This window comes from Zootoca vivipara, chromosome Z1, assembly GCF_965207765.1.
Source record: "Zootoca vivipara chromosome Z1, rZooViv2.hap1.1, whole genome shotgun sequence".
Lineage (NCBI taxonomy): Eukaryota > Metazoa > Chordata > Lepidosauria > Squamata > Lacertidae > Zootoca > Zootoca vivipara.
Genome location: NC_142583.1, coordinates 28,841,058 through 28,961,890, shown reverse-complemented (window position 1 = coordinate 28,961,890; position 120,833 = coordinate 28,841,058). Strand labels below are relative to the sequence as shown.

The 120,833-nt window shown below is 43.4% G+C and overlaps 1 protein-coding gene and 2 long non-coding RNA genes across 8 annotated transcripts; 2 read left to right on the top strand and 1 right to left on the bottom strand.

The window, feature by feature from the left end:
- Positions 1 to 24,415: 24,415 nt before the first annotated feature.
- HAND2 (heart and neural crest derivatives expressed 2) lies at positions 24,416 to 30,327 on the bottom strand. Of its 2 annotated transcripts, XR_015947503.1 has the most exons (3): positions 29,058 to 30,327; positions 24,896 to 25,242; positions 24,416 to 24,798 (listed from the first exon to the last, which is right to left on the bottom strand). XR_015947503.1 is itself a non-coding variant. In XM_035112607.3 (2 exons), exons 1-2 carry the CDS (start codon positions 29,637 to 29,639, stop codon positions 25,144 to 25,146), a joined length of 681 nt encoding a protein of 226 aa, XP_034968498.3. In that variant the 5' UTR covers positions 29,640 to 30,327; the 3' UTR covers positions 24,416 to 25,143. The 2 variants fall into 2 exon arrangements, 1 of the variants encoding a protein (XP_034968498.3); XM_035112607.3 differs by having other exon boundaries at positions 24,416 to 25,242.
- Positions 30,328 to 30,465: 138 nt separating this feature from the next.
- LOC118084562 (uncharacterized) lies at positions 30,466 to 37,798 on the top strand. Of its 4 annotated transcripts, none has more exons than XR_009558156.2 (4): positions 30,466 to 30,577; positions 31,368 to 31,430; positions 34,785 to 34,936; positions 36,820 to 37,798. It is a non-coding gene; the product is annotated as an uncharacterized LOC118084562 (long non-coding RNA). The 4 variants fall into 4 exon arrangements; XR_015947504.1 differs by having other exon boundaries at positions 31,365 to 31,430; XR_015947505.1 differs by lacking the exon at positions 30,466 to 30,577 and adding an exon at positions 30,591 to 30,708.
- Positions 37,799 to 44,977: 7,179 nt separating this feature from the next.
- Positions 44,978 to 67,612, top strand: LOC148687317 (uncharacterized). 2 transcript variants are annotated; one of them, XR_015947512.1, is made up of 4 exons: positions 44,978 to 45,101; positions 65,000 to 65,084; positions 65,617 to 65,650; positions 67,038 to 67,612. It is a non-coding gene; the product is annotated as an uncharacterized LOC148687317 (long non-coding RNA). The 2 variants fall into 2 exon arrangements; XR_015947511.1 differs by lacking the exon at positions 44,978 to 45,101 and adding an exon at positions 60,083 to 60,201.
- Positions 67,613 to 120,833: the final 53,221 nt, after the last annotated feature.

Here is a 120,833-nt window from a genome sequence, read left to right as displayed (position 1 = left end):
TACAACACCTAGTATTACACACGCTGAGAGAGAGAGAAGGTGGAGAGATCGGTTGTGCCTTATCTGCGGCTCCCCCAATCACATGGCTCGTCAGTGTACTGTAGGAAGAAACCGAGGTGCGCTGTCTGGCACAAATGTAACAACACCTGGAGAGGGCATAGTGGAGCAGTCGGGAAACGAGATGACCCAGCCCGTTCTGGAGGCCTCGGGTTGGGGGAAAAGAGACCCAAAGGGCTTCCACCTGGACCGATCTTACCAGTAATTACAGCATTCGCAATGCTACGACTCCCAGATGGAAGGGGCGAGCGTGTGGAAGTTCTTATTGATTCTGGAGCCTCGACTGATTTTATAGACATGGACTTGGTGAGCAGGTTGGGAATAGAGACACAGTCATTGGAAGAACCTTTAGAAGTTAGAACAATTGATGGTAGAGTGTTGCTGTCTGGCTGTGTGTCAGAGGCCACAATGCCAATTGGTCTAGAACTGCCGGGACACCGAGAGGTCATTGCATTCCATATCACCAGGTTGAACTCCTACCCCGTGGTTTTGGGGATGAGTTGGCTATCCCGTCATGATCCGATGATCTCCTGGGGCCAGAGATCGATGACCTTTTCGTCAGTGTATTGCCGACTACATTGTTTGGGAATCAGGGCGGAGAAGAATGGTGAGGCCAATGGTACGCCAGACTGTGGTCCGCTCACTGGGGAAGAGAGACAAATACCCCCACAGTATAAGTCTTTTAGAGACGTATTCTGCGAGAAGGAGGCAGATCGGTTACCACCGCATCGCCAGTACGATTGCAAAATAGATCTGGTGCCAGGGGCTGAGATACCCGCCAGCCGTATCTACGCTATGTCAGAAGTGGAGTTGGCAGAACTGAGGGAGTTCCTGCGAAAAAATTTGGAACGGGGTTTCATACGGCCTACCAAGACTCCGGGAGGAGCTCCAATTTTCTTTGTGGATAAGAAGAACACTTCTGAGAAAAGACTTGTAGTTGATTACAGGAAGATCAACCAGCGCATGATTCCCAGTCGTTACCCGTTGCCACGAATTGGGGATTTGCTGGAAAGATTACGGTCGGCTAAAATTTTTACAAAACTGGACTTGAGGGGGGCATATAATTTGATACGAGTAAGAGAGGGAGATGAATGGAAGACGGCCTTTAACACCAGGTACGGCACATTTGAATATCTTGTCATGCCGTTTGGACTACAGTCGGGCACGGCCACCTTTCAGGCATTTATTAATTACGTGTTGTCCGACTTGTTGGATCGTTCGGTCCTTGCTTATTTAGATGACCTATTAATCTACTCGGAGAGTCTGGAAGAACACGTACAACATGTGAAGGAAGTGTTAGAGCGTCTAAGAGAACATCGATTGTACGCTAAGTTGGAGAAATGCCACTTTCACGTAACAGAAGTGGAGTTCTTAGGCTATAGAATCACCCCAGAGGGGGTGCACATGGATCCAGCAAAGGTTCAGGCAGTAGTGTCATGGCAAAGACCCAAGACTCGAAAAGATGTACAAAGATTCTTGGGGTTTGCCAATTACTATCGGAAGTTTATACCAAGGTACTCAGGCCTTACAGCACCGATAACAGATTGTTTGAAAGGCAAAAAGGCGTTTAAATGGACTGAGGAAGCCCAAAGGGCGTTTGAGAGACTTAAGAACTTGTTTGTGGAGGAAAGATACTTGGCTCATCCAGACCCGTACAAGCCGATGGTCGTGGAAACCGATGCTTCGGACAAAGCCATTGGGGCGGTGCTTCTCCAGGAAGATGACAAAGGGGAACTGAGACCATGTGCCTTTCACTCAAGGAAATTAAACTCGTCAGAACAAAATTATACTATATGGGAGAGAGAGTTGTTGGCAATAAAGGATGCTCTACAAACTTGGCGGCATTTCTTGGAAGGGGCGCAGCATCAGGTGGAGGTACGCACTGATCATAAAAACCTAGAGTACTGGCAGACGGCTCGTCAATTGAACCAACGACAGATTAGGTGGGCGCAATTCTTTGCCAGGTTCAATTTCCGGATTAAGTATGTGTCTAGTGCTCAGAACCAGCGGGCGGACGCATTGTCCCGAAAACCGGAGTATTCCGAAATAGAGACCGGGTTAGAACGGAGATTGATCCTGAGCCCCGAACAACTGCAGCTAGCAACAATGACGGCATTAGAACGGTCAGACTTTCTCCAACAAACGCAGAAGGATGGGTTCGCTCAAGAGAAGAGGAAGGCAATACGTAAGGGGGAAGTCCAAGGGAAGGAGTTTACTAAGAGAGGAGGGCTGCTGTACAAGGGGGAAGCTCTCTATGTGCCAGAGGGAGAGCTTCGTGCGAGGGTGCTGAGACAATGCCATGACAGTCCAACAGCAGGACATTTTGGGCAGTGGAAGACGGAACGTCTGGTATCAAGGGATTTTTGGTGGCCACGGATGCAGGAGGAGGTCAAGGAGTATGTCCGGGCATGTGAAGTGTGCCAACGGTCCAAAAGACCTCGCGAAACACCAGCCGGGCTACTTCAACCACTGCCCACACCACAAGCACCGTGGGAAGGCATTGCTATGGACTTTATCACTGATTTGCCCGAGTCGCAGAAACAGACAGTGGTTTGGGTGGTAGTAGATCTGTTCTCCAAGATGGCACACTTTGTTCCTTGCAAGAAATTACCGTCGGCACAGGAGACCGCGCAACTCTTCATAGAACATGTGTTCAAATTGCATGGATTGCCGCAGAAGATTGTGTCTGATAGGGGAACGCAGTTTACCTCCCAGTTTTGGAGGAGACTGATGCAATTGCTGAAGGTGGAGGTGTGCCTCTCATCGGCTCGGCATCCTCAGACAAACGGAGAGGCCGAACGGACGAACGCGACGTTGCAACAGTACCTACGTTGTTACGTGAATTATCAACAGGATGACTGGGTTGGGAAACTAGCGTTGGCTGAGTTTGCTTATAATAATGCTGTGCATGCTTCTACACAGCAGACGCCATTTTTTGCCTGCCATGGGCGACATCCACGGGTGTTTCCAGGTCAGGGAGATGGACTGGCAGTGCCTGCAGCTGAACAGTTCGCAGAAGAAATGGAAGCGTTGCACAGTATTCTGCGAGAACAGCTAGAAAAAGCGAAGGCTCTGTATAAGGCAGAAGCTGATAAACACCGGCAAGTGGGCAAGGAGATAAGGGTAGGGGACCAAGTTTGGCTATCCACTAAAGATTGGCCGAGCAAGGGACGTTGTAAGAAGTTACTGCCGCAACGGGTAGGGCCATTCGAAGTGTTGGAACAAATAAATCCTGTTTCATATAAGTTACGTTTACCGACTTCAATGAAGATGTATCCGGTGTTCCATCGGTCACTCTTATCGCCAGTAACGCCAAGACACCGGTATCAGAAGAGGAAGGAGCCACCACCTTTGCCCATCTGGGTGGAGGGTGAACCGGAATATGAAGTGGTTCAGCTATTGGACTCTCGTAGAAGGGGCAGGGGGGTACAGTATTTGGTGGCTTGGAAAGGGTACGGACCAGAGGAGAACTCATGGGTGAATGCGAGTGATATACATGCATCTAGGCTGCAGAGAGAGTTTCACCATAGGTACCCTAATAAACCCAAACCCCGGGGTTGGGTAGAGGAGCAGGCAGAACAGGCAGACTGGGAAGCTGAAGTGAATGGTGGGTTTGAAGAGGAGGAAGAAGTAGAAGAGTCGCAACCGGGTTGCAGTTATTGGGGAAGTGAAGAGGGAGAATGGTGGGAGGTATCTCATAACGCCCCAAGTAAGGAAGTGCGGAGGCGGGAGGAAGGAGAGGAGGCCCCTAGAGGGGGGGATGATGTTAGGTTAGAGCCGATAACTAATGAGGCTCAGCTGTCGGACTTGGCTGATAGCCCGGAACTGGAAGGGAGGCTTGCTTTGATAAAGGAACTGGCTGGGAGGGGTGAGCAAATGGCAGAAATAACTCAAACCTCAGAAGAGAGTTTGTCCGAGTCTGTTCCTAGTTCTTTAAAGTTACAGGAACGTAGGAGGGGAGGGTTACAGGATAAGAGGAAATGGCAATTACAGAGAGAGAGGCAGAGGGCGTTGTTCGAGCGTAGGAATAAAAGGAGGTGGACTCACGCTAGAGAGCTAGATGAGTCATCATCTGATTAACTAGTGGTCTTGAGCAGGAAGTTGCAGTCTTTCTTGTGGTTACTTGCCTTTGTTTTGTCTATTTGGAATAAAACTCACTATTTACACACAGACTGTGTGCTAGCCATTGCTGTTGCTTACAGCCGTGGTGCAAAGGTCCCTCCAGGGCCCCCCTCCCTGAGCAGCAGGAGGGCTGCGCTTGCCTCCGGTCCCGAGCCTCAAGGGGTGCCTCCGCAAGTCCTGTCAGGGGCGCGTCTTCCCGCTGCGGCCCCGGGAACCCCCCCGGAGCCGCCACCCTCACCAACCTCCGCCTTCCCCTTGCCCGGTCCAGGCACCGCGGAGGGGAACCTTGAAGGCGTTTTCTGGTTGCTGCCTCCTCCTCCCTTCCTATCCCCATTGACTGATGTTCTCCTGCTACAAGGAGACAGTGCAGCTGATGGCCGACTACTTGCAGCACCGGCTCGGTGGCGGCGCGCTCCCACCCAGCCACGCGGCCGAGATGCTGCGTCGGGAGGCCAATGAGCTGGAGTGGCCGTTCTTCCACAGCGCCTGCACGGCGGCTGCCTTGCCATAGGAGCTGGGCCGGGTGGCGGCACAGATGGAAGCCAAGGGCGGCCTCAACTGGGGGCTAGGTGGTGGCGCTGGTCGTGTTCGCCGGCAACTTAGCAGTGCTGGCCAAGCGCTGCGCTCGCGATGAGATGGCCACTGTGGCAGAGGCGCTGGCCGCCTACTTGGCCGGGGAGAAGTGAGAGTGGCTGAAGGCGCACAGTGGCTGGGTAAGCGTGCGGTGGCGGCCTGCCAATGCTGGGGCGCCCCCTGGTGGCCATGCACCTTGGCGCATTGCACCACCCAGCCCAGGCCTAGAGACGGCCCTGATCTTATATTTTGGAAATGTACATTCAGTTTTTTTCGCTTTAAATTTTTTGGGCCCCCCAAGAGAGTGGGGCCCTAAGCTATAGCTAGTTTAGCTTATATGTAAATCGGGCACCGGCAATGCCCATCAACTTTGAGAGGTTGGCCCCATCAAATATTTTATTTATCAGCCCCTAGGAGTTGGCTCCTATGGTGGGATCTGTCTGCAAGGCATTGAAATTAAGTCCCTGGTCTTCAATTGTCTTTATGGTGGGTTGCACCATGTCCATGAGATGGACAGTGAATGCTCCACCAACCTTGGGTCAAAGGCCCTTTATAGAAGGGAGAGCCAGTGTGGTGTAGTGGTTAAGAGCGGTGGACTTGTAATCTGGTGAACCAGGTTTGCATCCAGCTTCTCCACATGCAGCTGCTGGGTGACTTTGGGGTAGTCACACTTCTCTGAAGTCTCTCAGCCTCACTCACCTCACAGAGGGTTTGTTGTGGGGGAGGAAGGGAAGGAGATTGTTAACCACTTTGAGATTCCTTAGGGTAGTGATAAAGCAGGATATCAAATGCAAATTCTTCTTCTTCTTCTTCTTCTTCTTCTTCTTCTTCTTCTTCTTCTTCTTCTTCTTCTTCTTCTTCTTCTTCAACTCTTGTTCTAAGGCAAGGTTTGCAGGGACCCCTCCACCATCAGCCCCAGCCAGGATAGCCAATGGCCAAGGGTTATGTGACTTATACTCCAGCAGGGCCGCAGATTCCCAAACCTTGCTCTGAAGGCAACGTGTACAAGCTACAATCAGCCCGCCCCACTAATGTCGGTAGGCTCAGCCAACACTGACTTGGGAAGCAAGCTGAACAGTTAAATCCAGCACAGAAGACAAAGGCACGATGGCTTTACAGAACATCTTCTACAGGGCCTAAAGCTGGGGGTGGGAAAATAACATTCTTCCCCCTGCATATTACATCTGATACTGTATGCTCTGTTGTAAGGGTGGGCCAGGCAGAAATGCGTTTCATCTTACAACAGATTGTTGCTTTCATTTCCCATGGACGCCCTCGGCAAAGCTAGCCTGGGTTAGAAGCTTCCAGCTCCAGCTGTTTTAAGGTACAGACAACAGAGATAGAGAGATCTTTGAGCAGCATTGGCCTCTTGTCTGACAACCACGTGTTTCTTCAGTGGGTGGAGGCCATGACGTGAGTAAGCCTTTGGTCTCCACTTGCAAAATGTGGCCTAGGCGTGAGCTGGATCCCGTCGCCACACAACCGGATCTGGTTCTAGCGCCCTAGTATAACAATTTCGTGTGGAGGAGAGGTGGCTTCTGTTTGTGGCTTCTTATTTTCTTTATTGCCATTATTACCACAAATAACTACAGTAGTTTATTCAGGACTTCCATCGATTTCTCGGACGCAGCAGCAGCATCTCCTCTTTGCTCCCTTCTATATACTGTAGTTCTCTCACCGCTTCCCCCCTTCCCCAAATCTACCGTCGCAGCGCAGGCATTTTTCTTTCACATTCTGTTTTTTTTCACATGTTCCAATATAAAACTGCCGTACTTTGGGAAAGTAAGTTCGCGATCTTCTACACCGTTACTTTTTAAAAATGTCCCACTTAATAAAGAAGGATCGGCCCACCCAGGAGTTTTGTCTCAGTTTAAGCATATTTACTCGGGGGCGGGGACGACGACAACTTTTTTGGGGGATCAGTGAGGTAATTGCAAAGGAAGTGGGCTCATCAAGCTTAATGACTAGTGATTAATTCCTCATTGAACGGGCAGCATCCTAATCATCTTTACTCAGAAGTCCCACATTGTGCAATGGATTTGCTCCAGGGAGAGTGTGCGACTAGTACTGCAGCCTGATTTAGGACTTACTTCTGAGTAAAATACTTAGAATGCAATCCAACTGAGTCATATAGAAATCAATGAATTTGCATGAAACTACTCTTGAGTATGACTTGCACACTCTTGCACTCCAACTTAAAGGTAAAGGGACCCCTGACCGTTAAGTCCAGTCACGAACGACTATGGGGTTACGGGGCTCATCTGGCTTTACTGGCCAAGGGAGCCGGCATTTGTCCGCAGACAGTGTTTCCTGGTCATGTGGCCAGCATGACTAAGCCACTTCTGGCGAAACCGGAACAGCACACAGAAACGCTGTTTACCTTCCCACCGGAGCTGTACCTATTTATCTACTTGCACTTTGACGTGCTTTCCAACTACTAGGTTGGTAGGAGCTGGGACCGAGCAACGGGAGCTCACCCCGTGGGGGATTCGAATGCCGACCTTCCCATCAGCAAGCCCTAGGCTCCGATGGTCCCACCGCACTCCGGCTTAATTGAACATAATTCAGAGGGACTTGCATCTGGTGACCAGGATATTCTTTTTCTGATTGCAGTCCTGAAAGGAAGTGTATTCTTCATTGCTAAATGCAGTTCTCCGATGCTCTTTCTGTAGTTTTTGTGGGAAATCTAAAATAAGGAAGTCAAAACCAACAACTTGATTGCTGGAAAGGCACACACACGCACAGAGGAAGTAGGATCTCTACAGGAAGTCCTCCAGGTGAGAGCTTCTCACAACTGTGTCCAGACAGATAAAGGGGCACAACTATATAAGCTGCTTACACCCCAGCGGCCTGCTCTCTCTGATCCCTACTATCTGATCTCTTCTCTTTGATGCTTCATCAATGACTAGGGACGTAGGACATGTGCTGAGTCCCAGCTCAGGCTCCAGTTCTAATCCAAACTATAGTATATGTCTGTAACTACATTTTAAGGCTGCCTCAAGACAGCTACTGTGAAACTGAGTGAGTCTAACTTTACTTACGGTATAAGAAGACCGTTTTGAGGGATTATTGTTTTAGGGGGGACAAAGGGATGTTCTATGATGAACTCACAAACGTAAGGAAGGATAGTTACTGGTAGGTAGCCGTGTTGGTCTGCTGTAGTCGAAACTACGTGTTGGTCTGCCGTATTTGAAGAAGTGTGCATGCACGGGAAAGCTCATACCAATGACAAACTTAGTTGGTCTCTAAGGTGCTACTGGAAGGAATTTTTTTATTTTGTAAGGAAGGATGATATCTAAGATATACCGTATATTCTCTACTAGTTTCTGTGCACATCCCCAAAGTTTTCGCTTCAGACACCGGATTCTTCCAGGTGCAGATTGTGTCGTCTTTTGAGGAAAACTGCGCTCCTCATCTAGTCTCCTCAAAGCATAAACGTAGAGGTGCCTGACGTCTTCATTTTGATCAGGGTATCAATTGAAGCAGCCATTTAAGAATAAGACTCGGAGCACAATCATGTCTGTTCAGAAGCAAGTCCTATTGAATTCAATGGGGCTTCCTCCCAGGGAGCCTTCCCCCCATTCCTAAATCCATATAGTCGCTTGCAGCGCTTCTCTCTTACGTTTAGGGTGCGATGCCAATTTTGAAAGACAAATTTTTTAGTTCCTGAGAAACTATTGCCGTTTTAATCCCGCCTACTTAGAAGTACACTCGTTGACACCAATTAGGATTTATTTACGAATTAATTTGTTTTAGGGTCTAGGTATAGTTATCCCCTCTGCTTTCTCGCTTGATTTCAATACTTTGAAATAAGAGTGTCGCTATTTCTCTCCCGCCCCCCGCCCCCCGCCCCTGGTCAAAGCGCAAACGCCCCGTGTTTTCCTTTCGGATGTGGTTGGACCAGATTGAATCCGAAACCTCAACTCCGCATCTCCCTTGGCTTAACGAGGAACTTGTGGCTTTCCTTTTGGAGACAGTGAAACTTGGCCGTGTCATTGGCTGCAGCCTCTCGTCTCTAGGGCCAATCAAAGCTCGGCCCCTGGCCAGCCTTCGGCGTCTTCCCTTAATCCGGCGCACAAATAAACGCAAGATTCTCTCTCTATCTCCTCTGCTGAATATATTATCAGTCGCCCCGCCTCGCTTTCCCGGTCCCACCATTTTAGGGCGACTTCAAAGATCCGCTTGCTGCACAATCTGGTTGAGGAATATTCTTACGCGAGAAGGATCCCCACAGCTCTCTTAGAACAAGTTTCACAGGCTGCTTTCCTGGGGGAGGGGAAATAGATTTTGGATCAGGAGCCTGAGGAGCGAAAGAGGGCTTGATATGAGACAGAGTTCCCCCCCAGGACCGGCTTTTAGGCCCAACCTACACTATACGTGTAAAGCAGTATCATCGCACTTTGAACATCTACGACATTCCCGCAATAATCCCGGGTGGGAACACTACTTTGTGAAGGGCCCTGAGAACTGTTAGGAGACTTCTATTCCCCTCACAATCTCAGAGTCAGTTGCTCTTCCTAGGGAGTTCTGGAAACTGTAGTTCTGTATTAGGAACAGGGGGTCTCCTAGCAGATCTCAGCACCCTTAACAATCTACAGTTCCCAGGATTCTTTGGGAGGAAGTATGTCATGACTGTTTGAAGTGGCATGATACTGCTTTAAATGTATAGTGTGGATGGGGCAGAGCTGAGAACTGGAACCCTGGATGGAAATAAATAACGTACAGTATATAACAGAATGCATTTAAATTTAGTGCAGGAGGGGTGAGAGGTGCAGAGCTACATTTAGCCACAGGGGCCTGAGGTTACCAATCCCTGGACTAGAGTTTCTAGGCAAATCTTCTAGGTGCAGCTTCTCTAGGCAACTCTTTCTTCTGGTGCAGGCAGAGTGGAAGAGTGGTACACAGCAAAACAAGAAAGTGGCTCATCTATGTTCAGCAGTATTGTGCTATATAATCTATCAATAGGTCTGTCTACTCTGTTATCCTCTCAACAGTTTGTCCTCTCTAGCAGTTAGTATTTGTGCAAGACCATTTAAATTTAAGGGGAAAGGCATCCCATTCACTCTGGATTCATAGAACTGTAGAGTTAGAAGGTATCTGAGGATCATCTATTTCAGCCCCCTGCAATGCAGGAATATCCAGCTGTCCCATATGGGGACTGACTCTGCAACCTTGGCATTATCAGCACCATGCTCCACCAACTGAGCTACCCAGGGTGGGTAGATTACAGCTATTGAAATGGGGGGAAATTTGAAATGAAGGGGGTTTCAGATCATTGTAGGCTTCAGTTACAGGATCTAGCAGCATTACGTTCTTCCTCTTACTTGGACAGCTGATCAGCTTTCTTCAACAGAGGAGAAAGAAAAAGATGGGTGTAAAAGAGGCACTCTGCTCATGCTTTGACCAACTTGACTGCGGCGTATGTATGTCTCTAGATTTGCATTGTGCAAATCTATTGAAATATTTCCATCTCATTCTCTAATGCAGGCACCCCCAAACTGTGGCCCTCCAGATGTTTTGGCCTACAGCTCCCATGTTCCTTAGCTAACAGGACCAGTGGTCAGGGAAGATGGGAATTGTAGTCCAAAGCAAGTTTGGGGATGCCTGCTCTAATGCAACATATTTGAAAATGAAGGTGTTTCACTGTGTAAACTGGAAGCCTTTATAACACAAAAATGATCTCAGGATGTTTTTATTTCTAAGGGATTGTTTATTTTAAAAGAATACCAGCAAACCCATCTCCCAATAGCAGGTTCTGGGGAGAAATATGAACTCCTCTATACCCCCCAACCCATACCTTTGTGATTTTTGTGCACAGGATCAGTAAGTGCAGGAAATGCCCAGCAATGAGATATGGCAAAGTACTATGCTGTAAATATTGAAAGTTTGTGCTACATTGTGAAACCTGGGCCAGCCCTACCATTAGGTGTTTTGAGGTAGCTGCTTTGGGCAAGCGGATTTTGGGTATCATGAAAGGGCAGCAAGTTGCTTGCTGCTTAATTTATTATCATTGCATTTCCCCCAATATCAGCAATGGGGAAGAGGCTGGAGGGGCGCTTCTGCCTTAGGCACCAAATTAATTCGATGGGACTTCAGTAGTATGCACCATACGCCAGCCAACCCAAGTCTTCCTCTGGTTCTGTCCATTGCAGATCCCTGGCATCTATGTCGATTCTGGAGCAGAGCTCCAAGATGAAAATGGCCCAAATTTTGATAAAAGCATTGCCACCATTGTATCCAACTAACTTCTTGGAGTAGAACCACTGAATGGAATGTACGTAAATTAATCAAGTCCATCAATTTAAATGCGTCTACTTTGAGTCGGAGTAACTTTCGGCACGGCCCATTGTTGAGGGTTAAGAAGACATTCCCAAGTCCTTGGAAATATTTTCCCCTGCTTCCATTATCTGGTCATTGGGGTTTTTTTGCCCTCTGCTTTCCAAGAGATTTGCAACAAAACGAAATGAATCTAGCATGCAGATAAGACAAAAAGGATTTAGAAAACCGAGGTTTTCTTGGATGAAAAGAGAGAATTAGGAGAGAAGAAAGAAAAGAGAGCAAAGAAAGGCTTCCTCTATATCCCCTCGCATTCCAGCTGGTGGCCTGGAACTTCAGCTGGTGTTTGGAAAGCGGCTTGGTGATTACACCCAAGTCTTGAGCAGGATGGCTCCTCGCCGTCTGATCTGACGTCAGGGTGTCCATAGAGGCTCTCATTGCAAGGCGGGAGGGAGGGAGAGAGGGAGGGAGGAGAGTTCTAATCACTGCCAGATGTCCTTAATAGCAAATATCAAGACTTATATGGTGCCTAAGAATAAATTTGTAATCAGGGCTCCGCGCGAACCCATCATCAAAGCAGTGGCATTGCTGAAGGAATAGGAGGGGGGGAGAGAGAAAGAGACGCTCAGCTCGAATGGCTACCTTTGGGGGTGAAGGAGAGAGAAGAGAAGACAGGCCCCCAAAAGAGTTCCCTGAAAGGAACAGGTCTCTAACCTCGCCCCGCCCCGTTCTCGAGGCTCTCCAGAATTTATGTGAATATATCATTCAGATAACCATTGCGCTTTAATCTCCATTAAATGGGGGGAGGTTTAAACAACTGAACTGTAACCGGCCAATTAGAAATGGAAAAGATTTGAAGGTGCTGGGGTGGGTTGTGGGGGGAGTACATATTTCATAGACTGGCAAGCAGAAAGAGGAGCGTGAGAGAATGATAAGCCTGAGTTATAACCGCAGAAGAGGTTACAACAGCGGCAGGAACGTGGCCATCCGTTTATTTTCCACTGTCAAGGGCAGCTCCATTCACAGGAAAGAGACACAGTCCAGTTAAAAAAGGTCCCAGTTTTCAAGTCCAAAAGCACTTCCACCGCCCATGGTAGGGCTGGACTGCAACCTTACTTGGAAGTCAATCGCTCTATTTCAACGGAATCTCCTTCCTCGCATAGCTGGGATCGCAGTTTAATGTTGCAAATCTCCTGGACTTATTGCCAAGCGTCAAAGACAGGCATAAAAATCAACGATACGCGCATTTTAAACGGCTGCGGGGCTGGAGGGTGTCAGGATATCCGATTAGTTTGACAGTGTAGGGTTTTGCAAACGCGACCCTCGTGTCCATGTCTACTCAGAAGAGAATCCATTGAAGTTCCATGGGGCTTACACATATAGGGATCCTCAAGTGATATGCGGATCGCAGCCAGAGGAGGCCAGCGAGAGGCTCCGCGCGTCATTCTGACGCCAACGTTGACGAAGAGGCTCGCCATTGTTATCTGGCTCGAACGAAAAACCGCTGTAAATTTCAGGAACAGGGTTGGGGTGGTAGAGTGAGCAATATGTAACATTTCCACAACACAGCTCACGGAAGAACTACCGACAAGAGCGATCGATCCCAGTGCTCGAAATACAGTCTATTAATTCCTAACACGTTTTCTTTCCAGTTCCTACTACTAACGCCATCTGCTGTTTTTGGAATAAGTACCGAAGAAAAAAGGAATGAATGCAAGGAATGAAAAGCTTTCTTTTTCAAGCCTGACCTCTTTACCTAATCATCTAACACAAATAAGATTATAGGGATCCTGTAATACATATATACTGTACACACCCCATTCCATAAAGTATAATCTTTAAAACTGGGGAATTTTCATGGATTTTCAGATCAGTCCGATAGACGTCTTCTAAGCAGCAATCGCTTTGAGTTCAATGGGGTACGCCCAAGTACTGTAATTGAACTGAACACAAGGGTTGTTTACAACAGCATTGAAATTCCTTTAACAGATGTATGTCCGCGTGTGTTTGGTGCTGATGGGGTGGGGGTAGTTCTCATGAACTACGATTAGGGGAATTTCAGCTTGTAATCGATGGTTGCGTTGCGTAGATTAGGCTGCAGTCCTTTCCTCAGGGGTTAGGAACATGCGGATCTCCATTTGTGGTTGGACTCCAACTCTCATCAACCTCAGCCAGCGTGGGTGATAGTCAGGTATGGTGGGCCAAGTTAATAGTGGGTCATAGGTTTCCTACCCCTCGGTTATAGGACTGCAGTCAAGTCCTCGCAGCTTGTCTGTAACAATTGAAGGTACCCTATAGTTCATGAGAACTGTCCCTCATCACCGCCAAACATGCACAGGGGTACATCTGTTAAAGAGGTTTCAGTGCTGGTGTAAACAGTCCCTGGTTCAATTAATTTTCAACCGAGAGAAGTACTGATCTCAGAGAATTTGCTCTGTAATTAAATATATTCCAACCCATCACTTGCACTGAGGAGCTTCAATGTGAGTTTTGTAATGGTAGGCCCTGTTCAGACTAGTGGAGACTGATTTCCATGCAAATGTAAATCAGTAGTAAAATAACAAGTGTCTGCTATACTAGTACTACTAAAACAAGCTATTCTGAAATATGTGGACAGGAGGAAACTATCTGCAGTAAACATGCAAGCAAATCAACATTATCTTACATTCGTAGGGTATTTGAAGCGTCCTCTGGAGCACAATATATATATATGGAAGCGTATATTCCAAATATTTGGAAGCATTTCTTCCAAACAGATGTATTTGGAGCAACAGCTGTAAGAAGAAATATGTGGAAAGGATAGTGGTACCCCAAATTGGACATGCTCACTTTTAAGTTACTTTTGGAAATAAAAGAAGTGGGTTGTACATTGAATGAAATCCAGGTACTTCATTCCAGGCCGTGGAGAGGGAATATATTGTGTGGATTGAAATAGCAAACGGTCCACACATTTATATCTACATATTAAATCTGAGACTGGGCAAGTTGAATGGGGAGAGACACATAGTACAATTCTAATATGTGTTGATTTGGAAGCAAGACCCACTCGGCTGAGTAGGGTTTCCTCTCTGGTTATATATATATATATATATAGTATGTTTTGTGAACCGCCCTGAGGTCTTCTGGGCTGCATCTTGTCCACAAACGTAGCTCAAAGGTAAGTAAGATATATTTAAATAACTTATTTAAAAGTAAGATATATTTAAATAACTTTGCATGTTGATGGAGAGAGAGAAAGAGACGAGGAGATGGGAAAGATGGCCACAAACCAAAACGACAACAAAACATACTGGTTGGTAGGCCTTCGATGGCAGATTCTGAAATCCGATTCACGCAGGTGAATCAGGGCCTTTTTCTAGTGTGCAGCTTTTAAACAGAATCTAAAGGGACATGAAGTCAGCACTTAAATATTGTGGATAGTTATTCTTTTGACTTCTTCAGGCTCCGATGCACTGCGACTTAAGTTTCCCCGCAGGAAGATGAAAAGCAAATAGCGCATTCTCAATGGCTCCCAACAAGGGCCGACCTCCTAAAACTTTGCATTTCCCACCTATTTCAATGCAATCCACTTCCAAACAAGCAAAACTTCAGATTCCTAACCTACAGTTTACCCCTACACAAATAAACGATTTTCGCGGGCTCTTAAAATAAATCACTGCAGCCAGGCTGAAGCTGTAGAGAAAGCAACACCCCACACTGAAGACATTATAGATAAGTGAAGTCCCATTGAAATCAAAGGGAGCTAATTCCAAGCAAATGTGTTTAGGATCGGAGCGCCTCCCTGCAATCTGGAAGCCAGCTACTCTCGCGTAGTTCCAGTTGCCTATTTAAAAACAAGCGACGGGAAGGAACAGAGTCCAAAAGGCACATTCCTGTCCCACATTCACATATGTGACATGCTCACCCCACTGAAGTCAAAGGGGCTTCATTCTCTCAAGGAATCTTTTTAGGGCCGCGTTGTTAAAGAAGTCAAACAGTAGGTTCCACGGCCCCAATCCTGCGCGCGTCAACTCTGCAGGCCCCACTGAAGCCCGTGTGGCTGACGCTCAAGAAAGCCTGCAGAGTACTGCAGCCTTAAAACCATTCCAAATAATCCTTTCAAAACAAAACAGGGAAAGTAAGTAAAGATAATTCACATTAATAAGGAAGAAGTTCTATATGCCTTCCTAACACGATTCTTTTCCTTATGCTAGTAAAGGAAAGAAGGGGCAAGATGCTAGTTTTTAAGGCCATCGTGGAGAATTAAACTCACTTGTGATCCATACAGGTATCTGAAAATCATTAAACAGCATGGCATATGCTACTATCACTTTTTATAAAAATGTATATTCCATTCTCGCAAAACTATTGCCCACAAGCAGAATACATTTGCATGGAAGCGAGTCCCTAGGGGGTTAATGCCGCACGCCAATGCTAGTGGATGGGGTGCAACCCAGGTTCGCACGTGTCCCCCCCCCCAAGTAAGTGATCATAGGACTAGACAGGATTACAGGGCGATCCGCAGCCGATAAAAACCAACCAGGGATTTCAAGTAGAATGTGGACTATTTCCTGATCCCATTTCACTGGGCCGGAAAACCAAATTTATTTCGAGGCAATTTGATTCCCAAAAAATGTATTCGGGATCATGAAGCTAATGACCTGGGAAGATTTGCTGGGAAGCAAAAGTCCCACGGATCAGAGCAGAATTCCCTGCCTTGTTCACAATAGAAAGTCACCCCCCAGATTTCTGCGTCAACATGCAGGGGTATGGCTCTGCGAGGGTAATCTGACGGAGGCTACCAACCCGATCCTATGCTTGTTTACTCTCAAGTGAACAAACACGCCTAGCGGAAAGGGAAGTGGGGTCTCTTTGAGGATTAAAGAAACTTCAGTGAAACTCCCGGCTTGCATCCAAGCGCTTCGTCCTCTCTGCGATGCGCGTGTTTCCAAACCAGCTGCAGAAGATTCTCTCCTTGGCTGTGGCTCATTCATTATTTTCCCCTCTCGGATTACCTACCAAATAGTTCCTGCGGCCTCTTAAGCCATTATTGCCAGCCAGGAGGCGACGCGAGAGAAAAGGATCCTGATCTTTTTCTCAGGCCTCTCTATCTCTTCCCTCCCTGTGGCGCTGGTTGCGCAGCGGTTATCATCCCAGGGAAGGGGGTGGGGGTGGGGTGGACAAGGCGACGGAGAAGTTCAGGCCTGACCTTAGCGAGAACTTTACAGATAGAGAGGGAGAGGGAGACGTTGCCAGGCTCGTTCCCAGTTCCCAGCGAGTCGCTGGCCGAAAGGACCACGTCCCAAGAAGCGAGAGAGGGCCTTATCAGGCTCGCAGCTCCCGCGCAGCGATCTGGGGCCAGGGCTCCTGACATCCCAATCGACCATCAATTTACCTTCCACCGCCCCGCTTCCCCATTTAGCTTTTAACGTCAAAAGCTACATTTTTGTCGGCTCCGGCCTGTCTAGGCCTCTTGCGATTTAGCTCCAGGAATGATTGCTCCTGAGAAAATAGCAACAGCCCCATTACCGAGCAATTAAAAAGGATCTCTCCCCCCCTTTCTCTCTCTCCCCCTTTCCCCTCTTAACCCTCGCCCGCCCACCCGCCATCACCTTTCAGTGGGTCCGATGGCCCCACTCGTTTAGACAAAGAGGGAGGAGGAGGAGGACTGGAAGCCAAAAGTTCTATTGATCATCTGGTGGAAAGGGGGAAAATGTCGGTCAGTCAGCCGGCCACTACCTGGTCTGTTTCTATGGTTGAGATCTTCCGTGCTCACTTAGAAATACCGTTTCACGGAAGTCAGAGGACTTGTTGGGGTTTTGGGGGGGGGGCGGGCGGAGGCTTTTATGTGTGAGAGCTTAGATCACTAGCGACCTGTACCATAGCTGCCAAGTTTTCCCTTTTCTCGCGAGGAAGCCTATTCAGCATAAGGGAAAATCCCTTAAAAAAAGGGATAACTTGGCAGCTATGACCTGTACACAAATTTAAGGCCTGGCCCGGCAGACACTGTTATTATACTCGTGCTGGACTCTTATTTCTAGCACCAGGGGTTGAAAATGGTGCAACCGAGCTACCGTAGTATCTATGATTACTTGGAAGTCAGCTCCGCGAATTTCAGTTTCTCAAGTAGGCGTGGGTAGGATCGCAGTCTCAAAGCTCTTGACTTTGGATGGGATCCTGACGATTCTGTAGCATCTTTCGATTCTACGGGGGTGGGGAGCTTTAAAGCAATGCATAAACATGTTCACACGAAGTTAACATAGTCTCTCTCTCCATAATACCACCTAAGCGACTGGATGATCGACTCTTTCGCCAATAGGACGGGCCTTATTCCCCAGGAAGAGTGGCACTGGTAACCGTGTGAGCTGGTGCGTACACGTGTGTGAGGGAAAGCCTAGATCGCTCAAGTATGCTCTCTACTGCAAACAATCAAGTGCAGGTTTTCCTTTTCTGCTGGTGCTGCTGCTTGGGAAGGAAGGGTTGAGACATTTGAATGAAGAATAATTTATTCATTAAATTGGGGGGAATCCTAAAAGAAGAGGAGGTGGTGAAGAATAAACCCCAAGCACTCGCTGCAGCCTCGGGACATAGCGGTAGACCCGCTTCTTCTAAAATCCTAGTTCAAAGCATTGAGTGGATGTAACAGTGCAAACATAACCATAGAAAGACTTGTCAGTCGATATTCTGGGCCAAAAATCTACAAACACGCGTCTGGGAGTGGGAAGCTTGCGCGATCCTGGAACCTGTTCTCTTTTCTATCCAGAACTTTGGATAGCGTTGAGCAAGATCTAGGAGAAATCGTACTGGGTTGGAAAGGAGAGATTGGATCCAGCTACAACAGCAGCTGGAGTTAACTTTTTTTTAAAATAAAAGTGTGATGTGGGGTTGGGGTGGGGGGAGAGGGAAGGTTCCTTCCCAGGCAAGTGTCTGTAAACACAGCTCTTCCCAGCCCCAGCTACCTGACCCCGGGACTGGAAGAGGGCACACCACGCTGGCCTCGTTGTTGTAACCTCGCAACCTTCCTGTTGTTAAGGCGGCCTAGCCAACAGTGTAAAAGGCCCCTGCTTATCTTTTTATGGGCAGCTGGAAATCTACCTTCTCTCATCGTCAGAGCACTGCCAGGGCGAGCCTTTTTTTTTTAATAAAAAAGGGGGGCGGTTACAAAAAATAACAGCCACGCACATCAGAGACATCTGGGGCAGAGCCAGCTAGCCTGCGCGGATGTCTTGTTCCATTCACGCCGGGAGCCCGGCGGCTACAGATCTATAAAAGTGAGCTCGGGAGAAAGAATGAAAAATCCTCTCGCTTAACCTTGAAAGCCCGATTAAGACCCAAGCAAGCTTCCTCAGGGGACAAGCTTAAACCCCACGCAAAACGACGGACGCCATTCGGTTCCTAAGTCCTCAACCTAAACTCCGTTAGCGCCGCTTATGTTTTCAGGCCGGTCAAGAAAAGGCTGAAAAGAAAACTCAGGACTGAGCAGCAGTATTGGGAAATTTTGGGCAATGCTGTTGCGAAGAGGGAGCGAGGTCCTTTAAAAAGGGACGAGAATGGCGGGGCTTTTCTATTTCGTGACACCAGCGTTTCTTCGGGTTGTTAGTGTGGGATGCAAAGGGTTAAGTGCAGTCAAGTCACAACAATCCCTAGATAGTCCACTTGGAGGACTGAGGAGGAGGATATGACTAAACGTAGTTTCCTCTTCCTTCACATGCAAATGAGTTGAGGAAGTGGCAGATAAATCCTGAAGGAAACAGCCATTTTCTCTCTCTTGGACCAGACCTCTTGGACTACACACATCTTAGTGAGTCTCTCCCTCAAGGCCTCCAGCCTAGAGAGAGAGATGAGATGGAGTCTCACTTCTTATAAGTGAACTTCACAATGTATATATTACCTTTTAACTAAGCAAGTCTACCTCTTGAGTGTGCTGTACCTCGAGATGCTTGTAAGTAAACATCTTTTATACTTTTAAGAGCATTGTGTTGTGTCTTTTCTTTTAAGAGGGAAAAAGGGGAAATACCAGGAAAATACACTTTATTTTAGTGGCTTAAATCAAGCCTGCGCAAACGTTCTTCTGCTGTGTATTTTGCAAAAGGGGAATGTTTTTACTCTGCTAAAGTTTTGTGCTTGCTAGCGCAAGCGGGGATAGGATATATTAAACAATATCTCCTCATCCACATTCCTGAACATTCCCACATAGGGTTATTGCGGCCCAGAGTTGCGTATTTTGTGTATTTTTGAAGGATTGATTTGGATTGTGATTTTGAGCTGTGTAGGATTTTTCCAGTTAGAGTTTCCTGGTTGAGCACATGGTCTCTTTGTTCTGCAGTGTGCTTGGGGGATTAACTACCCCTCCCCTCCCTCAGAGTTTGCAGCACTGAGATAGCTCAGAGGTAGTGAAGATATTTTTGAGATTTTTGAGATTTTGATTTTGATTTTTGAAAGATTTTAAATTTTGGAAATTTTGGAAATTTTTGAAGTTTTAAGATGGCAAGCTCCAGTTTTGGTAGTGAGGCAAGACCAAGTCTTATGCTGCTTGATGACAATAATTTTGTGCAATGGAAGCAGCGCATTTTAGTTTATCTTGCTGCTAGGCGTGTTCTGCAGGCCATTAAGGAAGAAAAGCCTACAGGAACCGATGCAGAAGCTTTAGCCAAGATAGAAGCTTGGAGTATTAAAAATGATGAAGCCAAGCACATAATTTTGAGCAGTTTGAGGAATGAGCATCTATCGATGATAAATTTTGAAGATGATGCATCTAAGATCCTAGAGGACATTGAACGCATTTATGCACAATCTACAGAGAGTTCCTATAGATATTTGTTGGATAAGTTACTCAAGTTGAAGATGAATTCTAGAGAAGAGTTTACAGAGCATTTTAAGAATTTTTCTGAGATTGTTCAAAGAATTGCCTTTACTCCCAGAGCCTTTGATGATGTGACTAAAGTAACGTTTATGCTTGCATCATTGGGACCTACGTTTGCTCCTTTTAAAAGTATAATGGATCACACAAAGGATTTAACTTTTAATGAGCTTATCAACCATTTAAGAGAGGAATGCAGAGATAGCCTTGATTCTCAAGAAAGGAATCCAAGGAGGAAGGATAGCAGCTATGCATCCAAGCATTTTGGAAAGTCCAGAGAGACATCTAGAGAAATAATTTGTTTTAGATGCAATGGGAAAAACCACATAGCAAGGAACTGCAAGGGTTCAAATGGGGATGAAGTTGAATCCCACCCCTCAAAACCACAAGGCATTAAGAAGGGGAGTCGTGAGCAAACCATGTTGATGCAGGAGAGGAGTCTAGCTGTCCAGAATCGTGAAAATAAGCGCAATAAGTGGATTCTTGACAGTGGAGCGAGTTCTCATTTCTGTTATAAAAAGGAGTATTTTAATGAGATTAATAATGATGAATCCTCTGAAATTGAGATTGCTGATGGCAACATTGTAAAGGCATTTGGTGCAGGAACTGTGAACTTGCAATTCAACGTAGATTATGAGACAATTAATACAAAAGTGACTGAAGTTAAGTTTGCACCAAAACTCAATTGCAACTTACTGAGTGTTTCCAGTTTGGACAGGAAAGGATTTAAAATTACATTTGAAAAAGGGCAATGTATTGTGACTAAGCATGATGAAGTTTGTGCTCAGGGCACACTAAAGGACGGTGTATATGAGCTTAATATTTCAGAGAACCAGCGGAACCAGTCGACAAGGATGGCCCAACCAAGCAAAAGGGATCAAGCAAGTCTGGAACCAACAAGTGAGGAGTTTGTATTTTATCCTCTTGAACCAATACAAAGCACTAATCCACCTTCTAGTGTCGTAGCACCCCCTATAGGTGACACCCGAGAAGACGCGGAGGTTCAGGCCCCTGGCAGCACCAGAGACGAAGAGGATGAGGAGCAGCTGTATGGGGATATGCCACTGCTGGAGGAGGATGAGGAAGCTGATGCGGTCGAAAGACCAGAGGTCAGACACTCATCCAGAACCAACAGAGGTGTTCCACCATTACGGCTGTCCTACCTTTCAAGGTCGGCGTCTCCACAGGAACCTTCCAAATGGGAAGAGATAGAGAGGATGCCACCGGATGAAGCCAGTCTCTGGAGGAAAGCTGCTCGGGAGGAGATAGATGCACTTCATCGGAACAGGACCTGGACACTCACAGAACTACCTCCTGGTAAGGAAGCAATTGGAAGTAAATGGGTGTTCAAAGTTAAAAAGGGTTCAGAAGGGGAGGTGCAACGCTACAAAGCTAGGCTTGTGGCACAAGGTTTTTCCCAGAAGTATGGTGAGGATTACGATCAAGTGTTTGCACCGACAGTTCGATACAGCAGTGTCAGACTACTTTTAAGTATTGCAGCATCTAAGCAAATGTCGGTTTACCATATTGACATTGCGACAGCCTTTCTTCATGGCGAAATTTCTGAGCAGATTTATATGAAGCAGCCCAAAGGTTTCATTAAACCAAATGAGGCACATCTAGTGTGCAAGCTGCAGAAGGGACTTTATGGTTTGAAGCAAGCAGCGAGGGCTTGGAACCAGAAACTTCATGAGATGCTGGTGCAGCTTGGGTACAAGCAAGGGACTGCTGATAAGTGCTTGTACACCAAACAAAGGGATGGACAGTTTTCGTACATTTTAGCCTTTGTTGACGACCTTTTAATTTCTACGTCAAATGAGAAGGACTATAAAGACATAGTCAAACACCTCAACAGGGAAGTAGAGGTCAAGGAACTTGGAAAAGTGAAATACTACTTGGGAATTCAAGTTGAGAGAGAAGAGGATGGATCGTTCTTACTCAGCCAAAGGCAAAAGATAACTGAACTGATTGAAAGCATGCAGATGCAGGACGCACACCCAGTTGCGACACCGATGGCCACAGACTTCTTGAAGAATCAACAAGGTTCGAAGTTGCTGCCAAACAACACGCAATACAGGTCAGCGATCGGCAAACTTTTGTATTTGGTTACCACATGCAGACCTGACCTGGCAAGTGCAGTGGGGATCCTAAGTAGGAAAGTAAGTTGTCCCACTGAGCATGATTGGGCTGGTGTTAAGAGGGTTGTTCGTTATCTAAAGGGAACCATGGACTGTAAATTAAAACTGCCAGCCGTCAGAGACCCTAAACTGCTTGGGTATACTGACGCGGATTGGGCTGGGGATAATAAGGATTATAAGTCCACCAGTGGTTATGTTTTTATGTATGGGGACGGAGCTATTGCATGGGGAAGTTATAAACAGAAATGTATAGTTTTATCGTCCTCAGAATCCCAATACATTGCGGCTTCGGAAGCTTGCAGAGAGATCGCCTGGCTGGATCAACTCCTGAAGGACTTTGGCGTGCCAAGGAAGGGACCTGTCAGCTTGATGGAGGACAATCAGAGCAGTATGAAGCTGACACAAAGTGAAAAGTTCCTTGCACGCACCAAACACATTGGGGTCAGGTACCACTACATACGCCAGGTGATCGAGGATGGACTTGTTGAAATGTGTTACTGCAACACTGACCAGATGACTGCAGATGTCCTAACAAAGCCCCTGCCAAAAGAGAAGTTCCAGGATCTTCGTGGCAAGCTGGGACTCTTGGGTGGTTGATTAAAGTTGTTTATGTATGTTTTTGTGTATGTTGTGAATTGCCTGAGAAGGGGTTTGTGGGATGCAAAGGGTTAAGTGCAGTCAAGTCACAACAATCCCTAGATAGTCCACTTGGAGGACTGAGGAGGAGGATATGACTAAACGTAGTTTCCTCTTCCTTCACATGCAAATGAGTTGAGGAAGTGGCAGATAAATCCTGAAGGAAACAGCCATTTTCTCTCTCTTGGACCAGACCTCTTGGACTACACACATCTTAGTGAGTCTCTCCCTCAAGGCCTCCAGCCTAGAGAGAGAGATGAGATGGAGTCTCACTTCTTATAAGTGAACTTCACAATGTATATATTACCTTTTAACTAAGCAAGTCTACCTCTTGAGTGTGCTGTACCTCGAGATGCTTGTAAGTAAACATCTTTTATACTTTTAAGAGCATTGTGTTGTGTCTTTTCTTTTAAGAGGGAAAAAGGGGAAATACCAGGAAAATACACTTTATTTTAGTGGCTTAAATCAAGCCTGCGCAAACGTTCTTCTGCTGTGTATTTTGCAAAAGGGGAATGTTTTTACTCTGCTAAAGTTTTGTGCTTGCTAGCGCAAGCGGGGATAGGATATATTAAACAATATCTCCTCATCCACATTCCTGAACATTCCCACAGTTAGAAGGCAGCGTCGCCTTATCTAGGCGGTTTCTAGCTCTGTTTCAAGGAGCTTCAAGGCAGGGGAGTCTGTTTGCCCGGCCTGGTGGCGTTTCCATCCCAGAGAAGTTTCGGTAGCACAAGCCCATTTTATTCTCTTCCTCGCTCCCCTTAAGGACATTACAGAGCCCAATTCGGAAGCCCTTGCCAGAGTAGGATTACACACACACACAACTAAATAAATGGACTCGCTGCAGTCAATTGGAAGGAAAAGTGCAACCCAGGAGAGTTTTGGGGAACCACAAAGTTAATATTCAGGTCACCGTATCTCACTGTAAATCTTGCATTTCTCCCCTTTCCGAAATCCCTAGCCTTGCTCCCTGTTTCATACTTGACATAAAGCTCCAAGTTACATAATCACTTATACGGTATACCGAGGCTTCCTACACCATCTTTGGCCTGGCCCCAGCCAAAGCACGAGGGCGCTTCCACAGCACAAACCTCTCCCTACAACGCCCTGCCGGTTGCCACCTCTGAACACAACACGCCGAGAAAAACAGCTCGCTCCGATAAGCAAGAAATAAATATCCAGATTAGCTCTCGTCTGCAGTATCCTCCCCCATTCGCACGCAAACACCTTTAGAAATCACTAAATTATTACACCTTCAGTAAAACTAAACAACCTCTCTGTCTCAGAGAAAACAAAGCAAAATTTGTTTCCGACTTGATCTAGTGCTCTACTACGGCCCATATGAAGTACTATAAAAATATCAAACTGAGAAATAGAATTTGGCCCAGTGTAAATGCTTCCCTGCCCCCTGAGCACGGGTGGAATTTACTTCCGCGGAAACTTGGTCAGGATCGCAGCCAAAGTCTCGAAAAAAACATCTCCCGCCTTTGATATTTCTCTTTTACCCTTTCACCGGGGTCAAAACAAAAGGCATAAGCTTGCAACCCCATTCCCATGCCGCGCGTTTACTCGGAAGTAAGTGTCACCGCTTCCAACGAGGATTTCGCAGACAACACCAGCCCATAGGATCTCACCTTGATATGTCAAACTGGCCATTTACTTCCAAACGTTAGCTATTGTCTAGCCTAGCTAACGTTTGGAAGCAAATGTCCAGGATGACAATAGCAAAACTCAGGAAGGAAAGGGGTTAAAAAACATTTCAAGGCATCGAACATTTTCGTTTTAGAAAACACACACACAGTGGTTTATTGAATACGTACAGCGTTTACACCTTTGCGTTATTAAATTCAGCTCCACGGACGATTCGTTTTTACTTTTATTTTAATTTTTAACGTTCGGTTCGCTTCCTTAAAGACCGAAGTGCGCTTGGACAAAAGAGCTGTCGCAAAATCTTTCCCAGCTCTTTGAGCGACCACAATGGGGGGAAAGGGCAAACCTGGGAAGCCCCGGACTCGGCCTAAGACGCAGACATTGCGGGCTCCTGCTCTGAGATCGCCATCAACATGTTGACCCAACGGGGCAAGTATTAAACACATACACTTCACATGACACACTAATGCCTGCGATATTTCTTTCTTTCTTTTTGTCCCGTGTGTTCTATACAAATAAAGCAAAAATAACATTCAATGAAGGGGAGAGAGGAGGAAGGAGGGGGAAAAAAGAACAACTATGGAGACGCCATTATCCCCCTTACCACGCCGGAGTTTTCTTCTTCATATATTCAAATATGGAATGCTTTTCTTCCAAGATCCGCGGGTTTCTTTTTGGGTTTTTTTTTAAAGGCGAGACTAGGGGAGGGAAATTGCACATAAATAAACCAGACGATTCCAAAACAACAACAAAAAGTCCTCAGCTCGACAGCGGCTCTCTTGAAGGCGCAGAGAGTCCCCCTGCAAGACGAGGCTTCTTCTGGCGCTCCTTCCCTGCGGTCCTGTGAGCGCCTCATTGCTTGAGCTCCAGAGCCCACACGTGCTGCGGCCAGCCCGTCCTGCCTTTCGTCTTCTTGTCGTTGCTGCTCACTGTACTTTTCAGGATCTCGTTCTGTTCCGGGAGAGGAGACGGAGAAGGGAAACAAAGAGATTATCTCCCTGCGTTTTATCTGGGTTAACCTCCACCCGCCCGCACCTCTTTGGCAGGAGGGAGACGTAAAAGGAGCCTTGGCCCGTTTGCTGAGAGGCCTCGGAGCAGAGCAGACCGAGCGCTTCTTCTGAAACGGGCTTTCTCGCAAAACGTGGAGGGATCAGATCCACACACTTAACACACTTGGTCCAATGGAAAACGCTCCCCTGAGCCTTCTGAGCAGCCGCTGTGTGTACAGGATCGCCTGTGGAGCCGGATGCAACCCCTGGGAAGGAATCGGCTCCTACGGCGACCCAACACGCCTCTACTCAGTTAAAGGCCTGGGAGTTCTGTGGGGTTTAGACCCAAGCGAAGCGTGCACAGAATTGTAGCAGTTGTGGCCTGCTTATTTTTCCGGCTTGACGGTTTTCTGAATCGGCTCGCTCTCCAAACGCGAGCGAATAGACTGTTAAGTGCTTCTCCAAATATAGGATGAACTTTATTTTAACTATAAAAGACTTTCATACTTGCAGGCGCTGGACACACACTTTAAAGCAAAGCAAAAGAAAAAGTCCCTCGGCTCACTGAACAGACCAATAGTGTATAAGCTACCCAGAATCGCAGGTTGCTGGACAAATGTCCTGTGAGGTTGTGGGATATGTGTCTAAGTAAACACTGAACCTACAAAATAAATCAGCCCCCCCAAACGACTTTGCATCTACTCATTCATCATTCTTCCCCCCACGTCTCTATACTGTCTACACAATCTCTCTCTCTCTCTCTCTCTCTCTCTCTCTCTCTCTCTCTCTCTCTCTCTCTCTCTCTCTCTCTCTCTCTCTCTCTCTCTCTCTCTCTCAACTGAATGGAAAACGAATAGATTTAAAATTCCCCTATACACACACGTGTTGCATATGTTTACTGGTTATAAATGGCCTAGTCACTCACAAGGAGGGATAAGACCCAGGGGTTCTTCTTGGAGACGATAGTCACCAGAGCCTGCTTATAGCTTTCCTGTATTTCCAATAAAGTCTCTTCCAAGGCGATGAATGCCTCACCCCGGCATCCCAAGTTAAGGAATTAATGTATGAGATGTGCTGTATAGCCTCGCCCCGCCCCCAAATGTTACCTTAGACCCTGAGCAGACCTGGAAGCACCTACCGTTGGTTTTCTTGTGAAATAGACATGCTTAGGATCTGAGAATAATGATCTGCTGAGTATTGTATATGGGCAATATCCGAGTCCCAAAATACTTGGAAATATCTTCCCACCCCCACCCCCTTGGAGGATCGTCTCTTTCGAGTATTGTGCACTTAAACCTTCTTTTAAAAAATCCCAGTTTAGAGTGCTAAATGCAATTGTTTGGATATCCCACCTATTTCAATAGAAGATGTTTCCCAGCGCTTAAGATAACACAGCAAATGTATGGAGGCTACTTTGGATTTTTATTTTATTTAAAAATGCATCCCAAGTGTTTTTGTTCAGGATTGTTTGTAACCTTAAACATTTTAATCCGGGTTGAGATTCAATTGCTAGCTCCTGGTCCCTTAGCAACTGCTGATTATTATTATTTTTAATATCCTTCCCGATTATATTTAAAGAAAAACAGAAAACTTGTGATTGTAACCGGTTTCCTCTTCCCGTTCGCGATTAACTAGGCGTATTCTATAGGTTAAATTCTTGGAGGAAACGAAGAGGGCATGATATTTTGAATTATTGGTGGAAGGCGGAGTTCGCCCCCCCAATACATTTGCCTGATAAGTTTCAAAGTAAATAGAACCTTCCCGACTTACTGTGTGATCAACAAGTAGCTCAGGAACTCCAGTTAAAGGGTTCAATATTGCTATGTGACCTGCAGATTGCAGCCTTATGAGGAAGTGGGTTCCAAACACACACAACCCTCCGCTGGACTGCAGCCTGGAACAGCACATCTGAAACCCCACTGATCTCTCTCTCTCTCTCTCTCTCTCTCTCTCTCTCTCTCTCTCTCTCTCTCTCTCTCTCTCGCTCTCTCTCTGTGTGTGTGTGTGTGTGTGTGTGTGTGTGTGTCCCCTACTCGTTCCCCCAAAGAATCTGTCTTTGTCGACGCTTCTTTAGACCGCAGGCTCTCAGGAGATTTGCTGGCTGGGGCCTCAATCCACAACTCATCAATTCCAATCCACAACTCACTAATTTAAAGACAATCCCGTTTGCTTTAAGGGAGAGCCCCTTGAAACCAGCGACTTGTCGATTAGGAGACCGAAAGCGGATCCGGCAAGCGGAACATTTCCACTCGGATCCGCAACTTAGGGCGAAAGCGAAAGGCTGGAATTGAAACTGACTAGAAACTTGTCCCTGGCATCAAAATGTCTCTTGTGACATTTTGGTTGCCCTAAGAACGGCATTGCCCTAACGTGGATTTTGGACTACATTTGTTTCCAAATGGATACGTTTGAAAATGGTCCCTTCGGTTTTCATGGCGACTTTACTTTCTAAGGGAATCTGCGTTTAGGGTCAAGGGTTTAGGGATGGCCTCTGAAACAGCTTCAGTCCAAAGTCTACCAGTTTAACCGGTTTGCGGAGCTTTTGCCTATGCTTCTTAAACAAGGCTGTAGAAATTAAAATCACTCAAGAGGCTGGTTCAGCTTAAACGAATGGGGTTTACGGCATCTCCGCCCCCCAATAAAGGCTGGGCTCCTTAAATTTAGAGCTTCAAAACAATGTTCCAGCAAAGTCAGTGGGAATCACCCCATTCCGTATTTTTTGAAGGGCCAAGAAGGATTACTATGGGATAGCGAAGAGCAATCTCTCTAAACCAGTCTGTGCCTCCCCCCGCCCCGCGATGTTGCTGAACTACAAAGCATTGGCCCTGCTGGCTGAGGCTGCCGGGAGCTGTAGGTCCCCCCCCCCCCTGCCCTAAGGCCTCTCAAGCCGGGGAAGGAAGGTGATGGAGTGGCTCCCGTTTGCGCGTTCTCTCCCTGGAATCTTTCACGTATTTACGGATTTACAGCCTTCCTATCAAATAAAGAACGTGTGTGCGAGAGGGAGGCTGTAAACGAGCCGGGTCCTGCCTACTGTGATCCCACCTGGAAGCGGATGGGGAAGTATTTCACGTGTCCAACACGTTGGTTTCCCACAGCCCAGAGAGCAACCTTCGCAGGCTGCGATCTTCTGTGGGTATGAATGGACTTGGAGCTCAAAGCTAACATTTTAGCAGGGGCTGCCCTCAGAATATTTCATTGGAAATTAAATCCCATGGAAAGCAAGGACACGGGGCGCTCCTTTTCCCCACAATAAGGTGGAGCAAATCTTCCAGAAGTAAACGGGATTTCCCCAAAAGCAAATAACTGCGTTCTTAGGTACACCCTACTGGTTTCAATGGAGCGTTGCTCCCCTTCGAGAAGCTTACATCTCCCTTTCCATTCCATTCTCTCGGGACGTAGCCTTACAACCCGATCCTAGACGTGTTTGCACTTCACTGGGTCATGCTTTTCAGGGGCTCAAAAAAGTCCTCTTTGGACACACTTTCCCTAAAGCACAGGGGCAGGAAACCTGTGGTCCTCCACGGTTTGATGGTCTACACCTCTCATTCCCACCACCCTTGACCATTGGAAAACTGCATTCCGACAGACCCTGAAATAGAAGGAGGCCGCCTCCCTCTTCTTGACTGCTAAGGAAGCAGACTTCGAGAGCAGCTACTTCTGGGGGAAACTCCAAACTCCGGAGAAGAGCGTCCTCCTTGGGTCTGGGCTTGGGAGTGTGTGTGGTTGTGCTCCAGCGCCCCCTCCCCACCCACTCCCTCCCTCCGGGGTCTTACTGACCAGCTCCTTCTTCCTCTTGTCCTCCTTGACGTCGGTCTTCTTGATCTCGGCCTTAAAGGCCTCGGCCTCTCCGTTGGCGTCGTCCTTGGCCAGGAGGTCCATGAGGTAGGCGATGTAGCTGGTGGCGAGGCGCAGCGTCTTGATCTTGGACAGCTTGGTGTCGGCGGGCACGTTGGGGATGCACTCGCGCAGCTCGGCGAAGGCGCTGTTGATGCTCTGAGTCCTGCGCCTCTCCTTGCGGTTGGCCGTGCCGCGCCGCTTGACCGGCCGCGGGCCGCCCCCTAAACCCGGCGGCCCGCCGCCGCTGCCCGGGGGGGCCACGCCGCCCACGTAGTGCGCGGGGGGCTCCAGGCCCGGCGCGCCGTTGGCGTACTCGGGGCTGTAGGAGAGCGCCATGCCGTAGTCGGGAGGAGACATCTCCGAAGGGTGACTGCTGATCAGCCAGCCGTGGAAGTAGGGGTTCTCCTCGTGGCCGCAGCGGCTGGCGGCGGCGGCTGCGGCTGCGGCTGCAGCGGCGGCGGCGAAGGGGTAGCCCTCATGGTGGACCACGGGGTGGTGCGGGAAGCCCCCTACCAGACTCATCGCCGGGGCCCCGGGAGCCCCGCGCCCCCGATCCGGTCCCTGGATCTGCGCTGCAGAGAAGAGCGTCTTAACAGAGGCTGGTGGCCATCGGAGAAGAGCTGCAGAGGCCCCCGAGCCCCCTGGAGGCAGCAGGATCAGGGCCTCCCTCGGCACTCATGCGGCCCGGGAGGTTGGGGCTGAATAGGCGAAGCAAGACAAGAAAGGGGAGCAGGGTCCCCCCTGAAAAGAGGGACCCCCCTCCCGTCTCCAAGAGGTGAGCTTCCCTCGCTGTCTTTTTTCCTGTGGCGTCTTCTTAGAGGGATTTCAATTATATATATAGATATATGAATACAACTTGGGGGGATGTTTACTTACACCTGCATTTTCCTCCGACAGCCTCCCCTTGGCCGGAATGTCCCCCCCAGCCTGCCCACTGGGTCCAGTTCCTTCTCCTCTCAGGACGGGAAGAGACTCCTGCGGTTAAATCTGACCGGCTCCCATCCGCTTTCCTGGCTGCTTTGCAGCTACCCCTCCGGGGAAATCCGCAACTCTTCCTGGCCCCGAAGGAGAAGCTGAGGACGAGGATGAAGATGATGGTGGTGCTGGTGACGAAGGAAAAAAAAAAAGCAACGCTCAAAAAAAGGGCTTCCCGGTCTCGGAGCTGCGCACGGCACTGGTCGAATTTCCCAGCCGATCTCCATGTACAGCTACATGTTTAGGGCAGCTCGGGTTAATATATGTCGTCAGAGGCTCTCCGGGCCAATCCGGGCAGCCAGGAGGCGGGGCCTCCCTCTGCGGGCCATAAAACTTTTTTTGATCTTCGCGCTGCTAATTGTTCGGCTTCTCTTTTAGGATTGGCTGCGGTTCCTATCCATAATATAATTAAAACAAACGAGGCAAAGGTTCCCCCCCTCCAAGCATCAACAGAGGTTAACGCGAGGGTTTAACAACGTTTCGCTGTAAGTATACGGGCGTGCATGCATTTATTTGGGTTGATGATATGGAGAGCCAGATGGAGGAATAGACAGGCTGATAGATAAAAGGACTAAAATAGCTGATTATCTCAATTAAAGTGTTCTATGCTTCCAAGGTTTGGATATACTCTGCATGGAATATAATTATGTTATTATAATTATAATGCACCCGCATTTGAGTATATTTTCTATCACTGTGTGCTTTTTTATGATCTTGCAGTAGAGACTGTGTTACACACAGAGTAGTGACAGCATAGCGGTGATGTGATAGATTATGAAGTTACAAATGTTTGTTGGGACTTTTTTCAGGATATTTTTTTTAGGGTAGTGTGAGACAATCAGAATATCCCCCCAATGAGTGCCGCAATTTGCTGTCACTTGGAAGCCCCCCCTCCCAAATATATATATATATAAATGAGATCCATTTCTACCTACAATGTAATCGGAATCGGTGTAACAAGGAGAAATTCTCTGACAGTGCAAAATGCAATTGCAGTGGCCCTTGTTAATGAGTTTCCTCCTGCAATTCACTTTACAGCAGACTTCTGGTTTGGTTAGGATTTATCTGGAGTTGTCAATCGCTCCATATACGTGGCAAAAATTAAACAAGCAAAAACTAGATCGAATCAGTTGTAAAGCGGGGGAATTTGTTTCTTGTCTGTACAAAACAGTCCCTTGCCCAACAGAGCACGGGGGTCGGGTGCAAGAGAGATTTTAAGGAAGAAATTACTTTCCAAAAGAAAGCAATGTAACCCGAATCAATTTATTTCAGCAGACAGGGCGTTCACACAATCCCTACCTGAACTCCCCTTCCCCTTCACTTAGCCAGCCCAACTGGGTAAGTAACCAAATATTTTTAACAGCACGTCTTGACCTTACTTTCTCCTTTCACTTCACCAAACTTTAAAGATCTGCCTGTCTTTCTCTTGTTTCACCAATAATCATAATACGGAATATATTATATATCTATCTATATCGAAATGCTTAGGAAAACTTAAAGTAAAAGGGGTTTCACTTATGAGCAGGGAGTTGTTAAAGATACGTTTAATAGGCAGGCCCGGCACAAGGCCAACAGATATAGGGATAGGTTTTTGTGCTTGGGGGATGTCGAACACATTGTAACAGGAAAAAAGATCCCCAACTGCATTTCACAGAGAAACTGGTAGCTCGGAGAAAGGAATCTGAGTACATTCCCTTCCTCCTTCCTCCAAGAAGACTCAATGGCTGGGCAAAAGAATCTTTCCAGTCTTGGCAAGAGAACTGGTAGGATTTGGAGCAGATTAGGACGCGGTTCCAAAATCGGAGTCCAACAAATCACCGATCCAGGAGAATCCTTGGAAGGAAATACGATTTCTTTATTTGTGGTCGCTTCCATGGGCTCAAATCCGAGCACATCGGCTTAACTGTTTGCACACCGCAGGCTTTTGCAAGGCCCACAGAGGGGGGAAATGTTCTTGGGTTCCTGATATTTTGAGAGAAGGAAGGGCAGGTTAAACATGGAGGTCGCTTCTCTTCTCTTCCAGTTTATTGGTTACAGTCTAATCTGAACGGCAAAAGTGAAGGGAAAATATTAAGGCTGCGGTTCCGTGCGCCCTTACCTCATTACAACCCTGCGGAACTTACTCCCGAGTAAGCATGCTAGGACAGTGGCGAAAGGCTTATAGGTTCCCCCTGCCATGCATCCTCAACCTAATTCAGCTGGTGCATTGCAAAGCATAGCACACCTAAGACCGGAGCGTGCCCTCGGCTTTAATATGAATGGAAATTGAATGAAAGGGCGTGGTTGCTGTTTTGCAGCTTTGCTGTTTGCTTAGGGTTAAGAAAAAAAGGAAACAAGTCTTACACTCTGATCCTGTTCTATTCAAATGGGAGTGCAATCTGGTGTACAATTGGATTATGGCTAGGCTTGTGAACTCTTAACATCAGAGTGTCGGGAACGGTCTGCCGCCGGCGATGATCCTAGCACCAGGGAGATCCTACATAATTTAAAAACCGTTCCTCTCGTTTGCTCCGAACAGAATACTGCGCGTCTGAAATAAACCTAAGTGCACGGTATATCCCGGTGGGGTGGGTGTGTATGTGTAGCTTAGTGCGGGAGTGGAGAGCTGAATTAAATACGCAGAGTAAATAGCGGTAGTATAATGGAAATAAACACAAATATAAGCCACATGAATGTTATAATGGGACCTATTTCAGTATACTGTACAGTATTGCAGCGTGTTCCTGTCTCAATCCAGGGCGCTCTCGTGGTTGGCTATTATTCTTTCGAAACCGTGATGTACAACGCAGGGAAGAACACCGAGCGCAATCCTAACCATTCAGTCACACGAGAATTGGGCCATGGCTTTCGGTGGGACTTGGGTGGCGCCCACTTACAGTGAAAGATGGCTGTCAGGAGAGCAGCGAGGATGCGAAAATCCGAGTCCTCACCCGGACCACGGTTGCATCCAAGCGTTCGGCTTAATTCCGATTTTCAGGTCCAGGCATATGTTGGTGGGAATCCTATGCCCACAGTTATTCTGGGAACAAGGCCCTTGGAATTCAGTGTGGCTCGCTCCCGAACAGACATGCAAGGCATTGAACTGTAAGTCGATTAACACCCAGCTCTCCGAGCAAAGTGATCCCGCATTTGGCCTCAATTGATTTTGTTTGCAAGGTATATGCTTCTTTATGTTTTCTGACGCTGCAATCCTGTGCACACTTACTGGGAAATAGATCCCTTGAACATAGGCAACGGGACTCATTTCCACCTAGAACAAAATCCTTTTAGATTAGGTTTGTTTGGACCACAATCCAGTTTTGAGTTTGCGGATCCGGCTGTTCACCAAAGTTTAGCAAGAGTTCGTTGCTCCAGAAAAAGCTATGAGGGGATCTGAATACAGTAATAGTTGGATGCGTTGTGGTTGGATGCACGCCTGTGCGCGTGTGTGTTAATTAATCAGTCCAGAAAGGTGGGCTTTGCAAGGGCTGAATGGACCTATTTGTTTGCAGACAATTTCGAGTGCAAATAAATGGAGTGCCATCTCTCAGGCGTGCCCCCAACGCAAGCCTGAAAAACTTAAGAGCGGCTGTGGTGAACCGCTGCAGCTGGTTCCCTAATATCTCCAGGGATAAAAAGCTCTGGCAAGCAAGCGGCAGAGCGAAATGCGACCAGAGCCACCTCAGATACTGATCAGAAGAGCAGCCCGCAAACCGTTTAAGGAATGCAATTTGGGGTGGGAGGGAGCGGCTTCCCTTATCTAGACGTCCAAACCGCGGCCTTTAAAGCGCCACTTCTTGATTTGCAAAGCGCGCCAATAGGATGCAACGTCCTGCTGTTCTCAGAAGTTGTGGGTTTATTTATTTACCCCAAACCGCCAGGCCGACGCATCCTGCGCAGGATCACTTATTTTCCTTTGCCATAGTCTCCTTTGAAATCTTCTCCACACACCGGCATGCACACTCGGCCTGCCTCACACAGATACACACCCTACGAATAATACTAATAAAAATTGTTTGCCCCTTCTTTTCTAGTCAAATTCTAAAGGCGTGACTTTGTAGAAATGCGCACTGATCTCCACTACAATGCAGCATTGTTTTTATTGTTGTTGTTTGCTTCGAGAGGTTTATGATTGATTATTTCCAAATATTGGTGCTGCTTATAAACTGTAAAACAGACAGGAGCTCACGTTCGGTGATAGCAGTATATTCTCTAGTCGTAATATATCCCAGTTAAAACGGTATTATTAGCTCAGACTGAAAATCTGCACACTTATAAGTTGCTTAAGTAAATGATGGTTTAGTAGCTTAACCATGCGCAGGAGAGTGGTTGTGGGATTCAGTCGAATTAGAGCTGGATTCTAAACGCTTTATTGCGGATTAGACGTGTTTAGGAGGATGGATCCCAACCGGTTTCAGTTCCAATATTTTTGCTTCCTGGGATGCAGGAAAAATAAATAAACGGAGACACAGATGGAGGATGTTCAGAGTTATGGATTGCGAAGCAGGAAGGGGAGAAAAGGAAAGGTGGACGAGCAAAGGGATAAAGGGAAGAGAAAATTATAAACTAGGAGCATGGCTACGAGGAAATGCGCGGATGCTGATCTGAAGGATAAAGAGGAAAGAAGGAAAAGAAGAAGAAATGAGGTTGCTCGCTTTGCCTGATTCTAGTCCCAGCAATACATTCATAACTGCTTCTTTGTTGCCTTTCAAGGGAGCTTCGTTGTCCTTCTGGTCTGAGCCTTCTCAAACTGGTGTGGAAAATAAAAGCAGCCTGGGCGGAACTGGAGCACAGTGGAGTGGATATTCGGCAAGTCCGAGGGAGGGCGCAGTTCAGCAAAGTGTGTCACTGAATCGCAGGTCAAGGTATGTCCCGGAGAGGGTCCTCAACTACGTGTGCTGGGAGAGCTCCGCCTCTTAGACGCGGACTAGAGTCCTCCGTGCGCAAGGCACTGGACAGGTGACATAGACGGGACCAACTAGATGGATGCACTGGGACCCTTTCCACATGCTTTCAAGCCACACATTTATTTATTGGGAGCCAAATTATTTCCCTTGCCTTCTAACTTCCGTTTCCCCTTTTGCTTTTAAAAATGAACCCAAGTAGGGGAAAATATGTGCTTATATTATGCGTCTGTATCAGAGGACTGGGGGTGGGGGTGGGGAAGAGGTGCACACTTTTGCAGGCGTTTGTTTTTGCTTGCAAAATTGATACCAAAGGAGCCTCAAAGACTAACTGAAGGGAATCGAAAAGAAACGCTTTTTGTGTTTTAATATGTAGTTAGTTTTTATTCGTGCCCCTCCCAACTTACTTGCAATGAAGGAGCCGGCACGCAGCTTTTAAACTGCCACTTAAAAATGAGTTCTAAAGTCACGTAGCCAAGCAAATGGAGGAAAACAGGAATATAATGTAAGCTGTGTAGTTTTGATGGGTAATACAAGAGCGCTCTCCCCCTAATATTTTAAAAAACCCAACACCCTCTGTATGCACGGCGATCTGATTCATACTGACTCGGAAGCAAATTCCGCGATTTACTTCTGTGCCGGTTTTTGGTCCCCCGTATTGACTCCTCTGCCTCTAAAGCCGCTCCCAAATACAATAAAACAACAGGATGAATGGGACTTGCTCCTAAATATAAGTGTCAGTAGGATTGCAGTCACCGACTTGGACTGTACTATTAAACAGCTTCTTCGGGTTCACAGTGAAAACAGCAGATACACCAGGCTACAGGACGGTCCCCAATAAGAAATGCAACCTCTCCAAACCAGGCATTGTGTGGCCTTCCTAATATACACACTTCGGCATGTGATGTCCTGCTCTTTCTTTCTTTCTTTCTTTCTTTCTTTCTTTCTTTCTTTCTTTCTTTCTTTCTTTCTTTCTTTCTTTCTTTCTTTCTTTCTTTCTTTCTTGTACCCAATCTTCCCAGCGGGAACAACCCAGCGAACGACTCCCTGCATTTATAACCCGAATAACGCGCGGATGCTAAACAGTTTTCTTTAGAAGACAATCGCCACTTTCTCTCCCGCCTCCCGCTTGTTTGTTCCTATCCAAATTGCATAGCTGCCAAGTTTTCCCTTTTCTCGCGAGGAAGCCTATTCAGCATAAGGGAAAATCCCTTAAAATAAGGGATAACTTGGCAGCTATGCCAAATTGGGATTCTAAACCGTAGTTACTTTTCGTATCCCAATCAAAACCTGTGTTTAGGATCCGGCTGCCCTGTGCCCTTTACAACCTAATCCCAAACAGGTTGGTTCACCTGGAAGTACCGGTAAATCGCAGTGAAATGAAATCAAGTCCTGGGTGTACTAATCGCCTTTGAAACCAGTTGCTCCTCCTTACATTTGTTGGTGGGTCTTGCGAGCAGGTTCTGCCAAAGTTTCAACTCAGCATTATTAGCTCAGCCATAGTAAGGCCAAGGAGTAGTAAATATTTGCAAGGTGGCACCTGAGGTCGTGCGCCCTTCCCCTTCCATCTCTCCCCCCTCCCCGCACACCAGCTGTCATCACATGACGCGTTGTTTGTTTGTTTGCATGTTTTCAACCCCGCCCTTGTATTGCAATAGCAATTCTTTCTCGTCCCCTTTCCTGGGAACTGCATTTCACGAATATCAATGGAGGCAAATCATTGCCTTTACCTCCTTCATCAGAATTCGCCACGTTCGTGGAGAGAGAGAGAATCCTTATAGGGAAAGATCATAATGCTGACATATTTCTTATAGCTGCGTATTTACATCCCGCTCTTCTCTCAGATGCGCTCCATTCGTGTCAAGCCCAGCTTCATTGGATTCGCGTCCACTGCAGACGGACTTCGAGTCATTCGAGGGTCGGGGCAGCGAGAATGGCAACGGAACAGTCTGCTTCCTAGCTCGACCGGAGGGGTTGGATGGATTTAAAGGCCGTCCTGCGACTCCAGCGGGTTTGTGGTTTGCATCTCCTCCTATTAAACCGATTAGAGGCAAGCCAGGAGAAACGGTTGGCTTAAAACGCCACAGAAACAAGTTTCACTGAAGTCATGAGGAAACATTGGCAAGCAAGCTTGATTGTGTTTTAGGGGGGTCAGGCTACAGCTTGACAGGTTTATTCGCAGAGGCCTGTATCATCTTTCCGCCAAACCTTCTTCTTTTTCTTCAGATTATTAATTTATGCAGAAATCCGGCAGTCTTGAAGGCCAGCTGACATCTGGTGGGCTGCATTCCCCCTCCTCTTCCCTCCCGTCCCCACTCCAGCAGTTCCAGTTACACAAATCGACTAGGGGAGTAGAAAATACTTGTTTGTGGGTGGGTGGTATCATAAAGTGCCAGGGCTGGCTTGTCTGACGCGCCATCGAGGCACTGGAGCGCTCCTAGGTTCTTAAGCCATTTCCCAATGTTATTTATTATTCGACAAACTAGAAAACTATTTGAATGTATGAATGAAGGATTGCCTAAGCTCGCAGCAAATTTAAGATGCGACTGACCCAACTCCTGTTTGAAATGCACTATGGTACTTAAATCCTATTCTGTCCTGCTGAAGAATCTAAGGGAACTCTTGCTAGGGTGACTTTCGCTTTTCTCTCTCTCTTCCTGCCCACTCCTATATACAACAAATATGGACACCATATTTAAACAGTTGTTTTTTGCATGGTTTATTTCTCATCTCTACTGTAATGTCGTCGCCCCCTCCCGCACATTTTATAATTTGTCTTGGGCAATTTTAAAGGTAAAAATAAATATAAACATCTCTCTGTGATCTTCGTTCCATGTTATTTTCTTTTTGCGTGTAAGAGTCTACAGACCCATGGCACAAAATCTCGAGAATTAAGCAGAGTAAATTACATGCGATTTTGTTGCTATTCCGTGTCGTCTTTTTCTTTCAATAATCAAATTCTAGCTGAAGATGATAGCCTTGGAAGTAAGGCTGTCAACATTAACAATGTTTACTTGGAAGAAACTGCCCGAGCGAGCTTCATCATTTGGCGGGGGTGATTAATGGACTTATTCCTATAGTTGCGGACAGCAAATATTGAAATCAAAAAGAGTTGTAAGCAATGTTAGTCCTACTCAGAATTGGCTCATTGGAATCAATGTGCCCAAGTTAGTCACACCCGTTCATTTCAATGGGTCGTTTCTGAGTAGGTGTAAGGTTGGACACAGCCTAATGGATCTTGCAGCATGATGCTAAGGCGGAGATCCTAAGCACGTTTACCAGGAAGTAACCTCTTCTGAACAGAGTGGGACTTACTTCCGAGTAAACATGCAAAAGATTGCACAGTAAGATTGCTCACTCAATAGGATCAATATAAGATTATTGTTCTAGTCAAAGGCCATGACAAACTCACAGCAACAGTACCAATAAAACCATGCAGATCATACAGCCATAATATGTGCCAACATCCATGAGGTACAGAGACTCAAACAAAATCCAATTTGATTTCAAATTAAATCTCCGAATCACTACAACAATTTAGGGATTTTATCTAACCCCCTTTCCCGTATTTTTTAAATTTTATTTTATTTTTTGAAGCCACTGCATAGAGGGCCACTCTGGGTGTTACCAAGCTAATATTGTTACTCAAAAGAAACCGGACCATTTCTGCCACGGTGTACCTGTTTGCTTGTGTGAACGAAGGTTTCAGAGTGCTCACTCAAAATGGAAAGGGGGCTGGCGGGTATCTCCATTTCCGATTCCCTAAGGATTATTCTGGCATTACAGTGAACACATGTATTATGTACAAACGACTCTGGAATCTTTTGATGAAGGGGTGGCTAAGAACTATTTCAAATAAATGAATGAGTGAATTCTGCCCCAACTGCAAAATGGGGGTTGTATCACTCACTGGTAACAATATGTGGATCACGTCTAAGGTTGCAATACAAGCGTTTGTGTGAAACTTGTGGATTTGTGCAGCTCAAGCCATTGTGACTGCAGGCACACATATTGTACACTACTGAATATGAAATGTGCGAAGATTCCATTCATACATGCCTAGTTGTTGATGTTTTTACTGTTAATCGTCTTGGGATGTTTTATGAGAAGGGAGTTAGAAATATTATTTATTTCATTATTATTTATCTTCCATAATTTATAATAGTGTGCACGCGAAGGACTTCAGCCTTAATTAATTGGGAATTATTTCCAAGTAAAAGTATATAGGATGAGTGAGTCTCGATGACTTCCATTGGGATAAAACCACTTTACAGATTCCTAGAACTTTAACGTGGGCTGGTGGTGGGTCAACCTGCATTTTACCTCTGAGCAATGAACGCCCATTGCTTTCAAGTGCGTTTGCTTCTATGCGTGTTGCTTAGTAGGTTTTCTTTCGACCCCAGATCAACCAATGGTATAAAAGTAAGACTAACCCGAGTATTTTGGCTTGGTTGGGTTGTGAACTTGCTTTTGCTACATGCGCCCGCCCTTCACGAATATAAATACTGCATTGCTCTCTTTGGGAGCTGCAGATGAAGCGGTGGAGGAACAACCATTCAACGCCGAAGGCCCTGAGTCTATGGGAGCGGAAGGAAGAGGAGCAAATTAAGACTCAAACTCTAAATATATTCACCAGGAAGTATGTTCCAGAAAGCCAAGTGCGAAATACTTCAGAGTAAGCATGCTTAAGGGCTGCCTGCAAGGTAGCTATTCTAAGGATAATTGGTGCCACACTGAGACAGGATGCCTACGAATGCCCAGCTCTCGGATCCATAGCTTCTACAAGATTCCGACGAAAACTCATTCCCACTTAAGTCCAGGGCAAATGAGCACCATTCTTATGGGGCGATCCTTCTTCAGGCAGCCCGAGCCCAACCCTTTGGTAAAGTCAAAAAGCTGAAGTGCTTGCAGGGTCAGGCTAGAGCCGGGGGGGGGGGGGGGACGACACAACCCAGATCGAATTCTCACTCAGCTCACTGGGCATGCGCACATAGCCAGGATTTCTCTTGGGGGGGGCAGACCTTTTGTTGAGGGGGGCACAGAACCTCAGTTTGCTATGTATTTTTATTGATTTTTATTGCCCTTCCCTGCCCCCCCGCTACGCCCATGTCACTGGGTGATTATGGATCAGTCACACTCGTAACCTAACCTACCTCACAAGTATAAAAAATGGTGGCTTGGGAAAACCAAATAGCTCCTCTGAGATATTTAGTAGAAAGTCGGGATCTAAATGTAATAAATAAATTTATCTAGAAGGATGGATGACTCTCCCACTGCATGGCCTATCACTTTCTGTGGGAGAAATATGAAGTATCTGAAACAAACGGCCTAGCCCTAACCCATCTGTATAATGATCCAAATTTCATTTAATGCTAGAAGGAAGTGTGTGTGTGTGTGTGTGTGTGTGTGTGTGTGTGTGTTATTGGGTTGTTTTTATTTTGAGGTTTTATATTTTGATTTTGTTCTGTGAACCGCCCTGAGACCTCCGGGTATAGGGCGGTATATAAAAAGAAAGAAAGAAAGAAAGAAAGAAAGAAAGAAAGAAAGAAAGAAAGAAAGAAAGAAAGAAAGAAATAAAGAAAGAAAGAAAGAAAGAAAGAAAGAAATGGGGTAGGCCGATCACATTTTTTGGGAGATATGGATATGTAGTTCCCCACTTGATTGACTGAAAACTTTTTTTTAACCTTGCTCTTCAGCAAAAACAAAACAACAGCCACCCCAGAACTAAACAGAGAAACTTGCAGACCAATAAACACAAGGCATCGATTCTTCTCATATTGGGAGGAGGGAGGAAGGAGGAGAAAATAAGTATATACAGGGACCAGTTTTAGTCACAAGTTCTTCTGATGACCAGCTGCGATGGAAACCGATCAGGAGGAGGAGGAGGAGGAGGAGGAGGAGGAGGAGGAGGAGGAGGAGGAAGCGAGAATTGCTGGTCTTTCAGCTGCACCAGTGGACTGGTCCCTGCGCCCCTGCGCCCCTGCGCCCCTCTCCACCCGCTGCTACAGCCTGATGGAATGGCGTAACAGCGGATGGAAGGCGGAGCCTTGCTTCTTAGCCGTGCGGACTGCGGATGGTGGCCTTGCTCCCCTTCTCAGAGCATTGCAATTGTTAACAAATTTAGCGTGCGTTACCTCCTCTCCCCTTGCCAGGGTTCCTGTGCCTTTAGACAAGTTCCTGCGCGCTGTAGACAAGTTCTGCCTGCCCTGTAACTGAACGATGGCAAGAAAAAAGTGACAACCCTAGTTACAGATTCCGAAGTTGACCTCTAGGTAGATCTATATTATGTGCGCAGTGGTAATAGCTAAGAAAAGTAAAACATGGAGAATCGCCGCAGTCAGACGCTGACCAGACCATCTTTTGGAAATATCACAAAACTGTCTTGGAGTGATGGGGGCTCCCATTATAATCCTCTTGGGGAGGATTGCCAATCTTACATTTGTTCTGCACTGCAATATTTCCTTGCTTTTGGCAAGTTTGTCTTCCTACACGACTTAATACTTCATAAGAGATCCCTTGCTCTATTTCCCCGACACACCTCACGACTTGTGGTTAACTGGGCGCCTTTTGACGTTTGCTTTCAGACCTCGTTTTTGGATGAGCGCGGTCTCCTTTGGGTTCACACTAGCCTTCTAGAACAGGGGGCGACTAAACGATGAATCCGAACCTCGGGGGGCACGTGAATACATTTTTACGCAGGTAGCGCTCGGTTCTACCTGCGCGATCCCACGGCGCCGCTCAAACCGAGTTTTTTTTTTAGGCTGAGCACATTGCACTGGCGAAAGTTGCGTGAGGCTCTGCGCTTCCACCCTCAGAGAGAGAGAGAGAGAGAGAGAGAGAGAGAGAGAGAGAGAGAGAGAGAGAGAGAGAGAGAGAGAGAGAGAGAGAGAGAGAGAGAGGTGTCGGCGTGTCTATACCGTATTTGCGTATCCAACCCCTCCCTCATTCGCCCCCCTTCCTCTGTCTCTCTCCCCCTCCTCTCCGTATCTAAATGTAATTGATCTGGCTGAGTTAGGCCGTTTTGGTAATTTGGATACACCGAGTCTCCAGATAATGACATATAATCAGACTTCGGGTCACTTGGTCATTCTCTCATGACAAACCCCTCCTGCTCTCCCTGATCTCCTTTCAAACTAAATTTCACACAAACAAATAAAGCAAGACAGGGCAAATTCTTTTTTAAATTTTTTTATAAAAAACAAAACAAAATAAAAAAGCGGACACTCCAGGGAATGGCAGGCTAGGGGGGGGGAGTGAGTTGGGAAGAGGAAGAAATATTAGGAAAAAGTCTGAATAAAGAATAGTAAACACGCTCGGAAAAAGGGAAGAGGTGGGGGAATATACCAGGGGATATGTATGTGCATGGAAAAGGACATATTATCATGAAGAGAGTCACTGTGTACAAAAGGCGAAAGGGGAGAGCAATGGTCTGGCTCATGTTAAAAATGACATAAATTAAAATAAAAAATAATTACAAACAGAAAAATGTCATAACGTAAACACAGAGAGGCTTACTGGAAAAGCGCGGGGCGCGCTGGGAGCCCTCCCTCCTTCGCTAGCCTGCCTGCCTGCCTGCGCTTCCTCCTTTGCAAGGCGCCAGCAAAAGGAGACCCCCCTCCCTCCTCCAGTCCCCTCAGTTGGAAACCCGGGAGACTGCGGACCGAGCTGAAGCCTTGCCGGGTGTGGGTTTGTAGAGGGGTTGAATGCTGCTGGTAGCGAAGAGGGAAATCCGGAAACTAACCCCTGCTCCCAAACGGAAAAAGTTGGAGAGGTAGAGAGAGATAGAGAGAAGGGACAACAACAACAACAACAACAACAACAACAACAACAACAACAACAACAACAACAACAACAACACTTCCCGCTGGTCGTTGGGCCTAATCTCAGTAAAATCAGAAAAAAAGCAGTGGCCCTTTCAAGCTGTGTCGGTGGGTGAACTGTGACTCGCCAGATCTTGTTAGACTGCAACTCCCATCATTCCTGAGCATCGGCCATGCTTGGCTGTGGGGCTAATGGGAGCTGGAGTCCAGCAACATCCAGCAGGCCACAGTTTAGCAATCCTGCCTTAGCAGTCCCCCTCCTCTGCATGTACACACCCACCCACTCAAATCCACTCAGAAGTTAACCCCATTAAGATCAATGGGACTGACTCCCTGGCAAGTGGTTGCTTTTTTCTTTTTCTTTCATGATCTTATTGTTTAAATTATGCCAATAAAGGCTGGCTGGCTGAATTTATGGTTTCAAGCCTTAACAGGTTATGATGGCATCAAGAACTGTAGGCAAGAGACTACCTCGTCAGATTGGACCCTGAAGATACCAGTGGATGGATAGGCGAACATACAGAAGTGGAGAAGGACTGTATTGCAATGATGATAATAATAATAATAATAATAATAATAATAATAATAATAATAATAATAATAATAATAATAATAATAATAATAAATCGATGAAGGCACATTGGCATCAGAAAGAGCCTCCAGCCATGAGTAAACAATTGCCACATGATTTCTTAGCTGCATAGAACAGAATGACCTTTTTGAAGCGTCATGAACGAATGTCCCAATGAAATGGGAACGGCCTTCTTGAATCGTGCTTCATATTTTCATTGTCAAAAAATATAGTTCAGCTCGTGTGTTTTGACCATCCTTTGCAGTTTTAGCTTTCCATTTCTGCTTGCTGGCGAATATCTTCCTGGGATCGAGCCAGCTGGAAGCATTTAGGCAAAACAGGCAGGACTACTCCCAGGAGATATTCTGAACATATGAGGGGGGAAAGGAAGTCCCATTATTCACAAGTCCTACTTAGGATCGGGATGTTAAATTTCGCTAGAGGAGAGAAGTGAATCAGTGAAATGGCAATAATTCTACGCCCAACAAAAATGGCTATGTACTGGTGACATCCAAGTAAGTCATATTCAGAGCAGACCCACTGAAATCCATAGACTAACACTGGTGATCACCCACACATAACAAGAGAGAGACATTTAGATAATTTACTCAGTTCTGATGGTCCAGCCGTAAACAAACTTTGTTTGTGAGAAAGTTCAAGCGGATGGAATCACCACTCTAGGTTACTGTGAAATCCCGACAAAGCTGTATTGACTGAAACAGATCAGGATAGTTCCCAAATAAAGTAGTCTATATACTATCTACCAACCTACCAACCCCTGTCTCTGTCTAGTTACTCCAGAAATAATAACTGTTTGCCCTCACAAAAAAACAAAAAACAAAAACAAAAAACACCCCGCGTGTCAGCTTAGGCAAAAAGTGAGCAGTAGACAAAAGGCAAAGAAAAGTTACGAGGAGTCTTTTCTAAATGCAGGCATTGATACATGCTTTAAATAGTTGCTTTTAACTGTTTTAATTGATCATATCATTGTTTTATTATTTTTGTAAATCGCTTTAGTTATTTATAAAACAATCAAGCGGTATATAAATTTTAATAAAAATAAATGAATGTTTACTTCTTTGTTTTCATTTTGAACCTGATATGTATGTTTCTATGTATGTATCTAGAGATAATATCCACTAGAGATATTAACTCTTCGCATGAACAAAGTGTGTACAATCAAACGATAACTTTCGCAAGTGAACTATGCTTGAAATTTATACCTATATGGTCGAGATTTGTATCTTCAGAGCCACACAAGAGTTGTTTTTTTTTTGCTATTCTCCTCCCAGAAGGGCTTATACTGTTTAATCCCTTTCTTTTTTTCTGAACAATTTCAGGAAAGTCAGACTCAGCAGAGTAAACCTCCTTCCCTAGATCCCAATGTCTTGAAGGCTTACTCAGTGGGAATTCTGCATTAAAGCCATTGGGAGAGGAAGGCAAATTCATTACGAACTCCCCCCCCCCCCCAGCAGAAGCCAAAGGTGCGTGGGGAGAAGATGGCATGGGCGTGGTTGGGGGGGGTCAGTAACCCACGTAAAGATCACGGTCCTGAAGGCAGTTTAAGGAACAGTCCTGATATCAGTAATCTTGGATTTGTTTCTGCACCGAAACCAACAGGATGGATCGAGGTTTGAAGACGTCTTCTCCTGCTCCGGAGGGTAGGACCCGAACCAATGGCTTCAAGTTGCAAGAGAAGAGATGCTGACTAGACACCAGGGAGAACTTTCTGGCGGTAAGAGCTGTTGGACAATGGGACGGACTCCCTCGGAAGGTGGTGGACTCTTCTAGGAGGTTTTTAAGCATCTGTCACGGGTGAATGTGATGGGGTTGGACTAGATGACCCGCGGGATCCCTTCAACTCTACCATTCTATGATTCTATGAGTACCAGATGCTTGGGCTTAGGCGCTGGCTACGCCATGGGAGAGGAAACGCACTCTGCGTTCATCTTACTTTATCCAAATAATCACAACAAAGAGTTTTGTGGCATCTCAACAAGGAACAGGTTTCTTATGACATACCTTTTTTCTGCATAATTTCTTCTTCTTCAATAGTTATTCTCAGTTGACAGGGACGTAAAATGGGCATATGAGGGGGACAATAAACAATGGGGGCCAAACAGCCATAAAACTGAAAGCACAGTCTGTGGTAATTCTATGAAAAGGATCACCTAAGTAAACTGATGCAGACTGTCTTTTTTGTGTGTGTTTCATGGCCATTTGACCCCACCGCTGATTACAATCGTATGTATTAATTCCCTCTAACGTGCGTAATCTTGCAGAGACGCGCCTTTGAGGCTGGTGATTCCAAGGACATTCTTGCTCAAACCCCGCCCACCACATCCTCTGAGCCAGGCCTGGGCTCTTCGGCGCCCTCGTGTTATCTAGGCGCGCATGGAATGAAGAGCAGGCCTGTGCTTTCGAGGACCTGTTAATCCCTCCAGAAACCACTCAGAAAGCTGACCTCGCTGGGTGGAGTTGCAGGTTCTGTAGACTGGGAAAAAGTGGGCATGCTCATCATTTACAGGCATTTTTCACAAATGACACCTGCCCACACGCCTTTGAGTTTTTTAATTGGGCTGTGGAGCTGGTTAACCTATTCCGCGTACTATATAAATGCATGCACTCCAATGTCCACATGTGACATCATGGCTGGCACATGTATAAATGGGCAACACGACTAAATGACTAAACAACAAACAACTTGTATAGATTCTCACATTTTGTGCAAAACCACTTTTAATTTCCCCTCCTTTCTCCCCAATATTGCAATGCAAATCAATTGAAGCAAGGACCTCCCTAGCCTTCTGTGTAAAACTGCTCTTCACTTTCATGTATATTATATCCATTTCAATATCATGTATATTAAATTCATTTTATTTGTATTAATTATGCAGAAAATGGGGAAAAACTGATTTAGGTATTCCTCGTGAAATCAGTCATATGTTTGAAATGCAAAACTCAGCCTTAAGCTTTCTTTGTCAAAGCAGGGTCTTAAGAATTTGAGGTTGCAATCCGAAACAGATTTACTAGGGGGTAAAAAGGTAAAGGTAAAGGACCTCTGGGCAGTGAAGTCCAATCAAAGGCGACCATGGGGTTGCGGTGCTCATCTCGCTTTCAGGCCAAGGGAGCCGGTGTTTTTCCACAGACAGCTTTCTGGGTCATGTGGCCAGCATGACTAAACCGCTTCTGGTGCAACGGAACACCGTAAAGGAAACCAGAGCACATGGAAACACAGTTTACCTTCCCGACACAGTGGTACCTATTGATCTACTTTCACTGGAGTGTTTTCAAACTGCTAGGTTGGCAGGAGCTGGGACAGAGCAATGGGAGCTCACCCCATTGTGGGGATTTGAACCACCAGCCTTCTGATCGGCAAGCCCAAGAGGGTCAGTGGTTTAGACCACAGTGCCACCAGCATCCCTACTAGGGGGTAAAGTGCACTGAATACTGTACAGTGGTACCTCTAGACTAGTTACGAACTTAATTTGTTCCGGAGGTCCGTTCTTAACCTGAAACTGTTCTTAACTAGAGGCGTGCTTTTGCTAATGGGGCCTCTTGCTGCCGCTGTGCCGCCGGCACACAATTTCCATTCTCATCCTGGGGCAAAGTTCTCAATTCGAGGTAACTCTTCCAGGTTAGCGGAGTTTATAACCTGAAGCGTTTGTAATCTGAGGCGTTTGTAACTCAAGGTACTACTGTACCTGTTTAGGGTTGTACTGCAAGACAAGGGTTGCAACACTATACCCACTTGCCTATTGAACTAAATTGTCCTGTTAAAAACTAATGGTGTTTAATTGGTAGCTGAATTCATCATACAGATTTAATTGATTGCATTGGCAATACCTTCTTTGGCTAGTATACTTTGCCAAATACATCACTGCTTTCTGTTACTTTTGTATATTTATTCAATGTTCTTTGTAACACAGTTCCTGGGTGGAAATACTGAGCCCTAGAGAAGTATATTTGAATCCTGATTGGTTTCGGCAGGATTACTTCTATGTACTTCTATGGAAGCTTTAATTTAGGTAAATCCTAGGATTGCTCCTCCATACTCTATTTTAACTGCTTATGTTATAAAACCAAGCGGCAGTGTGAGATGCTCTGGGTTTGAACTGAGAGGCTAAAGAGAAAGAAATCTTTGTCGATGAGAAAAAGAAGAAGGCAGAACAGAAGCAAGAAAATGGAGATTCAATGACAGTGAGAGAAAAATAAAGATAAATGAGTGTGTTGATGAAGGAGAGAAAGGAGAAAATAAGATATCTGTCATTTGTCAGAGGAGGTGGGGTCTTTGCAATAAAGCTGGGGAAAAGGAAAGAAAGAGTATAGGAAACGGATACTGTTGAAAATAAAGATGGAAAGGAAGAGTGATGGAAAAAAGGGAGGGGCACCTATTTCTGAGATGAGATGCTCTGTGTATGCATTACACTTTTAAGGCAAATGTGAAGCACATTTTCCTGTTCAAAGAATTCTGGACACTGTAGTTTATCTGTCACAGAGTTAACATTCCCAGCAACCCTTAACAAACTACGGTGCCCAGAACTCTTTGAGAGATAGAATGTGCCTCAAATGTGCTTTAAAGGTATACAGTCATACCTCGTGTTGCTTCTGCTGTGGGTTGCTTTTTTTTCGTGTTGCGTCCACGCAGACCTGGAAGTGTTTACTTCCGGGTTCCACCACAAGCGCATGCGCAGAAGTGCTCTATCGCACTTTCGCGCATGCACGAAAGCTCCGCTCGGGTTGCGGACTTTTCGGGGTGCGAACGGCACCCTGGAACGGATTGGGTCTGCAACCTGAGGTACCACTGTAGTGTGCACAAAACCTACAAACAGGATGGATCATAGGAGCTGACTCCTAGGGGCTGAGTTCCCTTTAGTGCCCCTTAATAAAATATTTGCGGGAGCTGCCCCCCCCTACGTTGATAGGCATTGCATTGCCATTCAAATGGTGTGTGCGCACCATGTCTTGTGAGCAAATATGTGGGGTGGGGCTTACCTCCCCCCCCAATATTTTATTCAAATTGCCAGTGACACCCTGGCCCTTGGGATGGATTAAAAATAGATTAAATAGCAGATACTTCTTTTTCTTCTTGGTAGGTTGTGTATTCCAAACCACATTAGTGATAGTTAAGGGAAAAAAATCCAACTGGTTCGCACCCCTCCCCCATGTGAATCAATTCTGGTTCAGAGAGTGCTCTTGCATTTGGGGTAGAAGATAGTAATCCAGTTATCAGCTGGATGTGAAACACCTATCACAAAGCCCACCCCCAATAATATTAAAACTGAGGTGTGAATATGTCTAGGCACTGCTGTGATTAAACACTTTGGGATATTTCCCCATATTCTGTATATCACTTTTTAAACTTAGTGTGAGAAAACCTTTCTTCCAGGAAAAGGTTAAGTCTCCTTCCCCACCCCCTTCCACTACTCCATTCTTTCTGACCCCCCTGCACACCATTGCTTTCCTCTAGAGGTCTCATTAGGGAAGCCCTAACTGCTATTTTCAACATTTCCTCAATCAAGTGCCTGTTAAATATAGCTACACAAACAAATGGGCGGCAAAGAAAAAGCGAGAATCTTGTCACTGGCAGGACCAATCTAATATTTCACCTCTTGTTTCCTTTGTAATTACTGCTTGCCTGGTGGCTACCTTGCCCTCCTGGCTATAGTTGCCGTCCTGCACATGGCAATCAGTGTTGACCACACTCTTTTCAAGGGTTCTAGAGGCAGACTTTCCTAAGAGTAAGGCCCATTGTACATAGTGGGACTTACTTTTGAGTAAACATGCATAGGATTGTGCAGTGAGTAAAAATTCAATGCAAACATATGATATAACCTAGGTGTAGTCTCTCATCCCCAATCTCAGCTTAATTTCTAAAATGAAATAGATTATGACACTTGAGATGCCACCCTGCTTGGAATCCTTATCTAGAATGCCTAAGGGATGGTTGTTATCACTCCCTGGCTGTCAAAAACACATTTTTGCGCTTTCTCAAAGACACTTTTGGTCCACATCTGGGTGGAATATTATGCAGAGTGGAGAACTTCCTCTCTCTTTTTCTTTGCGCAGTGTGTATGCACAAAAGGGTACACCTGACACATGCTGGCGAAAAGCATGCACTGATTCAGCGTGCAGGCCATTTTGCTGACCAAGGAGGTGAGCAGTGTTGCATTATGTGAAGTAATTTAGCTAGAAAAGAGTTGAGCTGTGATGTAAAGTGTTTTGTCCTGATCTTCCGGGTTCAGCTCTTGAATAGCTCGGGCTGCCAGAGGGGTTGCTTACGAAGCCAACCTTTGTGAACCTGATCAGAACAAAGGCGAAATGCAGGGATCAGATTTCAAAGGGACAAAAAGGGAAAGGGGGTCAGCCTAAAATTGCACACCTCCCATTCAGCAGGGCAGAGGTATCCAAGTCAATGTCAAGTTCCAAGAAAGACACGACTTATAGATCGTGCGTATGCCATAGCCATTACGACGAGCTTCCTCTCCTCTTGCCTCTTTTGTTGAGCACTTCCGGTCAGGTTCATGTCTGCATGCAAAGCATCTTCCGACTCATCTGTGGTTCTGCTTCTAGGCTTTGTCCATCGCACTGGCTGTGCCCTGCTGTGTACCTTTCATCTGCCAGGGAGCTACACTCACCATTTTTAATTAGATCCTTGTGTAAGCATCTTAGCGGTAAGAGTATGGACAGAAATAACGTGAGTGGAAACATGTGGAGAGCATTTGGAGAATCTAAAAGAGTCCCTGGCATTTGTAGGACATGTTATTTCCAGGAATGGGTGTAAGCAGTGAAAGTGTGGGCCCAGATGCGTACATTGCAGAAAAACTAATGGTATGGGAGGGTAGACTAAGATTTTGGAGTGGCGCCCCCCCTTTAAGAAGGTGATAATGTATTCAGCAGATATAAGTTTGCAGCTCAACTGATGCTCAATAAAGCCAGATACAAGTCCACATAAAGAGAAAACAATATCACTGCAGTCTCTAAGCTATTTACTAATACAGTTATCCTACTAATGTCTGTGCTTTCTCTACAGCAAGAAGGTTTTGGACAGAAGGAATATAAAAAAGAACTATTCCAAAAGAACACACACACACACACACACACACACACACACACAGACACCAGACTCATTCTATTAAATGGCCTGGCTCCAGAGTTGAGTGTAAACAACACATACACAGCTTTCCCTTGTAAATTCTATTTTTTAGAACCAGAATGTTTATTGCAGAGCTGCTTGACTCTAAAACAAATTGAAAATACATATTCAGTTTGACCAACTCTTCATTGACCAAGTTATGGTCGGGAGGGAGGGTAAGGCAATTTTGCAAATGACAATAAGCCCAATTGATGTCAGTGGGACATTCTTCTGAGAAACAGCCTGATCCCAAAGTCCCTGAAACCAGAGTACATAGATGTAATACATTTGGTGATGCGGGACATACTGTAATGGCTAAAATTCAGTAATCTGCTTTAACAGAGATCTTTGTCAGGCTCAAAATGGCCTGATTCGCAATTGCAGTATTTGCTGTCCAAGTAAAGGTAAAGGGACCCCTGACCATCAGGTCCAGTCGTGTCCGACTCTGGGGTTGCGACGCTCATCTCGCTCTATAGGCCGAGGGAGTCGGCGTTTGTCCGCAGACAGCTTCCGGGTCATGTGGCCAGCATGACAAAGCTGCTTCTGGCGAACCAGAGCAGCACATGGAAACAACGTTTACCTTCCCGCCGGAGCGGTCCCTATTTATCTACTTGCACTTTGATGTGCTTTTGAACTGCTAGGTGGGCAGGAGCTGGGACCGAGCAATGGGAGCTCACCCCGTTGCAGGGATTCGAACCGCTGACCTTCTGATCAGCAAGCCCTAGACTCTGTGGTTTAACCCACAGCGCCACCTGGGTCCAAGTAGTTTTGAACAATATTGTTTAGATCCCTGGAACTGCCCTGAGCATAGCTGCCAAGTTATCCCTTTTTTAAAGGGATTTTCCATTATGCTGAATAGGCTTCCTTGCGAGAAAAGGGAAAACTTGGCAGCTATGGCCCTGAGACCCCTGGTTATAGGGTGGTATATAAATTCAATTAATAATAAAATCATCGCCATCATCATCATTATTATTATCATCCAGTAGGGCTGACTCTCATAAGAATCTGTACTACATGGTAGCCAACTGAAAAGTCTGCATATTTGGATTGCTGCAATGCTGCTGATGGCAAGCTTCACAGTTGTGATTAGTGCCATGCACAATATAAACTTTTGTGCAAATGGGCAGTTACTCCACTCCAAACCCATGAGGCTGCAGTGGTACATCTCAGCTGAATTCAGCTGTGAGGACTGGTTAAATATGACAATAGGCATGGAACCTATATGTTCACATAATAATAGAGCCTATATGTTCACACACCCCTTGTAAAATGTAACAGACATGAATGGCTATCCCAAAGCAATAAAATTAAAACCTCCTACAGCCATTAGGTATTGGATATTCATTTCTGCAAACATACCTTATTTCGGCAATGTAAGTGTATTTTTAGATCCAAAGAAGGAGATAACATCCACAATTAAGATCCGTGTTTTACAAAGCAAGGTTAAACTCGAAACAGCCACTGGGTTTCTTTAAAACAGTAGCAAGGGGAATGATGCAGCCCTCTAATGGTTTAGTTGTCCAAACAACAACTGGAATTGGATAAATGCTTTCAGCTGGGATCACTTTCCTAATACCTTTGTAGGTAATGGGATTCCCAGAGAGGGTTGCTGGGACAATATGCATTGGGCAGGAAATTCCTCTTCTAGATCAGACAATATTAAAACAACATTTATTACAATGTAAGATTTACGTTTTGTAAATCACTTATTTGCTGGGGCATTTATATGACTATAGTAGTATAGAAGAACTGTGGTGGATTTTTAAAATACATTTTTCCTGATGTTTTGCCTTGTTCAAATATTAAATATTGCCTCTTGTTGAAATATTAACAAAAAGCTCTAAAATGCTACCAGCAACCAAACCACGCATTTCATTTGTAGCATGGAATTGTAGCATCAGTTGCACAATTGATTCGGCTGTACAGACTCCATGTGTCTATACAAGTGAATGGACAAATGTGAGTCTTTGGTCCACCACTCTGAAATTAACAGCCATTCAGCTCTATGATAGTGATACAGCTGGAACTAACCACAGGATAATAACAATTGCTTATCCAATATTGCCTAAATAACATGCCTGTTAAGGCTGTGGCCCTTAACAGTTGTAATTTCTGGGCATTTTGGAGCTTGACTGAACACAGAAGGCCCTTTACACAACACGTGAAACAGATTTTTATTTTTTATTTTAAAAAAGATTGAGTATACTGATTACTGTCCCCCACAGTACAGCAAATAAGTTTGTTACTGTTCTGGAAAACAAAGCAATTCATTTTCTGCTTTAATGTGCCATACACACACACACACACACACACACACACACACACACAGCAGAAGCCTTCCAATTCATTCTCAGAAAGCTGGAGAAAAGATCATTTCTCCCAAGTCAAGCTAGGAAAAAGTAAAAACAAAACACACACAAAATCATCAGTTTATGTTTATCCAAAAAATAGAATAAAAATACTGCCCTGGTTGTTCTGAAACTACATAGAATTGTTTGAAGGTACATAGAGAGGGTGGGGAGATACTTTATTAAGCATAAAAAGTGATGAGGAAATGATATGGGATGATGGATCTTTGATGGGATGGAGGAATGGAGCAGATAGGAGGCATCAGAGGCAATATAAAATGAAATGTGAGCCCCGGGCTTCAGGGTTGGCCAACCTATTGCTTATTGCATGTTGACTTAATAGTCCTAGTGTTTCCCCCCCCTCTCATTAAACAAATGCTAAGAGTTTGTTTCCCAACAGTCCGTTTAATGCACAGTAATCAACATGCTGCCTTATAACAGAGCTCTGTGTTGATTTGGTATAGCAATTTTGGCATACAAGTATACTTATTTGAGAATGGGAGCTATAATGTTGATTTAAAGTTTCACTGAGCTAGGGGGCCAAATTTCATTTAAATTTTTTTAAATCAAATAATTTAATTTTGTTTTCATTTTCATTTGAGCAACATCTGATGTTCTCATCTAAAGGCAATACAACAATGTTTTATGACGGCCAAAGCACAGTGTGTGGTATTGATAGGATCAATTATGTGTATCACAGTAGTCACATTAGATTGTAGAAATTGGCTAGTTAAAAATAAAATGAAATTGAATCTAAAGCTGATGTAACTTGTTAGTAAAAAAAATTAAAATTAAAATCAGTTAAGAGGAGAAATAGAAGTATAACTTCACTTTTTCAAGGTGTAATATACTTCAGATACCATATGCATTTAGCCTTCCATGTATCCTAAAATTGCCTCTCTAATTTTAGCAGATTACTTCCCAAGAGACAATTAAGAACCTCCTTAAAGTCTCCTCTAGTAATCACAAGATGTGCCCCTTCCCTAGTCAGTTACAGCATATAAAACTATGGAAAATGTCCAGAGTATATATTAGGGGCATAAATATTCTATCATATCATTAGTTGACATTCAATTGATATTTCAAATGGGTGGCATTCAACGATGTTTCACTCAAAGTTGACCTATTATTATTTATTCAATTTATATATACCACCCTTCAAGATCACAGGGCAGTTTACAACATAATTGAAATTCATGCCCAAAACTTAGTTATGTTCATTAGTTCCAGTGGATTTACTTTGAGTAAAACTTAATTGAGTGCCATCCAAAATTTAGAAGTTTCCTCCTTTACCAGCTTCATAATCTAATTTCTGATATACCCAATAATTTCATGTTCTTGGTCAATTCCCATGATCATGAATTATATGAATTTATCTGCATTCTAATATGGATGGCTGTGCTCTCTCTGTGTGAGTTGCTTGCTAAAATATAGCAGCACCCCAGTTATAAAATTCTGCAAGAGGCTGCAAATGCTTGCTGGGACCACTAATATATCTGATATTCCACAAAACATACTTGCCTGACATAGCAGAAGAAGATGTGCTTGCACCACAGACATTACAAAGCACGAGTAATTCCCCACACTTTGTATGACAAGAATTTTCTTTCCAAGTCTTAATCTTCTTAGCAAGAAAAAAATAAAGAAAAAAATGGAATAGTCAGGAAGTAGGAAGGTGTGAGGGAGGAAATAACAAAAAGTTAAGAAAAATATTGTTTTAGAAAGCATTTAGAATAAAATGGCATGCAGTTCTTATATGGATGTTGATTTAGGATTATTGCAGCACTTCCAAAAGTAACAAAGAATTCAAATGTTTGCATTCAGTAGCAATTTAAAACAAAAACATCACCAAATCAATCCCCTATGTCTTCACTGTTCTAGCCCTTCATAATAACAAACAGTAATTCATTCTGTCTAAAGATGTATTTGGGAGGGAGGGACAACCCGCCCCCCAAGAAACAGTGCCAGGTGTCTTGAGAGAGATTGTGGATAAGTTAGACCCACTCTCTAAAGTTTTATAGTGTGGGAGTTCGACTTGAAAAGCAAAGAAAGATTAGACTGTAAATAAACAGTAAAACAATGTGGAAGAACTTGAAGAAGATTGAATAGTTGTGGATGGCTGTTTCCGGGAGCTGTCAGTTTGAGCATACTCCCCTTCAGCCAAGTTTCTAGGTGCTTTATTAACATTCACTGAAGTTGGAAGATTGTGTTCCAAGGGGTCTTGCTCACCATTATCACTGGATTGCATCGAACTAAGTTCTACTCAGAGTAAACCCATTGAAATTAATGGGGCCAAGTTAGTCATGCCCAATAATTTCAATGGACCTACTCTGAATAGGACTAGCATTGGATACAACCCATTATTCTTGTAAATCCCCACTTTTCTGTAAGAAAACAAACATTTAAAAGTGACTACATCTGGTGATGCTAGTAATAAACAGACCCAAAATATTGGCATGTGCCCATAGTTTCTTCCAAATGTTTCATGGCTATGGAAATATTCAGTGCCTGAGGTTTCCAAGAACTACCCTGAGTAGTTGCCCATTCTTAGCCTCTCCCCCCCAAAAGGAGGAGAGGCGGAGGCAGGAAATAAAGACAAAGCAGTCTAGCTCCCTTTGTCATGTACGTTCACATACCTTTCCAAAAGACCTCCCTCTCCTTGTCAACTACCTCATTTGCCAGGTTTTGAAAGATAGTGTCATAGGGTAGTATTCAACTAGTTTTACTTAGAGCAGATCCACTGAAATTAACAAATATCACTAAGCTAAGTCTGTTAATTTCAATGTATTCTAAGTAGAAGAACATCCATGTCCTGTGAGTTGGGGGCCCATGGGTGCAATAGAGACACAAAGGTGGTTTACTCAGACAGCATCAGGACCACGGACAGCTCCAAACAGAACACTCCCATGACAACTGAGGCATTTTATCTCCACTTGGTTAGATAACCCCCTTCCTTGCTTTGCCCCATTCCTTTCTTTGCCCCTAGTGCAAAAAAGAGAAGAAATTGTCAAAAACAAACAAAGTGGAGTCATTACAGAGGAACATATTCCAGGAGGTATCCTTTTATTGAACTAGGTGAAAAGATCTTTTGGAAAATAATACATAATTTGTCTGTGAGTTAGTTAAACTTTCAAACCACCCTTCATCCCAGAGCATCCCAGGGTGGGTTTCCAAATATTTTTTTAAATAGAAAAACATACATGTTATAAGGTCAGCACTAAAATATTTTAAAGCAATAAGAACCAAGATTAAAACCAACAGCAGACAGAAATTCCCATTCCCTAGAGTTTAGCCAACTTCACCAAATGCTCAAGTGAACAACTATATTTTAATCTGGCATCAGAAGCAAAAGTTGAGGCCATTTGCACTTCTAGGGGGTCGGGTGGATTCCACAAAAAGGGTGCTATTACAGAGAAGGCCCTATTCCTCATCAACATGCATCAAGCTATTTTTGTCAGGGAGAACAATGAGAGCATCGTAATTAAAACTGTGATTATGCCAGTACAAACAATTCAGGAAAATGATCAGCGATCCCTGCTCTGCCTGTCTGCTCTTTTGAGCTCAATGCGCCCAGTACTGTTTATCCAAGGATTATCTTGTTTGTCTTATGGTTATTGCTCTTCATAGACTCTAATCATACTTCATTTTATAATGATGAAATGTGGCTGTGTTTTTTGTACAGCATTCCTGAGCTTGAGATAGTGTGATGTTTAATAAAGTGTTTATAAGAGAAGATTAAGATAGTTTATCAGATCTTGGAGTAATCTCATAATAATAAAACGTCTCTGAACCTGAACGCCAAGGAGTGCAATTTGTAATTTTGCAAAGCAATATTTCCAGAGTTATTAGACACGGGCAGGCTGCCTGCTAAGACAACAGGATTCTAAACCCTAAAAATTGCCTGTAAAATATTGCACGTTTAATGGTTTTGTACACACAGTCATGTATGTATTTTAGTCCCCCGATCAGTTACTAGTTTTATAGGAGTGCTGCAGTGCAAAAGGGATGAAGGATGGTGCACCAGTCTCTCCCCCAATTTCTCCAGTTCACCCCATTTTGACAGACACAATTTTGTCTTCTCCCCTTTCATGCATCTGGGCTAGGAGCTATGGGTGAGCAGGGCACACACACATGTGCTGAGCCAAGGGGACACCATCTCAAGTGACAGGGTCCTAGAGTACTCCCTAGTTGATGGTTTCCCAGCTTTGGGAAGGAGGGCTCTAGAACCCTGCCAGAGCCCTTGCACCTCCTTCTCAAAGCCGCGTGCCTTTGGGAACAACATGACAGCTGGGAGAGGGTCATGTGCCAAATTTTGGGCTAGCCCAGAGCATCATAGTACCTGAATCTGCCATTGTTTGCACTTGAAGATTTTTATGGTCATCTGCCCCTTCCACATAATCTAATCATGCATTAGAAGACTTTGTTGAAACCTATCCTTGCACTCTATTTCAGTGGAACATTTACAGCTATCTCAAAGGGATTGTTCATTTGTTATGGGATCCTGATTCCAAGGGAGGCCTTGATCCATCTACAGTCTGCTGCAGCTCATTGAAAGTGTTGCTTTTGATTTATAGAGCTGCAAACAGCTTGGGACCAGATTGCCTGAAGGACTGCCATCATCAATACAATCCTGCCCAAGAATGAGGTCTTCTAAAGAGGCACTTCTCTCTCTCTGTCCCTTCAGGTATTTGTAAGAAGCAACACATGACAGAGCCTTATCTGTGGCAGCCCCACTCCTGAGATCCTTCACTGATGGCCTTTAAGAGGGCAGTCAAAACTTTTCTTTTAAGTTCGGCTCAGGAGGCCTAGATATTTCAGCTACTTTGAGTTTAGTTGTTTGCTGGTTCCTCTTCCTATTCTTTTCATTTTTTTAAAAAAGCAGGTACTACTCTGTTCACCTTAGGGAGTAAAGACAGAAAACAAATTATAATCAAGAAAGCCTATTGATTGCAATGGATTTAGAAGGATTAACTTTAGCTGGGGCAAGTGGATTTTTAATTTGTGATGATAGCCCCTCTGCATTTCTTCTCTTTCATCCGCTAGCATTGGCTAGATTCCAACCTCCCCTTGCTTCAGGGAAAATATCTACCACCATACCTATTCAAACCCCTAAACTAATTAACAATAAAGGTAACTAGGCACGAGGGGTCATTTATATAACTAGATTGTTAATTTTGACTTGCTATCCTAGTAAGGTAAAGGTAAAGGGACCCCTGACCATTAGGTCCAGTTGTGACTGACTCTGGGGTTGCGTGCTCATCTCGCATTATTGGCCGAGGGAGCTGGTGTATAGCTTCCAGGTCATGTGGCCAGCATGACAAAGCCGCTTCTGGCAAACCAGAGCAGCACAAGGAAACGCCGTTTACCTTCCCGCTGTAACGGTTCCTATTTATCAACTTGCATTTTGACGTGCTTTCAAACTGCTAGGTTGGCAGGAGCAGGGACCAAGCAACGGGAGCTCACCCCATCACAGGGATTCGAACCGCCAGCCTTCTGATCAGCAAGCCCTAGGCACAGCGCCACCTGGGTCCCCTGGTCCCCTGGTCCCCTGGTATCCTAGTACTGTATTGTTAATCCTGAAAAAAACCTGTCTATATAAACATGAAATTCTAAGAATTTTGCCACATCTTATCTCTTGACTGTTTGTGAATTATGAACTTCATCCATTGCAATCATATGTCCATTATAATCCTATATCCTGGGATGAATGAGTGGTAAATTAAGGTATTGCCAAGTTCTTTAACCTTATTTCAAACATGATTGGAATAAATAAGTTCCCTTTGAACCTGCAAACTAATCAAAAGTGCATTTTCATTGAGGATGGAGTAACCAATATGGTGCCCTCCAGATGCTGTTGGACACCAAATCCCATCAGCCCCAGCTAGCATGGTCAAAGGTTGGGGGTGATGGGAGTTGGAGTCCAACATCTGGAGGACACCATGTTGGTCTCCTCTGCTTTAGGAGTTGTGATGATGAAACAACTGATCATGTTTAAAAGGTCTCAACTGAGTCTTACAATAGTTTGTTGACAGACTGAGCATGTGTCACAGGGTAATGTCACAGATTCACAATAATATTCATCTCAAAGCAAGGGCAGCATCATATAGCTTCTGCCAGTGAACTCCAAAACCTTTGCATTGATTTTTATCTCTTCCCAGCTAAATTCCAACTGTTGCAGCCGGTGAAGAATGACACGATGAGACAGAATGGTATCAATGGGAAGGTGACCCCGAGAATCGTTGGGCGCTCCCTTTTATTAGTGATTTTACAAGCTGTCAAAGATTAACCCGCTAGTGCAACTTTTAGCCAATGATGGTAGCGCGACTCCATACAAGGTGATGTTCCTGGGCACGTCACTTCCTGGCAACACCCCGAAACTCTCCCAAATGACCACCATTATGAACGTGCTATGTCTCACGTACTCTGCCCATGCTCTTGTCACATGTCACTTTCCAAACACCCCTCCTTGACCATCCCATTGGTTTCACCCCACTGCTCCAACCTGATCTTTCCTGTTTCATCCTGCCATGCCTTGTTTTGTCCCGTTCTGACCTGTCAAACTGACCTGTGCATCCCACTCTGACCTTTGGCTTGGTTTGCCAGTGCCAGTGCCTTGGGCAGAAGTGACATGGCGTGCCATCGTCATTCCTATGCTTGGCATGGCATGCCAGTGTCAACCTAGCCATGTCATTCCTACATCCAACCACTGCTTCAAGCCTTCTTTGGCACATTTTAGCTCCCATCCTGGCAAAAGGATATCTTCCATAAATTTATCACGATGCATTCTGGGACTGGGAACCCGTGTCCTTCCAAATGTTGCATCTCCCATTATTCCCCTGATCACTGGCTAGGCTTTCTGGGGCTGATGGGAGTTGAAATCCTATAACATTTGAAAGGCCACAGGCTCACCGCTGCTTGACTAGGCAGGCACTTCTTGTTCATCAGTTTTGGTACATGGCCAATTTCAATTACCAATTAGTTACTCAACCCATAAGTTTGATATATAGGGCTCCCTCATTTAGAGGGTATAATATCTGAACTGTCCAATAATTAGTGTTGTACCTATAATTATTGGGCAGTTCATATATTATACCCTCTAAATGAGGGAGCCCTATGCTTGTGGGTGGAATGAAGAGAGAATAGTAAACGTGAATATAGAATACCTTTTCAAACAGCACTCAAGGCTCTGCAAACTTAGAACCATTCCATTTCCCCCCTTCATTCCTAGGTATAATGGAACTCAAGCTCTACATTTCAACAGGCACACCAAGAAAAACCTTTATCCCCTACGCAGAAGGATAAAAATATGAGCAGGCTAAAAGTTAAGCTGTGCTTTGTGAGGTTGAATTAAGGTCAGTGGTGGTGAGGGGAATCAATTGCAACTTTTGAGATGAAAACATCATCAAAGCTAAAGGAAGCGTTTCAAAGTGGGGTTTAATAGCAGCTATCATATTGCCTTCAGTGCCTTGACCATTTCTTATGCAGCTGTTTTATTTTAGAAAGATCTAACCCCCGCCACACATGTACCGTTCTACACGCTGACCTGAGTACACACACCCAAGCACTTTGGTCACTCACGATAACTATAAACCCTTCAGTGAACTACTAGAAAGCTAGTTCAAATGGAAAGGGTGTAATTCAATCTAGCGTTTAACTTGGTCATTGATGAAGGGTTAAGCCAAAGGAACAGTCAGTAAGGAAGGCAAAGGGGGCAAGAGACCAACATGTCAATTAATTGATGCCTGGATGTCAGATAAATGACGGGGTGGTTTTTTTATTGTTTTTTTTTTTAAGAAAGAAAGAAAAATGTAATCATAGCAACATTTCCATTTGAATATGGGAAATGCACAAAATTAGAGAGAGAGAAATGTTTCAAGCCTTATCTGGGCAAAATAAATTTGATTTCCAAATTGCTTGAAGATGGCCTTGCATTTTGAAATTTGAGTTTAGATTTCACAAAATTGAAAATGCAATTGCATCAGAGCAATTGAAACAAAGCCTAGGTATGTGGTTCTTGTATTATATTTATTTATTCATTCATTTTTGGTTAATAGACATCTCTTTCCTTCCTTACTTCCCCCTTCTTCTGTTCTCTCTTTTATAGCCTAACTTAATATGATCAGTACTTTTGGCCAGGGGACTGTCTTTCCTGTGCTTATAATTTCATTTCACTCCATTCCTTGGTTATGTCCCACTGCTACCACAAACAACTTGATTAACATAAAGTATCAGAATAAAGGTTGGCTTTTTAAAAATTAAAAACAAAGCATATATCAAAAAAGAAAACAGGTCAAAACCAAATTTGTGTCAACACAGTATGAACAATACAATAAATCCATAAGAATCAATTCAACAGCAAAGGTCCTCCCTCTGGCCTTCATTTCTTCACCCCAGGCTTTGTTTATGAGGAATATAAATGATTATGAGGAATATAAATGATATCATTTCAGGATGATGTCATATCTTTGTGTCCTTCAATCTTTTATCATACCTGCTTTTGGACATTAAAAAACAAACAAACTAAAAATGCAGTTGGAGTGCTAGCCTGTCAAATGCAGAAAGACAAAATGCCATTGAGGGTTTCAAGGCTTCTTTGCCTTTAATTAAATGTTTCCTGCTTGCCTGTTTTGCCCATTTTATTGCTTCCTCTTGAGTGTCAGTGAAATTAGCAACAAACTGTTAATAACCTCTTGAACAGTCTTTCTTCATTTCTCATTAATATTCATTCTTGTTCCTCTGGGTATGTTGGTTTCCTTCAATTGATTTCCTTCCATTCATTCCTTTTCACTTTCATATCTCAAAATAGCCATAAATTGGTAATACCTGTTCCACACTCAACAGGAAATAATAAAATTGATAAGCCTGGTTAACATTGTAAGAGACTTCTGCTGAATGAGTACCTGATAAACCTAGCTCCTTCTTCATATCCAGTTCAGCCCTACTAATAGTTGGAGAACATATATTCTGTTTGCGATTGTGAGTGAAAGTCCTAAAGAATTCTATAGTATGCAGTTTCTTGCAAATGTTGTTGCAGGCCTGCCCTTGTGTTCTGTTAAGTAAATTGGTACTGCATCCATTTTCTTGGGAGCATGGGAAAAAGGCACAGTTAAAGTGTAAAGTGAGCTCAGTTTGGCCAGAGAAACTGGCTGGGAAGAGGTTACGAAGACATTTCTTAGTAACTTAGTACTTTCCAGTACTTCCATCTGAAGGAAAGTGACCTGTTATGCTGCTTTCAGATTTTCTTTCCAGTGACAGCACTACCTACAGCTGTTTTTTCTCTACATGTTGTGGTATAGAAAGCATCTTTTAATAAACACTTTAAACAGTATCTTTGTGGTTTTTCATGTGAATAATAAATTTCGCTTCTGCAGCGTTGATAGCGATCTGTGTTCCTAAATATGTAAGTATACATATTGGGCTACATTTATCAAAAAGGCACGAGAGAGATGACATAGATTGGAATGTTTTGAATAAGATCAAAGAACAGAATAATGATGCAGGAAACAACAGCTAAAAAGGAAAACCTCGGAGGCCAAAGAACTCATTTATTAATTTCAAGACTCCCTTACCGCCACCTGGTCCTCCCCACATGACCAATCAGCATTTTACAGGGTTCCTTTGTTTCAGTGATGAGAATCTCTATCTTAAATAAATTACATGGAAGAGCCAAATCCCATAGGAACTTTTTTTTTGGGGGGGGAATGGAATCACTGGAAGCCTGTTTTTGTACACACAGTCAAAAATAGTGTGACTCTCTTCTACTGTGAGAAAGTGAGCTGGCACTGCCACTTTACAACAACAACAACACACACACACACACACACACACACACACACATTTGGGGATGTATGCTGAATTCTAGGGTAGATTCACCAAGTGCCACAGGTACATTGGCCCATCTGCCAAGCGTCAACACAAAATGGTAAGCATACACAAAGGCATTGATACACCCAGAGACAGGCTAGCTCCCACCTACTTTATTCTTATCTTCTGCACTGCAGAGCTTTGTCTGCTCCTGCTGCTGTCTGCTTCAAAAATGTTTTCTATCTGCATTCCTATGTAAAAATGGGTGCAGCCTCTGCACTATGAGTTGCAAGACTTTTCAGGACACTCAGAGCAGAAACAAGGTGGTCATAGTTTCTCTAATATTTAGATTACAGCACTGTCCCAGGCTGCTTTCAGGTCAGGACGTAATTTGCATGAATGCCATTGAGGTCTTACTGATGGGCTATTGGCAACATGTTCTTTTTACTTACTGTGTTTTCTCCAGAAAGGTTACATCTAGATCAAAAGGAAGGGTGGGAACAGTCTGTGGTGGTGTAATGGTTAGTGTGTCTGACTAAGACCTGGGAGAGACCAGGGTTCAAATCCCCACTTGGGCATGAAGCTCACTATTCCTCTCAGCCTAACTCACCTCACAGGGTTGTTGCAGGGATTAAATGAGTTGGGAGGAAACCATGTACACCCCCTGGAGAAAAAAATGTTGGGATAAAAAGGAAATAAATAAGTAAATAAATCAGGATGAATGTTCACTAGGATAAGGTTGTCTGGAAGTGACATGAGCCTCTGCCATTTTCTCATGCAGAATGTAAACAAACTGTGAAAGACTCTAAAAATAAAAAATGGAGATACTATATGTACTTTACCCTATTTATTTGTTTGTTTTGCAACACAAGAAAATTTCTAAGAAAAGTATTTTTTTAAAAGGAAAGGTGTGGTACCAGCCAGCATTTTGATGCAGCAATCTTGTTTGGATGCTGCAAAAAAAAAAAAAAAAAGCACACACGAGGAACACAGATCCAGCTATAAACACTTGTCGGGAAGTGCTCTCAGCCTGTAGACCAAAGGAAAGCAGCCTGTGGCCCTCTAGATGCTGTTGGACTGAAGTGCCCACCATCTCTGATCATTAGCCATGCTGGTTGGAGATGGTGAGAGTTGGAGGCCAACAACACCTAGAAAGCCACAGTTTAGCCATCCTCACCGTAGCTTATTTAATCACCTTGTTAATTTCTCCCTGCCGATTACATTGGCCTGGGTATAAAAAGATATAGCTTGGTCATCAGCCTAAATCCCCCTTTAATTTTTAGCTACAATGTTTTCCATGTCAGTGTGTTTAGGATTATGACCTAAATCTTTATGGGGTATGGTTGTTTATGTTCATTTCCTTTCAGATTCTTGGCACAAGTACTGGGCAGAATTCAAGCATCTGATGCGAGTTTAGGATTCTAGTTTCGATAAGTCCAGTTTCCCAGAGTTCTGTATTTGACAAGGGAAGATTTATTCTGCTTTGATTTGCAGAGAGTAATTGCTTTACTTTTTTTAAAAAAAAGGTCAGAATATTTGCTACAAGAATAACGAACACATGTCTTCAGCTTTATAGTCATTCTTTGTCCCTTTATGACTAGATGGGTACCTACCATGTAAATGTCTGCCAGAGAACACTGCTAACACTGTGCCGTTTGAAGGTTTGGAACTCACAAGACATTGTTTCAAAAGAAACGAAGGACCCTAAACTAACCTGTAGATGAAAAGAGGCTCGCAGAGATCTTTAATTAGATTGTGCTCTTGGAAGACAATAGTATGATAAAGAAGATTTAGTAAAGCATTTTGTCATTTTATTACTTTAATTTCAAGCAAGATGCTTAACTTCAAAGGAGAGCCAAGCTGCTCTCCCTCTATCCAATGAATAACTCCCCAAGGAAGAAAAATAATACGTACTCATAGCTTGGCTGATGCTGTTGAGGGGTAAAAAGATCAACCGCAGTCTTTCTTCTTGTAAGGATGGGCATAATCCACAGGGACGTTTTGCACAAGCTCTTAATTTTTTTTAAAATTGATTTTCCAAATTATCACAGATCAAACCAAATGAAGGTGTTTTAATTTAGTCCAATTTCTTAAAATCAGGTTTCCTGCTCTCGTTGCAATCATATGTCAAAGATCCCCCCAATAGCAGTTTCATTTCTTATTTAGTCTCCAGTTGACATCCTTCACTTACCATCAAACCATTCTTCAAGCTGTCTGCTTTTTCACCTTACAAAACAGCACCTCAGTTTCATCTTGTAAATATATAATTCATTTCACTTGTGTAGCCCTTCATGTATAATTTTATTCCAGAAAGAGTTATTTTTCTCCTTGTTCAATTTTTTGTAGTGTTTATCTGAGTGGTGTGAGGTCATATTCCATTTCATACCACAGCTATCAAGCTGCACAAGCTCTTTTAAAAGGAATGGGAAAGGTAAGTAAAAATCTGGTCACTTGCACCTGTTCCTCCACTGCAATTTAAATTCTTCCTTACCCATCTCCTCTACCTCTTCCCCCTTCACCTTTTCATTCATTGATACCACCCTTCACCCAATGATCACAGGGTGGTTCTTACAGTAACTCCCTACTGGTCTGAAATATGATGTTTCCATCTTCTTCACCAGGGAGATGCGCAAGTTATTACTCCACTGGGAACATGTGCATCTCCTGCATTGGAGAGAAGCTAAAGCTCCTTTGTAGAGGAACTGAAAGCATGAAGCTTGGTGCTTCCTGTGGTGTGCATAACAAGATTATTTTGTGTGTGTGCAGTTGGACAGAAAGTGTGAAAGCTGGTAAAAGTATGTCTGTGATGTGGGGAACCAGACATCTTAGGCATTAAGCACTTGAATTGCAGGCAATATGAAAGGATAGCACGTATAAAAAAGTATACGGGTAGAATGCAATCAGTTTCTATGCATAAAACAAACTGTGCAAATCGTATTAAAACACCTTCATCTTTTTGACAGGAACCTCTTCTTCTGAACCTTCATATCCCAGCAGGTATTGCTTCATCCCATCCTTATAAATGCCCTGAATATTAGTTACTGAACTAAAGCAGATTCATAAATGTATCATCACTGTAGTAGATGAGAACTATTGAGTCTTATGGAGAAACCACTACCGATACAGAGCATGAGCAAGGAGCAAATCACATGTTGCGTTTTGAAAATGTGTGGGGTGTCTGATGGTAAATTTGTGCAGATATCTGTTTAAAAACCCTGGCACCTAACCAAAGCCTTGTTCCAGCATTCATCTCCATATATTCTGAGAACACTTGAAGGAAGGATGGGGCTCTGCATGCTAGTCCTGTCCTCAGTGTCCTCACCAGCTCCACCCTTGACCCTTGTGTGTTAAATGGAAGTGTGAATCCTAGTATATTAGCTGATTCCTCCATTTCAACATGCTTAGAATCTTTACACTCAAAATGTGGACCAAACAATTTCCCCCCTCTATCCTCTACTGGTGGATGGAAGGCCTTGGGCGCTGCATCGCTGGACCTGAGCTTGAATCCTAACCCATAATCATAATCACTGTTCTTGAGGTCTCAGGCGTGATGAGGTTCAGAGTTGGGATGGGGTCCCAATAAAAGGCCATAAGATCCCAATTCCTTGAATGGATTTTCTTGAGGTGTACAGGGTCTCCATCTGTGCTAGGGGCCTCACATATTCCTGCTGATCCTGGTCTCATCAGGACTCAGGTATGTTCCTCAATACGTTCTTTTTCTTCATGAGTTGAGCCACCATGTTCAATGCCAGCTGTGGCTGCCCACCTTCTAATAAAGATCCACACACACAATTGCATGCTGCTTTGGCTGCACACACACCATAAATTTAAAGCACATGACTTCCCTCCTCCCAAATTCTGGGGTCTGTAGGTTTTTTTTTTTTTAGGTTCTGTGAATTGTAGCTCCAACTGCAGTTCCCAAGAATCTTTCAGGAAGTTATCTGCTTTAAATGTGCTTTAAATGTATGGTTTGAAAGATGAACAAACAAAATCGGTAATGATTGAATGGGCAAAAGATGTGGGGCATAATATTATGATGGAGGAATGGGAAAGGTTGTGGAAAAAGTCTATTAGGTTTACCGCATGTAATGTCTTGAAAGAAAATTTGATGAAAATGATGTATAGGTGGTAACACCGGTTAAACTTGCAAAAATTTACCATACACATGATAACAAATGTTGGAAATGCAAAGGTGTTGAAGGAACTTTTTACCACATGTGGTGGACTTTCCCCAAAATAAAAGACTTCTGGGAAAAGATTTATAATGAATTGAAGAAGGTATTGAAATATACCTTTATTAAGAAACCAGAGGCCTTTTTATTGGGTATAGTCGGGAAAGAAATTTCCCCAAAAGATGTTACATTCTTTTTGTATGCCACAACAGCAGCAAGAATTTTGATAGCAAAGAACTGGAAGACACAAGAAATACCAACGGTGGAAGAATGGCAGATGAAAATGATGGACTATATGGAATTAGCTGAACTGACCGGGAGGCTCCACGACCAGGGAGAGAAGTCGGTGGAAGAAGATAGGAAGAATTTCAAGGATTATTTGAAGAAGTATTGCAATATTAGTTAGCATGAAATGGACTTGGAAATATATATAATGCTGTAGTTTTAGAGATTATTTTAGGATTGAGGGTAATATGAAAGAATGATAGTTAATGGTTAGATTTAAAAATAAGTATAGATAGATGGATATAAAATATGTTGAAAAGATTAAGAAATAGAAATTGCTAAAGAGGAATTACAGTGAATCGCGCCATGGAAGGGGGGGCTTGAGGAAGTCACCCCAAAATGATTAGAAAGGATGAAAAATTGTGAAACGTTTATCTTCTTTTATATGTTCTTGTTTTTGTTTGTAATGTTGCATTTTCTTTATTTGTTGTTGTTGTTTATTTGTTTTCATAAAAGCAATAATTTTTTTGGGAAAATAATAATAATAAACGTATGGTTTGTACGCAGCGTACATGACTTCCACGTCCTGGTAACAGAAAACTAAATACTGTACTGTCTTACCTCCCTTTGCTGTGTACCATACTCTCAATTTCATGTACGTTACAGTTGCCATAAAGTTGCAGAGTTTGTTCCACACAGGAGAGCTATTTATTATCACATTAGATTGGCTGCCAGGTGGTTTTTACCAACTTTGTCCAACTTCATCTAAGGCTGGGTGTTGTTCCCCCTGCACTTTGGTATCTCCGCTGCTTAAGCTGAAGCATAATTTGTGACCAACCTTAAACTGAGGTTTATTTTATTTTAGTAGCTCTTTCGTGACTAATTTGAACTTACGTTGGAGTTTAGAGAAATATTTACACAGAAATAACCTGAGATTGTGCGGTGTAAACGCAGTGCCATTCAGCTATGTAAATAGCTGCAACAATGTTTAATTGAATATATAACACTAGTAAAATGGAAATGCCATTCTCGTTCCACTTTGGTCTATGCCCCAGCTTTGATAGCACACATGAACAGGGCTAATTGATAGTGGAAGTTATAGTTTTAAACAGGGGCCCATAACTCTGCTATATGTCTGGAAACCTTTATTGTTACAGCCTTTGCCTTTTGCCGAAGTCTTTTGGCTGGCTTCAAGCATCAGTAACCTGTTGCATCCAAGTTATTTGTTCATCATTCATAAACAGATTGTTCCTAAGTTTGCTTTTACCAGCAGATTTATCTACAGCTGGGCTTTCTCGCTGTAAAAGTGGCTGGCAGTGGTTTTCACTGATGCCACCTGATCAAACGTGGCCTTTTCTCTCAAGTAGACTTGGAATTGTCATTCAGATATTTACAACCTCATCTCTTCTTTTCTTTATATAAAGCTTTTCATTGGTCACTTCCAGATGACTTATTTATTGTTCATCCAGATTGATTTGCAGAGAGGCAAATTTGCAGTTGCTGTAATTCACAGAAAGGCTGAGTGCTCTTGCGCTTCGGTTGTGTTTGAGGGTTTCCATGGGCATCAAGTTGGCATCTATGAGGACAGGATGCTGGACTAGATGGTCTATTGGTTGCCCTCAATCAGCTGAATGTCAGCACTTGCATAATTATCTGCACAGGGCTTTGCAGGTGCTACCAATCAGCTGATCAGTCACCCCCTTTAGCTCAGCCATGTCTTTTTTTCCTGTAGGGCAGGTCTGCATAGTTTGAACAAAAGTGTGGACCTGATTAACCCCAGGTGCTGGAGATTCCTCACTGCTGCTCCTGTTCTTTAAGCCTCTCCTTGAATTTGGAGACAGCAATGAAGGGGACAGAAGAGATTCTAATGGCCAATTCTCTCCGGCACTGTGTCTTCTAACTCTGAGCCTTCCTGTAACTCCCCCCGAAAAGCAGTTCCTCTAGATAGAGCTTTATGAAGTGACTGATGGACCTGACACTTAGGCTAGGACATACCGGTACCCTCCAAGTGTCCCTATTTTCCAGGGACAGTTCCAGATTTACAGAAGATGTCATGGATTCTGATTTGATCCCAGAATGTCCCAGTTTTAGGATATCCCTATTTTTCTTTGGAGTAATGTTGGACGGTACAGTTATGTGACCAAAGAGATAAGTAACTATACAACCTTTAGAAGACATCTGAAGGCAGCCCTCTATTAGGAAATTTTGAATGGTTAATGTTTTATTATATTTTTATATATGTTGGAAGCTGCCCAGAGTGGCTGGGGAAATCCAGTCAAATGTGTGGAGTGAAAATAAAATAATAATAATAATAATATTAAATAGGATGCCCCTATTTCCATCAGAGAAATGTTGGAGAAATTCAACTGAATGGAGTTATGGGCACATGCAAAAATATCCTACGTAGTTATAAACATACTTCAGAAGGCACATACTTCAGGCAGTAGAATCAATTGTTGACCTTGAGGTTGTTTTAAGTAGTCACCCAGCCCTTCCATAGGCCTCTATATCTTCTCCATGGAGGCAAGTATCAAATTAGACCTTCATACATTTGAAGGCTTTCTAACAGGAGAGAATGAAATAGTTTAAATGTTTACTTCCAGGGTGGTTAATACAAAGTATCCATGCAGTTTGACCAGTACTTCCTGTTTCCTGTTGAGAGTGGCCATTTGAGCGTGGCCACCAAAAAGAAAACATTGCCATACAGGTGAGCAAGTATGGAGCAGTTTCCTGTGTCTGAATCATGACCTTGCCACCCAAGGTCATGCCACCCAAGTGGTGGCTCTCAAATAAAAGATGCATCTAAGGGCTGTATGTTGCCTTAGCTTCCTTCCCCTCCTCCTATCTCTGTCCTTTAATCTATGGATTTGTCTGCATTTTAATGGCAGACAAGTTTTAAGTTGTCTGTCCTTTAAGATGCCAGGTCACAAGATCCCTCCTGGGATTTTAAAAAAAAACTATGGTTCAAGGGAGTGTATTTCTTTCAGTCCTTTGGCTTGGAACTTTCACCATCCCATCTAAAAGAAAGTAATTGAGCACGGAGAGACAACACATTTTTACATTCCTTTTCTTTTTAGTCTCAAAGTGCCCAGATGGCGTTAAGAACTAAACAGCAGAAAGTTTCTCAAAGTTTTCTTGAACACAAAGAAGTATTTTTTAAAGTGTCAGGAATATGTAAATGTTGCCATTTGGCTAATGCCCAAAGTGTTGGCTGCTACTTGGCATTAATATAAATTAGTATAAATTGCTGTTTAAGTTCTGCTTCTTACGTCTCAGTGAGTATAAACATTGTAAATTACAGTACAGTGTTGTGGATCTATATGACTCTCTTTAAAGCTTAAGCCAATTTTTCCTGGGGATCGGTGGGGCAGCATAGGACCAACCCTTTAAAAGTAAATTTTGGTTTTTTTTTTTACTCAACCCATTTCCCAAACACTATATTATTTTTATGAGAGGACCACATGTTTGACTTTAAGCTGTTCTCCCTCTTTGGCTGCAAGTCTTACACTATTCACCACAGAGTTGGTCAATTAAACTAAATGGAACACAGGATGCTGTCTTGTACCGAGTCAAACCATTGGTCCATTGAGCTGAATAATATCTACACTGACTGGCAGAGCCTTTTGGACTGGGGACTCTGCCAGACCTAGTTGGAGATTGCCAGGGATTGAACCTGGGACCTTCTGCATGCAAAACAGATGCTCTGCCACTGAGCTACGGCCCTTCCTCATTTTGGAGTGCTATTTCAGAATAAAGCAGTGGAGGACTACTCTATTGTGCATGTTAATGACTGGGCTACAAAGGCCATTGGAGTTTGAGAGTTGCACAAAAGCTGCTGCCATCATTTAATGTAATGAAGTCAATTCTAAGACTGTGGCTTACAAGGTGAAGGTTGTGCGCACGCGCATGTGTGTGTGTGTGTGTTCGGTATCCATAAGAAAGAAGTCACTGTAGCTTGGAAGTGAACACCCTTTCTGGATACAGATGCTACAATCTTGTTCTGTTTCTAGTCAGTGCATCCCACAACTTCTGCTGAATTTCTGTACCCTTTTGAACCTCAGACGTTCCGAATTGTGTTTGTTTGGCCCATTTTTGTTGTGCTGTAGTGCAAGAGTGTCCCTCCAGATTGCAATTGGGCAATAACATGGGGAAAGCATTGCAGAAGAGCTAATAAGAACTTAAGAAGAGCCTGTTGGATCAGGTCAATGGCCCATCTAGTCTAGCATCCTGTTCTCACAGCAGCCAACCAGAGAGATGCCTCTGGGAAACCTGCAATCAGGACTTGAGCAGAATAGCACTTTGCCCTCCAGCAGTTTCCAGCAACTGGTATTCAGAAGCATTACTGCCTGCGATTAGCAGTTGGCATCTTTCTCCTCCATGAATTTGCCTAATGCTCCTTTAAAGCCATCTACGTTGGTGTGGGCAGGGACCCAGGTGGCGCTGTGGTTAAACCACTGAGCCTAGGGCTTGCTGATCAGAAGGTCAGTGGTTCGAATCCCTGTGACGGGGTGAGCTCCCGTTGCTTGGTCCCAGCTCCTGCCAACCTAGCAGTTTGAAAGCACGTCAAAATGCAAGTAGATAAATAGGAACCGCTACAGCGGGAAGGTAAACGGCATGTGCTGCTCTGGTTTGTCAGAAGCGGCTTTGTCATGCTGGCCACATGACCTGGAAGCTATACGCCAGCTCCCTCGGCCAATAATGCGAGATGAGCGCGCAACCCCAGAGTCGGTCACGACTGGACCTAATGGTCAGGGGTCCCTTTACCTTTACCTTTAAGTTGGTGTGGGAGTGAGTTCCATAGTTTATTCAGCATAGTGGGATGATGTGTGGGCAGTCCAGAAAAAAACTACCACTAATGCACGATTATTGCATCAACAACATGTTGCAGAATGCACCCATGGAAAATACGTATGGTGATGCCCATGGACAAGCAGTCAAAGCCAGCAGCCAGCAGACTGTTCCAATGGGGAATTGATGGCTTAACCACAAGAATCAGGGCTGTGTAACCCATTTCTGGATTGGACTGCTAATGAAACCAAGTATTCTAAATCACCAAAGGAAAAATGAAAAGGTGATATCGTCCAAATGATACAATTCTAGAAAATGTTAAGAGGTATATTTATGATCTATTTAGGACCATTTTACTTTCCTGTTCATGAAACAGTGCATACTATTGTAAAATTTCTGTGGAGGAGTGTTAAAGGACTGAACCGAAAGAATAGCAAATAGTAAATCTACTGAATCATGTGGTCCTTCTTTGAAATATTGTTCTGAAGGAGTTTTGCCTACACATTCTTCATTCGTACTGTTTAGCCTAGAGATGTATTTGTCAGGGAGCCTTGCTCCTTCACTGAAGGCTTAAAAGCCACTAAAATCAATGCAGTATGTTTGCACTGGAAATATATACGGTAGTTGCAGCTCAAACACACAATGATATGTTTGTACAGCTTTAATCAAACGGGCTCTCACACAGTCACCAATGTGATTAAGAACATTTCGAGAAACCTGCCACTTCACACTGTAAAGACTGAATGTGACCTTTAAAGGGTAAATTAGTGTGCCCAATAAACAGACTGGCTTTTTAACGCTCTGTGCAGATGTTTCATGTTTACGATTTTATCTTTACTACATTTTAAATATTCTTAAATGCATGCTCTTTTCAGTTCTGACAACTCTTTATATAGCAGGACAATCCTTGAAATGTTTTAAACACGATCGTAAGGGACCCTGGGGAGATCTGATCCTGAGCTTCATGTTATTGAATGGATGGAATTTGCCACCAAAATGGCTCGGTACATTCTGATCCTAAGCATATTGTTAGAAAATAATTTCCATTGGTTCCTGACTTCAAGAAAATGTGCTAATAGCCTTGCAGCTTTTCCTATCCATGCTTATCCACAAGATGTCCCACTGAGTTCAGCGGGACTTACTCCAAAGAATTACAGCTATAGAAGTACAATTTGTCTTTGAGTAGACTGAATTAGATACTGCTTGGTTCTTATACTCTCTGCCTTCAGCCTCCAAAGGCAATGTGGGCAGCTGAATCTAGAAAGCAATTATATTTCCTGCTAGGATTTAGCCATTTCACACAGCCCTAGAATTTGGAAGTAGGTCACAATTAAATGCATAAAAGTTGGGGCTGAGCAAAAAGGACAGCCCCAAATTATCCACAATGTTTTTGGACAGTGAACTTGAGGTAGAGTTGGGCAGGTGGCGTATTGCTGAATATTTTCCAGGGGGTGACTGAAATTCTACAGATGTCCAAGAGGATTTTTTAAGGAGAAAAATTTAAAAGAACTGTTGGAGGGTCAAGGGGAATCTGAGAAATTATTTATCATTTATAGTTATGTAATGAGAAAAAAGCACCTTTTCTCCTACAACATATATCTAAAACTGGATGCAGAGAGCTAGCCTGGGAAAACTAGATGATCATGCAAAGCATGGTATTTGTTTCTTCCCCTGTGCCATGAGATCCCATGTGAAAATCTGCATTCCAGAAGGCACAGCAATAGATAGGTCTGTTTCTGTGTGTCTGGGGTGGGAGGAATCCACAAATGGGGGGGGGGTTGTTATGGAGCTGAAATCAGAAGAGTAAATGGAGATTCATTCCTTGCTCAGTGTACACTGAAATGGTGTAATTTCAATTTAAGTGCTTATTTTTTCATGAATGATGAAGGTCATTCATTCTAACCTAACCTAAAGACCTTGTAGAAGACAAGTGCATTCAAAGCTAAGATGCTTCTATTCCCCCAAGTTTTGTCCTGTTGGATTTTGAAGTGGAAGGTCATGGGCAATGTATGTGATGACAACCAAATGGTACATTTCTCAGTGACGTAGATGGATTGGTAGCATTTGTATGTTATAGTCAGTGAGAGTGCATAAAGTAACAGTAGCATTGGTAATGACCGCAGGTGTCTGGGCATGCACTGCAAATCAATAGTGACAGAAGCTGTATAAAAACACCCCAGGAACCACAGACCACTTGGGACCCACGTTTCAAACCATAACTTAATCACAACTGTTTATCGGCAGCATTTACCTAATGGATGAAGTGTCAAAAAGTATCTTTGACATTATGCTTCATACTGTCCTCTGATTTATGTATTTATGCAGGCTACACATACAAAGAATGACTAATTTTTTTCTATGTGTTTGAAAGGTGATTGGAAATATTTGCTACAACTTTACATCCATATAATTCACACTGTGCAAAAGACTCCCTTCTGTATGTGCAAGCATACCGGTATTACCTGAAAAAGAGAATAATTTGCATTGCCATTGAGTAGAAGGAAAATTATTGGAGGGAAATGGGTTAATTCTGAAAATAATACAGTCATACCTCGGTTTAAGTACGCCTCGGTTTGAGTATTTTCAGTTTAAGTACTCGGCGGACCCGTCTGGAACAGATTCATCCACTTTCCATTACTTTCAATAGGAAAGTTCACTTCAGGTTAAGTACACTTCAGTTTAAGTACAGACTTCCAGAACCAATTGTGTTTGTAAAGCGAGGTACCACTGTATTTCTATTCATTGTAAAAGGTTTATACCATAGCTACTGCTGCTGGACTTGTGCTTTAGTGTTTGCATCTGCTCAGTGTGAAAAGTATTGCATTGTGTTCTTCTACAATTCAAGCTCTTTGTCCTTTTAAAATGAATAAATATGAATGCACCCTGTGTATTTGTATTAAAAATGAATGGGGAAATAATGAATAGGGGAAAAAACCAAATGAAATATCTTTAATTTCATTTTCCCATTTGATTTGATTCATTTTTAAAGGCATTGGAGGAACTTGCTTGCATCAGATACATTGGGATGTATTCAAACAATCCTTTTTGCTAGCAGAAGGCAGAGCACAAAGACTCCTGCAATGACATTTCTTCCTCTCCCCATTCGTGCCTCCCCCAAATCACTCTGGAGAGTCAAGAGAAATCCAGGACATCACACAGAGGAAGGAAAGGGGAGATTGTTCTCTTGGGCAAGCAGAACTCATTGTACGGGAGGAATGATCTCCTTAGTGCTACATTGAATTCCACCCAATGTCTGGACACATTTTACAGTTCACATAAAAATCATAGGGAGAGGAGAAAGGCAGACAAAGCAATGACAGTTATGCTGTATGCACATTTGTGTATAGAAGTAAACCTGTCCCATCAGAAGTCCTAATACAGACTGGGGAACCTGTAGCCCCCCAGATGTTGTTGGACTACAGCTCCTATAATCCCTGACCATTTGGCATACTGGGTCTGAGGCTAATGAGAGTTAGAGTACAAATGTTGTCTGGAGGTCACAGGTTCCCCATCACTGTCCTATTAGATCCTCCAATTAAAAAACAGTGTTTTGTTTTGCTTTTTCGGGAGGCTCATCAAAAGTTGCTGTAGAAAACCTCTTTGAAGACTACAGGCATGGATATTATAATCCATGGACCCTTGCTTTTTCATACAAGTATCTTAGAAACAAGCAACTGAAAGATACAACATGACTTAGCTAGGATGTATATCACAGGAAAGTCAACGGAACAGAAGAACATAATGAGAGTCTCTTGGATCAGGCCAATGGCCCACAATTTCCAGCATCCTGCTTTCACAGTTGCCAACCAGATGCCTGTGGGGTGGGAAACCCAAAAGTCTACCATAGATTATAGTAGCTTGACAAAGCTGCCCCTGTTATTCACTAATATTCTATAAACTACATTCCAGGAGCTAAAATGCAGAACACTTAAACCCTTAAAGGATTGGCCCACATATCTGAGAGCTAAAGAAGGTTGCATGATGGAATACCAGAGAAGGAACCTCCAGATCACTTGTGCTGGTGGTGGGGCTTTAAAAAAAACAAATGTCAAATTTCTCATCAGCAGGACTTGACATATACACTTTTGCAGTAAAGCTTGTTAGCCAAACCTTTCATGTCTATCCAATGGGCAAGTAGTTCTACCATGCCTGGTTTTGGTGCATGTTAAAACGGATTTGAAAAGAAAGAGCAAGATTAGAAATTACGAGAAATACCAGCTGAACTGTACTGGCAATGTAGAATATTTTCCTTGAACTTTGAGGACTCGTGTATTGTCTATGGACAATTTTGCTTCGCCATGTAATTCCCACATCTATCCCCCCTGCCCCCAATATACTGAAGACCATCTTTATCCTGCCCTTGCATTGTAGTCATATTGCTCAGATCCACTAACAACAATTTAAAAGCTACAAAATAAGGACAAATATAAGAAAACACAACAAAATGCAGACAGGCCCAGCAGATAAAAACTGCTTTAAAAGAGCAAGGAGCCATTCCACTGGAACACCTTAATTTAGGAGATCAAATGCTTGCATCAAAGCAAGTGTTACCCTACAATTTCTAGGGCATTTTTTGTCACTTTTTTATCACGAAAGTCCAGTTTTTTGGGGAAAGCAGGTTTGTTGTGCAAGACCTCCCAATGAACCCGAATTTGGTGGTATGTAATTGAATCCCACACCAAAATAATGACAGTCTGAAACTGCCCAATCTAGGTGCAGCCAGAGAAAAGTCCTCTCACATTCCAGCTAGTCATGCCTCTGTTATCACTGGGATGAGAAGGAGTGTCCCCAGCAAATCCAGGGAGTAAACAAGCTGGTATGGGAGGAGAGGAAATCTAAGGAAATCTAGTTCCCACATTCCTCTTTTCCTATGCCATGGGGCCTTTAGCCATACCACCTTGATCATGCCCAATCTTGCCTGAGCTCTGTGCCAAGGAAGAAATCAACTATAAAAAAGAAACTATTGTTTTGCTGCTGGATGGATCACGAATAGAATTAATCAACACTGCAATATTAAGCCAGGTTATATCTAGTTTGATGGTCATGGCTTCCCTTCCCTAAGGATCTTAGTTTGATGAGAGCACTAAAAATCTTGGTTAGAGGTCCCAAATCCATTAAAGCAGTGGTCCTCAACCTTGGGCCTCCAGATGTTTTGAGACTACAGTTCCCATCATCCCTGACCACTGGTCCTGCTAGCTAGGGATCATGGGAGTTGTAGGCCAAAAACATCTGGAGGCCCAAGGTTGAGGACCACTGCATTAAAGCGCTATAATGCTCAGGGATCTTTGGTTGGGAGACATGGGCAGTTAAACTGATTAGAAACAAGTTTAAATTCATAGTTTATCATATGTTCAAAGCATAGTGTCTTAGCCTAAAGCTCAGAGGCTTTAGGCCAAGGGGTGGAGCTTGGAGAAGGTGGGCCAGAGGAAGAGACCCATAAAGCTTCAGTTCACCTCTGGCTTTTGTTGAACCAAGTTGCTCACTCTGAGTAATGTATGGTGTTGCAACCATTGGTCTGCTTGCCACTGTGGATACCTGGTACAGATAGGGAACCATAATAGGGAACATGAAAATGGCTATGACTTTTTTGCCTTTGTACATAAGTGGATAAAATTTGCAGGCAAATTATCTCCTGGAGACTGGATTAATCCTATCAAATTTCAGGGTTTTTACTTGAGCAGATAACTTCTGAAGTCTTTCCCTCCATGCCAGCATTGGATGCAAATTGTAGGCATAGTAACTTCTGGTGCAGCAGTTCTCCCAAAGGGACATGACCTGATGGGAAAATAGAAATCACGTTACCATCACTACTTTTGGGGGGCAATCAGTTTGAAAACTGGGGGCATTAGGGACACACCAGAGGGAGCTATGACAGAATGGATTTGGGGGCGGTTGCATAAAAAGGGAATGTCTGAGAGAAACAAGTGGTGGTTTTATATGTAAGGTTGAGCCTTTGATGGCACCTTTCCCCTTCTTCCTTAAGAGAACCTTTCCCTCCCGAAGAAACAAGGGAGTTGTAGTTAATTAATCACAAAGTTATGATTCTCAGCACCCTTAACAAACCACAGTTCCCAAGACTTTTTTTGGGGGGTGTACCGTAAATATATGGTATGTACACAACCTGGGATGTTTTCAGGCACCATCTACTGTTGTTGTTTACTTATCATTTTTAATGTTGCCTGATGTAATGTTGGGCTTTCCCCCACTAATCTGAAAGCTCTGCTGCTATCTCTTTTGGCAGCAGGACAGCTTAGGGAGGGAACCCATAACATGGAAAGTCTGGCATCGATTGCTTACTTGTAGATTAACACAAGGAAGGCATCACATGCATGGGCTGCAATAATGCAGCCTAAAAGGGAGATGAGGACCATTCAGTATCCTTTGAGGTTACTTGCAAAATCCAAGCTATAAGTCATATGATAGTTCTTTACATGATACTGTTGCAAGAGCTTTACTATTATCTGCCATGTGTGAATTCATTAGTGATTGTAGTGTGTGTATATGTTGAGGAGACAAGCAAAGAGCAACATCTCCCTGGACTTTGATGTTACCCACTGATAAATGGGGGAAAATGTGGTTGATGTGCAATGCACATCCACTCAGAAGTAAGTCCCATTGAATTACATGGGACCTTCCGCCAGGTAAGTATACAGCAGGGACAGGGAACATATGGCCTTCTAGACGTAGACTACAACTCCATTATCCTGATCATTATCTTCAGAACTGCCCTGAGACCTGCAGGTATAGGGTGGTATACAAATTTAATAAATAATAATAATAAAATTATTGATTTTTCTGTGAGAGGTTGATGAGAGTCCAACAGTATCTGGTTTCCCTGGTGTGTAGGATTGCTGCAATCCTATTTACTTTGGAGCAATGTAGTGAAATCAACAAAGCTTACTTCTGACAAGACATGCCTAGGATTATAAATAAATAAATCCTATACATGTCTACTCAGAAGTAAGTCCCACTAATTTCAATGTGGCTCATTCCCAGGTAAGTGTGTATAGGATTGGTTTATTTTAGCATGTGTTTCCCTAGGGCACAGTAAACAGGGTTAGTCACTAATGTGCAAATGTGTCTTTCTATCATAATAATTTTTTTGATCTACTAGAGGATATTCTCCAGTTACAATACTGAAGGCTGATATACAGATTTTGTACCTGGCCACTGCTCAAAATGTGCAGGGAACATACAAAACCCCAAAGCCCCGGTGAAGGACCTGTGACCTCACTGCTAAAGCCTAATAAGCTGCTCCCCTGGAAGACGAAAGCTCAAAGAGAGAAGCATCTTTGGCAACAGCTCTCTAGTTCTGATATTTCCGTCTCCTGAAGGTCTGCCAAAGTTCAAGCCTGACCATCTTTACAGGGATAAAAGACAGTTTTTAACAAAAAAAGAAACAAAACCAAAAACTTGAAGTTGACATTTAATGACTACAAATAAGCATAGGCTTATTTTAGCTACCTATTCATCTTCTCAAGCAATCTTTGAAGAATGTTCATTGTGCTCTGTGTTGAAGGGTTAGCATGGCATATAAATATGAGTAAGGACCATACTAAATATCTTTGCAACGTTGCAACATACAAAAAGCTTGGCCTATCACTCAACATCTAAAAAACCCCAAAGTGCTGCACCAACAAGTACAAAATAACCCCTCTGCATCGCCACACATCCAACTCAATGGTGTAATGTTGGAAATTTTGATCACTTCTCCTACCTAGGCAGTTATCTTTCCACAAGGGTCAACAATGATGCCGAAATCCAGCATTGCCTGAACTCTGCAAGTGCGGCTTTCTCCCGATTGAAGTGCAGAGTGTTTGAGGACCGGGACATTTGCAGGGAAACCAAAATGCTTGTTTACAAAGCTATTGTACTACCAACCTTACTATATGCTTGTGAAACATGGACCACTTATAAACGCTATCTCCAACTCCTCGAAAGATTCCATCAATGGTGTCTCCGAAAATTTTTACACATTACTTGGGAAGACAGGCGAACTAACATCAGAGTACTGGAAGAAGCAAAGATCACCAGTGTTGAAGCAATGTTTCTTCAACATCAAGTTCGTTGGACTGGTCATGTTGTGTGGATGCCTGATAATCGTCTTCCAAAGCAACTACTCTATTCCAAACTTAAAAATGGAAAGCGTAATGCTGGTGGTCAACAAAAGAGGTTTAAAGACAGTCTCAATGCAAATCTAAAAAAATGTAGTATAAACACTGACAACTGGGAAACCCAGCGAGCACTCCAGTTGAAGAACAGCCTTTACCAAAGGTGTCATGGGCTTTGAAGACACTCGAACTCAGGACACAAGGGAGAAATGTGCTAAGAGGAAGGCATGCTTGGCAAATCCCCACCGTGATCAACTCCCGCCCAGAAACCAATGTCCCCACTGTGGAAGGACATGTGGATCCAGAATTGGCCTCCACAGTCACTTACGGACTCATTTTTAAAACCGTGTTTATGGAAGACAATCTTACTTGGCTACGAGTGATCACCAAAGAAGAAGAAGAAGATAAATATGAGTAAGGACCAAACTCTAGTTATATGGTTGGAGGCAGTCATATGTGTTTTATTTAGGATTCTGCCCTGTTCCCCTACAAAGCAGGGAAAAGAAGTAAGTAAGTGTGTAGGGGTCTTTAAAAACAACAACGAAAACCCTTTATTTTAATTGAATTGTTATCAAAAATAAATGTCCTATTAAGATCTCATTTTATAACTGCATCCTTAGTCATATTAGATTAACAGGTGGGTCTGTTTTTAACATGAAATGGACTATAAGGGTGAGGGGAACTAAACCCTCTCTCGCCTCTTCCTCCTTTGCTGTGATCTGATGCTTTAAGAAATTTTCTGTCTAGCCCAGCTCACTTCTCTTATTGGGCTGGAAGAAATTTTCTTTAAGCAACAGAGTACAAAGAGGTAGAGTTGGAAAGGGGGGAAAGGTTTGACTCCCCTCACTTGCATCCTCTTAATTGTATGTATGTGTGTGTGTGTGTGTGTTTTAAAAAGTGCTCACCCCCTAGTTGGGGACTACAAATGAATGACAGGAATATAAATCAGTATCTTGCTTCTAAGGTAAAGCAAAGCTTTTCATGTAAGAGTATGGTGATATGTCAGGTTCTGTGAAAATTTGCCTCTGGCATTTGATCTGCAACATCTCATTCACACAAACAGTTCATCATTTGATGCTGCCCCACCTCACCAAAGTATAAGCACACACTAATCACCCCTAAGAAAGGAACAAATAGCCTTGTACTGTACTGTGAAGTGACACACAAATGGCTAAACAGTGAGGTCTGCCTGATGGATAAATAGATATGCTTGCAAACTCGTGTACAAATGCTTCCAGACTTGACAATGAAACTGCAAATGCAAGGGACAAGCCTTGCTCTGCTTGGAATGTATTCAGATAGCTGGCCGTTTTCCAGGCAGGGCTGAAGGGGGTAAGGTGCAGTGATGTGATCTAAATCCACTGGTTACATGCAGAGGGGATTAACATCTGCTAAAAGTATTATGGACATCATGCAGGTGTTTCAATATTTGTATTTAGTATGTGCTGCAGCAACAGTCTCTGAGAAAGCGTTCAGGCTGCAATCTGGTCATTTTATTGTCTGAATCTGTCAGGACAGTCATTTTGTTCTGCAAACTTTGTGATCCCCTCGCAAGTTGTAAACTATTTAATGAAGTGAGTATATTGAGAAAGATGACAGACTTTCTAACTTTTGGAAGAGGGTATTACATCAGAGACATTCGTTTTTACTCTGGGGAGAATGCCTTAATACATATATAACCAAAAAGCTGAATTAGATTGAATGTTTCCAGAATTCCAGTAAATTCCTGTGGGCTGGTCTATATTTGACATAGCTTTCATTATGTCAATAAACAACACACTTTGGTTCCAATATTAGCAAGATATAAACAAATGCTTTGGTGAATTACCAAACCGAAAGTGTAATTATAGCAGACTTTGAAGAGCATTGTCCCTTGTGTCTGTTAAGATTTTATTGCCCTTTGAGAAAACTCACACATTGTGTAGCTTGCAAACATAAGTTGTTTGCAGAAGTTAGCTTTTTAAAAAGGGATGTTGGAACTCAGCGCTGCATAGAAACTCTAGCCTCTGACGAGGACTCTCCCTTCCAAATAAGTAAGGGTTGGACATGGTTGCTCATGAAGTCCTCTGCACATGTTAAGAGACATTAGCAAAGGTGATCGCCAGACATTCAAGTCCACAGTTTGAACAGAATCTAAGTGTATACATATGTATGTGTGTAGGCTCCAATAAGCTCTATTTGGTTATCTTAGAAAACTGAGTGTTCCCATTGCTAGTATCCTAGAAAACTGAGTGTTCCCAGTGCGTGCTTCAGTTTGAATAGGTAGGGTCTATGCAAAATAATATTTGAAGGCAGGCCAGCATGCATAACTCCAGCCACCTCTTTCCACATGTTCTTTGGTAGCAAAAGAATCCTCTGCAGGGATGTTAATCCCTCATATGAAGATGGAGAGAGGGAACCAGAGCACTAGCTCTGCCCCTGACCCAATGCAGTTTAGAAAACCGATCTTCCAAGATTCTAAATCACATGGGGGAACCTTCAAAAGAAGAACAGTCCCCATGTTGCAGATGTTTAGCCCTAAACAGGGTGTGAAAGCAGTGATAGTGACATGAGGGAGGGGCCAGGGAGCATGTCGCCTTCCTCCCCTCACACTGTGGTAGTCACAATTGGGAAAATGCTTGAAGAGTGCAAATGAGCATCAGAAAAAGGGCTACAGCCATCACTTGCATTCTAAGGTTGGATCCTGGCATTCAATGCATACTATAAATGGGGAAGGGCCATAGCTCAGTGCTACAGCATTTGCATTGCATGTGGAATGTCCAAGATTCAGTTCCTGACATCTTCAGTAGGTCTGGAAGAGAATCCTGCCAGAAAACCTGGATAGCTGCTGCAAGTTGTTACTGAGCTAGATGGAACAATTGGTGGTCTGATTAGGAGAAGGCAGCTTCCCACATTCCTTTGTAAACTGTATTCCCAGATTGGACCCAAATGAGCTGAGTCACATTACATCCTAGTTATTCTCCATTAAACTGACTAAAAACCCATTAAACTATCAAGTAAATATTGCCTCTTCTGGTGAGCTGAAGGGTAACAGCATCAGAATAAAAGGCTTAGGAAGCTCGGCTGGTCTGTAACAAAAACGAATTCCAAAATCCGTAGTTTGGCAAAACTTTTATTAGGACCAACAAGAATGCCACAAAATAGTGAGCAAAAACCTGGACTAGACAGAAAAAACAGATAAAGTCATAAAGTCTGCATTTAGCCAGAGTCTTCAAGATGGAATATCAGCTAAGGAATAGCCGAAAAAAATGAAAAAGTAAAAGAAATCCACAATATTTTGCAAACATATCCTCAGCAAAGATATGCTCCTTGATTTCTGAGGTTTCAGATTAGGCCCAAGAGAACAAATTTCCTCCCTGGTTCACATCTGTTCAAATCCATTGTTTTAGGGTTAAAATAAAAGCTAAGACGTCTCTGTAGTGTAGATACGTTTTCTGTTCCAAAGAGGTTACAGAAAAAATTAACATCATAACACTTATGATGTATTTCTCAATGTTTGAATATGTTTGTGCAGCATCAAAAAGTCCAGAATACATTCTTAACAATAATATCCCATAAAAGAAAAAAGATAAAGAAAAAAAATCACCACGGAACAGTCACAATTTTCAGCTGTTTCTTCAGAAGTGTGTATACATTAAGAAAAGGCATTAAAAAATCTCAGAATCACATAAGTTGAAACTTTAAGGGAATATATATATATTCAGTGGGTTGGGCTCACATGCTTGAAATCAATTTTATTGGGGAGACATCACGTAAATCTGGCCTCCCATGTGAAATGACACCTGAATGGTTTCCTGTTTAAGCAGCAGCTACTTCTCAAAGTGATCATGTGAACCAGGCATTAGCACTAGAACACTGAGAAATAGCACAGCCCTGTGCAGGAAGTGAAAGGTGAATTTATACTGTATGTACAGTAATGAAAACTTCACCCAGGGCCAAGGGACAGGAGGGGCTTTGTGTTCTTAGTGTGATGCAGGGGAAGGGTAGGTTGTGCAAGGGAAAAGCAAGGGAACTCCAGCATCTGAGGAATTATGGATTAGACAGAAAAAGCAGGTAATGGCAATGCGACAAGGAAGTAAGGAATTTCATGTACACTTTTGAACTACGTTAACTAGCAAAATCTTTTGCTGTAAAGGTCTTGTCAATTCAGATTTCTAGAAACAATCTGAAAACACAACACTTCAAAATATGTGCATAAATTTGGCTTATACTGTCCCCTTCATATCTCTCTCTCTCCCTCTCTCTCTCTCTCTCTCTCTCTCTCTCTCTCTCTCTCTCTCTCTCATCATTTTTATTTGATTTTACAAATATAAATTTATATCCATATAAAGAGATTTCTCTGCACCTTGAGACTTCCCCCCATCCCCTCCATGGGTCCTAATGTCAACATTTTCAATTGCATATTATTTCATAATCTATATTTTATATCTATCCATATTTTCCATAGTATTTGTTACATTACAAGTGAGATTAAAATCCGGCTAACGTTTTCATCTGCCTACAGTGGTGTCCCAAATAAATTATATTTTTTTTCCTATTCCCTCTTGAAGTTTTTGTCTTCTTGGTCCGAGCTTTCCGGTCAGTTTTGACATTTCGGCGTAGCTAATAGCTTATTCGGTAATAGCTTAGTTTGCCATTCCTCTCTGGTAGGGACTCTTTCTTCTTTCCATCTCTGGGCTAGTAGCATCTGTGCTGCTGTTGTCGCCTACATCGTCTCCTTCATATCTCACTTCCAGAAGCTGGATGACCTCAATGTCCTTTATACCAATCTCTGCCCCAGCAGGGAGAATATTTGAAGATGAGGATGGTGTTTGTGTGTATACAGTATATGAAAATGTGTGGTTCCTGAGCATTCACCCAAGGCTGCATGCAGTCCTCAGAGGAAGGCATTCAGGTTGCCTACCCCCTGTTTTACACATGAAAATCAGAAGTGTGCTAATTATTAACTTCTAAAGCAATTCCAAAGTGCTTTTCAACATGTGCCTCTTGCTTTAGCGGCCATCAGATGAACACGAGGCATTTCTTTCTTTCTTTTGCAACATCTTATGCTTTATTTAGATCTTCCGAATAAGTAACATCTGTTCCCACTGATGGAAAATATCCTTTTGGTCACAGAGGGATCGCAGTCACATGTTACCCCGGGAAAAGCCTGTGTGTGAATCAACAGTCAGATAGACTCATCACTCCGCACCTAATAGATATATACCGAAATGAAGCCAAGGCATTCCTGTCCAAAGTGGGAGGTAACAACTTGCTCTCCAGTGGATGACAGAATCAGACAGCTTGCCGGGGGGGGGATGGGGGAGAAAGAAAAGAAAAGCCTCCATAACTTCTTATAGCCAGGACTCTTCCCCCTCCCCACTCCACATGCAAACATTGTTTATTGTTAGCTCAGATTCATCATTGCTTTATTATATCTTACAGCTTTACAAATGATGACTAAAACAGGAGGCCCATCCCAAATGTGTGGGACAGTTTCAGGCACTTACGGGCTAGATTTAAAACAGAGCTGAGTTTATTTATTAGATACATCATTGGATGAGCTTTTAATCTGAAGCATCAGTAGCTTCCTACAAAGAGCAGATGGGGAGTTTTACTCTTAGTTTTCAGAGTTGTTTGTTTTCATTCTCCTCTAGTGTGTTAGCCAGGATGGGCCAAAAAAGGAAAGAGGCAAACGACAGTGGGTGAGTAGGTCTGTTGCTATAGGAAATTTAATTTCAGGGCTGGAACTGAGATCCTGCCTCTAAAAAAGAAGTGTTCCACACTGAGAAAGTAATAACTAAGCTAAAATCATAACATCGTTAGGTAGCACTTTTGTGTCTGTGTTTGCATTAAACAGCTTATCATATTTTTTCTGCTACAGATGCTGGTGCAATTTGTATCCACTCCATGACTAAGAAAAGGCAGATGTTCGCCACAGGCCACACTTAATCATTCAGTGGTGCAGGTGGCTAAACAATATGCCATGCAGCAAATAAAAGACAACCCACGGCAGTGGACCAGATCTCTTTCTCCAAAGGCAGATTGGAAGTGTTCTGGGGAAGGACCTGAGGAAGCCTTAGGCTCAAAGGATCCAGTGTTTTCCCAGTCCCCTGACATCCCCACAAACTCTGGAGCTGGCATATTTGTCTCCCATTGTTTCCAATAGGAGGGGAATGTTGTTGTTTAGTTGTTTAGTTGTGTCCGACTCTTTGTGACCCCATGGACCAGAGCACGCCAGGCACTCCTGTCTTGCACTGCCTCCCGCAGTTTGGTCAAACTCATGTTGGTAGCTTCCAGAACACTGTCCAACCATCTTGTCCTCTGTTGTCCCCTTCTCCTTGTGCCCTCAATCTTTACTAGCATCAGGGTCTTTTCCAGGGAGTCTTCTCTTCTCTTCTCAAGAGGTGGCCAAAGTATTGGAGCCTCAGCTTCAGGATCTGTCCTTCCAGTGAGCACTCAGGGCTGATTTCCTTAAGAATGGAGAGGTTTGATTTTCTTGCAGTCCATGGGACTCTCAAGAGTCTCCTCCAGCACCATAATTCAAGGAGGGGAATAGCTTAATTTAAAAATTTGTAATCACTTCTGTTCTACTGGAAAATGCAGATAAAACCACTTTAAGATCTCCTTTTGTTCCCCAAAGCCTTAAGATGTAGGTTTTCATGTAGATGATCCCATTGCTTGAGCAGGAGTACAACATTCCATTAACCTTCGGAATTCACTTTCCTTAGATTGAGAGCAATGAGACTGAGAACCTTCAGCCAGGCAGTTCTTTGGCTCAGTGTGCTGACCATGAATCTTAACAACAAAGCTCTTCTTTGTAATAACAAGCTGTATTGATTTTATATGGCGGGGGTGTCCAACCAGAAGATTGTGATCCCTTCCCCCCAAAGCAAGAAAGCTCAACAACTCTGGGCAATCCACCCACCGCACCCATGCTTCTCCTCCCTCCAATGACAATGGGTAGATCACTGCCAGGTTTTTTTTAATACTGGGAGTAGATCACAGTCTCTTGGGAGTTGGACATGCCTGTTATATGGGAACTAGGGGCTGATGCCCCTGTTCCTGTTGCTTGCCTACCCTGCACCCCATTGCCAACTCACCCCATCCTTTTACACCTCACCCAGCCCTGCCCCTTCCCCTCACAGTTCCTTCACACCCCTCACCTGCATTTTAAATTTTAATATTGTATTTTAATCTGTATTTTAATTAATTGTTTTCTTTTCTTTTATGTCTTATTGTAATTTTATTGGTGTTAGCCGCCCTGAGCCTGGTTTTGACTGGGGAGGGCGGGGTATAAATAAAAATGTATTATTATTACGGTATTATTATTATTATTATTATTATTATTATTATTATTATTATTATTATTATTTCCTACTGATGGCCACACAAACTGCCGATTACCATTCAAAAGGCTGCCTCTGCAATGACAAAACAATAAAGGATGGAAGTACATGTCTGTCAGTGCCATTTGAGATTTGCTCCCTTCTCAATTCCTTATCAGTGTACTTTGCCAGTGCACTTTCTCTGCTTTCACGTGGTGCCCTTCTGATTGACCTCCTAATAATGTGTTTGCTATTAAGGGTGAGCTGCTCCAAGCTTTCTAGAGGAAGAGCAGAATAGAATAGTCCTTGTAATTGCACATTTAAAGTGTTCAAGGAGCTTCGCATACACGTTTTTAGAAATCCTGGCATGCATTTGATCATTCAAACTGGACATTGTCAGATTCAGCAATGTTTTTTTGTGATGGTGCTATAAAAGAAAATGTGTAATGTGTCCTACAAATGATGGGTGGCTACCACTGGAAGGGGTACAATGTATCAGGGACAGGGTCACACAGGTTTCAACTGACACAAAAGTATAAAGCAACCTTTTTCAACCTTGGTTCCCCAGGTGTTGTTGGACTACAGCTCCCATCAACCATAGCTGCCAAGTTTTCCCTTTTCTCGCGAGGAAGCCTATTCAGCATAAGGGAAAATCCCTGTAAAAAAGGGATAACTTGGCAGCTATGCATCAACCCTGACCACTGGTCCTGGTAGTTAGGGATGTAGCCTGTCTTCTGCCAGGGTTAGAATTAGAATGTCAAACCTACATTGGCTGCGTGCCTAACAAACGGTTCACCTCCTCTGTCTTTCACTTTCACAGAAACCTAAACATCACATAAGAGGATCCAAGATTATTTTAGCCTCCTTTAAGCTAGGTGCTTAAAGAACTGAGACAGAGACCCACAGCATAAAATCTGCATAAAAATCTGCATAAATTGCATAAAATCTGCATATGTTAATTTATATGCATAAATGTCTTAGGGAAATTAAGATAATGGGTACCCTGGAAGCAATCTCTCGCTCTTTCTAAACACACACACACACACACACACACACACACACACACACAGCAGAAAATCTAGAACCTGCCACAAAAGTCCAGAGGCTTCCCCCTGCCTTCTGCCCCTTGGAATGCTTTGCAGTCATGTAGGGTCAGGTTTTTTGTTGCCCTTTTATTGTTTCCTTCCTCTACAGTCCCAATAAAATATATGCCTTGCATTGCCACGTATCTCTTGAAGTTGTTGCCTTGACTAAAATAAAAAAACAAAACAAAAACAAAAATCTTTTCCATAGACCTCAGCAAGGTGCTGATCAGTGAATGCTAAAAGAGAATAAGATAGAAGTCCAAAAAAGTGAGTATGTGCTAATGAGAGGGGACTAATAAAAAGGGGTTTGTTTAAAGTAGACAGAATGGAGCTGGAAACCAGCTATCAGAGACAGGCTTGACAGCGAGCCATAAAATGGAAAGCGTACGTATAGCTTTAGCAGGCATTAATGTAGCAGCCAGACTTTTCTAATGATCTATGAATAACAAAGAAAGATTGTCTTCCTGACATCTGTGAGTTACGGTTACCATTAAAGATGATAGCACAATCGGGAAGGGAAAGTGGCACAGCTCCTCAAATATGGAATACTCATCCACCCCAGCTATTAGCCTCTCACAGAAACAAGATGAATATGAATTAAATGCAGAACCTCAGGTTAACCTCGCCAAAGTTCAGGGTTGACACTATCACCAACTTGACAAAAAGAAAAAGAAAAGCAGCAGAAGAGGTTGTTTTCATTATAAGGTATTTCTGGGAGGAAAGGGGAAGCTTTGGCTCAATGGGTGCCTAAAACCAGTTCCATGAAACAATGTTTTCTGAACCCTTTATTGGTCTTAATGCTACTTTAATACCAAGCACTCTCTTATTCAGCTGGACAGACCAGAGAAGTCACTGCTATCCCCAGGGCCTAATAGAATGTCACAAGTAAACAAATCATCTCTCTTTACCAGCTTCCTGATATCCTTCTACATGTTTCCTCCTTGCCAGCTTCCTTTTGTGTCTATAATCACATCATGGCTCCAGTTCTGGCTCCTTTAAAGAGCCTGCTGTGCAGCTGGCAAGCATGATGCCATACACCACTTTTGCTCAGAGGTCAGATGAGTCCCACTGAACTCTTGTAGGATAGCTCTGCTACACTTCGGCCAAAGCAGCAAATGTGCCATCACACCCGAAGCCTGACTGTTTCTGCCAGGCAGAGCACAAGGTGCAGGGAGAGCTTTTCAGGGATTTTTGACCACACCACCTCCAGACGTGAGCTAGACAGACTTAATATCAAATATCCTGTTCCATGGCAGGTCCAGTTCTGTTGCTGCCCCACCTCACCGCATTTTGGGGTATCATTGGTGACAGTGTTGCAACCTTTCACACTAGTTTCTGTGGCTGCGGTGGAGGCTTCAACAGCAGAGTTCCAAACCCTCCAAGTGCCCCCAATTTCCAGGGACACCCCTCATTTAGAGAAGCCATCCCGGTTTCTGATTTGATCCTGGAATGTCCCACTTTTCCTATTTTCAAAGGAGAAATGTTGGAGGGTGTGGAGTTATCTGACCCCCCCCCCAAGCCGCCTGAAGTCAATCCTGTATAGGGAAGTTTTTTAAAAATGTTTAATGTTTTATTATGTTTTTATATTTCTTGAAAGCTGCCCAGAGTGGCTGGGGCAGCCCAGTAAGAACTGTGGGATATAAATAGTAAAATTATCATTATGGAATGAGATGTCCCTATTTTTGTCGGAGAAATGTTGGAGGGTATGGAGTTCCTTCCTGCCAGCTGAGACCAGTGGAAGCTAATAGAGAACAGCGGATTGGGGGTGTGTGTCTGATAAATACGACACAGATCAGAATTGCAGCCTAAGTGGCTCATCCCTAGTATAGATTTTTTTTAAAAAAATGAAAATTTAGGATGAACTCTGCTTTGCTAAGTTTTCTTACATAGGAAAGGTGTCAATAAAGCATATTAATGTCCCCAGTTTTAGCTTCTGTGGACTTTACATATAGGCTTATTATTATTATTATTATTATTATTATTATTATTATTAAAAAGGAAAACTGAACTAATATTTCCCCCCTAGGAATTTTACATCAGTACTCTTTGTTCTTCCTAAGAGTTAACAACATAGTCATATTTCTATATTTTGAATATATATAAAGGTAAAGGTAAAGGTACCCCTGACCATTAGGTCCAGTCGTGGACGACTCTGGGGTTGCGCACTCATCTCGCTCTATAGGCCGAGGGAGCTGGCGTTTGTCCGCAGACAGTTTCTGGGTCATGTGGCCAGCACGATTAAGCCGCTTCTGGTGAAACAGAGCAGTGCATGGAAATGCCGTTTACCTTCCCGCCGGAGCGGTACCTATTTATCTACTTGCACTTGACGTGCTTTCAAACTGCTAGGTGGGCAGGAGCTGGGATCAAACAACGGGAGCTCACCCCGTTGCGGGGATTCAAACCTCCGACCTTCCGATCGGCAAGCCCTAGGCTCTGTGGTTTAGACCACAGTGCCACCCGTGTCCCTTTTGAGAATACACACACACACACACACACACACACACACACACACACACACACACAAACATATATATGGAAGATCATAGTAATATTGCATATTTTGAACAAAAATATATGGAAAATCAGAATTCATTTCTTCTGAGAAACAGAAAGGCATGGAGTGAGCTAACTTGTTTTGAGGTATTTAAACAAGGTGGGTTTTTTATATAAAAAAAGAAGCAGCAGAGATCTCTGTAAAAACCCCAGCTTTTAAAAAGTTTTATAGTTAAATCAGCCATTGTTTTTGGCCAATAAAATGGAAAATGTGTGCTTTTATGGGTTTATAAAAAGGCAAACTATAGTTGCATGAAAAATAACTTTCACCGATTGAGTACAGGTGGAGACTTGTTTAAACTCCTAAGACATAAAGGCTTAGTATGTATGACTGAAAAAGGTAACATGGTACAATAAAAAGTCTTCCTTTCTTCAGTCATCAATCCACCGGGTATTCCATGTCAAATAAACGCTGAAACAATTTACAGTAAAAGTACACAGTGGAAGTGCCAACGTTAACACTTCTTAGGTTTGGAGGGCGTCCAGATTTTTCACGCCAATATTTAACGCGGACTGCAATGTCTTTTCCATTGGAAGTGTCAGCTGCAACATGCTTTGCTATATTTGGCAACCCGCGTGCGCATGTGGAGCATAGAGTCCAGCGTGCGTGATGTTCATTTTTTATTTCAACCATGATAAATTGTGGTTCATTTGTTTAAGTGCACATGGCAGTTTTAGTGTTCCTACTATAAATTTTGGCTAACTTCTATTGACATGCTGTATTAAACTTAAGAAAAACAAATTACACTTCAGCCGTTTTAATTGACTAAATGTGTCAAAAACACAATAAGGATAACATTAGAGGTCAAGGCCTCAGACTGCACTATAATGGGTGTTGTGGCAAGTGTCCAGGTCTCCCCACCCCCCTTTTTTTGGTACATTTCATTTTTCACAAACGTTTAGGGGAAAGCCAGGCATTTAACATTCTTGGGCACTTCAGGTCTGATGCTAGAATTCTCTCGTGGTCTCTAATCAGGTTATTTGAAGTTTTTGTCTTATTTAAACCACTAGTCCTGGTGATTATTTATGGCCACCTGTAAATAAACCGTACAAACAGATACTGGCATTTGGAGGAATGAAATAATGATTTATGCTGCACAATGCAATTGAAAGCAGAAACCATGTTTAGAAGATATCTTCCCTTTGCTAAATAGATGAGCAACTCCATGGTTCTGAGCCAGAAAAATCTTGGCAATACCTCACTCCTAGGAGACTTTACTGGAGTCTGTCAGTTTTGACTCACGTCTTTTATATTAAGTGCCTGACACACGTGTCTTCCAGAATTTTGAACCTGGTTGGTATAGCCCATCCTTTGCCAGCTGGGTGCCTGCCAGATGTTTTGGACTACAACTGCCAGCACTGGTTGAGACTGATGGGAACTGTAGTCCAAAACAACGGGAGGATGCAAGATTGGCAAAGGCTGATATATCCTAACAAATGAAAATTAAGACCTATTTTTACAGTGATCTGACATCAGAATTAGATTTTTTAAATTAAAAAAATCATGTTTAAATCATTCTTCAGAGTACAATTCAGACTCATTGTCTCAGCAATCCGGACAACAACCCTGTTAGGTAGGGCAGTGTTATTGTCCCTGAATTGCAGGTTGGGGAGATACCGATTAAAACCACTCAGTGTCTTCGTGGAGGAGAAGAGGTTAAACAAGTGACTTCTCAGATCATGGCTTAGTTTCTTAGCCAGAATTCTACAGTAACTTTTACTTTTTAGAAAGCAAATAACCCTTTAGCTCAGTCAATCATCAGTCTCATTCATGAACAGAGATTCATGCCTTCTCATTCTTGTGAATAGTATATCCTGCTGGCATGAACCCAGATCTGTAAAAGATTGCATGGTTTTCTTCTGACTCCTTTGAAGCCAATGGGCTTATTGCCATTCACTTTGACAGAGGCTGGATTTCACCTTATGCTTATAAAGCATCATGGAGCTTTGTGGAGGCGTGATCAGATCTGAGGAAAATAGTTGCTCAGTTCCATTGAGGTATGTGGTTAAAGGTCACAATAACCATTGTCTATATTCTGTCTTCCTATTGACAAGTAACTCCTGCCAAAGCTTGAGGACTGAATGGGGAAATGCAATGGTCTCAGTTGCAGGCTTCTAGTGATGCTTTGTAAAACCCACCCACTTCTTCTTGTGTGTGTGTGTGTGTGTGTGTGTGTGTGTGTGTGTGTGGTGAAGGCAAATACCAGTAGCTTTCCTAGAAGGGATTGTTGACTATCTGTGTAACTTAGTAAAGCCTTGTGTACTCCAAAGTGGAGGGTACCGTATCTCACTTCCTTTAAAGATTTAAAATTCCCTTTTATAAATCTATGGAGTGCTCACATTTAGAACACTGTACAAGTGAAGCTGCAAGTGAAGCTGATGGAGTACTGATGGAGTGAAGCTGATGGAGTTCACTGTACAAGTGAAGCTGATGGAGCAGGTTCTCCCCCTAAAGGAGAACATGGGTTGCGGAAGGGTTAACAAGACATCCCAGGGTGGAAGAGGTGGGTCAGTTTGGATGGCAACATGTGTGATTGGTGGGTGTGCTGTTGCTGGGGAAATTTGCTTGTAGCAAATGATTGATTGACAGCCTTACCCTATATATGCTTAGAGAGCAGCTTTCAGTTCCACTTTTGCTGCTCGCAATGAATCTCCCGCCTGCCCTCCTCTCATTTTAGGTGTTTTTGCATTGGCCTTGTGGCGCCTCTCATGGGGTCGCCTGTTTTGGATCAGGGGCCTGGTAGGAATTTTGCCACTTGGCTGATTGGCTGGTGCCAGGTGGGTTTTGCCTACTATGCTGCAATAAGTCACAACTTGTAAGGTTGGCGGTTAGGCATTGGTTCAAATTGGATGGTGGAGGGGTATGGATTTTGGTTGGGCATGCCCCTCATGGTTGCTGCTGCCTTTAGGGGTATTCCTTTAAAGGAATCCTGGGGCTATACATGTAGTCCGTGTATCCCCGTTAGGGGCCAGGGCTGCGCATGAGCCTCGGGGAGCACCTGAGGGATGAGGTCAAGGGCGTGGGCCCCTGCCCCAATCTCTCCCAGAGGGTGCTTACCTACTGGCTCCCCTACTAGGCTAGTGGGAGTCAGATCTGTCTCAGGTGGGGGACAGATGGCAAGAACCAATGCCTAAGCAACCACTCACATTCAGTTGTATTTGAATAAAGTTGTGGCCAAATTAATGCCAAAAACCTTAATCTTAAAATATTGTGTGAGGTGTGAGTTATTGGGGGGATGTCTTGGTACCTCAGCACACAACTACTATCTCCTTGCCTTTCTCTCACGCTGGTAGCCCACTTCGTTTTTATTAAGATTTCCAAGGAATCCAGCATGATTACCTACTGTAATTAAGCATTTCTTATGTCCTTCGCCAAAGTCTTTTTTCCTTCTTTAAATATGAATGAATATTATAAACTACTCCAATAAGATGACATACACAAAGGGGCCCGCCAGTCAGAACACACACACACACACACACACACACACACACACACACAGAGAGAGAGAGAGAGAGAGAGAGAGAGAGAGAGAGAGAGAGCGCTTCATGGCTGACACACTGACACAAGATCAAGCCAGTCAGTGACATGCAGAGACTGACAATCCAGGCACCAGCCAATCAGCACTGTGCACAGCCCTGCTCTAAGCAGAGCGGGGGCATAGCTTCATGACACAAATTCAAGCCAATCAATGTGGAAAACCATCTTCTTCTGAAACAACAGAAAACAGGCTTCCCTGACATGTGTCAAAAATACTGCGAGTGTGCTTCCACAGCAATCTCAACACTGACATTGCATGTTTGTGTGCACCAATAGAAAATAACAACTAGTTTACAAGGTCAGGTCATCTTCGTAAGAAGAAAGGCTTCAGGGGATTGGGGTTTCTATCCAAAAAATTATGCGAACGTATGAGGAATGAAGCTCGTCACAGTACACTGGTGAGCTTTCCAGGAACAGCTGGCTATTCAGGTTGGAGACAGAATGCTAGATAGAACCATCCAGCCTGTTCTTATGTCCTTATCTGAAGACAAAAAGATACCAAAGCTTTCCTGGGAAATTTGTTCCATAGCCCAACTGTTCCTACAGAAAGGATGTGTGGCTGATAAGCTTTGCATTTAAATGGTAAAATGTTTCCTTTCATCTGTCAGAACAACACATCTGATCCTCTTTCCTTGCCAGAGCACTGCTGCAACAGGTATGGATATCCAAAATCAAAATCTGCTAACATTTCCTGCTGTTGTTAAATGGGTGTGATGTTCCACTTAAAGGCTCTAAAAATGTGACAGATCAAACCCACCGCTCAACAGTTTATGGTGGACCGATTTGAACTGACAGATTCATTGAACTTCACTGCAGTGTCTGATGCTTGCCTAATGGGAATACAAGGGCTACCTAGAAGAGCTTTGATTTTCTTTCTTTCTGAGTCATGCTGCCCACTTTGTCATTAACTTGGATGATAAACTGCCCCACTTTCAGTCTGACATGGAGAAAAAAATAATATCTGACTCTCTCCTCATCTTTTTAAATGTAGCATCTGATAGTTACCATCTCAGATGATGCTCATGGGGTAAGTGGGGCTTGAAACCCCAAAGCTATGGAAATGGCCATGGGAGGTCATTGTACATATCCCTTCCAGTTTCATGCTGATTATTCATTACTATTTTATTGCTGCCATTTGTGATAATGATTTTATGCTGGTGGCTTTTTCTTCCTTCCTTTCTATTGCTGCTCATCTTTACATTTTGTAATATTGGAAGTTGCACAGAGCAATTCAAAAGGATCGATGGAGAGAGAACAGGAGGCAGAAGAAATGCCATTAACTATACCTTGGTGGGCTCATGTTAGCAGGGCAGAAGCTGGGGAAGCCAATTTTCCAAGTTCTCTTTCCTCTTCTTTTCCTCAAAAACCCATTGATTTTAATGCGAAGGCAAGAAACTGCATCAGGAGGTCCGGAGGGTGGCAACATGAGAACGGGCCTTTTCAGGGGTGGCTCCATTTCACTTGTGGAATGCTCTCTCCAAGGAGGCTAACCTGATGCCATCACTACAAAGTTTTAGGCACCAGGCAAAAATGTTCCCCCCCCAGACTTTGGCTCTCAGTTATCTGTCCTCAACTGGGTGAAATGTTTTAATCCTGGCCATTAAAAAACAGGATTGTCTTTCAGATTTTTCCTTTATGCTGGTTTCAATTATTTGTCTAATTGCTTCTATCTTGTAAGTCCCTTTGAGTTACCTTGGCAAAAAAGACCAATGGATGATGATAATAATAATAATAATAATAATAATAATAATAATAATAATAATAATAATTTTAAAAATCAACTCCAGGGATGGTGTAATTTGTCCCTCTTTTTAAAGGTGTGTCAGGGGAGTGGGAGGGCTGTAGATCTTGCAGATCCTTAGCTCCACCCCCAGCAAACCCCTGGAATGCCTCCTCTTTGCCCTCTCCGATGCAGGAGAAGAACTGGATGCAAGCTTTTTCATAACTTTACAGAGGAAACGCCTGGCACCAGATCTCCTTCTCTGAGAGTGGAGCTTTCACTCCACCTTAACAGATGGGGATCTGATGGATCCTACAGCTCCTGGCAAACCGTCTCAGGGACCACAGAATTGCAACATATATAAAGTTTTGCTATTGTAATTGTTGTACGATGCTTTGAGAGGACTTTGTTTGGAAAGGTAGCCTAAAATCCTGAATCTTTATTTTTTATTTCATATGCCACCCACCCTTTCATGGCGTTTTTAATTTTATTTTAAATATGCATCAATAATAAAAAGCATCATGACATAAAATACACAAAACCCATAAGAAAACAATAGCAAATCTTCCGTTAAAACCGGAATGGAGAACCCGTGGCCTTCCAGACATTCTTGGATTCCAGAAAACCCAAACCAATATGATGATGGTTAGGGATGATGGGAGCTGGAGTCCAATTATGTCTGGAGAGCCACAGCTTCCCTGAGTCAACATAAAAGACCTGGATGAATAAAAATGTACTTGTTTGGAGAAAAAAGGGCAACAATGCAGGTATCAAATAGACTCTCAGGGGCTAAGTATTCCACAGATGGAGCACTTTGGTGTTTTATTGCAGGTTGTCGCGGTCACTCTGACCTGCACATCACCCCCGGACGTTTGACGGTCTATTGGTGATGTGCCTACGACAAAATAAACACTTTCAGTCACTCACACACCTCAGTCCAGGATATTGTAAAATAAAACAAGATGGTTTATTGAATGTTCTTATGCGTATTGGTTACTGTACAAAGCTTAAACGGTTTCAAATCACAGATGGTTCCTATACCGGCCTATTATCTCTAAATATGAATTACCGGCCTATTACCTCTAAGTATAACTAATAATTATTATCACTAATCTCATAACACTGTATCCTGGTCTGACTATCTCACTATCTAACAGCCACCTCAATAATAACCAGCTCTTATTTTTACACCAACTCTAACCTGACTAACTTCAACCAATAACTCCCTTCAACAACCCTATCTCCAACTCTCATCTCAACTTCCCCTCATCTCATCAACCTCCTGCCTGCCTGCTTCTCCCTATATACACCCTGCTTCTGGCTGGAGAGCTCCCATTGGCCGTCTCCCTCCCTGGTAACTTAACCCCTTCTAGGCCCTCTAGAGGTGAAACGCCACACAGGTGTATTCCATAATAATAACAATACTTAATTACTGGTGCTTTAGTTTGTTCTGCAATGCTCCCACAATTCTATCACATTATTGCTGTTTGAAGGGGCTCAGTCAAGACCCATTTTATCTCAGATGAAGATCTTCTGAGGCTCTGGTATGGATACTTTCACTGTAGCCCTACCATGGAAGTGGTTTTGAGATCAAGGATATTGTATGTTTAGCTTAGACCACAGAGATGGTGGTGGTACTGGAAAGATAGCAATCCAGATGTATTAATATTTCCTTGCTACATTTGGCACATGTTCAGTGATGGAAATATACAGTATTCTAAAGCTTTTATATCAGTGGCAGGCCAAGACAAATTGCTTCCCTTAAATCTGGACTTGAATATCAACATTGGTTTTGAAAAGTTCAAGAAATGCAATTTCACTTTAAACCTATATGAATTTATAAACTGTTGTAGAATAAGGAAACAATCTCTCGGGAAATGTGCACAACCCTTGACTATTTTTCATTAACAGTCTGTTTTCAACATTGACTTAACGAGCCAAAGTTTCTTTTTTGGAGCCTGATTGCAATTTATTCCTTTTTTTTTAAAAAAAAACAAAACAAATTCTTAAGAAAGCAGCAAAAGACCAATCTTCACAGCTGATCTGAATTTGTACTTTTAATTTCTGGCATTTCATTGCTACAACTGAGTTAAACGATTGACTAAGTGCCATTTCCATTCATAATCTAAAAGAACCCCAGCTACTCATTTGCTTCTTGACTGCTTTGGTTTTCATTCTTAGTTAATAATGTGATTATTCCCAAACGGACTCACAAAGGAGTGGAAATATGCATAGCATTCTGGGAAGAAGCATTAAAACACAAGCTCAACAGGTGAATCCCATGGATGTCTACTCAGAAGTAAGGCCTGTTGAATTCAACTTTCCCAGGGAAGTGTGCAAAGGATTGTAGCATTATTCTGCTGATATATGAATGACCTATCCAGACTATGTGCAATATTAAGCTAATCAGAAGATGATTACAGAGGAAGTGAAAATTTCAAAATGACCTAAATGTCTATTTTTCTTACCAGAAGACTCTTTTTTCACTAAGAATTATTTTTCATGCCTTTTGTCTATCTTCTCCCATATGGATCTAAAGCCATACTTTAATATCTTCCTTGGATATCCTTGTCTAGGTTCCCTTATGGTTTAAAACACAATGCTTGGGTGGTATATTTACCCAGGACAGGGTCTTCTCAACAGTGACCGCAAGACTCTTCTGGGAGTAGTTTATTTTGCCCTTTCCCTGCTTTAAAAAAATGTTTTTGGGACTCTTGAGTTTGATATTTCCTTTCCTGGATGCTCTTCTTGGTTTCCTTTGCTGTTTTTGTGTATGTTTGCATTATTTGATCATTGCTTACCCTTGGTTATTGGTTCATTTTGTGTGTGAATTCTTTCTTAACAGTTGTGCTATTATGTAATTTCCACAGAAGCCAATGCAAACAATCTAGGCTTCCACTTCCGTGTAGTCACTTACAAAAACGAGGATGATGTGGAAAGGAAGAAATGATTTCCTAGGGAATGTCTTCTACGCCAAGAGACAGGAAGTTCAGTACTCCAGTCTAATTTCTTTATCTGAGCTTCCTATATGCAGCTATCGCTTTTCCGACATGGCTTTCATTTTGCTGTAAAGAACAATGAAGTGCCTCTCTATCTATGGAATCCTCCCCACACCCACATGCAAAGAACATAAACACGTTCATCGCATGGAAGACTGGAACCGCTGCCTTCAGCATCTCCCATTTTCAGTGTATGCATAAAAGGATTGCATGTTCTTAAAACAAAAGGTATCTCTTCCACTGCTTGTATCATATAAGGACATGGGACAGAAAGCTGGGATGAGTGAGGATGAGCTACGTTAAGCATGTGTGCCTTCAAAGAGGACTCAGTCACAAATCTAAAGCCATTCCATTCATGCTTTGTCAGCAATCCTGAGCGGTTTGGGGTCGTTGTTGCTGAATTTCAGATGAAATGCCTAGAACAGGAAATAGCTAGAAATGTTGTATTTGGACACTGGAATTAAAATGGATGCTTGAGTGAAAACTAAAAATGTGTCAGTACTTTCCATTTTTCCAGGTAAGATTTTTTTTAAGTGTAGCATTTTAACTATGCAAAATTCAGCAGACGAGTGGTTTAAAGATCAAGGCCTGGGGAGTGAACATTTCCCACCATCATCCCCTGAAAGCCTTCACCAGGACCTCCTGCCTCTGGGAGCAGTCACAAAACACAAGATATATTTATTTATTGAATTTATATCACAGCCTTCCTCACAAAGGAGCCCAGGGCAGCAAGCACACCATCATAATCATCACAATCAACAACAGCAGCAATGCTAACAACAAAAAAGCATTCTATAAAACAGTTAAAACATTCAAAAAGCAGTCACAATTAAAACATTATTTCATCTAGCAAACAGGATTCCTCAACCACCATACGTCTGGGTATACAGGAATGCTCTAAAATTCATCCTGAAGGTTCATAATAATGGAGGCAGATGCTTCAAGTCCAAACATAATCAGTTGCTTGTGGGAGTTTAGCTTGCAAAATATGACACAAAAGCCTGAACATTACACTGATCTTAGGCAGTGTTTCTCATACCATTGGTTCAATATCATCACCAATATAGTGTCAGTGGCACCCAGGTACTGGAGCACCTTAAACTTGTTGACGCTGAAAACATGGAAACTTTTCATGAGCTTTGTGGCTGATTTAGTGTAGGAGAAAGTTTCTCTCTCAATGGGGAAAAATAGACAAATGCCATATTAGAGATGTCAAAGGGAAGATTTAATTGCTATGATTTAATATATGCAGAATATCTTTTCTCCGGGCTGATTGCTACAGAAGGAGCCAAACCAAAAGCATAAAGTTGACAATATTTTTCCTTATGACCTTATTCACTTCAATTCTTTGATAATTATATTTGTGTAAAAAATACCAAAAACACCCTGTGGGATTACAGTCTTGGAAGTTTCATTGATAAACTAGGTGCCGATCCCAGGGCTGGCATAAAATATCTTGTTTAGGTTGTAAAAATATATTAGCCTGTCATGTTATCTTCATAAATTTCTCCGGCACATAAGGCAGGTAAGGTCCCTTGGATCCCAAGACTCATTACCACTTCTGTTCCCTATGACCATTCATCAGCTGCTTTGTCGCATATTGCAGGTCGAGTTTGGAAAGGCTCTGATTCTGGAAGGGTACATATCGAATGAGTTATTAGCTGCAATGGACAAACCTGTTTCCAAGCACTCTCAAGGAGTTCCTCAACGCAGCAAGGCAACAATTGTGAAGGTGTTTTCGGTGTGGTGCCAAGAGTGTCACAATGGAACCAGATGGGTATTCATCTCTCTCTCTCCCCTCCACAATTCTTCCACTATATGCTAATTATGAACTTCTGGAACTTTCTGTAAGCTCAGCATATTTGGATCCCACTTCAAAACATTCATGTTTCCCTTAATGGTACAGCATCCTAGTTCCATTTAAGGGAAGAGACCTACACTCTGGCTGTTGTGACAATTTCTACATGTCCAATGTAAAATGGATCAGAATGTCTATACCAGGGGTGAAGAACCACAAAGAGGTCTATTTTTCTGCTCTATTCTCCAGGTTTTGCATGTTTCTGAGCAGGTGTGGCTTCCCTGTGTCCCTTCACATGTTGGACCCCAGCTCTAATAAACCGCAACCAGCATGGACAAGAGTTGGGGATGATGAGAGTTGCAGTCTAGCAACATCTGGAGAGCCGAAGATCCACCACCCCTGCCAAGATGCAATCCTATAATATAGCAGGGAAGTGTGGTTACTTATGGAATTTGGTGGCAGGAATCACCTGCTTCCACTGTAGCAGCAATTGAGAAGGGAAGGAAAACTGTGTCCTTGGGGCTGTCCCTACCATTAGGGGAATGAGGCTACTACCCCAGGCAGCAGGTGCTGGGTAACAAGGAGTGAGATCGATATGTTGGAGGACAGAGCTGTGTGTGCTGCAGCTTTCTGCCTTCAGGTGCAATGGAGAACGCCAGAGCTGAACTTGCAGTCTGACAGGCTTCTGCAAGTGGAATGGATGGTGGAAGGAACCACCTTGTTCTTTGTCGTAGGCAGCTGAGAGGTTAAGTCTGGCCCTGCATGTCCTTACAAAACATGGGGAGGTGGCTGTGCAGCAGCATGGGCGTAGGTAGGGGGGGCAGGAGGGGGCCATTGCCCCCCCCCAGAAGCAAAGGCTGAGGGGCGCAGCAGTGTGGCAGCCCCAGGCTCCCGCTCCCGGCGCGAAGCTCCAGAGTCGCGCAGGGAACGCGAGCCTGTGGCTGCGTCCTCCGCGCCTCCCAGGTCTTCGGAGGAGGCGGCCCCAGGCTCCTGCTCCCAACGCGAGCCTGGGGCCGCCTCCTCCGAAGACCTGGGAGGCGCGGAGGAGGCAGCCACAGGCTCGCGTTCCCGGCGTGACTCTGGAGCTTCACGCCGGGAGCGGGAGCCTGGGGCCGCCTCCTTGGAAGACCTGGGAGGCGCAGGCCACGTGGCCCCGCCCACATTTCCACTGTGGCCCCTCCCCTCCCACCCCTTGCCCCCCTAATTTTGATTCTGGCTACGCCCCTGTGCAGCAGGGAACATCATAGTGCCTTAGGCAAGTGGTGGTTCATTGTTAGAATATACAGTTTGTATGCCTAAGAATCCAGACTCAACAATTTCTAATTCTATTTAAAAGCATCTCAGGTGGTAGGTACTGAGAAGCTCTTCTCTTTGAGAGTCTGGAAGGCTACCATGAGTCACAGCAGGGAACCTGGTCGGGGAACCAGAGACTGCAGGTAGTTGTACTCCAGTAGACCTTCTTGTGCCAGCAATTTGAAGTCAACAGGAGATTTTTCCTACCCAAGCTTCTGAGGAAGGGGCCAAACCCATATTAGAACGATGGTGAGAGGCAAAGTCCACATCTAGTGTGGGTATCAATCTAGATTTGTTCTTTCCATACTTGCAATGTGTGTTGTGGGGGAACAAATCCTGCACTTAAGGGAACAGTACTATTCAACGCATTTGAGCACAATATCCTGTATAAAAGAAACAGCTTGTATGGTGTATTCCATTTGTATCAGTGGTTTTTTTGGACAAATTAGGAAAGCAATTAAAACTGTGAGCATTGTAAGTTTAATTGTAGTCATTGTAAAGAATGGCACAAATTTTAAACCAACATTTTATAATTAGAGTGGGAGAGAATACATTTCTCTTCCTTTCGCTCCTTCCTTCCCCATTGGATTATGTCAAAATCAGCTGTTACTTAAGGAACATTGTACAAAGTTTTCCAAAGGGTTTTCTTTGTAAATGATTACCACATGTGCTTCATTTAATCAGCTTGCATGTTGGGACATATAAGATTGATTGATGGCATTTGTTCAAGTTCATTTTGTGACTCACTTATTCATTAGGAAGAATTTATTTATGTTATTTATTAAATGACTGGCAAAAGACAGCTGATTGATTTTCATTTCAAGTTTCTGGGAAGAAACAATTGTATAACAAATCCACAAAATGTAGTACATGTGTGGAGTAGGCATTTCTATTGTATTGGTACATAAAAGCACCCAATTCCCCTTCCTTCCTTCTTCCTTCCTTCATAGGCTAATATAGCACTTCAGTCCATTTTCCTAAGGAAAAAAAACCACCCATTTTTTCCGTAGACATTTCCCACCAATGCATGAACTACTTAAATGAAATCAGAATTGTATTGCTGCACTCTGTGTGTGTGTGTGTGTGTGTGAGAGAGAGAGAGAGATTGAGAAAGAGAGAGAGAGAGAGAGAAAGAAGGGGTGGGGAAGAAATTTGATTCAGTTCACATTTAAAGGTGAACCTAATTCACATTTTCTCAAGCAATCCAAGAACTGAAACACAGAAATTCAGACTTCTCTGAATTTTGTAGTGGAATTCTCCACCCAAATAATGTGTACATAAATGCATATATTTGTGAAGAAAACATACAAAATGTATTACATTAGGGGAAGTTGCTTTGCAAAAATACACGCATTGGGCAAAATTACATAGACATGTATAAATTTGGATAAATTCACTCTAAATGCTGATAAAACCAAAATGGACAGATTTTTCCATTAATAATTAAGGGCTGGTGTAACAAAGGGTGTTGGAAATGACCAGACTGTTATGTTCCACTCTTATGAGTGTGTCACTGGTGTTGATTATTTGGCCCAGCATGCTTAAAGAACATGTATATATGCTTCAAGCTCTTCCATCTTTCAGTACCAAGTGGAATTCCCTTGAACAGTGGATGGGGTATGTATTTGAGCCTTTCCATATTGGTCATCATACTGTGTTGACTCTATCGAACAGGAAGGCTTACTTTGTTCCCAACCCAATACCCTTTTAGGAAGCAATGTTGTGGCATTGTAGCTGTTTAGCAGTCAATGGAGTGGTTTGCATGATGTGCTAAATTAAACCTTAGCTTAGCAGGACTGCATTTCCGTAAACAGCGTTTCTGTGCGCTGCTCTGGTTTGGCGCCAGAAATGGCTTAGCCATGCTGCCACACGACCCAGAAACTGTACGCTGGCTCCCTCGGCCAATAATGTGAGATGAGCGCCACAACCCCAGAGTCAGTCATGACTGGACCTAATGGTCAGTGGTCCCTTTACCTTTACCTTTAGCAGGACTGCATGAACATGTGGCTTCAGAGAGGAGCTCATGGCTGCTTTGCTCCTCTGGAGGAGTCTGCATGTTCATACCGTCTCACTAAGCCAAACTTTGGCTCAGCATTTCATGCGAACCAGACCAGTGTATTGGATCCAAACATTTCCTTTTGTCACTGGAAGGAATCTTTCTTCTATGGTCCACCCAGTATTAAAACTTGTGAGCTGCAGTTATCCATTTAAAAACTGTCTCCAACATCTCCTTCATGAGGCTGTTTTTCTGGTAGAACTCCAAGGACCACGTCACCTTATGTGATGGCTTGGGATGAGACCTGTTTTTGCTGACAAAATGTTTCATTAGGTGGAAACAAAATTAATAACCTCAGAACTGTGGAAGAATTAGGGAAGGAGAGCATTCAGGAAATGTTGCCACAAATGGCCGAGGAGTAAAAATGGAGAGTGGAACTGATAATTTGTGATGGCTTGTTTACACTTCTCAGATAGAATTGAGTGACTGCGGAAATTTGGAAATGCCAGTTTGGTAGGCTTCTGAGGTGAGGTGATAAAAATATTTCCAGTGGCTTAACTATGGAAACAGACAAAGGGAAGTGCTATTGGTGGAGATTTGTAACTAGTAAAGTTGTTCCGCACTGCACCATTATAAGAAGCAATAGCACAATAATTCTAACAATGCTTTATGATTTCGTCCTGGAAAAATGTTGTTATAGTAGTTATAAGAACAACTTCTGGCACAGTAGAAACATTGGCTTTGTATAGTTTCTAAAGAGAATAGGTTTTGAGATGAATACTCCATAGAATGCATTCCAGGAGCCAAACTAGTAAAATAACAATCTTACCATCAGTTAAATAGTAATTCAAAATAAAATATTTATGGATGTTATTGAAGGGAAACAATTTTTAATAATAAAAAATCCATACATTTTGTGGCTTTTTATTTTAATGAATTATTAGAATCTGATACCTGGCTTGGCATACCAGAATTAACAACAATCTAAAAACTACAGCATATTATATGTTGCTCTCAGATTAATAGATCACACATGAAGTGCAATTGGTTATATATATATGGGTAGAGGTACTTTCAAAAATCCAATAAATTTTACAGTCCAATCTATGTGTAAGATAATCTCCATGCAGTTTACATATAATGATGCCCAGAGTCTAAAAGTGTTTCCCTTAACACTTCTTATTCCTTCTGGTTTCCAAACAGCTTCTGATCTTTCTAAATAATGAAAAGTGGGGTTTTTCCACATATCAAAAACCATTTTCTGGGTGTGGGGTGAATGGAAGTGGGAAACCTACTAATATCTAGAGCAGTTTTTTTTAAAAAAAATAAATATATATGCATTCTCTACAAAGTGATCATTTCTGGGCCTGAAAACAAGCAATTCAGAATAAAGAGGAAGTTCACATGCTTGCTATAGAAAATGGGTCTACTCAATGCAACATATATTTTGTTGTGAAACCAAGCAGACAGAACTATGAATGTAAGTCCATAGATGATGATGAAGACAATAATTAATGTATTACATTTATAATATAGCAAACCTCGCTTGGGGAAGGATTGACTGCGCTAGGGCACTCCCAGTCGGCAACTATGCAGTGTAACCAATCCCTGCAGGGGCTGATCTTGATGCAGATCAGCTGATTGGCACTGAGAGCAAACCCTGCTTGCCAAGGAACAACTGGGAGTACACACCTCCCCCACACCTAAAATAAACATTTTTGTATGCAATTTTGCCTACAAATACATTTTTAAAGGATGGCTGTGTATTGGTTTGCAGAAAGTTGGTAGGTTTGCCTTTAAATTTCTCCCCCCCCCCCAATCCCTACCCCTAGCTTTTATGTTGCCTTGGTGGAAGTTATTATTATTGAAGGGTGTGTGCGTGTGTGATCTCTTCAGCTCAGGGCTGGCAGACACCATAACGCATCCTTGACTATTGGTGAATGGAGGGTAGGGAGAGAGGAAGAAACAGGATCTTAGCCCTAGGGCCAGGATCTGTAACATTCCAGTTACTGTACAACTCCCATGAGCCTGACCAGCATAGCCAATGGTTGGGAACGATGGGAGTTTTAGTCTAGCAACATGGGGGGTGGGGTGGAACAGGTTCACCATAGACTATTATCCCTTTGCCCTGCAGTCTCCTGTGCCACCTCTTCCAGATAGCCTCCCGATGGGGAAGAAGGAACCAGTAAAAACTACCTCCCCCACTTCCTCCAGTAGGAGAATTCTGCAAGCAGAGCTACATTCATGGCAACTCTGGATCCAACCACTTGGATCTGGAAATTGACTACTGGGGACCAAAAACCCAAAGCCATTTTGCCCTGGCAGCCTTGTTTCCCATTGAAAGCAAGACACAATAAAAACAAAGGAGGGTTAGGCAGACGGATGAAAGGCAATGAATGATTAATGAGTCAAATGTGACTTTAACAAATAGCAGTATGAATGAAATTTTCAACAACGAAAATAAATGAAATTATTTTTCCCCCCTTGTACTCTCTATGGCAGTTTGGAAAGGTTGCTTTTTGAGAAATCCATGTCAGAAGTTGACCTCACAGAGCTGTTTGTATGGATCTCTTGGTTTTTCCTCTTTCACTCTGAAAACATGGTTTCCTTTTGCATCATGCCAATTGTTGCGGCCAGCATGGGCCAGCTAAGCAATATTTTGTCATCACAAGTCAACTATTAACCTATTACCTCTTAAGGAGCTGGACTGAAACACAAATGTTGCAAGCCACTTCCAATAAAGAAGTAGTTTGCTTTGTTTATTGAGGAACATTTAAGGACAGAGGAAATGAATGAGCATGAAGTAAAGTTGGGATATTAAAGAGAAACCTAGAGGACAACAACCAAATACCCTGAAGCAAGGTGGTTTAATAAAACAAAGAGAAAAAAGCACCAGGATGCTTTCTTTACTGCATTATTACCAATGGGTAGTAAAAGAAATCAAACACGACGCATACAAAGCAAACTTAAGTGCTGACCTTGAATTGTTAATATTGTTAATCAGTCGTACTGATGTCCTGCTGTTAAATGCAAATAAACTGGTCAACATCTAGTAACATACAGGAGGCCCATTTTTTTTAAAGCCTCTGTATATTCCATTGAAGACAACACCTAGGAGGTGGTAATCAGTGTAAACCTATGGGAGGGAAATTAAAGCAATTTGATACAAGCAGGTGGCATGCTATTTGCCCCGATGCTTGCTGCTCTGTGTCAGCTTCTGTGCTAATAACCAGGAGTCTGAATAAACAAACAAAACAGAACACATGGACAATTCTCTCCACCTATGGAGTATTAGCCATAAACCCACCTTGTAGAATATTGCTTTCTGGGGTTTCTACCTCCTGACCAGGAGGCAATGCTATTGTTTCAAGAGCCACAGGACACAGGAACGGCATTCAGGAATCCTGATTCTTGTCCCTGTGCTGCTAAGTTGTGTTCTCCAACTCTTCCTCCTCTACAGAAAGCAGGCCTTCAGTTTTAGTCTTGCTTCATAGCAGACAGTGGAGGATGGGAGAAGCATGGATTGTTCCAGGACCAGGATAGGAATCACTATTCTACCTCAGCCAGAACTTTATCAGTGCAAAAGTATCTGGGTCCAGAAGCACCCCCAAAATGTGAACCTGTTCTTTCAGGGGTGTGTGCAACCCCATCCTGTATGGGCTACTGATCAGTTTCTGAGACAAGGAAGCTACTCACCCACAGTGCCTCTGTCTGGCCAGCATTCAAGCTCATGTTATTTTTCTTTACCCATTTCACTACTGCATACAGGCAACGGGCCAGGGACTTCACAACCTCTCTTGATTCAAGAGTTATGGAGAAATGGAGCTGAGTATTGTTAGCATACTGATGGTACCCCAATCTTAAAGCTTCAAATGACTGCTCCCAGTGGCTTCATGTAGATATTAAATAGCACCCGAGATAAGAGAGTCTCTTACTGTACCCCATAGTGTGTAGCATTTGGTATCAAATGCCAATGAGAGATGAAGAAGAAGGAATAAGGTCGCACTCCCCCTGTCCTGCTCTCTACAAAGTTAATATATCAGGGCAACCAAGGGCAACTCATTTCCATGGCCAGGCCTGAACCCAGACTGGAATGGATCTAAATAATTGGAAGTTTCTTTACATAACCACCCCAACACTATAAATCTGGTCCAAGAGCAATTGTTGATTGTACTGTAGATTTCAAGGTCCGTGTTCTAGGACAGGAAAGCAATGACACTAGAATAAAATGCTAAAAGCTACTTCTCCAAAGTAAAAAGGGAAAATACATTTTGGTTTGCAAAAGCTTTGCCAAATTGATTTCACTGATAAATCAATTCACCTATCATGTGACAAGAATCTCATAATTCAGGGATGTAATGATAGTATTTTATAAAAGCATAACTGGACTTGGCAATGGGCATGTAGTCCTTTTGGGAGTTTAAATGGAGTTCATATAATTTCCACCTCTCCCGGCTGTGAAAATACTGACAGCTCTACGTTTTAGAAACCAAAATGTATGTCTTTGCAAAACAAAATACCATTAAAATTGGCCAGCATATTCAGAAACACTGAAAATGCATGTGATGAAACTGCTCAGGAAGTACACACGAGTTCTCAGAAGTGCCTGAAATCTTCTTCCCTGTAATAGAATTAGACTTGAAATGATCACTAACGTATCAGACTGTATCACATTGAGACTATGGCAGTGAAGTATCTGATACTGATTGGATGAGAGGGTGAGATGGCTTGGAATGTTGAGTCGATCAAGAATGTAAACAGTTTGCAGTCAAGCGAAATATCAACAACCTCAGATATGCAGATGACACAACCTTGATGGCAGAAAGTGAGGAGGAATTAAAGAACCTTTTAATGAGGGTGAAAGAGGAGAGCGCAAAATATGGTCTGAAGCTCAACATCAAAAAAACCAAGATCATGGCCACTGGTCCCATCACCTCCTGGCAAATAGAAGGGGAAGAAATGGAGGCAGTGAGAGATTTTACTTTCTTGGGCTCCTTAATCACTGCAGATGGTGACAGCAGTCACGAAATTAAAAGACGCCTGCTTCTTGGGAGAAAAGCAATGACAAACCTAGACAGCATCTTAAAAAGCAGAGACATCACCTTGCCGACAAAGGTCTGTATAGTTAAAGCTATGGTTTTCCCAGTAGTGATGTATGGAAGTGAGAGCTGGACCATAAAGAAGGCTGATCGCCGGAGAATTGACGCTTTTGAATTATGGTGCTGGAGGAGACTCTTGAGAGTCCCATGGACTGCAAGAAGATCAAACCTATCAATTCTGAAGGAAATCAGCCCTGAGTGCTCCCTGGAAGGACAGATCGTGAAGCTGAGGCTCCAATACTTTGGCCACCTCATGAGAAGAGAAGAATCCTTGGAAAAGACCCTGATGTTGGGAAAGATTGAGGGGACAAGGAGAAGGGGACGTCAGAGGACAAGATGGTTGGACAGTGTTCACGAAGCTACGAACATGAGTTTGACCAAACTGCGGGAGGCAGTGCAAGACAGGAGTGCCTGGCGTGCTCTGGTCCATGGGGTCACGAAGAGTCGGACACGACTAAACGACTAAACAACAAGTCAAGCGAAGGTTCTGTCACCTGAGGCAGCTATCTCACTCTGCTTAATGGCAGGACCACCCCTAGGTAAGACTGGATGGAACAGGGAAAGGAAGCAATAAAAAGGGAGGGGCGTTTTAATGAGGCATGGTTAAACTGGTTTGTGTTTAAATGGCTCTACCATGAAAATGTGAAATCTACTTTTTTCCTCTTATACAGAGAGACCTGAGAGGCAAGAGCCGCTGATACCATTTGCCCCCCAAGGTATATCAGACTCCTTGTTCGAGAAAGAGAATTTAAGACAAGCTGTAGTGAAAACTTTAGAGTGAAGATGTTTTATGGCAGAGGCGGGGAACATGCGACCCTCCAGATGTTGGTGACTGACCATGCTGGCTAGGGCTGATGGGAGCTGGAGTCCAGGTTTGCCACCCCTCTTTTAGAGTGTTTTCATTGCTGAGTTTTACTAGGTAACTGCTGTAGAAAGGCAGTACTGCAAACAAACCTATAATAAGCAGTATACATGTGAGTTTTTGAAAATTAATCATGCACAATGATAACACAAGTCAACATGTTATTCCACAGCCAGTGACTTGAAATTATGAATGTATGACTTATGTGTTACAAGTCAAAACACCCAGATGAAGACTAAAGATGTTAATGGAATGGCATAATTTGATTTTTCTTCCACCTTCTCCCCAGCATTAACAGTATTCATATGTCACACAAATAGCATGAAAGAGACTTGATTGGGCTGGGAGAATCAAGAGTCTGTTACAGTCCAGACATATTAAAAAAAATGTAGCAATTTATTGTGGCCAAAGGTATGCCATTATAGTGTTTTTGTGGCTAGTGCATTGCTTTCATGCCGAAGCTATTAAATATAACAAAGGCCTATTGTGTTCAATGTGTGAAAGCAAATAATTTTTAAAAATGCGATTAATTGTTCAATCATGGACCTTTTAACTACATGTGGCAATCGCTTTGCCATGGGAACGGCACTTATGGCTCTCCCAGCATGTGTCTGATGGGGTAAACAAAAAGTTAAAATGCACCCTATAGTCTCTCTGGCGTTCATTAACATAACTCAGAAAGCGGGAACTAACCACATTTTATATAAAAGGGCTTAGAAATCTGTGTCTACTTACATTAACGTTACTCAGTTGGAGGGTGCCAAGTATGCACACAGCATATTTTATTTATAGGTCTATAGTAGTCAAAAACATTGTATTGCAGAAATGTGGTACTCATTAATTCATATTTTTCGCAGGTCCTTCCGCTTTGGTTCTTGAATCTATCCAGGTGTTTTTTCAAACACTGAAGGTGATTTAACATGAAGCAGCATTCCTGTTCACTCTAGCTCTGAAATTCAATGATCATAATAGTCCTTTTCACTGAGAATTTGATGTTTTGTCTATTTACTGTGTATTAGCTCAAGCACAATGCAAACTAGAAATGTATTTTTGGAAACCCCATATCCACCAGTCAGTGAAATTAGAGATGGGATGAATATCCTCATGGGGGAACAAGTGAAGCTGACCCTCTCTAAACCCCACTATTTATTTTGCACACAAAAGGACATGCAATTTGTTCGATCTATGCTACAGCAATTCATTTTAAAAATATTCAGTTTGGGTTGCTATTTAAAAACACACACATGCATACATGCACTTAATTTTTTTAGGCTACTAGATGCACAGTATATATGAACTAAATTAGAACCATAGATATTCTAGGTTAAATTCCCACAAATCATTGAATTGATTCGTAGTTTGAAGGGATATACTAATCAAGTTGTAGAATATTGTTAAGGTGGGAGTGGAGAACACGTCTGCAGTATCTCCCAAGGTGTCCGTGAATTTAACTCTTTATTCAAAGAAACAAAACAGCTCAGCCTAGTGATCACCGCAACTCTTCGCAGTAGGTCTTGCCCCAATTGCAAGGACTGAAGGTCCCTGCCTTTCACCACTCTCCAAGGCTCCTGCTCCCCCACAGCGGCAGAGGAAGCTGCTCGGGCAGCTGGGGTGGCATGCCCAGGGATGGGGCGAGCCGCACCATGGGGTTGCCTGTCTCCTCCCACTCAGCCACCCTACATCTGGGGGGGCAGTGGGTGGACCATTTGGTCAGCACGGAGCCTGCATGCACCCAAGCCACCACGTCTCTCCCCGGAGAGAAGTGTGGCTCGGGTACGCTGCAGGCCCCATGGTGAGTGCTGCCTGGCATTTTGCCACCCCCCTCAGTCATGACACCCAGGGTGGCCTGCACCCACCACACCCCTCTTCCTCTTCCTCTGCCCCTGCGCCCCCTGCGGCTCCTTCATCTTGTCTATCTTTGCTTCGCCTTCTTCATCTCTCTTCATGTTCTGGGGTACCAGCGGGGAGGGGAGCTGGTCACAGCAGTAATGGGGACTCCCTGGCTTCTTTAGCAGCCTGCCTCCACTCTGCCTCTTGATCCCACCTCCCACTACTCTTCTGCATCTAGCCAGTCCATGACGCATGTCTACTGCTCAACTCTGATAGCTGTTTCACAAATAGAAGCTACTGTGTGATAGCTGCAAAGAATTTTTATCCTGTGAACTGCCCTGAGACCCGTGGGTATAGGGTAGTATGCAATTCATTATTATTATTGTTGTTGTTGTTGTTGTTGTTGTTATTAATTTTGTTTTGAGTCCTTATGAATTATGGGTAAGATTGGGGATAAAAATGGAGCAAAACATCATTTTTCTGGTTCCTAGTATCTCACAGCTGAGTCTAGGGTGGCCAGTTACACATTGCTAACAAAACAAAACAAAAAACAAAACAAAACAAAACAGAAAAGAGGGCACAGATTTGTACAATATGTGCATATGCTAATGTTTATGTACACATGAAAATTTAGAAATAAATACCCTCATCACCACCATCAGTAAAATCTGCTCCATCACCAGGACATTATGTGTTCCCTCAAGGGCACCCCTTTTTGTAATGCTACAGTGGAGGAACAACAAACACTACAGCTGACATTAGGAATAGATTTCTTCCTTTTTTCCTAGAAGCTACTACATAAAAATAAAGTGGACCTTGGTTCTCAAACTTAATCCTTTCGGGGGGGGGGGGTCTGTTTGACTCCCAAAACCGTTCGAAAACCAAGGTGCGGCATCTGATTGGCTGGAGGAGCTTCCTGCATTCAATCGGAAACTATGTCGGATGTTTGGCTTCCGAAAAATATTTGAAAATGTTTTTGGCTTTTGGGAGCCAAAACGTATGAGTACCAAGGTGTTCGAGAAGTAAGGTATGACTGTATAGCCATTAGAAATCATTAAATGTGACTCAGGTCACAGCATGGCCATATGCCCTGTCCCTACTTTACAGAGGACAGTCCAGTATTCAAAAGGATGTCCTGTCCAAGTCCAGTTTAAAGCTTAAGGACTATAAGTCACTAGGAGTCTTGAAGTTGCCCATCAACACTTTGCACCTAGACAGGAGACAGGTTAGCTAGTTACAGTCTTCCTGGCCTTGTATGTATTATTTAAATTATAGTAATTCTTTCTAAATTTCCCTATGTACATACTGTATAAATCAGTATATGCAAATGCTATGCAAATCAGTGGTCTTTTTTTTTTAGTGACACATTTAGTGACACATTTCCTCTTTTTTAAAAAATGATGCATGAGCATCCACCGTGCTCAGGTATGAAATTAAGACTGAAGTAAAAGATCATACATACCGTATTTTTTCGTGTATAAGACGGACTGAAAATTGAGAAACTTGTGGGGGGGGGGAGATTGCCCCATGTATAAGAGCGCTCACAGGGTTTCCCAGTTGTCAGTGTTTGTACTACATTTTTAAAGATTTGCCTTCAGACAGTCTTTAAATCTCTTTTGTTGACCACCAGCATTACGCTTTCCATTTTTAAGTTTGGAATAGAGTAGTTGCTTTGGAAGACGATCATCAGGCAACCGCACAGCATGACCAGCCCAACGAAGTTGATGTTGAAGAATCATTGTTTCAACACTGGTGATCTTTGCTTCTTCCAGTACATGGATATTAGTTCGCCTGTCTTCCCAAGTGATGTGTAAAAAATTTCGGAGACACCGTTGATGGAATCTTTCGAGGAGTTGGAGATGGCGTTTATAAGTGGTCCATGTTTCACAAGCATATAGTAAGGTTGGTAGTACAATAGCTTTGTAAACAAGCACTTTGGTTTCCCTGTGAATGTCCCAATCCTCAAACTCTCTGCACTCGCAGAGTTCAGGCGATGCTGGATTTCGGCATCAATGTTGGCCCTGCCTAGGTAGGAGAAGTGATCAACATTTTTCAACATTACACCACTCTGTTGGGTTTGTGGCGCTGCAGAGGGGTTATTTTGTACTTGTTGGTGTAGCACTTTGGTTTGTTGGATGTTGAGTGATAGGCCAAGCTTTTCATAAGCTTCTGCAAAGATATTTAGGATGGTTTGGAGGTCATCCTCTGAGTGTGAGCACACTACATTGTCATCAGCATACTGAAGCTCTATGACAGAAATTATGGTAACCTTACTTTTTGCTTTCAGCCTGTTCAGATTGAAGAACTTTCCATCTGTTTGATATATGATTTCTACTCCGGTGGGGAGTTTCCCGTTGACAAAGTGTAGGATCATGCCAATGAAAATAACAGTCAACAGAAGTCATCCTAAGGATTCTGCCTGGACAAAATTGTTGTCAAGTTTCATCCTGAGGCATCAAAGTTGATAATCGATCAATAGGACAGAGATGGACGACTCCCAATTATGTCCTTCTTTTAATCACCTGAAAACAATTAGGACTCCCTCTCATAAGTCTCAGAGCTTCTGCAACAGAACCTATTGGTAGAGATCTTTCAACGAAGGCTGGTCCATTGAGGAAAATGAAGAAGAGTCACACTACTTTCCAAAATTATTAACAACAGTAATAATGCTTGATACCAATATTGCATTATGATCATTCTAGATGTATATTCCTTGTAATAGTGAAGCACTACACACGGTTTCATATACCCTAATATCTTCTGATTAGAAATGCTGAATTATTCTTTATAAAATGATAAATCTCTCTTCTCTCTCTGCTCTGCCCATACAAGGATGCTGAAGACTGCCCTTGTTCCCTTTCTGATTGTTTACAGTCTCCTGCTGTGCTTTCAATATGCTTGAATTGTCCTTAAAACACATAAATTTGCCTTCAAAGGCAGCTTGGGAGGCAGAAGTGTGGCTAGGGAATTTTAAATGGAGGTGACATACAATGTGTACAAAGAATGCCGGGTTTTTTTTAGTATTAGGTGTTGCAGTTTGTTCCAATTACAGCACACACTCAAGTGTGAAATGTTCATGCCAATCTAATAAAAAAAAGTGCACGCAATGCTGAAATTAACACCTTTGTAATTGCAAGCATGTTTCTTTACTGCTATGAAGTAGGTGCAGTTGAAGCTGGGTGGGAGCTATGGCCGAGGAATCCCCATGAAAAGAACACTGACTCCCTCTCCATACAACTTGCTAATGTATCTCTGATCCATCGGTGACTAATCTGCAACCTAAAAATCATCTACGCTGTTAAGCACATATACTAAAAAACCCTCAACTTACCACTGATACTCCAATCAGTTCTGATCTATTTAATCAATAGTTTCTTCTAATTGAAAGCTTGGAATACAATCTCCCATCTGTAATTAACATCTCAAAACTGTATAACTGGACTTCCCCTCCATAATTCATAATGTTTTATTATAAGCAAAGACAGTAGCAAGCAGATCTCAGCAACGAAAGGCTTCAAATTCACCATCTTGGATTCATAGCAAAATGAACCTTAGGAGGTCAGAACTTGCAATAGTTGCATTCAGAGGAACATCACATTTCACTTGTGTTTCCACTGTAGCACCATAGAGGCTTTTTGACATATGGCAGCTTAATTTTTCTTTAGAGGAACTTGCCAAACAAATCTTTTCCCACATCATCATGTCATCTTCATCCCCTTCACTCCCTGCTAAACGGATAAGATAATGCCAAGGCTGATAATGTAATGTGTGTAAAAAAAGAATTGTTCTCCCAGAAGGGCTTTAAACATCAATAGACTATTTTTAGTTTTTCTGGGTGTGTGTGTGTGTGTGTGTGTGAATCTGCATTGTAATAGTTAGATCTAAATTACAGGAAATCTACAGCACCTGGATTTAAGCCTGTTTAATTCCACTGGCTCAAATCCACGTCTTCTCATTGAAGTGAGGTTAGTGGATCAGGCAGCGTTTTCCCAAAATGAAGTCAAATGAATCAAACACATGTTTTGAATAGGTCCGTTCACCCCCTTATTGGGCCGGTGGCTTTGAGGGTGGCCCTTGGGGCCTCTCTGGTAAACCATCCTATCACAGGCTGGGTGATCTTCCTGTCGCCAAATGGGCCAATGGCAGCAGGACTTAGGAGGTGTTCCTCTGGGCGCAGGACCAAACAACCAATTGCGGTCCTTGGCATTGTGCCCAGAGGAAGTTTAAATGCCTGGCTTGCGGGGCCTTTCGGCCCCTCTCTCACTGTGCCAGTTCTCCCATCCACGCTCCCTCAGATTAGGGTTTTCCCCCACGGATGGTATGACCTTGCTATGGACAATGTCGGTCACCTAATTTACAGGGGCCAAGCAGGAATTTCCCCCGCTTGGCTAACTGGCACCACCATTTGGGTTTTCGCTTACCTCATAGAAATCGTCACAACTTTGTAAGGCAGATAGGCATTGGGTAAGCCTAGTCTTTGTTGGAGAGGGGGTTGTAGCCTCCACCTGCTCCTTCATGGGTAAGGGTACCCTGTTAAAAGGATCTGGGAACAGTGGCTCGTGTTTAATGCCCAGATGGGGGCTAGGGCCATACCACTCCTCCAATGGGGACCGCTTGGGGGACATTCCGATTTGATGTTCCAGCTTCACCCTTAGAAGCACTCTCAGCGTACGGGCGGGCATGACATGCGCCATTGCTTACCACAATGCCTATAGCCAAACCTCACATCTGTAACCAATAAAGTTGAGGACTTATTTGATCCCAAAACCAATATGCTGTGTGTTGTCTAGTTATTTGCATCTTAGAGGACAGGGTGGTAACGGGGCCTTGATACAGAAATAATTTCTATTTCTGCCAGAGCTGAGGTGAGAGAATTCTATACACTGAGCTATCAAGGGTTGCCCCTGGATCACCAATTTATCCTGCAGTGTCACTGTGTTCTCTCCACCCTGGTCACTCCTCTTCTGCCTCAAAGTAAGTGAAAATATACCCAGAAGGGTTGGCATACATCCCGAATTTCATGGGCATGTCCGGGATTCAAATGGTGAAATTAGCTATACTGTGTCAACCCTAAGTATGGCTAAGGATCCTTTCACTTTACCGATTGACCAATACATTTAGTGTAACTGTATTGCATTGAACAGGCATTGGCAACGTTTTCCGGCCATGGGCCGGATCATCACCACTAACGCTGGTCCGTGGGCCGGACACGCTCTGGACTTGCACAGAAGCAATTTCCGGTGCTGCACTGCCCATTTCCAGGGTGCCGGAAATCGCTTCTGTGCATGCTCGGACATGTGCAGAAGCGATTTCCAGCTTCTGGGCATGGGCAGCGCAGCACCGGAAATCGCTTCTGCGCATGCCTGGACATGCGCAGAAGCTATTTTTGGCACCTGGGCATGCCCAGATGCTGTTCCTGGCATCTGCGCGTGCGAGTCCCCACGCCGCGCTCTGCCAGTTTAGCGCGGCGAGGGGACTTGCCGAGAGGGCGACTTGGTGACCGGGCAGCCCGTGGTCCAGATAAATGGCCTCTGTGGGCCGCATCCGGCCCATGGGCTGGAGGTTGCCGATGCCTGGCATAGAATGTTCTTCCAATTAAGAGTGCTCTCTCTCTCTAGCGCTCTCTCTAGCGCTCTCTCTAGCGCTCTCTCTAGCGCTCTCTCTCTCTCTCACACACACACACACAAACAAACAAACAGTGGACACTGGTCCATCAGGGCATTTGGGTAACAGCCCCACCTGCCTTCTTACATACAACAAGTTCAGCGGTTGGCCCTGGCGTCAGCTTCGTCCACTGGAGTCTCAGTGCTCCCCTTGTAGAACTCTGCCATTATTTTACCAAGGGTAGAATTTGAGGGAGGTCTTTTGGGTTCAGGGGGAGCCAGCAGACAGACCCCTAGGCCACCATGGACTGCATTTCTGCTACAAGGCTTGTAGACTGAATCATATTCTTAGGGAGAAGCCTATGCAGATACAGATGTTTGGGTGTAGGCTCCCAGGACCAGTCCTAAGGTAAGGCTGGGTGGCGCAGGGCACCAGGCCGCTGGGCTGCCAGGGGGGCGCCGCGGTGCTGCGCCCGTGAAAGCCGTGCTGTGCGCTGCGCCCGCCAGACAGCTGCACGCTCGGAAACGGGTGTGTGGGTGTGTGCGCCGGAGGGATAGTTCACACCATGGCGCCAGCTATGCTTAAGACAGCCCTGTAGGCTCCCCTTGATTGCATTTCATCAAATGTACATAGGAGCTGCATGGACATCACCGGTGGGGTTGGCAGCCTCCGGTATCCCTGAACACTCCATGCATATTTGTGAGTAGGGTGTGCTCTTCTGAATCTTCATATAAAACCGAATAAATCGTATGCAGGGAGTTGCTTTGTGCTTAAGTGTGAGCATTCAAAGGTAAAAAAAAAAATGCAACCCTGAAACTGCAGTCTTACAGGCACAGTTCAATAAAAGCTGCATTGCCTGATGATGTATGGATTCACTCGAAGATTATGAGAAGAACCTGTAGGGGGAATGCAGAGAACAAGGAATGGAAGAATATGGGAAGAAGGTAAGTCCCTTTTGATTGATTGTGAAGGGTTGTTGACTGGACACATGCTCCTCACCTTTTCAATGCTATATTGACCCCCTGTGTTGCCATACACCTGGCTGACCTCAGGAGAAGAAGAAATTTTAAAAGGACACGTGATCAGGCAGAGCTTGAAATCTTCAAGTGTCTAGCTTACTCTGTTTTATTTTGAATTTTCTTCTTAGAGAAACTATTCTCAATCCCACCCCCTCTGTAGAACAGCCACTGCCTGCCACAAATCTGCGCACTGGGATTTTCTGGGGGATGTTTGTGGCTTGTGGCCAGTCCTTGATGCATCTCCTACAGTTGCTCAGTCTGTTTTTGTTAATCTGATTTGGCTTCCTTTCCTGGAAGTAGCGTGAGACACTACTTGTTAATTTCCATAGCAGCATTGCTTCAGAGGAGGCATAATAAAATTTAGCATATTTACTGGAAGTATAAGTAAATTAAAGTGAGGACCAGTTCATGCATGAGGCTGACATGTTCCCCCCATCCTATAGGGATATCCTGTACTGCATGCAGTGTTGCCCACAATTACAATGAGGAAGTAATGAACAGGAAGTACTGTAATCATTTGCTGAAATTCCTGACCTTATGGTGGCTTCAAAAGGGCTGTAACTTCGGCAGTTACATATAACAAACTACCATGCAATTTCCAGCTTCCTTGATACAAGCAGAATCAAAGGAAACCTAAGGATGCTCATGTACTAAGGCTACTGCCTCACAGCTGATTTGTATTGTACAAGGCACAGAGTAAAGCAGAGACACATACACTTGCATGCCTATTTTTCATTCAAATTTGTGATGCAATCAGTAACTTTATAGCCAAATGATTAAGTGTATATCACTGTAATCCTATGTCTGGCAAGACTAGAGGGTCTCAGGCAACTGTCTCTGCTCTACTTGTTAGCAAAAGTGTATCCCTAGTTGAGTTTAAGCACCAGGTACAAGTTTGTGCCAGTAACACTGATGAACTAACAACCGGACTGGTGTAGCAGTTAGAGGGTTGGACTAAGAGGGTTGGACTACAAAACCTGGGTTCAAATCCCCACAGAGTTGTGGTGCTAGCACTAGGCCAAATCACCTTCTCTCAACCTAACGTACCTCCTAGGGTTGTTGTGAGGATAAGATGGGGAGGAGGAGGAGGAGAATAGCTGCCACATTGAGCTCCCTGCTGGAAATACAAGATATAAATGTAATAATAAATACATGACAGGTGGCATAGCAAGGAGGTGGGAAAATGTTCTGGGGTTGCTTTTTTTTTGTGTGTGTGTCCTCTGTTGCTTCATTCAAAATTAAGTGGCCTTAAGTCCATGAAACAGGCCCCAAGCAATACTCATAAATTCTGCGTATCTTTTATGCATCTGCCAATGGTCCTTGTTACTATAATTAGCCGTTGCAAGCATCAGATAGTCAACGCAAAATTCTTCGAGATCCTTATTAGGTTATTGCAGATCTTTAAGAAGGTCAATGTGCCTTTTTGGCATGTTTCACATACCCCCGTACGGTGCTTTGGTAGAAAAACAAAATCATTCAACATCCTGCTATGTGCAGAGGGCCTATGAGACAACAAAGCAAGTGCTTGGCATGTGCATACTATTTGTGGTTTGTTCATTTTGCCATACTTAGGCATAGTGCTCCCCCACCCTTCCAATCTCTTGTTTTTAAATAGATGACAACATTGGAAGTAGTTCCTGGATGATTTATAATTCAACTTAAGTGAACAGAGCAAACAAAGCATATTCGTGACATTAAAAAAAAAAAACCCCACAGATTAGTATCATCACAACGCAGTTTATGGAAACAGCTTTTTTTGCCATGTTTGAAATCCCCTGTCTGAGACGTATAGATACCCATTGTCCAGGTATGGGGAACTTGTGATCCCTTTCTCCCACCCACCAGATGTTTTTGAACAGCAGCTCCCATCACCCCTGGCCACCGGCCATAATGGCTGGAGATGGTGGGAGTTGAATTCCAACAACATTTGGAGGGTCACAGTTTCCTTGCCCTTGTCATTTCCCTCTGGATGGAAACTGAAGATGCTTAATAAAAGAATGGTGATTATTCTTAATCGGCCCTAAGCTATTTTGATGACAACTCTTATTATTACTGCAGAGGATGTAATGAACATCATTTGAATCATAATATGAACACTGCTTGTATGCCTCCATTATAACCTACATACAATGTGATTCCTGCACATACATAACATCTTGATTCTATGGCTTTCCCTGAAGT

Bases quoted from the DNA above. Each gene is read 5' to 3' on its own strand.
- HAND2 (XM_035112607.3), bottom strand. From the start codon at position 29,639: ATGAGTCTGGTAGGGGGCTTCCCGCACCACCCCGTGGTCCACCATGAG. The intron at 25,243-29,057 runs GTCAGTAAGACC...CTCCCGGAACAG, and splicing joins ACAAGAGGAAGAAGGAGCTG to AACGAGATCCTGAAAAGTAC.